The following is a 139971-nucleotide window of genomic DNA, read 5'->3' as shown; positions in this document are numbered from 1 at the left end:
TATAAGGTCACGTTTAACCCTGGTGTCTGATTGATAGTTGGTCTTTAACAAGATCTCGTTCCACACCAGTGTTTTATTGGCTGCTCTGTTTCTCCCTCTCTCTCTCTCTCCCCTTCTCTTTCTCTCTCTCTCCCCTTCTCCCTCTCTCTCTCTCTCTCTCTCTCTCTCTCTCTCTCTCTCTCTCTCTCTCTCTCTCTCTCTCTCTCTCTCTCTCTCCCCTTCTCTCTCTCTCTCTCTCCCCTTCTCCCTCTCTCTCTCTCCCCTTCTCTCTCTCTCTCTCCCTTTCCATCTCTCTCTCCCCTTCTCTCTCTCTCTCTCTCTCCCTTTCCATCTCTCTCTCCCCTTCTCTCTCTCTCTCTCCCCTCCTCTCCCTCCCATATCGTTTATCTGACAAACCCTTCCTCAATATCATCTTTAGCTGAACTTTCCAACACAAACAAACAGTAAAATGCATTCTGCATTTTTCATAAGGGCGCAAACACTGTTTGTTAATGTATGAAATAGAATTAATTCAACACAAGCCATAAAAATATAGTAATGCGGTACCACAAGTCATCTCTGATCCCTGTGAGAGAATCCAGATCTCATGTTTACGATTGACTGAATGTCATATATTGTTGTGGATGTAGTTGTGGCCTCGAAGGACGTGGCCTTGTAACCGCTCCTCGACCGTTTCTTCTGTTCTGCGGCCGAGCGGCTGCTTGGAGCAGAGCCTCCCCCTCCTTCTGATTGGTCCACTGGTTTCTACCCTTAGAGAAGGAGGCCGCAGTGCCTCCAGCCTCTGAAGGCCGCAGTGCCTCCAGCCTCTGAAGGCACCGCGGCCTCCAGCCTCTGAAGGCACCGCGGACTCCAGCCTCTGAAGGCACCTTCAGAGGCTAGAGAAGGCCAGGAGACAGAGACCAGGAGACAGAGACCAGGAGACAGAGACCAGGAGACAAAGACCAGGAGACAGAGACCAGGAGTAGACAGAGACCAGTAGACAAAGACCAGGAGACAGAGACCAGGAGACATAGACCAGGAGACAAAGACCAGGAGACAGAGACCAGGAAACAGAGACCAGGAGACAGACCAGGAGACAGAGACCAGGAGGAGACAGAGACCAGGAGACAGAGACCAGGAGACAGAGACCAGGAGACAAAGACCAGGAGGAGACAGAGACCAGGAGACAGAGACCAGGAGACAGAGACCAGGAGACAGAGACCAGGAGGAGACAGAGACCAGGAGACAGAGACCAGGAGACAGAGACCAGGAGACAGAGACCAGGAGGAGACAGAGACCAGGAGACAGAGACCAGGAGACAGAGACCAGGAGACAAAGAACAGGAGACAGAGACCAGGAGGAGACAGAGACCAGGAGACAGAGACCAGGAGGAGACAGAGACCAGGAGACAGAGACCAGGAGACAGAGACCAGGAGACAGAGACCAGGAGACAAAGACCAGGAGGAGACAGAGACCAGGAGACAGAGACCAGGAGACAGAGACCAGGAGACAGAGACCAGGAGGAGACAGAGACCAGGAGACAGAGACCAGGAGACAGAGACCAGGAGACAGAGACCAGGAGGAGACAGAGACCAGGAGACAGAGACCAGGAGACAGAGACCAGGAGACAAAGAACAGGAGACAGAGACCAGGAGGAGACAGAGACCAGGAGACAGAGACCAGGAGGAGACAGAGACCAGGAGACAGAGACCAGGAGACAGAGACCAGGAGACAAAGACCAGGAGACAGAGACCAGGGGGAGACAGAGACCAGGAGGAGACAGAGACCAGGAGACAGAGACCAGGAGGAGACAGAGACCAGGAGACAGAGACCAGGAGACAAAGACCGGGAGACAGAGACCAGGAGACAGAGACCAGGAGACAGAGACCAGGAGACAGAGACCAGGAGACAGAGACCAGGAGGAGACAGAGACCAGGAGGAGACAAAGACCAGGAGACAGAGACCAGGAGATAGAGACCAGGAGACAGAGACCAGGAGACAGAGACCAGGAGACAGACCATAAGTAGACTCATGCTGAGTCTACTTGCAATACTGATTTGGAATCAGCGACTGCTGCAGTATTTTAATCAATTCTGGGCCGAGGTAATTATGAGTGGGCCTAATTATTTAAGATCGCTCTGCCTTCAGTTGTTTTCAACGGGACAATGTGCGCTGTTGGTGGCGGTCATTGTGTCATTTTCCTAGATCCAGTTTCCATGATTCCTTTTCATGATGTGTTGAATACAGGCCAACACAACACACAAACATTCAGACAGAACCATTCATCCAGTGGCTGTCTTGGCGGGATTAGACTGAGTGGTGTACTCGCCTTGATATCCATCTGGGATTGGCTGAAACAGTGTATTGTGGATCTCATCAGTTGATTGGGAAGTGTTCGATTGGTTAGCATGGATAATCATCTCCTGGGAATCAATTGAAGAATGAATGAAGGATGAAAGAGGAATGAATGTGTTTCGATAAAGAGACCCAGTGGGTGGGGGCGTGGCCAAGATCAGGGGCTTGGCCAACATGACTATCGTGGTCAACATTGCTGCTGCTGTTGGCGGCCATTTTAGTAGAACTCAAGTTGGTTTTAAGCTCAACAGAAACAAAGCTGTCTTTAACATGGCCATTCACTGGCACCTATGTTGCAACTTATTTCAATTTCATAATAAATATTATCAGACTCAGTTTCAACATTTCTTTCATTCTTTTTTTGTGGTGGTGGCTTTGGTTTTGGTGTTTGTTTCCATGTCGGTTTGCATGTACATCAACAGATTCCGAGCAGAGATACTGGACATGAGCTGTCATGGAATAAATTCCTTTTATATATTTCGTTAAAGCATTTGATTTCTTGTTTTCACTCCATCTAAATTGTAGACAAAATGCCCGACGTCCAGCCATTAAGTCCACCAATAATATATCTGTGTCAGGCAACAGGAGGAAACATGTTCAAAGGGAATTTCACTGCCTTAAACAACTGCTGGCGCTCCCATCACCAAAGGAACCGTGTAGCGGTGGTGGTTGAGAACTCATAAATAGTCCTGTCAGCCACAGACCTGCTGGAGCATTATTTGAGTTGACGCTGTTTACAACTGCTTTTAGCCTTAAGAACAACTCTTCCCTCTCCAGAATGGATGTTTTCTCCTTTCCTTTCAAAGGAAGAAATACCAAAGCTGAATATTTGTAGCAAAACAAAATGGCTCCTCGGCGGCAGCGCTCCTCGTTAATCAGCGAGTCACACGGAGAACCGTGTGTTAAGAGAAGCGCGCGTTAAGACGCAGCACTCCCAGACACAGTGGAAGGAACATGGCAGCAGATATGTAACGATAAGGCAGGAATTAGATAAATGGGAGCCAGAGTGATAGAGTGGTTGAAAAGAGAGATAGTGGACCATTCAACAGACAGAAAGATAGAGACTCATCATGGCCATGATTACTTAAGCTATTAGGCTAATTCTCTCAGGGCCTGTATCACTAAGAAGGGGGAGCAGTGGTACATTCCAGACCGATAAGCAGATCACAATATAGTCTGAGAGCTGGCCTTTATCTTTTTAGGTTCCATATCTTTTGAATGGAAGTTCAGTTTGGTGTTCTGATTCAGCTGCACATTACATGACTGACATCCTGCCGTCATTCTCCTTACTGTTACTTAGGGCTGGGCCATATGGAACATTAATTGTCACGATAAATATGGGAGATCTGACAGGATGTCGATAAATATCCCGAAATGCTTATCAATTCAAAAACAATCGTAAACTATCCAATTAAAGTTAAATAAAAGTACAAGGACATGTAAGTAACAATCAAAAACGAGTTAAGCATTCTCTTTGACGTTTCAAACCTAATATTTTGATCATGAAGGACCTTTTTAATTCATTATTTTAGATGATCAAACCATGTTTAACGATGATTCAAGGACAATACAAACTCTAGTACTGAATGGCTGCCCAGCACTCCTGTAACCATTGATATTTATCTTAATGCCAAAAGCATGTTGCCTCCACACAAGCGATCGTAGGAATTAGTGCAATTGATTCACTTGAACTCTTTTACAATAAATACACGCAGAAAGTAAAAGAGCGAGCACTATGACAAGGCAGCATCAGGTTCAGACGACAGCTTGGGCTCTAATTTGTTTGTATCGGCTGTCTGCAGTGACGCTAGAGAGGAGTATCGGATTCCTCAGCTGCTCTCCCTATTAATGTCTGGGGCTGCAGATGATTCCTGATTGCAAGATTACAAGCAGCCACAGATCCAGTAGCAAACAGCAGGTGAACTCAACAGATCCAGTAGCAAACAGCAGGTGAACTCAACAGATCCAGTAGTAAACAGCAGGTGAACTCAACAGATCCAGTAGTAAACAGCAGGTGAACTCAACAGATCCAGTAGTAAACAGCAGGTGAACTCAACAGATCCAGTAGCAAACAGCAGGTGAACTCAACAGATCCAGTAGTAAACCGCAGGTGAACTCAACAGATCCAGTAGCAAACAGCAGGTGACCTCAACAGATCCAGGAGCAAACAGCAGGTGACCTCAACAGATCCAGTAGCAAACAGCAGGTGAACTCAACAGATCCAGTAGTAAACCGCAGGTGAACTCAACAGATCCAGTAGTAAACAGCAGGTGAACTCAACAGATCCAGTAGCAAACAGCAGGTGAACTCAACAGATCCAGTAGTAAACCGCAGGTGAACTCAACAGATCCAGTAGCAAACAGCAGGTGACCTCAACAGATCCAGTAGTTAACAGCAGGTGAACTCAACAGATCCAGTAGTAAACCGCAGGTGAACTCAACAGATCCAGTAGTAAACAGCAGGTGAACTCAACAGATCCAGTACCAAACAATGCGGTCGGTGAACTAGGACGAACTGAACTAAAGCAGCTCAGGCAGCTCTCAGCACCGAAACATACATGTATTAAACCAGTGGACAGCACTGTATTAAACCAGTGGACAGCACTGTATTAAACCAGTGGACAGCACTGTATTAAACCAGTGGACAGCACTGTATTAAACCAGTGGACAGTCTGTGGTCTTCATTATCAGGAGCAACAGGTTCTGGGGTCTGGCTGCTGTGCGTCGTTGGTTGTTTGAGGAAAAAGGGTTTGAGGGGAAAACGGTATTTTTAATAATGAATTAATGTTTACATTCATCTTTTTTATTTTTTCCGCCCTACTTGCATTGGGGGCTAAATAATATTTCTGAATCAGATATTTTGGAGTATTTGACCTATGAACTATTCTGTTAAAGTTTCAATTCCAATTGTTTTATTGGATTATGTTGGATATATGCATCAGAACGGCATTGACACAAGACTGTAGATAGCCATTAACTCCCCTAGGGCTTTTAATATCCATCGATTTAAATATGAGAAGTGATGAATGACTTGGAGCAGGGTTGCCTGGATAATCCCTTTTCTGGGGCATAAAGGCGTAACTTTAGCTGCGACCGTGAATACAGCGTTTCTCTCTCTCCCTCACTCTCTCTGTCTCTCTCCCTCTCCATGTCTACCATCCTCCCCCTCTCTCTCAGTCTCTCCGACTACCTCTCTTACTTGCTCTTGCCCCCTCTCTTCCTCCATCTCTCTCACACCCCCTCTCTCTATCTCTTTCTTTCTCCCAATCCCTCTCTTTCTCTTTCTCTGTTTCTCTCCATCTCCCCCTGTCTCGTCCCCACTCCCTCTCTCTCTCTCTCTCTGCCCCTCTCCCCCCCCTCTCTCTCTCTCTCTCTCTGCCCCTCTCCCCCCCCCCCTCTCTCTCTCTCTCTCTCTCTCTCTCTCTCTCTGCCCCTCTCCCCCCCCTCTCTCTCTCTCTCTCTCTCTCTCTCTCTCTCTCTCTGCCCCTCTCCCCCCCCCTCTCTCTCTCTCTCTCTCTCTCTCTCTCCCTCTCTCTCTCTCTCTGCCCCTCTCCCCCCCCCTCTCTCTCTCTCTCTCTCTCTCTCTCTCTCTCTCTCTCTCTCTCCCTCTCTCTTTCTCTCCTCTCTCTATCCTCCCCCCTCCCTCTCTCTCTCTGCCCCTCTCCCTCTCTCTCTCTCTCTCTCTCTCTCTCTCTCTCTCTCTCTCTCTCTCTCTCTCTCTCTCTCTCTCTCTCCTCCCTCTCTCTCTCTCTCTCTCTCTCTCTCTCTCTCTGTCTCTCTCTCTCTCTCTCTCTCTCTCTCTCTCTCTCTCTCTCTCTCTCTCTCTCTCTCTCTCTCTCTCCTCCATCTCTCTCTCTCTCTCTGCCCCTCTCTCTCTCTCTCTCTCTCTCTCTCTCTCTCTCTCTCTCTCTCTCTCTCTCTCTCTCTCTCTCTGCCCCTCTCTCTCCTCCCTCTCTCTCTCTCTCTCTCTCTCTCTCTCTCTCTCTCTCTCTCTCTCTCTCTCTCTCTCTCTCTCTCTCTCTCTCTCTCTCTCTCTCTCTCTCTCTCTCTCTCTCTCCTCCCTCTCTCTCTCTCTCTCTCTGCCCCTCCCCCTCTCCCGCTCTCCCTCTCTCCCTCTCTCCCCCTCTCTCTGTGTCTCTCTCCCTCTCCTCCCCTCTCTCTCTCCTCTTCTGCTTGCTGTGTGTTGGACTCTGTCACGCCCCAGCGGTCCAGCTCATTGCGATCAGACTGTCTTCTGACTAGACACAAACATGTGTTTTCTGGAGGAGGTACCAGCGAGATATGGGGGCCTATCTATCAAAATGGAGTCCGCTGCAAGGAGCCACCGTCTAACCCAGAGTCTAATCCACTTGTTCATAACGTCAGTAGTGCAGACACACACATACATTTACACCATACGCAATATTTCCCCGATGGCAGCAACATAACACAATACAGGTACAAAATCTCACACCCAAATATGTGTGTTTTAATTTGCAAACACAAGGTTGCTACAGACAGTAACAGACAGACAGCGACAGACAGACAGACAGACAGACAGACAGACAGACAGACAGACAGACAGACAGACAGACAGACAGACAGACAGACAGTAACAGACAGACAGTAACAGATAGACAGTAACTAACAGACAGACAGACAGACAGACAGTAACAGACAGACAGACAGTAACAGACAGACAGACAGTAACAGACAGACAGACAGACAGTAACAGACAGACAGACAGTAACAGACAGACAGTAGTCCTGGTGTTCAGCCTGAGGAGAACACAGTCCACCGTAGAGACCCCCGATCTCCATCGTACACACAGCGTTGTGCAAAGGCCAAGATGACGATATGAATAATATAAAGTGATGGAGCAACACAACAACCCCCCCTCAGCCCCCACCACGGCTCCATTCATTACCAAAATCAGCATCTATGCAACAGAGTGGATTGGAAGACTTTGAAAATGAATCAGCAGCTTTACCACCAACACTTTCAAAACACCACTTTCCAATACGCATATAAGGTGAATTTATTTTAGAATTAGGTACTGTCACACCACAGCAGTTCTCCTCATATATTCGGAGCGTCTGGTGTTTTAAATGATGGGCTGCCTGCTCTTGGCGTCCAGGGACTGTAACTACATTGTGCTAGCCCCTCAATATGTCACGTCTACAAAGTGTCAGCCCGTTTATTCACTGACATTTCCTTGTCTGTGCTTTTGTGATCCATCTCTTCACTGTGTTCTGCTTTGTTCTTTCTGTCCTCCTCCCAGCGACTGCAGGATGCTCTACAAACTCTAGAACTTAGAGCACCTGATCCCAGCTGCTCTCCTGAACACTGAGGCTGGTGTCACCAGAACGCACTCACACACCACACACCACACACACACCACACACACCACACTACACCACACACACCACACAGCACGCACTCACACACCACACACCACACACCACACCACACCACGCACACTACACCACACACACCACGCAGCACGCAGTCACACACCACACCACACCACGCAGCACGCACTCACACACTCACACACCGCTCACACACCACGCAGCCCGCAGGTGGCTCTGACGGGCCCACAATGCGCCACCTGAGACTGTGAATCAACGTGTCCTTCTAATTAATCCGCATCTCTTCCATCTCGTTGTCACATCGTGATTTGTGAGGCTCAGAACGTCAAGGCCCCCTGGGGTCAAGAAGGATCGCTGTGTATTTGATGCACTGTGAGACAGCATGAAGGTTGGCCATAATGTCTGTTGTTATTTGGGCTCTCCAAACATAACTTAATCGTTATTGGTCAAAGGCCATTTGAGAGTCAAACCTTCCATATAGAGCTTTGCCATTGATATTTAGACACATCTGCCCCTATAACCCTATAACCCATGAACATGTATTGATCATAGCCTTGTGATGAAAGAATAGCCATCATGTGAGCAGTCTGAGCTCCACTGCTCAGAGCACGGGGCTCACCCAACAGGTGTGCCCCTGTTGGGGGGCTCACCCAACAGGTGAGCCATCACCTGTTGGGTGAGCCGTCACCTGTTGGATGAGCCCCCACCTGTCGGGTTAGCCAGGACCGAGGGTATTGGAGAAGGACGGAGTATCTAGTTCATATTGTACTGATGCCTGAGGACCGGCCCTCTCTGTCTGGCCAATCAGACGGCCACAATCCCAACGTGTGTTCAGAAGTCACTGACCCCTTGATGTGCCCCATAGCATCACAGAACACTCAACACCATGCGCATGAATTAAAACCAGGACAGAGCGTGTCCAATATCGTCGGTGAGCGCTGGAGACGGAGAGCCAGCTGACAGCAGTGTTCAGACCGCACCTGACACACTGAACCGCTAGTGTTGCATCCTTATGGAGTCCCAGACGGTGTAGCTCCATCGGTAGAGGTATATTCTGAAGAAGTTCACCTATCAGAACCTCGAGGTATCCCAACCTGACAGCTGGTAGCGAGCTGAAGACCACCGCCTCTCAACATGACGTTTTAAAGAGGAGAGCAGCGGGGGCTGTTGTAAAGCAGGTCTGAGGAACCAGAGAACCAGAGAACCAGAGAACCAGAGAACCAGACAAACACAGAGAACTAGAGAACCAGAGAACCAGAGAACCAGACAAACACAGAGAACCAGAGAACCAGAGAACCAGAGAACCAGACTAACACAGAGAACTAGAGAACCAGAGAACCAGAGAACCAGAGAACCAGAGAACCAGAGAACAAGACTAACACAGAGAACTAGAGAACCAGAGAACCAGAGAACCAGAGAACCAGAGAACCAGACTAACACAGAGAACTAGAGAACCAGAGAACCAGAGAACCAGACTAACACAGAGAACCAGAAAACCAGAGAACCAGAGAACCAGAGAACCAGACAAACACAGAGAACTAGAGAACCAGAGAACCAGAGAACCAGACTAACACAGAGAACCAGAGAACCAGACAAACACAGAGAACCAGAGAACCAGAGAACCAGACTAACACAGAGAACCAGAGAACCAGACTAACACAGAGAACCAGAGAACCAAAGAACCAGACTAACACAGAGAACCAGAGAACCATAGAACCAGACAAACACAGAGAACCAGAGAACCAGAGAACCAGACAAACACAGAGAACCAGAGAACCAGAGAACCAGAGAACCAGAGAACCAGACAAACACAGAGAACCAGAGAACCAGAGAACCAGAGAACCAGACTAACACAGAGAACCAGAGAACCAGAGAACCAGACTAACACAGAGAACCAGAGAACCAAAGAACCAGAGAACCAGACAAACACAGAGAACTAGAGAACCAGAGAACCAGAGAACCAGACTAACACAGAGAACCAGAGAACCAGACTAACACAGAGAACCAGAGAACCAAAGAACCAGACTAACACAGAGAACCAGAGAACCAGAGAACCAAACTAACACAGAGAACCAGAGAACCAGAGAACCAGACTAACACAGAGAACCAGAGAACCAGAGAACCAGACTAACACAGAGAACCAGAGAACCAAAGAACCAGACTAACACAGAGAACCAGAGAACCAGAGAACCAGACAAACACAGAGAACCAGAGAACCAGAGAACCAGACTAACACAGAGAACCAGAGAACCAGAGAACCAGACTAACACAGAGAACCAGAGAACCAGACAAACACAGAGAACCAGAGAACCAAAGAACCAGAGATCCAGACAAACACAGAGAACCAGAGTACCAGAGAACTAGAGAACCAGAGAACCAGAGAACCAGACAAACACAGAGAACCAGAGAACCAGAGAACCAGACAAACACAGAGAACCAGGCAAACACAGAGAACCAGAGAACCGGAGAACCGGAGAACCGGAGAACCAGAGGAACACAGAGCAGCCACCCGTGGTGAAGTGTTGCTGCATGACATTTCTAATTACGACAGGCCAGTCCAAAAATAAATGAGTGCACAGTTGGTGCAGAGACAGCCCTCTGAGGGTGAGACAGCCCCTCTGAGGGTGAGACAGCCCCTCTGCTGAGGGTGAGACAGCCCTCTGAGGGTGAGACAGCCCTCAGAGGGTGAGACAGCCCCTCTGAGGGTGAGACAGCCCCTCTGAGGGTGAGACAGCCTCTCTGAAGGTGAGACAGCCCTCTGAGGGTGAGACAGCCCCTCTGTTAAGAGTGTATTATTATTGATGTAATATCCGTTTCCTGGTGGAGGTCATGTGTGCGGTACACAGCACAGCACATGTTGGCTCTGCTTGGTCAGTGCAGACCTCACTGTGTTACTGGTCCCTGCCCGGCATTACGCTGCTTCCACAGGTTCACTACCTGTTGTGTTCAGATCAGAGATGAGCTCACCCCAACCCCATCCACCCTCACCACCACCTCCACCTCCACCACCTCCACCACCTCCACCACCTCCACCACCACCACCACCACCTCTTCCACCTCTGTTAAGCTCAGATATGATTTCAGCACCACACTTATGGACAGCTCCTCCTCCACAAAAAACCTCCACCTCCACCTCCACCACCACCTCCACCTCCACCACCACCACCACCTCCACCACCACTTCCACCACCACCACCACCACCACCACCTCCTCCACCACCAACTACACCTCCACCACCTCCACCAACTCCACCACCACCAGCTCTCCCACCTCTGTTAAGCTCAGAGATGAGTTCAGCACCCCACTGATGGACAGCTCCTCCTGCACAAAACACCTCCACCACCTCCTCCACCACCACCACCACCTCCACCACCACCACCACCACCTCCTCCTCCACCACCACCAACTCCACCACCACCTCCTCCACCACCAACACCTCCACCACCAACACCACCACCCCCACCACCACCACCACCTTCACCACCACCACCGCCAACTCCACCACCCCCACCACCACCTCCACCACCCCCAGCACCACCTCCACCCCCACCACCGCCACCCCCGCCACCCCCGAGATGAGTTCAGCGCCCCACTTATGACAGCTCCTCCTCCACTAAACCCTTTCCTCAGACCACCATTCCGTACTGTAACACCACATACACATGATATGTATGAAACCCTCCTCGGAGAGGAAGTCATCGCACATTGACCAATCAGGGACATGATGTACCCCACAGAGCCTCGCTCCCCAACAGCCAATCAACTGGTTTCTTTTAATTTTTTGTTGCTGCAAACGTGAACACCGACAATACCTGAGCTGAATGAGTAATGCTGATGACGTCTGGCTCTCAGAGACCCTGTCCTCAAAACGGACCTCCACCCTACCTCCACCATCTCGGGACATCACCACCACCCACACCACCTCCAACCCCTCCACCACCACTACCACCACCACCACCCCACCACCACCACCACCTCCACCACCACCACCTCCACCACCACCACCTCCAGCACCTCCACCACCCCCACCACCACCACCACCACCACCTCCACCACCTCCACCACCACCACCACCTCCACCACCTCCACCTCCACCACCTCCAACCCCTCCACCACCTCCACCACCACCTGCACCCCAACAACCACCACCACCACCACCTCCAGCACCTCCACCACCCCCACCACCACCACCACCACCTCCACCACCTCCACCACCCCCACCACCACCACCTCCACCACCACCACCTCCAACCCCTCCACCACCTCCACCACCACCTGCACCCCAACAACCACCACCTGCACCACCACCACCACCACCCCCATCTAAACCACCTCCACCACCGACCCCACCAACCCCCCACACCTTTATCTCCATCTGTCTCTCTCTTTCACGCGAGGGGGTGGGGGGGGGTATTTCTCTCTTTTTATCTTCCATCACAGACACACACACACACACACACACACACACACACACACACACACACACACACACACACACACACACACACACACACACACACACACACACACACACATACACCACCGCACTAGAAAAGCATGCGACAACTCTAATGGGCAGTGGGTGCGTGACATTAAATCGCAACAGTGCGTGTCTGGATCGAAGCCCGCCAGACGCGCGGGCCGAAGCCATCAGGAGTCATGCGACCAATCAGTCTCAGCAGGCTGTGTTCGGTCATATGTTAGAGATACTCACGCATTTCCGTCGAATGAATGAGATGGAGACTGAGATCAAGGTAGAAGCTGTCCCTCGGGGCCCGGTCCCCCGGTTTGGCAATGGCCATACAGTCAGGTGTCCATGAGCAAGGCTTCTGTCCTCACAGGCCACTGCTGCAGATCGAGGCTCACATGTGAGGAGAGAGGCGACGAGGAGCCACCATTCCTCTACTTGGTATTCCGCGGGGGAAAACCCGCAGAGTTTCTGAAGGGGATCGAGACTGCGGACGGCTCCTTTTCCCTGAACCCCTCGCGGTCCAAAAAACCGAGGGGCTCCTCGGCGGTAAAAAGGTACAAGAGGACGCGAAGAGGAGAGAAAAACCAAAGACGTTTGATCGGATCCACGAGGCGGCGGGACTAGTTCTCAGAGCGGATCGCCGTGCTGCTAATCGATCCGTCCGCGTTGCTCATCGATAAGGAGCCAGAAGACGCGAGGGGCGCTGCGTCCAGAGAGAGGAGGAGGGGATCTGACCCACCAAGCGGACACCGAACAGGATGTTACAGGTCGAAGCCCAAATGGCGCACAGTCCGTCTGAGCAGAGCACCGCGACACGGTCCGGTCCTTCACGAGACGACACGGTCCGGTCCTTCACGAGACGCTCTCCTCCTCATCACTCCTCCCGGTAGACGGTCTCTCCGCGCGGCGAGGCGCCATCTCACGCGCTGTAATACCGGAGGCGCGCGGCGTCCTCAGCGCCGCTTCTGCTGCAGGACCGGAACCGCGAGCACGGTGCACGCGCTCAGCGCGCGAGTACATCTCATCCGCGCACGCGTGGGCTGTGTGTATTTTAGTGGTGTGTGAGTGTGAGAGTGAGTGAGTGAGTGAGTGAGTGAGTGAGTGAGTGAGTGAGTGAGTGAGTGAGTGAGTGAGTGAGTGAGTGAGTGAGTGAGTGAGTCGGGTGGGTGGGTGGGTTGGTGTGGGTGTGTGTGTGTGTGTGTGTGTGTGTGTGTGTGTGTGTGTGTGTGTGTGTGTGTGTGTGTGTGTGTGTGTGTGTGTGTGTGTGTGAGTGTGTGTGTTCGTATGTGTGCGCGTTTCTGTGTGTCTCCGTGGGATAGCGTGCGCGTGTCCATGCGCGCCGTTGTGGATGTGCGGGCGCGATCCCGGTGTGTTCGGGTTGAGACTGACGGTGACCACCACCTGACAGACTGACTGAAAGACTGGAGGACTGACTGACTGACTGACTGGAAGACTGACTGACTGACTGACTGACTGACTGACTGACTGACTGACTGACTGTCTGACTGACTGCAGATTGAAATCTCTGAGAAGTCGTCAATTCTCGGTGATCAATAAGAGTGATGCTGAGGCTGTGATCTGATGTCTCCGGGTCACGTGGTTTCTGCCTGACGGGGGCGCCCCCTACAGGCGCCTCCCTCAGCCTGCTCCGTGATCTCAGGACACACATCATATGAGCAACGACCTCACAGGTCCTAGAAATGAGACCCGTGAATAATAAGAGTAATGACGGCCATCACTGAATATCATCCATTAACTCATTAATCTGTGTCTCCGTTTTTGCTCCTGATTGAATAATGAAGACGATTCCTTGGTGGATCCGAACAGCATCGTCTGTTTCCTCTGTTGTTCCCTTTATTCACATCATTCGGGTTCTTTAAGAACATATCTATAGGCCTGAAACAACTCTTACACTGTAAACCCGAACTTGTTGTTTCAATTTAAAAATGTGAGTGTCCATGCTGCCTTGAAATTACATGTCAAGATAACTAAGACAATAAGTTAACTTAAATAGATATTGCTATTCGACTCATCTCCATCAGTCCATACTACTTGAAACCGTTAGGTGAAATAACTTAACGTCGAGTCAATGCTACATAAATTCAATAGTTGACTAAACTTAAATAGCATTATAAGTAACATACATTTTTTTGTTCATGCAACTACAAAACTAGTGAGTTGTACTTACATTTATGAACTGATTGATTATAAACCACAATCAAGATTACTTAAATTTATAAGTTGATTTAACTGATATACTAGTGAGTTGTAAAAAAAAAAAGAAAAAAAAAGAATATGTATCAGCCAAAAATCAACTCTTAGTAATGAATATGTATCAGCCTAAATGAACTTGTAATGATACATAAGTACAGGCCTATAAACCCAACCTCATGTCTAGTCATTAAGACAAGTAAACATAGAGAATGACTTACTTCTGTCTCTATATCTTTATGTATATCTGATGGATAGATATGTATATATCCATCTATGTGTCTATATATCTATGTACCATCTATGTATATATATCTATGTATATATATATATATATATATATGTATATATATATATATATATATATATACATATGCCTCTATGTATCTATGTTTCTATTTCTATCAATCTTTTAATATCTTATGTTTCATAGAAATATCACTTATATAAGAACACCCAGTCAGGGCATTGGGGAGATGTGGTTTTAAAATATTCTATTATCAGCATTTTAGGTAAGCTTCAATCCAATATCAATGTTCTTATAGAAGTCTCCTGAGAGTGGAAAAAGATAACCAGAACGAAGAACGTCACATGACCTCAGACCAGGTGACCAACCAGAGCGAAGAACGTCACATGACCTCAGACCAGGTGACCCTACGTCACATGACCTCAGACCAGGTGACCCTACGTCACATGACCTCAGACCAGCTGACCAACCAGAGTGAAGAACGTCACATGACCTCAGACCAGGTGACCAACCAGAGCGAAGAACGTCACATGACCTCAGACCAGGTGACCCTACGTCACATGACCTCAGACCAGCTGACCCTACGTCACATGACCTCAGACCAGCTGACGAACACACACACACACACACACACACACAGACACAGACACACACACACACACACACACACACACACACACAGACACTCACACTCACACACACACACACACACTTATATAACAACACACACAAACACTCACACACTCAGTCACACACACACACACACACACACACAAACACACACACACACACACACACACACACATACACATACACACACTTTTGTAGTGTACTACAGGCTGTAGGGTTAAGACCATCCATTTCAGGTATGATTCATTCAAATCTTTTCATTTTTAATTATTGAAGTTCGGAGGCAGTATACGGACATTTTGGATTATTATTTTTTCATGAAACCACAGAAACCTATAAAAGACGTTAGCTGTTCCTACACATTGACCCTCGGCCCCTGAGTCTGTGAACACATGAGGAGATATGAGACAGTTTGACTGTAATGATGTAACAAACAAAACCTCTGCTTGATCACCCCTCCGTTACTACGACTCCCTTCGCCTCATTGCTGTCAAAAACAATTTGTGCATTATATTTATTCCTTTAAATGGGAAAGTCTTCCTCTAGTATCTTACATCCGTCTGTTGGGGGCTGCCGATTGGCTGCTGAGGAAGTCATGTCCCAGAATGCTTTCTGGGACAAACTTCAAGGAGCGAAAAAATGCCAAAAAATAAAAAGATTGATGGTTAAAAAAAAGGACGGTGAGAGAGAGAGAGAGAGAGAGAGAGAGAGAGAGAGAGAGAGAGAGAGAGAGAGAGAGAGAGAGAGGGAGGGAGAGGGGCAGAGAGAGAGGGAGGAGAGAGAGAGGGGGGGAGGGGGAGGGAGAGAGAGAGAGAGAGAGAGAGAGAGAGAGAGAGAGAGAGAGAGAGAGAGAGAGAGAGAGAGAGAGAGAGAGAGAGAGAGGGGTAGAGAGAGAGGGAGGAGAGAGAGAGGGGGGGAGAGAGAGAGAGAGAGAGAGAGAGAGAGAGAGAGAGAGAGAGAGAGAGAGAGAGAGAGAGAGAGAGAGAGAGAGAGAGAGAGGAACTACGTAGCTTCTTAAATTATTCAAATGACTGCTGTCCCTCAGCACTTGTTCTGTCTGCCTGGGTTGAATATATTATCTGCCCCCCCCCTCCCTCAAAGCAGAAGATATCCTGGAGATGAGTCCCACGCAGAGAGCAAAGCGAGCGGCTTGACTTCCAGTTGATGAGCAGGCCTATATCAGGACCGCATGACGCCTGAGCGGAGCATTCCCGTCACGTTTGGCCTAAATACCATCAGAGCGCTTCTGTAGTGTTTAGGAGGAGCTAGGCCCGTCCACATTACCTGGTCTCTGGTCCACATTACCCTGTCTCTGGTCTACATTACCCTGTCTCTGGTCCACATTACCCAGTCTTTGGTCCACATTACCCTATCTCTGGTCCACATTACGCTATCTCTGGTCCACATTACCTGGTCTCTGTTCCTTACCTGGTCTCTGTTCATTACCTGGTCTCTGTTCATTACCTGGTCTCTGTTCTTTACCTGGTCTCTGTTCATTACCTGGTCTCTGTTCATTACCTGGTCTCTGTTCCTTACCTGGTCTCTGTTCATTACCTGGTCTCTGTTCCTTACCTGGTCTCTGTTCATTACCTGGTCTCTGTTCATTACCTGGTCTCTGTTCAGCTGCTGCCAGCCATCACCTATTAGAGGAGAACAGGGTCCGTGTTAGAACACAGTGAGGGTCTCTTCTCCTTTGAGGAGGAATCAAGGAGGAATGACAACAAACCAGCGTCTTATTATCACTGTTCTGCTTTCAACAGCGTACAAAAACATCCAGGCCCCCCCCCCCCTGCTCAGGAGAGCCTCACTCACCTTCCACCGTTGGCTCCCTAACCACGTCCCTAACGACCAAGGCAGTAGAGGTTTTAAAATACATACCTCCTAGCTGACCTCAATAAAAGGTTACCCTTCATTCACAGACCATCATCACAGATACACCCGCCTCAGATCAGACGAGTTCCGCTGGGAGGAGCCGGACCCCATGGTCTCAGGATCTGGGTGTCTTAAGAGCCCCCTTACGCCAGGGACAACAAGACAGACGCCCATTCATTACATCATTTAGCGCCTTCTGTTTTAACAGGAAGCAGGCGGATGATTCCAGATGTTAACCCTTGAAGAGAGCGTGTTCTGAGACCCACAAGACCAATGGGGCCCCGCCCCCAGAGCAATGGGGCCCCGCCTCCAGACCAATGGGGCCCCGCCTCCAGACCAATGGGGCCCCGCCTCCAGACCAATGGGGCCCCGCCTTCAGACCAATGGGGCCCCGCCTCCAGACGAATGGGGTCCCGCCTCCAGACCAATGGGGCCCCGCCTCCAGACCAATGGGCCCACCCCGCGCCCCGCCCCCCTCCTAGGCCCCTCCCCCCTGGTGAACATGGCCGCGTGACAGCGCCGCTCCAGCAGATATTACTCTTGATTAATTACACTATGTCTCATTTAATTTGAATGACCTCCAAAACGCTGCGCCGAGTGCTGGTCACGTGACTTCCTGTAAAGCTCTGATTTTGGATTATAATTAAGCGAGTGATTAGCATAAACATGAGGGCGGAGAGAGAGGTTTTGGCAGCAGAGGATAAGGTGGAGCTATTACAGTGTTAAACAGGGTCAGGCGGAGCTTCTGTTGAGAGCCTCTGGGCTGTTGCTGCTCGCACAAACCTGGTGGTGTAAACTTAGGATACAGGAGGGTGGTGTAAACTGAGGATACAGGAGGGTGGTGTAAACTGAGGATAAAGAGGAAGATGTAAACTGACGACACAGGAGGGTGGTGTAAACTGGAGAACATGAGGGTGGTGTAAACGGAGGATGCAGGAGGGTGGTGTAAACTGAGGATACAGGAGGATGGTGTAAACTGAGGATACATGAGGGTGGTGTAAACGGGAGTACAGGAGGGTGGTGTAAACTTGAGAACAGGAGGGTGGTGTAAACTGAGGATACAGGAGGGTGGTGTAAACTGAGGATACAGGAGGGTGGTGTAAACTGGAGAACAGGAGGGTGGTGTATACTGGACAACAGGAGGGTGGTGTAAACTGATGATACAGGAGGGTGGTGTAAACTGATGATACAGGAGGGTGGTCGTAAACTGAGGATACAGGAGGTTGGTGTAAACTGAGGATACAGGGGGGGTTGTGGTAAACTGAAGGATACAGGAGGTTGTTGTAAACTGAGTACAGGAGTGTGGTGTAAACTGCGGATTCATGGGAGGCTGGTGTAAGAACACTGTATGCAGAACAGTGTATGGGGCGCGGGGCGAGGTATATACAGTAATTCATCTCATTCTCAGGCTGATGTTTCGTTGCCATATTGTGCAGAAGCCTCAGACCAGTGATCACTAACGCACTCGTCATATCTAATCTTCATGCTTCATGATTAATTAGCATCTCGATTAGCTGATGGATGCCAGCCACACATTACATATTACTACTGACATCATGCACGTTGGCATCAACTCAGTATTCATTGTCAGACATAAGACACTTTAATCAATATCAGGCCGCATTGCATGCATGCACACAATTAAATAGAATTCGTGGGGTGATCTTCGAAGTGAGGCATATCTGCGGATTCTCTGTTATTTACCAGTCGTGTTGGTTTTTGCCTCTTTCTGGTCTGGTCGTTCCAGTAGACCAGCTGTTACTGGTCTTGTGTTTGAGGCTCCAGCTCTACCAGTGAGACGGTGACGCCTGAGAGCGGGTCTCCAGCAGAGAGAAGGGCTCCTCGTGAGTCCGTTGGTTCCCCAGAGACACACATAGACGTTCTGATGAGCAGGGGTCACGGGTCACGTTGGTCAGAGCTGGGGGGGCCTTGAGGCGCTGGAGATGGAGATCACACATCACACAGCGACCCCCGACAGCTACTCACTCACAAAGCGGTCACTTCTCAGAGACGACAGTATTCATCCATTCACGATGAGGAGCTCAGCGCCGTGACACATGAACAAGTCGACGCGTTCAGCTTTAATAATGCAACACGTCAACAGGTAGACGTTTATCCTCCTGCTATAACCATTCTGAAGCACGTGCATTACATTAAGATACGGGGAATGATAGCAGCATCACAGGCTCATGAACTGTTTATGACATATATTCTTCTTAGATATGATATAATCGTGCTATATTTATGTGACGCGCTGTATACATATGTAAACAACATGCATCATACACGCACTGGTATGGATGTATTCTCTCTATCGCTATATGTAAACATGTATAAACACAGCGGTCTGTCGGGCTGGTAACAGACTACTGTCCAGCGGTAGACAGACAGTAGTCTGTCTACCGCTGGTAACAGACTACTGTCCAGCGGTAGACAGACAGTAGTCTGTCCGGCTGGTAACAGACTACTGTCCAGCGGTAGACAGACAGTAGTCTGTCCGGCTGGTAACAGACTACTGTCCAGCGTTGACAGACAGTAGTCTGTCGGGCTGGTAACAGACTACTGTCCAGCGTTGACAGACAGTAGTCTGTCGGGCTGGTAACAGACTACTGTCAAGCTGTAGACAGACAGTAGTCTGTCCGGCTGGTAACAGACTACTGTCCAGCGGTAGACAGACAGTAGTCTGTCTACCGCTGGTAACAGACTAATGTCCAGCGTTGACAGACAGTAGTCTGTCGGGCTGGTAACAGACTACTGTCCAACGTTGACAGACAGTAGTCTGTCGGGCTGGTAACAGACTACTGTCAAGCTGTAGACAGACAGTAGTCTGTCCGGCTGGTTACAGACTACTGTCCGGCGGTAGACAGACAGTAGTCTGTCTACCGCTGGTAACAGACTAATGTCCAGCATTGACAGACAGTAGTCTGTCCGGCTGATAACACCCCCCCCCCAGTGAGCAGGGAGTTTACAGCGTGACTAAGGATCACCTGGGGGCTCCTCCACAGATCGATAGCGCCCTCATGGCTGGCGTTATCTCCTTAAGAAGGGAGTTAAGATTGATTGGAGTTAAGCACTTTATAGGATGGGAGAGGATCATAAACACCCACACACCTCCCACAATCTTTCAGAGCTCCGGCCAATCAATAGTCGCAGGATCAGCGGGAAAAAGGGGAGAAAAAAATTAGAGGAAGGAAGAAAACATTCCCCCCCCCCGAAATAAAATAATAAATAAGAATAAACAAGCGAGGGAATGAATCCATAGAAAGAAGAGAAGAGATCCTATGATCCCAGCTCTAGAGACAGCAGGCTGTGATGGTGGTGCAGACTCACTCATCATCACGTCAAGCAGACTTTTTTGCATTTTACACCATGATGCTAAAAAGCAGAAGAACTGTGTATTATTGTCATCACATCCGTCAGCTCTCTACAGAAGGCTGGAAATGTGACTGCAGCATGGGCACTTTCTCACTGGTTTAATCACGTCTGCACCTTCACTTCACCTTGGTTATTTTTCATTGCAGAACACGATTCTCTGTCTTTATTTACATCGTAACATCAAAAGACTGGAGACCTGGGCTCTCTTCCAGCCTCAAGTCAAATAATTTTCTGCTGACCCTGTTTTTTAATAGTTGCATCTTGGCAAGTATCAATTAGCCGGATATATCACACGTTTAGACCAAGACTTCATTCGGTTCTCTTCCAGTCGCCATCCTGCTCCTGCAAGTCTTAAATTAGTATTTTCCCAGACTAAAGGGAATTGGATTCGTGCGGTATGAGATATCGGAAACTCTTTGTTTTGTTGATGGGTTTACTATTATTCCTCAGTGAGAATGGGAATGTGTTTTCCAGAGAAACGGCATGAAGGTGAAAGATGGTCTCAGTGTTTCAGTGGTTTTAGAGGATGTTCATGGTTCACCGTTTCAACTGGAACGTTTTATGTTCATTGTATTTTCCATTCATTCATTCATCTAGAAAATCCATTAATATCATTCATTCATCTCATTAATATGGTCATAAACACATTCTGAAGGCCCTTTATCTTTAACCTTCCTCATTGCTTTGCAGGAGGAAGACAGAGAAGCTCCATAAGTTGAGGCTCAGTCTGTCCTGTGAAATGATCTATGGGGGACCTGCCAGCAACAACTTTATTAAGAACAACTTAGAAACTATGTATGAGGCTCTGGAGGAGAGGGGGAAGTCTGTGTGACAGAACGCCTGGACATTCAGGGAATAATGTGACAAAATGATCCTTCTTGTCGCAGTGCAGTGTGTGGAAGTTTGTGTGAGGCAGTTTCCTGTTTGTAATCCATGGAGAGGGGATGATAGACATGGTGTAAATACTGCCGATGAAGACAGATACAAGTCTATTATTTACAGACTCCGGTGCTAAGGAGGTCAAAAATAAATCGAACAAAATAGTTACAATTAGAATATCCCCAGAACAATGTGAGACTGCAAGAAACAATTCAATTTTCTCGTTGGTTTCCCTGAAACGATGTCACGCGCTCCAGGATGGTAAGGAGGAGGAACATCGTTCGTAGTCATGAATCAATGATCTGGGGCCACATTCTGAATCTCTCTCTGAGGCTCTGAGTAGCGCGCTGAGGTGAACTACGATGCACCGCGATCACAGAGTCAACGAACGGGCTTCAGGCCTATAGGTAGGAACCAGAAAGTGAAGGGAGGGGGACATGGCAGGAGGAACACAAGAGATGAAGAGCGAGGTCATCCTCATCATCAGAGGAACACGAGAGATGAAGAGCATCCTGAGGTCATCCTCATCAACAACCACCTGGCAATGCTGAAGGGTCACGAAGGCGCTAAACGCTGATGGATAAAACACTGCTAGTAGTAGTAGTAGTAGTATTATCAGTACGCTGATAGATACAACACTGTAGTAGTAGTAATAGTATCAGTACACTGATAGATACAACACTGTAGTAGTAGTAGTAGTAGTAGTAGTAGTAGTATTACACTGATAGATACAACACTGCAGTAGTAGTAGTAGTAGTAGTATCAGTACACTGATAGATACAACACTGCAGTAGTAGTAGTAGTATCAGTACACTGATGGATACAACACTGTAGTAGTAGTAGTAGTATCAGTACACTGATAGATACAACACTGCAGTAGTAGTAGTAGTAGTATCAGTACACTGATGGATACAACACTGTTGTAGTAGTAGTAGTAGTAGTAGTAGTAGTAGTAGTATCAGTACACTGATAGATACAACACTGCAGTAGTAGTAGTAGTATCAGTACACTGATGGATACAACACTGTAGTAGTAGTAGTAGTATCAGTAAACTGATAGATACAACACTGCAGTAGTAGTAGTAGTATCAGTACACTGATAGATACAACACTGCAGTAGTAGTAGTGGTAGTATCAGTACACTGATAGATACAACACTGCAGTAGTAGTAGTAGAATCAGTACGCTGATAGATACAACACTGCAGTAGTAGTAGTAGTAGTAGTATCAGTACACTGATAGATACAACACTGCAGTAGTAGTAGTAGTAGTAGTATCAGTACACTGATAGATACAACACTGTAGTAGTAGTAGTAGTAGTATCAGTACACTGATAGATACATTACTGCAGTAGTAGTAGTAGTATCAGTACACTGATATATACAACACTGTAGTAGTAGTAGTAGTATCAGTACGCTGATGGATACAACACTGCAGTAGTAGTAGTAGTAGTAGTATCAGTACACTGATAGATACATGACTGCAGTAGTAGTAGTAGTATCAGTACACTGATATATACAACACTGCAGTAGTAGTAGTAGTATCAGTACGCTGATAGATACAACACTGCAGTAGTTGTAGTAGTATCAGTACATTGATAGATACAACACTGTAGTAGTAGTAGTAGTAGTATCAGTACACTGAAAGATACAACACTGCAGTAGTAGTAGTAGTATCAGTACACTGATAGATACATGACTGCAGTAGTAGTAGTAGTATCAGTACACTGATAGATACAACACTGCAGTAGTAGTAGTAGTAGTAGTAGTAGTATCAGTACACTGATAGATACAACACTGCAGTAGTAGTAGTAGTAGTAGTAGTATCAGTACACTGATAGATACAACACTGCAGTAGTAGTAGTAGTAGTAGTAGTATCAGTACGCTGATAAATACAACACTGCAGTAGTAGTAGTAGTATCAGTACACTGATAGATACAACACTGCAGTAGTAGTAGTATCAGTACACTGATAGATACAACACTGCAGTAGTAGTAGTAGTATCAGTACACTGATGGATACAACACTGTAGTAGTAGTAGTAGTATCAGTACACTGATAGATACAACACTGCAGTAGTAGTAGTAGTATCAGTACACTGATAGATACAACACTGCAGTAGTAGTATTAGTAGTAGTATCAGTACACTGATAGAAACAACATTGTAGTAGTAGTAGTAGTATCAGTACACTGATAGATACATGACTGCAGTAGTAGTAGTAGTATCAGTACACTGATATATACAACACTGTAGTAGTAGTAGTAGTAGTATCAGTACGCTGATGGATACAACACTGCAGTAGTAGTAGTAGTATCAGTACACTGATAGATACATGACTGCAGTAGTAGTAGTAGTATCAGTACACTGATAGATACAACACTGCAGTAGTAGTAGTAGTAGTAGTAGTAGTATCAGTACACTGATAGATACATGACTGCAGTAGTAGTAGTAGTAGTATCAGTACACTGATAGATACAACACTGCAGTAGTAGTAGTATCAGTACACTGATGGATACAACACTGCAGTAGTAGTAGTAGTAGTAGTATCAGTACACTGATAGATACAACACTGCAGTAGTAGTAGTAGTAGTAGTATCAGTACACTGATGGATACAACACTGTAGTAGTAGTAGTAGTATCAGTACACTGATAGATACAACACTGTAGTAGTAGTAGTAGTATCAGTACACTGATGGAAACAACACTGTAGTAGTAGTAGTAGTATCAGTACACTGATAGATACAACACTGCAGTAGTAGTAGTATCAGTACACCGATAGATACAACACTGTAGTAGTAGTAGTAGTAGTAGTATCAGTACGCTGATAGATACAACACTGCAGTAGTACTAGTAGTAGTAGTATCAGTACCCTGATAGATACAACACTGCAGTAGCAGTAGTAGTAGTATCAGTACACTGATAGATACAACACTGCAGTAGTAGTAGTAGTAGTAGTATCAGTACACTGATAGATACAACACTGTAGTAGTAGTAGTAGTATCAGTACACTGATAGATACATGACTGCAGTAGTAGTAGTAGTAGTATCAGTACACTGATAGATACAACACTGCAGTAGTAGTAGTAGTAGTAGTAGTAGTAGTAGTAGTAGTATCAGTACACTGATAGATACAACACTGCAGTAGTAATAGTGGTAGTAGTAGTATCAGTACACTGATAGATACAACACTATTATCGTGGCTGTTGATCAAATGTTAGAGATGCTGCAGGTAGGATCGTACTTATTATTTGAGTGTAATTTGCAATAAATGTCCTAGTCACCGTAAGCCATTAGTGGGAGCCCTGGTCTGTGAGTATCCGGTCTTAGTTAGTGGGCTGTGCCCCTCTCTGGATCAGACCGTTTAAGCCACTCCCGCCTCATCTCCGACCAATCAGGGCATGTCTTCCCTGATTGGTTCAGGGTTAATCTTCTCATCCACAGAGCGTTATCACACTCACAGCTCTGCCACAGGTTGGTGAACACTTCAGTGTGTAGAATCTGCTCTCCATTCAGCTCACCTCTTCTACCTACGGCCACTTAAATGATTTGATTAAACTTCACATTAAGTATGAATTACCTCAATCCACTGGAACAGCAGCAGCCTGTGTTGTCTCTTCTGCTCCCCACCAGTTGATCCAGAGGGTTATAATAACCATAACTCTAACTAGATGATGTGTGCGGTCATATCCAGAACATCCAATCCCATCACGCCGGTTACTGCATGTGCTGTTCATGGTGAGCTGTGTTAGCAGAACTCTGACGGCAACAGCTGCGGCGGCGGCGTGTGTGCGCTAGCTGTGTGAACTGAACTGACATGCTGAGGCACGTGCCAAGGAGAGGCTAAGTCCCCTTGCAAATCCATTCAGTGAATTGGTTGTCACCCTCCCTGAATCCATTGAATTTGCCGTGGGCCTTCTGAATGCCAGCGTGGGGCTTCCAGCGCTGGCAGCTGAGGGGGAGTCAGCTGAGGCCCATGTAGCGCGCTACGCTAACGGGCTCAGAGGGGCTCGGCTACAGAATCTAGGCTACACTAAATATACTCTGAATATTTATTAGAGCGGGCTGGCTGCAGACTCCAGTCAACAAAGATTTATAAAGACAAAGGGAACCGTCATGTTGAACGCTAAGAAAGAGGAACACGGAACAGGAGGCGCCAGGTTGGCAGACGAGCAATGGTAGCAGATTTGAATAATTAATACAAGGCAAACAAACAGTTTACCACCAATATTTGTAGCAGTACATTTATCTTTCTGTGTTTGTGTTAAGTCAGTGTTTCTACTTTAAATGGTGATCAGCAATGGCTACAAAGCCAGTCTCCATGATGAGAAAGGGGTCATGTGATTCATGAGGCATCCACTGGATGTCATTTTTGGATCAAATATGTCTTCGTACAATTCACACAATTCATTCTCGTCGTATAAGCCGTAAATACTGTACATAGCCACAAGGGGAGCAGGACCGTACTGAAGGCTGCAATAGCTACTCCATCCACAGAAGGCAGCACCTAAGACAGGTGAGGAAGCCGAGGCTAGGCCACGCCCACTTCACATAGGCCACGCCCACTGGACGGGCAATAGCGCGTGATTCGAAGTGGAGAGGGGAGAGACTATAGGTAACCGCGGAGAGAACCGGGCTTAAGCCCGGGGCTTGAAGCTCACGGTATTGTCCCTCACACGCGTTAGATACAATTCCCTCCCTTAAGCTTCATAGTTACCATACCGAAACATGCCTACTTTAACAAATAAAGTGAGTTAAAAGCGACCAAGGATTGGACCACTTTCTGCCAGAAATAACGCAATAAGAGGAAGAACATTACCAGAGGAAGAGGAAGACCTTCACGTCTAGAGAGGAAGACCTTCACCAGAGAAAGACCTTCACCAGAGGAAGAGAAAGACCTTCATGTCTAGAGAGGAAGACCTTCAGGATAGGAAGACCTTCACCAGAGGAAGGCCAAACATTAATAATACAATCTGAACATACTGAGGCATGCTGGTAAACGCCACACAAACCGGCTGTATCACAAGAGTTTTTACATCAGGTATCTGAAAATGGCAAAATACGTATTTGAAATAAAAAGGTTTTGCTAAAATATACATATTAAATACACAAAGATATAAATATAATACGTACACATCAAGAGTTTTCAGTTGGATCCAACTTCAGCCTTGTCGCCACAGGGAGTCAACGGCCCGTCCAATTGAAACAGAATGTATTTTAATTCCCTGATTTTATGATCAAGTCCACAGCCGCTGGGCCCCAGGGGACTGGTCCCTGTAGCTAATGGTTGTACCTGTTGTGGTGTTCCCAGTGCCTCCCAGTCCTCCCAGTCTGTATGGAGCGGTGATCTCCATCACCACGCCTCATGTTGGACCGTCTATGAGCTGTATTCCTACACGCTGATCTGAATACTGCATTCAGTCCTTCCATTCTTCTGTCCCTACAGGAGCAGTCCTGTGACATTAGCTTCACTACACCCTGAGGAGCATCACCACCGGAGCGCTGGGAATACGCTCCAGGGCTCCACGTGTGACGTCGCTGACACTTCTAAGATTGCTAGTGTTTGAATGTCAATAATGTTAATTTATATCTCCATTTGGCCTGTCACAAGGCTTTTACTGTGCCTAAAAATCACAAAACACGTTTACACTTTAATCAATATCCTTAAAAATATGGTTCAGAAATTAGCCTATTTTTTTCCTCCAAAGATAAGCCAGCCAAACACTTTAATACAATCGGAATATAATTTATTGATTTACAGGAACCACCACAGCACTTTAGCTGCTCTGCATCTTTCACTGATTTATTAGTCTCAGGAACGTAAACACACATTCTCTGAGGAACACACCATTTTACAAAGGCATGTTTCTCTTCTAGCTCCTTGAGGAGGCATAAGAGGACATGTTAGAATAGGAGGAGCTAGAAGAGGAGGAGCTAGAAGAGGAGGAGCTAGAAGGGGAGGAGCTAGAGGAGGGAAGCTAGAGGAGGAGGAGCTAGAAGAGGAGGTTTTATAATAGTTAGAAGGGCGTCACATGGAGCCTGGGGGCTGAAGCACTGTAACCTACTTCCCTATAGCAACCACCATCATCTGGCTGTTTAAACAGTTAGGGTTGGGGTGGGGTTAGACTAACATTAAGAGTTAGGGTGGGGCTAGGGTTGGACTAACAGAGTGGGGGTTATCATCCATCAGGAACACTTACAGTTTACGTGAACTAACAAGTTTAGCAGAACGTACGTCATTACCCACTCTTACTTGCCCTCCGGTCTGTTCAACAACACAACCTCACCCAAATAGAAACCAACACACTGTTGTCATGTGGACTAATCCTAGCTTCAAAACTCTTAATTAATCAATTGATTAGTCAACCCATAACTCCTGATTTAGCTTTATTGATAAAAGCCTAGTGTGACCAACTTCACCATAAAACTAAAGGGTAACCAAAATGTTAATGTGAGTAATGAACATGTCATGACTGCATGAACAACAAAATGACTTCCAAACTACACAAGAACTCGTCAATTCAGGAAAGGTTAAAGGTCAAGTCACACACACAACATGTCATAGTATGAATCAACCTTTATTTCTATTCCTCTGACCCCCGACTCCAACCCGCTCTGATCGTACAGCGCTGACCTGGATCTGAACAGCGTCCGGTCCGAGGGCCTCACTCAGTCCTCAGGGGCTCTTCCACAGCTCAGGTGCTTCGAGGGCGTGCGTCCAAAACCCAAACAAGACTGATGAGACCCGTAAGACCCCAGCGTCCACCGGAGGACCCCCTGTCAGCCCAGGCATCACACGGCCTCTGGTGGTCCCTGATTGGCTGCTCTCAGTCCACGGCTGCTGCTCATTGGGGCGCTGAGGTCAGACGATGCCCTCCTCTCCTGTGGGCGTGGCCGCGGGGTCCAGCCCACAGCGCCTCATCTGGGCGGCCAGGTCGAACAGGTAGTCGTAGCACTCGCACCTGGGGAACACAAGCAGAAACGGTTTAAACCAGGACACAGAAGAGGACACCTTGAACCCACCAACAGACCTCAACAGAACAAGCTCACAGACCTCCAGACCTTATCAGACCTCCAAAGACCTTATAGACCTTATAGACCTCCACAGACCTTATAGACCTTCAGAGACCCCAACAGACCTAACAGACCCCCACAGACCCTAACAGACCCCCACAGACCTTATAGACCTCCACAGACCTTAAAGACCTCCACAGACCTTAAAGACCTCCACAGACCTTATAGACCTTCAGAGACCCCAACAGACCTAACAGACTCCCACAGACCCCCAAAGACCCTTTCATTCCCCCAACGACCCCAGGCTCAATAGCTCTAAAGGGCTCACATGGTCTTGGTCTTCTCCCACGTCTCGCCCCACACGTAGACTCCGTGGCGCCGAACCAGGACCGCACAGGATTCTGGGTAATCTTCCATGGCGCGCGCCATGCGCTCCTTCAGGTCCCTCTCCTCCGGCGTGTTCTCGATGATCGGCACCACCAGAGTGTCCTGGTAGCTGGGGGGGGGGGGAGGTCATAATACAACTCACCACCAGGGTGTCCTGGTAGCTGGGGGGGGGGGGGGGAGGTCATAATACAACTCACCACCAGGGTGTCCTGGTAGCTGGGGGGGGGGGGGGGGGGGGTATAATACAACTCACCACCAGGGTGTCCTGGTAGCTGGGGGGGGGGGGGGGGGGGGGTCATAATACAACTCACCACCATGGTAGCTGGGGGGGGGGGGGGTTATAATACAACTCACCACCAGGGTGTCCTGGTAGCTGGGGGGGGGGGGAGGTCATAATACAACTCACCACCAGGGTGTCCTGGTAGCTGGGGGGGGGGGGGGGGTTATAATACAACTCACCACCAGGGTGTCCTGGTAGCTGGGGGGGGGGGAGGTCATAATACAACACACCACCAGGGTGTCCTGGTAGCTGGGGGGGGGGGGGGGGGAGGTTATAATACAACTCACCACCAGGGTGTCCTGGTAGCTTCATTCAAAGAACAAAGAAAAAACTAGTAGCTCCATTTATGGGAGCGTATTCTGTTAGTCATGAAGCTTCAAACACCAGTCCTGCACCAGTCACTAACTGAAGCCAGGCCAAGGGCAGCTCTGTCTCCATACTAGTTAACAGGTTTGGAATACGCCTGATGACGATTTCCTCCTTGAAGAAGCAGCCGAGACACAGGGTGTAGCGAAGCTGTGAGTCAACACATTCCAACCCTCCCAGAGGCCGTGAGAACTGAACCAGCTCTGAGACACTGAACCAGCTCTGAGACACTGAACCAGCTGAGACACTGAACCAGCTCTGAGACACTGAACCAGCTGAGACACTGAACCAGCTCTGAGACACTGAACCAGCTCTGAGACACTGAACCAGCTGAGACACTGAACCAGCTCTGAGACACTGAACCAGCTGAGACACTGAACCAGCTCTGAGACACTGAACCAGCTGAGACACTGAACCAGCTCTGAGACACTGAACCAGCCCTGTACCAGTCACCAGCTCTGAGACACTGAGCCAGCTCTGAGACACTGAACCAGCTTTGTACCAGTCTACCAGTGGAGCCCAGAGACGTTGTTCTCGGACCACCTACCTGTAGTTGTAGCCCGAGGTCCCCCTCCGAATGCCCTTGATCATCTCCTGGTGCGTGATCCTGAACTCCCTGCCGGGACACAGCAGCGTTGCCATGACGGCGGCCTTGGAGTGGGTGTGGATCACAGCCCCCGCCCCTGTACGCAGCGGGAGGGGGGGCATGAATCGACTGAGACCGCCTAGGACATTCACTGGTCCTTCAGACTAAACACCCAGCAGCATCTCTCATCACACTATCAGCTCACGCTCCCCTCTCATGGTGGGGGGGGGGGGGGGGGTTGGCCTCACCTCTCAAGTTGAAAATGAAGAGAATTGAGCTAGACTCTCTAAGATGTCAGTGTTTTGAATAGGTTTTTGTTTCCCGGTTACAGAAAAGGGTCTTTTAAGATTGATGCAGTGTGAATTGATTAGCTTTATTTTAGCGCTATTTGCTGTGTGTTGGTCTGTGACTGTGGGTCTGTGACTGTGGGTCTGTGACTGCGGGTCTGTGACTGCGGGTCTGTGACTGCGGGTCTGTGACTGCGGGTCTGTGACTGCGGGTCTGTGACTGTGGTTCATTGTGCTGCTACCTGTCTTGCCCAGGGAACCTTTAAAATAACAGTTGATTTAATGTCATTTAAAGCGGGATGTGTTTGGGTGCGTTGGGCTTGTTTGTCGACTCTCATTTGGGACGGAGCATCAGAGTCGGCCGGAGGATCATTAAGGTCAACATCTCGTCCAGGCTCACCTCTCACGGTGTAGGGGGGGGCTCACCTCTCTTGGTGTAGGCGTTCATAAACAGGGGGGTGCACTGGCTCCTCTGCAGCTGCTTCCAGTCAGGAGGACTGCTGACCTCCCTCTCCTCCAGGTCGCACACAAACAGGTCCTCTGGCTGACACACACACACACACACACACACACACACACACACACACACACACACACACACACACACACACACACACACACACACACACACACACACACACACACACACACACACACACGTTACAATAGAGCTCCAAAACGATGCCTGCTTAAACCTGCAGTGTAAAACAGTTTCTGTATTCGTATGCAAATCCACCGTGCGAATCACGGAGGGCGGGACGCTCATAGCGCCTGCAGCCAAACCGCCGGTTTAGGGAATTTAGATCATCGGTGAACTAAAGCAGTGAGCGGCGCAGGTTGATCTGAGAGAAGACTCATCTACAGCTCAACGAATCTGTCTGTCACTGCTCTGTCACTCTACTGTCTGTCACTCTACTGTCTGTCACTCTTCTCTCTGTCACTCTTCTCTCTGTCACTCTTCTCTCTGTCACTCTTCTGTCTGTCACTCTGTAACTCTTTTGTCCGTCTGTAACCTCTTTAACTCTTGTCTGTCTGTAACTCTGTCAGTCTGTAACACTACTGTCCGTCTGTAACTCTACTGTCTGTCAGTCTGTAACTCTACTGTCTGTCAGTCTGTAACTCTACTGTCCGTCTGTCTGTAACTCTACTGTCCGTCTGTCTGTAACTCTACTGTCTGTCAGTCTGTAACTCTACTGTCCGTCTGTCTGTAACACTGTCTGTCCCTCTGTAACTCTACTGTCTGTCAGTCTGTAACTCTACTGTCTGTCAGTCTGTAACTCTACTGTCTGTCCCTCTGTAACTCTACTGTCTGTCAGTCTGTAACTCTACTGTCTGTCAGTCTGTAACTCTACTGTCCTTCTGTCTGTAACTCTACTGTCCGTCTGTCTGTAACTCTACTGTCCGTCTGTCTGTAACTCTACTGTCCGTCTGTCTGTAACTCTACTGTCTGTCAGTCTGTAACTCTACTGTCTGTCAGTCTGTAACTCTACTGTCCGTCTGTATGTAACACTGTCTGTCCCTCTGTAACTCTACTGTCTGTCAGTCTGTAACTCTACTGTCCGTCTGTCTGTAACTCTACTGTCTGTCAGTCTGTAACTCTACTGTCCGTCTGTCTGTAACACTGTCCGTCAGTCTGTAACTCTACTGTCCGTCTGTCTGTAACACTGTCTGTCAGTCTGTAACTCTACTGTCCGTCTGTCTGTAACACTGTCTGTCAGTCTGTAACACTACTGTCCGTCTGTAACTCTACTGTCTGTCTGTCTGTCACACTGTCTGTCAGTCTGTAACTCTACTGTCCGTCTGTCTGTAACACTGTCCGTCAGTCTGTAACTCTACTGTCTGTCAGTCTGTAACTCTACTGTCCGTCTGTCTGTAACACTGTCTGTCCCTCTGTAACTCTACTGTCTGTCTGTCTGTCTGTAACACTGTCTGTCAGTCTGTAACTCTACTGTCTGTCTGTCTGTAACACTGTCTGTCAGTCTGTAACTCTGTCTGTCAGTCTGTAACTCTACTGTCCGTCTGTCTGTAACACTGTCTGTCCCTCTGTAACTCTACTGTCTGTCAGTCTGTAACTCTACTGTCCTTCTGTCTGTAACTCTACTGTCCGTCTGTCTGTAACTCTACTGTCCGTCTGTCTGTAACTTTACTGTCTGTCAGTCTGTAACTCTACTGTCCGTCTGTCTGTAACTCTACTGTCTGTCAGTCTGTATCTCTACTGTCCGTCTGTCTGTAACACTGTCTGTCCCTCTGTAACTCTACTGTCTGTCAGTCTGTAACTCTACTGTCCGTCTGTCTGTAACTCTACTGTCTGTCAGTCTGTAACTCTACTGTCCGTCTGTCTGTAACACTGTCTGTCAGTCTGTAACTCTACTGTCCGTCTGTCTGTAACACTGTCTGTCAGTCTGTAACACTACTGTCCGTCTGTAACTCTACTGTCTGTCTGTCTGTCACACTGTCTGTCAGTCTGTATCTCTACTGTCCGTCTGTCTGTAACTCTACTGTCTGTCCCTCTGTAACTCTACTGTCTGTCAGTCTGTAACTCTACTGTCCGTCTGTCTGTAACTCTACTGTCTGTCAGTCTGTAACTCTACTGTCCGTCTGTCTGTAACTCTACTGTCTGTCAGTCTGTAACTCTACTGTCCGTCTGTCTGTAACACTGTCTGTCAGTCTGTAACGCTACTGTCCGTCTGTCTGTAACACTGTCTGTCAGTCTGTAACACTACTGTCCGTCTGTAACTCTACTGTCTGTCTGTCTGTCACACTGTCTGTCAGTCTGTAACTCTACTGTCCGTCTGTCTGTAACTTTACTGTCTGTCAGTCTGTAACTCTACTGTCCGTCTGTCTGTAACTCTACTGTCTGTCAGTCTGTATCTCTACTGTCCGTCTGTCTGTAACACTGTCTGTCCCTCTGTAACTCTACTGTCTGTCAGTCTGTAACTCTACTGTCCGTCTGTCTGTAACTCTACTGTCTGTCAGTCTGTAACTCTACTGTCCGTCTGTCTGTAACACTGTCCGTCAGTCTGTAACTCTACTGTCCGTCTGTCTGTAACACTGTCTGTCAGTCTGTAACTCTACTGTCCGTCTGTCTGTAACACTGTCTGTCAGTATGTAACACTACTGTCCGTCTGTAACTCTACTGTCTGTCTGTCTGTCACACTGTCTGTCAGTCTGTAACTCTACTGTCCGTCTGTCTGTAACACTGTCCGTCTGTCTGTAACTCTACTGTCTGTCAGTCTGTAACTCTACTGTCCGTCTGTCTGTAACTTTACTGTCTGTCAGTCTGTAACTCTACTGTCCGTCTGTCTGTAACACTGTCTGTCCCTCTGTAACTCTACTGTCTGTCTGTCTGTCTGTAACACTGTCTGTCAGTCTGTAACTCTACTGTCTGTCTGTCTGTAACACTGTCTGTCAGTCTGTAACTCTACTGTCCGTCAGTCTGTTACTCTACTGTCTGTCTGTCTGTAACTCTACTGTCTGTCAGTCTGTAACTCTACTGTCTGTCAGTCTGTAACTCTACTGTCTGTCAGTCTGTAACTCTACTGTCCGTCAGTCTGTAACTCTACTGTCCGTCTGTCTGTAACTCTACTGTCCGTCTGTCTGTAACTCTAATGTCTGTCAGTCTGTAACTCTACTGTCTGTCAGTCTGTAACTCTACTGTCTGTCTGTCTGTAACACTGTCTGTCCCTCTGTAACTCTACTGTCTGTCCCTCTGTAACTCTACTGTCTGTCAGTCTGTAACTCTACTGTGTCAGTCTGTAACTCTACTGTCCGTCTGTCTGTCAGTCTGTAACTCTACTGTCCGTCTGTCTGTAACTCTACTGTCTGTCAGTCTGTAACACTACTGTCCGTCTGTCTGTAACTCTACTGTCTGTCAGTCTGTAACTCTACTGTCTGTCAGTCTTTAACTCTACTGTCCGTCTGTAACTCTACTGTCCGTCTGTCTGTAACACTGTCTGTCAGTCTGTAACTCTACTGTCCGTCTGTCTGTAACACTGTCTGTCAGTCTGTAACACTACTTGGTAACTGGTAGGGGGCTCACCTGGAGCCTCTCCTTCTGGACCCCTGAGGGGGCGATGTAGATGTGGTCTCTGGAGAGAGGGGGGGTGACCAGAAGAATATTAATGTGGGATTATTATGGGAGGCGCGATGTATAAAGCACAGCAGATGATGCGATGGCCGGCTCTGTGCCCGGGCGTATTAGGGAGTAATAAAGTAGATTGGCCCTTTGAGACAGAAATGATGAGCATAATAGGGTTAAGAGATTCAATAAAATAACAGTTGATTTAATGTCATTTAAAGCGGGATGTGTTTGGGTGCGTTGGGCTTGTTTGTCGACTCTCATTTGGGACGGAGCATCAGAGGCGGCCGGAGGGTCATTAAGGTCAACATCTCGTCTGCTGGGTCACAGAGTTCTGCAGCCAAGTCCAGACCCAGCCATGATGTTAACACACCAATCATGTATCTACCCTGGTTTCACATACACATGGCCTTTAAAACAGGATGCAATATTAAAAGAACACAATGATGTTCAGAACATGTTAAAGAATAATGGTACATTCCACCAGGACAGATTGTGGTATTCAGTTCCTGAGAACTTTCTCTGACCCCAATAGCAGCATGTAGATCCGTTTCCATTAACACAACAGCGGAGTCTAAAGACCGGAGCACACGGGCGTGTCAGGACAGAGGCACTTTGGTTTTTGGGTTGTGCTTGGCGGTCATGCTTCGCACGCTTTGGGCTTAATGAAGCTTCATCAATCTAATGTCGTTAGATGATATCCATGTTGCCATTGAACGGCTTTCAGAAGATGCAGAAGCTTCTTCAGTTAAGAGAGCGAGTGCTTCAGTATTTAGAACTGAACTCTGGGTACGTATTAACCAGTCACTTCAGTTGCGTGCAAAAGGTTTTCTGTTTCCTAATATCTAATTAAAATGTGTAGCCTGAGGGGCGTGCAACGCAGCAATGGAAGTAAATAAAGCGACATAAACCAGCAGAGACGATGGAGCTACCCGGCTGAACCTGAACTGAACTGTGGAGGGGGGGTTGGACCCACCTGTGTCTGACGCTGACCCCGCCCCCCGTCCCCGTCACCCAGCCCAGCTGGTAGAAGAGACGGCACAGCTCCGGGATGAGCAGGCGGGGGTGCTCCCGGTCCTGCACACACACACACACACACACACACACACACACACACACACACACACACACACACACACACACACACACACACACACACACACACACACACACACACACACACACACACACACGAGGAAAGGAACGTGTTCTAGACAGGATACCCAGACAGACGGGTTACAGACAGACAGGAGCGTGTTCTAGACAGGAGAGGAGAGAGAAGGGCTGGTGGACCTGCTCGGTCTGAACCCCTGGGGTCTGAATCCACTTGTCTGGGTCCACTGGTCTGGGTCCACTGGTCTGGGTCCACTGGTCTGGGTGTCTGGGTCCACTGGTCTGAGTCCACTGGTCTGGGTCCACTGTTCTGGGTCCACTGGTCTGGGTCCACTGGTCTGGGTGTCTGGGTCCACTGGTCTGAGTGCACTGGTCTGGGTCCACTGGTCTGGGTCCACTGGTCTGGGTCCACTGGTCTGGGTCCACTGGTCTGGGTCCACTGGTCTGAGTCCAGTGGTCTGGGTCCAGTGGTCTGGGTCCACTGGTGTGGGTCCACTGTTCTGGGTCCACTGTTCTGGGTCCACTGGTCTGGGTCCACTTGTCTGGGTCCACTGTTCTGGGTCCACTGGTCTGGGTCCACTGGTCTGGGTCCACTGGTCTGGGTCACTGGTCTGGGTCCACTGGTCTGGGTCCACTGGTCTGAGTCACTAGTCTGGGTCCACTCGTCTGAGTCACTGGTCTGGGTCACTGGTCCTACCCCTGGCCCCCATGAGGGGGCCACATGTGGCCGTGTGCCCCTGGTCAGGGCGAGGCTCCGAGAGGCAGTGTGCACGTGACCTCAGAGCGAGGCAGCCTCGTGCACGCTCCGCCCCACAGCTCCACAGAACCAGTTTCAGGACTAACCTGCAGAACCAACGGGCACTAGCAGAGCACAGGAGGCCTGACGCTGGAACAGAATCAATGGTACCCTTATACCCACAACCGCTATCCAACCCGTACTAACAAATGATATTACCATCATACAATCCGTTTTTAGAACATCCATTATGGTTCAATTTCATGTAAATAGATTTGGTGAGGTACAATAGTTAGTTGTTTTGAAATGGCTTTTTCCCTCAAAAGTCCCAAAATGCAGAAAAGAATCACGTTTGACTTTAAATGATGATATCCTCTTGAGTGGTTGGCTGCCAAACACAACAGAACGCTACAGGGGACCACTGTGTCTCTCCGGCATTAGTCCTACCAGGAGCTGGGCCATCATCACTCTCTACAGGAGGAGGGATCAACACAGGGGGCCAACGGAGAAGAGACCTGACCCCAGCTGACTAATAGATATTAGGTCACTAACATGTTGGTTAATCAAACTATATCACCATAGATGTGAAGGATTCTGGGAGGGCCTTCTTATTTATTCAATGTTATGTCAATAATGATGTCAGATAGTTTTACTATCTGGTCAAAATTCACAAACTCAGATTAGTGCTCCGTTAATTAGATTAGTTATAGATAAATCCAATCATTCATTGACTAATCCATAAAATATGCTATGTGAAATCGTCGACCAAATCTTGGATGATAATTTACTTAAATAAGTACTTCTCACAAGACATGCCAAGATCTTAACCGAGATAAATTAGTCCTCTGACAAACATAGTAAATATCTCTTCAGCAGTTTAGATCAACAGCTTCCATTGGAGCGAGGCCCACATTCCTGCAGCAGAGGAGATTGATTCACTGCCTCGTGAACCTCACCAGGCCTGGGGCCGCACAGCTGTCAGCCAACTATTCACAACCTCTGAGTTCACCTGCTTTAACCATCAGGCTGATGGTTAACCTGCTTTAACCATCGGGCTGATAGTTAACCTGCCTTAACAATCAGGCTGATGGTTAACCTGCTTTAACCATCAGGCTGATGGCTAACCTGCTTTAACCATCAGGCTAATAGTTAACCTGCTTTAACCATCAGGCTAATAGTTAACCTGGCTTAAACATGGGGCTGATAGTTAACCTGCTTTATAACAATTAGTTCCGACAAGGTGATTGGACAAGAGGCATTCCATGAGTGTTGATATAGTATAACAGCACCGGACTATCAACTATACATGTTCACTCCGCTTTACAGCTGTTCTCATAACCGTTAATGTTATTAACAGTCTTTATATAGCGTAGATTGCAACTAACTGTGCACAGCAAAGATGAACATGTTTCCAGACATAACATTTGAGTTGAATTCTGAATGGTCGTCAGAAGAGGACAAAGGGAAAGTAACGTAACCTAACGTAACGCGTAGACCTATACAAAGTAGCAAGCTAGTGTGTTTATGTGTTGCTTGGCTACAGTTCAGTCCAAGTCCAGTTGCGGATCTATTAGTGTTGGCGGATCCAAATAAATCATTAAATAAACAAAATCCTAATCATAATCTGTTGTTGCTTATTACTGTTAAATGGTGCTTGTAGAACTGTTGTATAAACCTCATCACCCCCGAGGTGGAGCCGTAGAGCTACATATCAGCCTGGCTGTGATTCTCTTGGACACTCGGCCTCGTACATACGACCCATCACAGCCGGGCTGATATTCAGTACAGCGCGATCCCTCTCGTGTGATACTGCTTAATTAACCCCCAGGCCTCACTAAAGGAAGACCTGTGGTTGTACTGGTTCTGGATTAAAGCCAGAGCCAGCTCCAGCAGCGTGACCAGGGGTCCCAGTCTGAGGAGAGGGGGGGAGAGTCACGAGGACCTACCGTCTGTTTGGTGCGCTCAGTGACCGCCTCAAGAGTGAAGCCAGCCAGCAGACCGCCATCCCCCGGGCCACAAAGAGATGACATCACCTACAACACACACACACACAGAGACAACATCAGCTGCAACACACAAACACACACACACACCAACACACACACACACACACACACACACACACACACACACACACACACACACACACACACACACACACACACACACACACACACACACACACACACACACACACACACACAGAGAGAGACGACATCACCTACAACACACACACACACAGAGAGACGACATCAGCTACAACACACACACACACACAGAGAGACGACATCAGCTACAACACACACACACACAGAGACGACATCAGCTACAACACACACACACACACACACACACAGAGAGACGACATCAGCTACAACACACACACACACACACACACACACACACAGAGAGACGACATCACCTACAACACACACACACAAACACACACACACACACACAGAGACGACATCAGCTACAACACACAAACACACAGAGACGACATCAGCTACAACACACACACACACACACGCACAGAGAGACGACATCAGCTACAACACACACACACACACACACACACAGAGAGAGACGACATCAGCTACAACACACACACACAAACACACACACGCAGAGATGACATCAGCTACAACACACACACACACACACAGAGAGACGACATCAGCTACAACACACACACACACAGAGAGACGACATCAGCTACAACACACACACACACAGAGAGACGACATCAGCTACAACACACACACACACACACACACACACACACACACACACACACACACACACACACACACAGAGAGACGACATCAGCTACAACACACACACACACACACACACACACACACAGAGACGACATCAGCTACAACACAAACACACACACACACACACAGAGACGACATCACCTACAACACACACACACACACACACACAGAGACGACATCAGCTACAACACACACACACACACACACACACACAGAGAGAGACGACATCAGCTACAACACACACACACACACACAGAGACGACATCACCTACAACACACACACACACACACAGACGACATCAGCTACAACACACACACACACACACACGGAGAGACGACATCAGCTACAACACACACACACACACACACACACAAAGAGAGACGACATCACCTACAACACACACACACACACACACACACAGAGATGACATCAGCTACAACACACACACACACAGAGACGACATCAGCTACAACACACACACACACACACACACAGAGACGACATCAGCTACAACACACACACACACAGAGAGACGACATCACCTACAACACACCACACACAGAGAGACGACATCAGCTACAACACACACACACACACACACACACACACACACACACACACACAGAGACGACATCAGCTACAACACACACACACAGAGAGAGACGACATCAGCTACAACACACACACACACACACACACACACAGAGAGAGACGACATCAGCTACAACACACACACACAAACACACACACACACAGAGACAACATCAGCTACAACACACACACACACACACACACACACACACACACACACACACACACACACACACACACACACACACACACAGAGAAACGACATCAGCTACAACACACACACACACACACACACACACAGAGAGACGACATCAGCTACAACACACACACACACACACACAGAGAGACGACATCAGCTACAACACACACACACACACACACACACACAGAGACGACATCAGCTACAAAACACACACACACACACACACACACACACACACACACAAAGAGAGACATCAGCTACAACACACACACACACACACACACACACACACACACACACACACACACACACAGAGAGACGACATCAGCTACAACACACACACGCACACACACACACACAGAGAGACAACATCACCTACAACACACACACACACACACACACACACACACACACACACACACAGAGACGACATCAGCTACAACACACACACACACACACACAGAGACGACATCAGCTACAACACACACACACACACACACACACACAGAGAGACGACATCAGCTACAACACACACACACACACACAGAGAGACGACATCACCTACAACACACACACACACACACACACAGACGACATCAGCTACAACACACACACACACACACACACACACAGAGAGACGACATCAGCTACAAAACACACACACACACACACACACACACACAAAGAGAGACGACATCACCTACAACACACACACACACACACACACACACACAGAGACGACATCACCTACAACACACACACACACACACACACACACACAGACGACTTCAGCTACAACACACACACACACAGAGACGACATCAGCTACAACACACACACACACACACACACAGAGACGACATCACCTACAACACACACACACACACACACAGAGACGACATCAGCTACAACACACACACACAGACACAACATCACCTACAACACACACACACACACACACAGACGACATCAGCTACAACACACACACACACACAACATCACCTACAACACACACACACACACACACACAGACGACATCACCTACAACACACACACACACACACACAGACGACATCAGCTACAACACACACACACAGACACACACAGAGACGACATCACCTACAACACACACACACACACACACACACACACACACACACACACACACACACACACACACACACAACATCACCTACAGCACACACACACACAACATCACCTACAACACACACACACACACACACAGACGATATCAGCTACAACACACACACACACACACACAGAGACGCCATCACCTACAACACACACACACACACACACACACGCCATCACCTACAACACACACTGACACACACACACACACACACAGACGCCATCACCTACAACACACACACACACACACACACACACACACACACACACACACACACACACACACACACACACACAGAGAGACGACATCACCTACAGCACACACACACACACACACACACAACATCACCTACAACACACACACACCAGTTTGACACGCAGAGACGATATCACCTATAACACACACACCAGAGATACACACACAGAGACGACATCACCTACAACACACACACCAGAGTTACACTCACAGAGACGACATCACCTATAACACACACACCAGAGTTACACTCACAGAGACGACATCACCTATAACACACACACACCAGAGTTACACTCACAGAGACGACATCACCTATAACACACACACCAGAGTTACACTCACAGAGACGACATCACCTATAACACACACACCAGAGTTACACTCACAGAGACGACATCACCTACAACACACACACACACAGACGACATCATCTATAACACACACACCAGAGTTACACACACACACAGACGACATCATCTATAACACACACACCAGAGTTACACACACAGAGACGACATCACCTACAACCCACGCACACAGAGTTACACACACACAGAGACGACATCTGCCAACACACACACACACACACCAGAGTTACACACACAGAGACGACATCACCTACAACCCACGCACACAGAGTTACACACACAGAGACGATATCACCTACTACACACACACAGGGACGACATCAGCTACAACACACACAACATCATCTATAACATGTGCAATAGTTCATGTGTTGAGTGTCATAATATACAGGTGATTAGTTATTAGTCATAGTCCATAGTGTTTATTGATTAGTGAGTTCATAGTTATTAGTGATAGTCCATGTGTTTAGTGTCATAACATAAAGGTGATTAGTGAAGGTCCATAGTGATCATTGATAGTTCATGTGTTTAGTCTCATAACAGACAGGTGATTAGTGATAGTCCAGTGTTTAGTGATTAGTGATAATCCATAGTGTTTAGCGATGAGTGATAGTCAATAGTGTTTAGTGAGATGTGGTAGTCCGTAGTATTAAGTGATAGTTTATCTATAAATAGTGTTGAGTATATACTGATTAGTGATTACTGATAGTCCATAGTGATTAGTGATGAGTGATTGTGTTTAGTGATAGTTCATGCATTTAGTGTCGTAACAGTGTTTGGTGATTAGTAATAACTAATAGTTTATAGTGATTCATGATTAGTGATAGTGTTTGGTGCTCAGCTGAACTTTCACTCTCTTTACTTTCTCCTTATCCGTAACGACACTCGACCAACGGAAGAGAACGAACCGTTTCCCGATTTGGTCATAACCTTTTACCCCGCTGGTTTGGGGAACTGTTTGTACTTTAAAGGTTTATCTGTATTAAATCACATTAAAACCCACTTAAACACATTTAAACACATTAACCTCAGAGCTCTTACCTGAATGTGCGATAACTTTCCTCAGAGCTTTCAGCAGCTAGCGCCTCTTCTTCTTTTCTTCTTGTTCTGCTGCTGCTTAGGGAAACGAGGGGCTCAGTGCCGCCCCCCTCTGGGGGCTCACTGCACCACTCATTGATCTAATGGATAGATTCATTGATCTTAAGGATAGATTCATAGGGTATACGTAGTCAGGCAGAAGCTATGTTTTCTGCCTGTTTTCAGATGTCTGACATTCCACTCTACAGTCTCCATACAACCAGCGTGTGTATGTGTGCGTACATAATGTTCTCATCATTTTTATTTGATTTATTTATTTGATTTGTCATTGGTCATTGTTTGTCACTGCTGCCTAGTCTAAAATAACCCATGCATTATTGTGAGCTTGTTTTTTGATTGTGTTTAAATTAAAATTTTGTGTTAACTTTCTCAAAACAACATCATCATATCATATGATGATGTTGTTTATGATATATATTATATATCATATATAATATATATATATATATATATATATATATATATATATATATATATATATATATATATATATATATATATATATATATATATAACTACTCTAATGTAATCTACTCTAATCACCCCATCTTTATCACATCTCTGTCCTCAGTTCTTCAGAAGAAGATTATGAGTAAGAGAAGAAAGACGAGAATGACAGCATTTTGTTGATTCGATGCCACGAATGTTCATTCATTCTTTTTTCTTTTAATCTTTCATTTGTTTTTTCTTCCTTGATTCTTTTCATTTCCTTCTTCCTTCCTTTCATTCTTTCTTTCTTTCTTTCTTTGTAACTCACTTATCTTCAATCTCTGCCCTTTTCCGCCCCACTATATCAAGCTGTCCTCTCCCATCTCACCTGTGTATGCAAATCATCTGTCAGCGGTCCACAGCTCCCCATTAGCTCCGGCAGGGCGCGGTTTATCTCAGATCAAACCAAACGCATCATATCAGGCGGCAGTTGCCCTTGAATGACCTTTAGTGCCGGCAACATCCTCTTCATCTCCTCACTGCTCTGTAATTCTTCCCATTTCTCTGTGTGTGTTTAACCACACTGAGTTAAACTCAACACATCTTGTATGGTAGTAGACACAGCAGTATCTACTACCTTGTCCATCTGTCTTTAATGAATTGAATATATAATTCATGTTTTTTTTACATTTCAACTTTCTCACTCTCTTCCTTATGGCCATCCTTACTTCACTTTCATTAGGTTAATTCATTTTCTCCTCTAATAAATCCATGCTCCCCTTCATTCATTCCATTCCGTTCATTATATATTTTTAAAAGCGATGCTGAAATATGTTGGATCGATCCAGAAACGTGAAGGCATGTGAGCAATGCTGCTGAATCCTCTTGCAACATCCCGGTAATCTCTCTTTCACAGAGGGCCTTGCATACGGACTTACAACATGTATTCATGTCTATGAGCTCTGCTGAAAGTAACACAATCAATCGGTTATGACAAAATAAGTAAATCAGCGATTTGCAGAGAAGTGCCTAATCTCCTGACTAGACGGAGACAGGTCACCCTCCCTACCTCGACTGCAGCTGTCTCAATCCAATGGGGCGGAAGTTACACTCACACACACGGGACTTTCCGGAGCGGTTTGCATTGTTGGGAGGTTTGAGTCTGGGACTTGGCATGAGCCTATGTGAGGTGAATGGTTTCTAATGAATTTGCCGGATGTATCTTAATAGTCTCTTTCCAATATGTCTCTGTCCGACTCTCTAGCACTTTGTTCTCTTGTCTTCCTACTTCTACGTCTCTCAGTGGTTCCGTCTTTGTTTATTTTTCAATATTTTAGGGAGCTAAAGGTTTCGGGATGATGTAAAACAAATAAAAACAATAGTTGTGAGTTTCCTGAGATGATAGCGAGGTCTTGATTCGATTGAATCCACTGACTCTGACTTCATACCCAGAGAGGTTATCTGATTGACTGATTCCTGGTAAGTCCAGATTCCCAAAGATCAACCAGTGGGAGTTGTTTCCTCTTCAGTTTAAAACAGAATCGTTGAAGGAACTTATCAGACGTGTGTGTGGGTGTGTGTACGTCACAGTTGGTTTTTGTAACTGTGTTTTAGCTTGTTTTTAGGTGTTTGTTTCTGTGTGTGTGTGTGTGTGTACATGATAGACTTTTATAGCATAGTTTGCGTGCATGTATGTTTATAGGTCATAGTACAGGATAATATCATATGTGTGTGTGTGTGTGTGTGCGTGTGTGTGTGTGTCTGTGTGTGTGTGTGTGTGTGTGTGTGTGTGTGTGTGTGTGTTTGTGTCTGTGTGTGTGTGTGTGTGTGTGTGTGTGTGTGTGTGTGTGTGTGTGTGTGTGTGTGTGTGTGTGTGTGTGGATGTGAGTGTGTGTGTGTGTGTGTGTGTGTGTGTGTCTGTTTGTATGTGTGTGTATGAGCGTGTGTGTGCGTGTGTGTGTTTGTGTGTGGATGTATGTGTGTGTGTGTGTGTTTGTGTTTGTGCGTACACATACACAACAGTATTCGACATTGGGAATATCAGTTACAGCTTCTTACATCATACCATGTCGTTTGCATTTGCATTATTGTGTAATTTCCTTTTCCCCAGATGGAAAAAAGTGAATCTGATGGAGGTGTGGGGGCAAGATGAGACAGGCCTATGCCCACACACAGATCACTATCAGGTTGTATGATCTGAGTACTAATCATGACATGAGTCATGAATCACAGTGGCCTGCAGCAGCGACATGACTCTGTGTTTGATTCCCATGTGGAGGTGCGTCAGAGCAGGAGCATGAGTTTGAAACCAGCAGGTTAGATGGATCTGATTAGCATGGTATGACATGTTATAAATTATCCAAATGAAGCGCCCCACATCAAACAGGGGATCCCTAAGGTGATTCAGTTGTTTAATAATTATAATTGATTGCATTTAAATCACGCTTTTATAGGTACCCAACGCGCTTTCATGTGTGTGTGGGGGGGCTAATTCTACCATGTGTAGCAGGCTAGTACTACTGTAGTAGGCTAGTACTACCATGTGTAGCAGGCAAGTACTACTGTAGTAGGCTAGTACTACCATGTGTAGCAGGCTAGTACTACTGTAGTAGGCTAGTACTACCATGTGTAGCAGGCTAGTACTACCATGTGTAATACCATGGTTATTACATCCATGTGTGGTAGGCTAGTTCTACCCTGTGTAGTAGGCAAGTACTACCATGTGTACTACCATCTGTAGTAGGCTAGTTCTACCATGTGTAGTAATACGTGTATGTTCTGTGTCGTTTAAGACAAACATTATTCAGCCGTGTTCGGTTGAACCATTTTGTTTTATAGTCGTCCAATCGTATAATGTTTGGCTGATTATAGCTGAATTACTCCAGTTTTTACAATTCACTCTATTTAATGGCCATTGACACCCATATAGTTTGATCTATCTCCGACCTTTGGACAGTTACCTTAGGGACTCTGTGAGGCTTCGTCTTTGTGTATATACATGGTTTCATACTCAGCTACCTCCTTGTGTGTCGTGTGAGGGCTGCTGGCCCAAGGTGACTCAGGAGAAAGGAGGAAGGAGGAAGTGGCTACAGGTACAGGCAGAGCGTGGGCGTGGCCTCAGGGTGCCCGCCTCCACGGTGTCACAGAGCTTTTTGTTCTGATGGCTCTCCTACGCAGAAGGTGCTGAGCATAAAAAGAGGCAAAGGTTCCAGCGCCTCACATCTCCTCAGGATTCTCCCTCCTTCCCCCACACAGCGACCCGGGACTCTGTACTACATCCTCCTCAGCAGCCCTCCAAACTCAACATGAAGACGGCTCTCACTCCCCTCACTGTGGCCCTGCTGGCTCTACTTCCTCTGGTCCGACTCATGCCCGTTAACGGTGAGTTCATCTGTCTGTCCGTCCGGCTTTCTTTCTACCATCTATGTTATATCTACTAACTGTCCATATATCTATTACCTGTCTTTGTCTATCTATCTATGGTGTCTATCTACATTAGTATAATAAGTATAATGGCACATTTACTTGCTATACTGTTGTTTTATGTACATTTCTTCCAAAAAGATATCATAAATAAAGACTAAAGAATAACTAGAATCTTCATACCTGAAATAATGGAGTTGTTTAATCTCCATTGCTAAGAAGTTTAATACGTTTAGTTGATTTTCGGACTTAAAGCTGTGCTTTAAAAGGCTCCTGGAATCTAAACCATTTCCCGAGGTGCCCTTTGGGCCTCGTGAGTCCGCGAGGGCCCACTCCCGCGCTGGCTCTCCTCGTGTTTCAGGCTCCACCAGCGGCCCAGACTCTGTCCAGGAGAACTCCCAGGTCCGATTACATTTTTGGGGTTCGCAGGTTCCGTGTGCCGGTCCGACCGCACATAGACGTCTTTGTAAAAATGTGCTGAGCGGCTCCAGGAGGAGAATTAATGCGTAGATCCTGAGCAAAGTGAAACCCAAGCCCAGTGAGAAGCTGCTCTGCCGGTCTGGAACCGAGCGCTGAGGGGCCGCAGCTTAACCGGACAGAAAGGAGAGAGTCTGATCTGACGCTTCTCCACGCAGAGTACATCGTGAAGCTGCTACAAGACGACTTTGTGAGAACGTCGATATGTTAGAGAAATCCCCTTTCGATCTCTTCAATGAAAAGTGGATCTTTCACCTGGTTAACTCCTTTGACCTTCCCAACCACAAGCCTGATTATGACCTCTTCAACAACATAATTATGCATACAAACATAATCCTGGCTCTTTTGTGCTCGCAGCCAGGTTTAAAAGTTCAAACATAATTACAGTATCTGCTGCTCAGAACATGCCAGTACACACCTGGATCGGTCCCTTCTCCGCTGCCAGGACCCTTCTGGACCGAATCCCATCCCCGCGAACCCTCCTTGGAGAAACAACACACCGCCAGAGAGAGATCAGATGCATCGTCTAATGCAGCGCTTCACAACCTTTTTTGGGCTGTGACCCCATTTTGACATCAACAATTCCTGGCGACCCCAGAGACATTTCTAGAATTAGTTTTTTAACATGTTTCTTATACTGTGAACAAATACAGAGTAGCCAGGATAAGTGCACAAATTGACAATTTTATTTTCTCTGATGGCTGTATTCACAAGGCTGATGAAATGAAAAGGCCTACTGAGCAAGCAATCTCTCATAGGGAATTATGAAAATAACAAAACCAAAAAGAGTACAGCGGCATCACTGGCCTCAGTGAACATTTGAATGAAATTACTTATTTCCAAAGCTTTTTTTCTTCTGAAAAACAATTCTATACCAATAAAGCTATTCAACCGCAAACAAACAACAGCTAGGAAATCCTGGACATTATTCCTTTAAGAAATACTGAAGAAATTGATTTTTCTTCACTATTGAGCGGGAACTCAAGTAATGTAACTGTGCAGTCACATGATCTGCACAGTTACATTGAGCTGAGCTGGCGCTCTCAAAGATGCGCCAGCTCAGATATTGGCTGCATTTTATCTGAAGTAGATTTATATTTGAGAAAATAAAGTATAGAAGACAGTTATGTACGATTATTTGTAGTGTTTTATTTTTTTAAATCAATACTTTTTTTAAAATCAATTACAAGACATTTCAGGGGACTCCGAGGTTGAAAAGCCCTGGTCTAGTGGAATATGTTCAACATGATAATGGTCAAAATGTTGTTTGGCAGAACAGGCCTACTGTTGACTAGGAAAATAATTTGGCTGGAAATTATCCCAATAGTTGAAAAAGCTATTTTCAGGGGTGCCTTTAATTTTTGTGAGATTCTGTGAATCTCTTTGGTAACTCTTAGGATAAGAGCCAACAGCTGAGGCCGTGGCTCTTGTGGACTGTGACCTTTTTTGCTCCAATCCCTTTCGTCATAATCAAGAAAGTTCTTGACGGAAGTTAAAACAGGTGACTCATTCCGATGTGTGATCAGGCCAGACGCTGAGTGGAGGGTTTGGATCACAGGGATTATGTTTTGTATATGAAAGCCTCACCTTTATGATGCGTGTACACACACCCAAACCAACACAAACACACCCTCACAAACAGAGACACACACAGGCAAGATGATTAGTCACAATGAATCAATAGTTGGGCCTCTCTTCCCAACACACCTCGACAGGTCCCCACTCGCCCCTCAAGGGAAGGTGTGTGATCTCTTAACTGAATGTCGGCGACATGAAAGCCCAGTAGATTTCCTTTGGCGTGAGGTTGCAGCGTGACACTAGGTAAACACTCTGTTGTGTTTTTCCTCTGATCGTCTCAGATGTCCCGGCTAACTTCCTGAGAGAGGCCATGACGGATGGCTTCATCGTGGAGGACCCCTTCTCCAGCGCCGCCAGCGGGGGACTCGACCAAGCGCTCCCAGCAGACCGGCCCGACCTGACCGAGGCCATCGGAACCCAGGAGGGCAGTGGAGGGCAGGAGGCCAGCGGCGGGCCCTACCTCACATGGCCACACCTGCACCTGGTCACGGCGGCCCCTCCCAACGCCACCGCCGTCTTCAGCCAGGAAGAGGAGGGGTCTGGGTCTGAATCGGGATCTGGATCTGGTTCTGGGTCTGGATCTGGCAGCGACCTGTTTATGGAGGAGGCAACAACTCCCAGTCTCACCACCCAGATTCCCAGCACCACGACAGGAGCGATGGATGTCTCCAGCTCCGCCAGCCCCAGCCCCTCCCAGGCCGCCCCCACTGCAGCGTCTCCTGTGACCCCCACCGTGGTGGATGAACCCCAGACCTCTACTACAACGTCTCCTGACATTCCCATCGTGGTGGATGAACCCCAGACCTCTACTACAACGTCTCCTGTGACCCCCACCGTGGTGGATGAACCCCAGACCTCTACTACAACGTCTCCTGACATTCCCATCGTGGTGGATGAACCCCAGAGCTCTACTACAACGTCTCCTGACATTCCCATCGTGGTGGATGAACCCCAGACCTCTACTACAAAGTCTCCTGTGACCCCCATCATGGTGGATGAACCCCAGACCTCTACTACAACGTCTCCTGACATTCCCATCGTGGTGAATGAACCCCAGACCTCTACTACAACGTCTCCTGACATTCCCATCGTGGTGGAAGAACCCCAGACCTCTACTACAACGTCTCCTGACATTCCCATCGTGGTGGATGAACCCCAGACCTCTACTACAACGTCTCCTGTGACCCCCATCGTGGTGGATGAACCCCAGAGCTCTACTACAACGTCTCCTGACATTCCCATCCTGGAGGATGCACCCCAGAGCTCGGTGATGTTCGTCAGCCGCGAAGAGAGCCAAAGCATGCCTCAAAACCACGGTAAGGCCCTGGGCAGAGACGACATTAGGCGTCCAACGGAAGCCATGCAGTCACTATGAGTCCATGGCTCTCTTTAACACGTTCATGATGTGTGCCTCACCTGACAGCAGCTGCCGCCAAAGGACCGGACACGTTGTCACAGCCAGGAGATGCAGCGAGTAGCTCTGGTGAGTAACAAAGAAAATAAATGGACCATGTGTGACGTTGGCTGGAGCAGATGTTGAAGCAGCTGGAAGCTGGTTATCTCCTAATGGCGGTCATGGTTGGGTTCGCCCCCAGGTTGGATGTTCATCGTGGGATCCACTGTGGGCGTGGCCGCGCTGGTTCTCATCATCATTGCGGTCGCTACAAGAAACAGGTGAGATTAAGACATACACACATGCACTCAGACAACCGCGTGAACATCACACACACACTCACTCATTACACCAGGTGTACACAGTAAACACGTGGCCTCACACTTGAGCCGGTATCAAACCCTTCCTGCTGACCTTCAGGTGGAACGGGCCCGGACAGGCCACCATGGAGGCGGAGCGGGCTGGCCGCTCAGAGGAGACGCAGAGGCAGGAGATGAAGGAGTTCCTGCCCAAAGAGGAGCGGCACGACGCAGAGTACACCGTGGTGGCGCTCAGCGAGGTCTCGGAGAAGGAGAGCCTGTCCTGAGGTCATCAGCGAGAGACCTCCTGAGGGTCCCAGACCGTCTGGAGGGCAGGCGTCGGGACCAGAGCCGCTCCGGTGGCACAACTGATCCTGAAGTCTTGCCTTGTTTTGTTTGTTTTTTAGCGGAAACTTTGGACTTTGACCTTTCTGTTGTCATAGCAACATAAACATTTCCTCCTAATGCTTGTCATAAATATCAGAATTGCACTAACATTTGAAAAGTGTTTTTGCATTGTTTCATTCACTTTATATTGTATATAAAAGGGGACTGTAAAATATGTTTCTTTATATCATGCTGAGTGTATTGCTGTATTATATTTCACCTTGTTAGTGTATTTTGTGTTTTTGAGTGCCTTTTTCGAAATCTTTTAATGCTTACTTAATTAATTAGTTCACAGCAGAGATTATCTTCCATGTAGAATTTTTTGTGTAAATCGTATTTGAAACCGGACAATATTGTGTGGCCACACCTGTTTAACCAAAAGATCAAAGACAGCATTTAATTTAACATTTATTTGTTGGAATTCATATTTACACACGTATTAAAATGTGTACACGCTTTTAGTCCACTTTTCTATTTCTTTAATTTGTTTCTTCATATAAGTCCTTTCATTCAGAATGGACAATGCTAGTTCGTGCTTGAAATCTCCTAATTAAATATTGGCAGATATGTAGAGAAAAGTCCACTAAGGTTACACCAGACCATTTGACAAAGAAGATATTTATGTTTATAACAGGGCAAGAGGAGAGAAAGCATTCATAAAAAATAGGCCATAAAGATAAAGACCAAAGAGTTCAAATAAACAAATGCAGTGTAATATTACAAGATCTCGCATTTTTTTTATTTAGATAGAGATAACAAACAAATGCCTTGCTTAGGTGTACGCTGGAACTTTCAACATTGCCTGAATTTAACACAAAACCAATCCCACCAATAGAAACAGAGCAACACACACACGACACGCCCAGTGCCTCAGTGAGGAGCGTAGGCCTACTTAGACAGGACCAGGGAAGCACACACTAACATCCACAAACCATTTAGATGCAATAATCCAACGAGAGAAAGCTGTATTACAATTGGAAGAAGATTCCCTACGTCTATAATTTTCATTTTCTATATACATATATATTTTTTCAATTGTTTCATTAACAACATACGAAGGATCACAGATCATTTTAAAGCTACAGTAAAATTGACCTTTTATCTAACTCATTATATATATAAATATATATATATACAACATATATATTTGTATAAATATATATATATTTGCATATATACACAAAGTGCAAGGAGGCACTTTAAACATGGACATTTATGCCAGTGCAAAACAAGTAATAAACAATCCAGTTAGAAATATATATCACAGAGATCATCCAAATTATATTTACCAGGTATATTTCATATTTATATTGAGTGTGTGTGTTTGTAAATGGTTTTTATTTCAAGAAAGGCCCAGCCTTCATAAGTAAAAAAAAAAATGTTTTTTGAGACAGTGGTGGGCATCATCAGCACTAATTCAAAGCGATTCTAATGGATACTCTTTCCGTCACCGGCCATGACACCATCATCACACCCTCTGCACTTTGCAATCAACATCTCCAAGGCAAGATACTCGTGAAGCAAAGACAAGAAACAACACAGGAGCAACACACACACACGCACACAAACACACAAACACATAAACACACAGACACAGACATGCAAACGCATGGACATGTACACGCACAGCCACCTACACAGACATACACACACACATAGACACACACACACACACACACACACACACACACACACACACACACACACACACACACACACACACACACACACACACACACACACACACACACACACTTTACATCACATACGCATACCTTTGCCAAACAAACCTGATTGGATGATTTCCATGTAATCAATGGATCTACAGGTGAGTACCTGAGCTGTGTGTGTGAGTGCGTGTAGGGAGCTGTGCGTAGTGTGTGAGTGTGTGTTTAGGTGGGGTGTGTAGTGTGTGAGTGCGTTTGTAGGTGGGGTGTGTAGTGTGTGTGTGAGTACATGTGTAGGTGGGGTGTGTAGTGCGTTTGTGAGTGTGTGTAGGGAGCTGTGCAAAGTGTGTGAGTGTGTGTGGGTGGGGCGTGTAGAGTGTGAGTGCGTGTGTAGGGAGCGGTGTGTGTGTGTGTGTGAGTGTGTGTGTAGGTGGGGTGTGTGTGTGTGTGTGTGTGTGTGTGTGTGTGTGTGTGTGTGTGTGTGTGTAGGTGGTGTGTGTGTGTGTGTGTGTGTGTGTGTGTGAGTGTGTGTGTAGGTGGGGTGTGTGTGTGTGTGTGTGTGTGTGTGTGTGTGTGTGTGTGTGTGTGTGTGTGTGTGTGTGTGTGTGTGTGTGTAGGTGGTGTGTGTGTGTGTGTGTGTGTGTGTGTGTGTGTGTGTGTGTGTGTGTGTGTGAGTGTGTGTGTAGGTGGGGTGTGTGTGTGTGTGTGTGTGTGTGTGTGTGTGTGTGTGTGTGTGTGTGTGTGTGTGTGTGTGTGTGTGTGTGTGTGTGTGTTTAATTACGCTGTCGCACGTCACGGCCCTCTTAGGTCTAAGTGCGGAGCTAATCCGTACTTAGGACCACGTGGACACGCAGGTCACAGGTAATCCCCTTACTCAAGGAGTCAAAGGTAAGTCTTCCTTCACCTTTCCACACAAGCTCTGCTGCGCTGCCTGCCTTACCAAGCAGATGCTTCCTTTATTCAACACTTTTACAAAGAAAAGGCAGAAAGTTTAGAAACGATGGAAATTCCCACAAATAATGACGTTAAAAATCAACCCAGAGATGTGTCTGCTGCTGGACCAGGAGTGAAGCTGTCTTCGTTCTGATATCGAGGGGTTGACCAACTAGTTTGTGGTCAGGCCGGTGTACTGGGGCTTCCTGCTCGCTCCCTGATGTTAAAGAGGCTATCTCCCTATCACAACACATCAGCAAATTGCCTTTAAGCAGCACATAAATAAAAGATAAAAGGAAGATGTTTCATCCAAAGAACATCTCCCCCTTGTCCCCAGCGACCACCGAGCGGCAGCACGGGGTAAGGCCGAGGGGTGAGAGAACACTGCGGAGCGTTGGACCAGTGAGACGTAGAGCGGCGTGGGGAGGCCGGGGTGGGAGTCAGGACTACAGGGGGGTCTGTCCTCCGGGGCTTAATGTCGCTGGGTGTTAGGTCAGCGGAGGGAACCAGAGTGCTGCCGCTTTAGTCCCGTTTCCACGGTTCCTCCTCAACAAATGAGTACTCTGTTGTCCTGCCGTTCCTGCCCATGGTCACCTGTAACAATGATGACACATCTGACTCGGGGGCCGGCGTTACACGCTAGTGGGCAGCAGAGAGAGCGTGGGTCCCAGCGGACCGGCCAGGGCCCCTGGTGGAGCTCCAAAATATCAAATTCCAAATAGAAGTGAGAGATACCTTTTGGGTTTTTCTCTAGAAAATGCCACAGTAATACAGTGCTACTGTTTGACAAGTTTAATGTGTTTTTCGCCGATGACATTCGAATATCAAAACTGTGGTTATCGTTATTTTGGGGTTGGCCATGTATTTTATAGAATCTCTGCCCAACAGATGTTTACAAGTTTTGTAGAAAAAATTGCAACATATGTAATTGAAAACATGTAAAAAAAATAGGAATCATGTATACATTTTTTGTAGTATGTGTGAATACATAGGGGACTAAGATTAAAATGTTTAAATTGGGATGGTTTGTGAAATAGCAGTCTTTTTGCATACCACTAGTCAACTGGTCAGAGCGCCATAAATACATGTCCAAATCAGACCCTTTCTTAAAAAAACTAAATGATACATATGAAGCATAAACAAATGAGGATGATCTGATACAAGGAATAGTTGATCAGTAAAGATATATAGTCACCATAGGCAAGTCCTTTAGGATTTCATGCACATAAAATTGTAAATCGATTTTCAAAACAAAGCATATATTTACAGCAATATAAAAAATATGATAGATATATATCTATATAAAGAAATATATATATATATATACATTATTAATAAATGTACACTGGTATCACAAAAAACTGCTTTTTCACATTATAAACACGGGAGTAAATAAATAAATATTAATTTACAAAAAAACAGTATATTCACACATATGCATGTCAACATAGAAAGTAAGAAAGAGCCCCACAAACAGAGGCAACAACCCCGAGCAGTAGAGAGGCTACATGCAGGTCTCTATGTCTGTGAGCGTGAAGTGTACCTTGCAGTCGTCTATCAACACAGCCTGCTGGTGCGAGGCGTAGGCATGGTTCTGGTGGTTGGTGTTGTTGTCGTAGAACTGCGTCTTGGCCATCTCGAACTCATCCGGGCGGCTCTGCTGCGCGTCGAAGCTGTCCAGCTCGTCCTTGGAGAGGTGGTACACGATGCCCGCGCCGTACGAGTCGCCCACCACGTTCACCGACGTGCGGAAGCGGTCCCTGCGTCGTTAAGGGGGGAGGATCAATATAAATCACTCAATGATTACCCTTATCAAGATAAGAGTATTGTGTTGACAGATACACCAACAGCTGATGTCAGCTTCTCCCATGGCCTTGATGTAACAGCCTTCTCTTAGAGGACAGTATGAGGCCATCACAGCTCTGCTGAACATTTTCTTCTACACTGCTTGGAAAAAGTGTTTGTGTTTAGTGTGTAGTGTTTGTGGATGCCTTGATGCTTTCAGTACAGTACAATACAGACCTTTACAGTACAGTACAGTACAGTACAGTATATTACAGTGCAGTGGAAGCTGCAGTAAAGTACAGTAGAGTAAATTACAGTACAGTACACTACAGTACACTACAGTACAGTACACCACATTACAGAACAGTACAGTACACTAAAGTACCGTACAATACACAACAGTACAGTGCAGACCATCACATTACAGTACAGTACAATACAGTACAGTACACTACAGTACACTACAGTACAGTACAGTACAGTGCAGTGCAGTACAGTACAGTACACTAATGTAAAGTAGAGTACAGTGCAGTGCAGTACAGTACACTACAGTACAGTGCAGTGCAGTACAGTAAACTACACTAATGTACAGTACAGTGCAGTACAGTACAGTACATTGCAGTACAGTACACTACAGTGCAGTACAGTACAGTACAGTGCCGTACAGTGCATTACACTACAGTGCAGTACAGTGCAGTGCAGTACACTACAGTACAGTACAGTGCAGTGCACTACAGTACAGTGCAGTGCTTTGCAGTACACTAATGTACAGTACAGTGCAGTACGGTACACTACAGTACAGTACAGTGCACTTCAGTACAGTGCAGTGCTGTACAGTAATGTACAGTACAGTACACTACAGTACAGTGCAGTGCACTACAGTGCAGTGCTTTGCAGTACACTAATGTACAGTACAGTACAGTGCAGTACAGTACACTACAGTACAGTGCACTACAGTACAGTGCAGTGCAGTACAGTAATGTACAGTACAGTGCAGTGCAGTACAGTACAGTGCAGTGCAGTACAGTAATGTACAGTACAGTGCAGTGCAGTACAGTACAGTGCAGTACAATACAGTACAGTGCAGTACACTACACTACAGTGCACTACATTACAGTGCTTTGCACTACACTAAAGTACAGTACAGTACAGTGCAATACACTACAGTTCAGTACAGTACAGTGCAGTACACTACAGTACAGTACAGTGCAGTGCAGTACACTACAGTACAGTACACTACAGTACACTACAGTACAGTACAGTGCAGTGCACTACAGTACAGTACAGTGGGGGTCTACTCACAGCAGCCAGTCCACCGCCACCAGCAGGCTGATGTCCTCCGTGGGAAGGCCCACCGCGGTGAGGATGAGGAGCATGGTCACCAGCCCGGCACTGGGAATACTGGCCGCTCCCACGCTGGCCAGGGTGGCTGTCATGCTGAGCACCAGAGCAGGACACGTATCCACATGACCCAAGCGTAATCGCAACATGACCCCCCCATGTTAAGGATACATTCCAGCAGTTCAGAACCACCAGCGAGTACAACGTGGCTCACGGTGACCGTGACACCTCAACGTCTTGGGACTTTTCTGTTGGTCTGTTTGTCTTTCTTCTGTCATATTTATCTTTAAAGGTATTGAAGGTAAGACTCTTAACTTCAAAGGTATTGAAGGTAAGAACTATTACTTGAGTTTAGTTTGATAGAAATGCCAAAGTCCTCCCTCAGCTGTTAGTGATTGAAATGAGAACATCGGTTTGTCTGTGGTGTGTGTGTGTGAGGGCTAGGGGTGTTGTGTGTGTATGTGTTTCCCTCTCCTACCTCATGTGATTATGTGTGAGTGAGCGAGTGAGCGAGTGAGTGAGTGAGTGAGTGAGCGAGCGAGTGAGCGAGTGAGTGAGCGAGTGAGCGAGTGAGTGAGTGAGTGAGTGAGCGAGTGAGTGAGCGAGCGAGGGAGCGAGCGAGAGAGCGAGCGATTGAGTGTGTGTCCTCTCCTACCTCACGGTGATGATCTGGCCCCAGTCCAGGTCGATGCCGTTCATCTGGGCGATGAAGATGGCGGCCACGGCCTCGTACAGCGCGGTGCCGTCCATGTTGATGGTGGCGCCGACCGGCAGAACGAAGCGCGTCACGCGCTTATCGATGCCCAGGTTCTCCTCCAGGCAGCGGAACGTCACAGGCAGCGTGCCGGCACTGCGACCAGAAAGAAATACTGTATAGTATATATATAATATATACCTACACAGTGTGAACATATACCTACACAGTGTGAACATATACCTACACAGTGTGAACATATACCTACACAATGTGAACATATACCTACACAGTGTGAACATATACCTACACAATGTGAACATATACCTACACAGTGTGAACATATACCTACACAATGTGAATATATTTAATATATACCTACACAGTGTGAACATAAACCTACACAGTGTGAACATATACCTACACAGTGTGAACATATACCTACAGAGTCTGAATATATGTTAATATATACCTACACAATGGGGATATATACCTACACAATGTGAATATATTTAATATATACCTACAAAATGGGGATATATACCTACACAATGTGAATATATACCTAAACAGTGTGAATATATGTTAATATATACCTACACAATGGGGATATATACCTACACAAGGTGAATATACAGCTACACAGTGTGAGTTTATGCCTCCACAAGGTGAATATACAGCTACACAGTGTGAGTTTATGCCTCCACAGAGTGAGTATCTACAGGGTTACTATGGTCATCATTACAGACCTGGAGGCTGTTCCCAGGGCCGTGACCCAGGCCTGGAAGATGCCCATGAAGAAGGTGTAGGGGTTCTTCTTGCAGATGACAAAGTAGATGAGCGGGAGGAAGATGCCTCCGTGGATGATGAGACCCACGATCACGGTCACCATGTACATGCCCAGCTGACGGGCCACCACCTCCAGGTCGGCAATGGAGATGATCTTACCACAGATCAGACAGGCGATACCGAGGGGGGAGTACCTGTGGATACACAAAACATATATATGTACATATATACACAACATATATATATAAATATACATACACCCAACAACATATATATACATATATACACAACAACATATACTGTATATATCCACAACAACATACCTAAATATACATACACACAACATATATATATATATACATATATACACACACAACATATATATATATATATATATATATATATATATATATATATATATATATATAAACATATACGCAACAACATATATAGACATATGTATGTATTATATACATATGTATGTTATGTATGTTATATATATATATAACATACCTAAATATACAGACACACAACAGCATCTATATACATACACACAACAACGGAATGCATTGCAAGAAAAGACTGGGAAACATCGTTCCATTCCTATGGATGATTCCGTTTACGATCCTTTAAGGAATGGATTTCCTCGGAGTATATTCTTTGTTTCACAGTAAGTTAGGGTCAGGGTTGCTGAGCTCACCACATGATGGCTCCGACCAGCTTCATGACGATCTCGTTCAGGATGTTGAAGAACTCCAGCATGAGACGGGCCTTCTCCCCCATCTTCCCCATGATGATCCCGAAGGCCACGAAGAACCCGATCAGACCTACCAGAACATTAATCAAGCCATCATCAATACCACAACGGACTCAGCATGTGTCCCTTCGTGGGGCTGATTGTTCACCACAACGCTTATTTAACGTTCACATATCAGCAGGAAATTCATATTACCAATATTGTATGACAATTGGGTTCATATTAAAATTGTTATGAATGAGCAACATTAGTTCTTCCAAAGAATTGAAAATAATATTGGGCTGTTGATATTGAGTTCCTTGTGCATTGATCCCACCGGACGCCTCTTCCGCTGTGTGAATGTGTGAATGTGTGAACGTGTGCATGAATGGGTGCATCTGACATCATCATTGTACTTTAGTGACTGTTCTTACGATGATCACATGATTGTGTTCACCCACCGAGGACGTTCATGCCGCCCTTGAACTGCAGGGACCTCTTGATGGTGAACCTGGAGGGGCCTCTGGTTCTGTTGGTGGGCACCGGGACCTTAGTCATCACCGTCTGGATCTGATGGAGGAGGAGGAGGAACGTCAACACAAAATGAATGACTCAACAAAAACATTAAAGCTGGGGCAGGCAATTTGGAGACACCAGTAAGCTAGATTCTAAAAGTTTCCAACCTACAAAGCCCTCCTCAGTCGACCTACAAGCCCCTCCCACTGAACACCTGGCCAGCTGTTAGATCTGCTAGTGTCGAAAGGTCTTTAGTCCTGCAGGTAGACAGACAGGTAGGTAGACAGACAGGCAGGTAGACAGACAGGTAGGTAGATAGACAGGTAGGTAGACAGACAGGTAGGTAGACAGACAGGTAGGTTGACAGACAGGTAGGTGGACAGACAGGTAGGTAGACAGACAGGTAGGTAGACAGACAGACAGGTAGGTTGACAGACAGGTAGGTGGACAGACAGGTAGGTAGACAGACAGGTAGGTAGACAGACAGACAGGTAGGTAGACAGACATGTAGGTAGACAGACAGGTAGGTGGACAGACAGGTAGGTAGGTAGACCGACAGGTAGGTAGACAGACAGGTAGACAGACAGGTAGGTAGACAGGTAGGTAGACAAACAGGTAGGTAGACAGACAGGTAGGTAGGTAGACAGACAGGTAGGTAGACAGGTAGGTAGAAAGACAGGTAGGCCATCTAAATGCTCAGGTCTATCCCAGCCCTGTGACGGTACAGATACTGGCTCTGTTTTGTCAGAGCGTTTGATTGATTGATTGATTGATTGATTGATTGATTGATTGATTGATTGATTGATTGATTGATTGCTGTTGAGATGAAAAGAGAACTTCAACAAATATGACCAAAAGATTTTCAAAATAAACAGCCAACCCCAGCTTTAAGCCTAGAGCCGAGGCCAGAAGAGTGTGAACCTCAGGTGAAGCTGTGACCGCTGACTGGTAATCTGACTGGGGACTGCTGGCAGGTGGTCTGACTGGACCGTTGGCCGGTGGTCTGACTGGACTGTTGACCGGTGGACTGACTAGGGACTGGTGACCGGTGGTGTGACTGGACTGTTGGCAGGTGGACTGACTGGACTGTTGACCGGTGGTCTGACTGGACTGTTGACCGGTGAACTGACTGGACTGTTGACCGGTGGTCTGACTGGACTGTTGACCGGTGGTCTGACTGGACTGTTGACCGGTGGACTGACTAGGGACTGTTGACCGGTGGTCTGACTGGACTGTTGACCGGTGGACTGACTAGGGACTGGTGACCGGTGATCTGACTGGACTGTTGACCGGTGGACTGACTGGACTGTTGACCGGTGGTCTGACTGGACTGTTGACCGGTGGACTGACTGGACTGTTGACCAGTGGTCTGACTGGACTGTTGACCGGTGGACTGACTTGGGACTGTTGACCGGTGGTCTGACTGGACTGTTGACCGGTGGACTGACTAGGGACTGTTGACCGGTGGTCTGACTGGACTGTTGACCGGTGGACTGACTAGGGACTGTTGACCGGTGGTCTGACTGGACTGTTGACCGGTGGACTGACTGGGGACTGTTGACCGGTGGTCTGACTGGACTGTTGACCGGTGGACTGACTGGGCTGTTGACCGGTGGTCTGACTGGACCGTTGGCCGGTGGTCTGACTGGACCGTTGGCCGGTGGACTGACTGGACTGTTGACCGGTGGACTGACTGGGGACTGTTGACCGGTGGTCTGACTGGACTGTTGACCGGTGGTCTGACTGGACTGTTGACCGGTGGACTGACTGGACTGTTGACCGGTGGACTGACTGGGGACTGTTGACTGGTGGTCTGACTGGACTGTTGACCGGTGGACTGACTGGACTGTTGACCGGTGGTCTGACTGGACTGTTGGCCGGTGGTCTGACTGCGACCCACCTGTTGGAAGCAGGCCTGCACCAGGTTCTCGGGGAAGAGGTTCCGGATGAGGTCGAAGAAGGCGTCCACGCTGGAGACGTCGTCGTTCTTCTTGCCGTGGCCGAGGTTGGCCTTCAGCTTGGGGTTCCCCGGGTGGATGACGATGACCAGGATCACCCCCAGGACGGCGGCGATCACCGTGGTGGACATGTAGTATACCATGGCCCGCGTGCCCAGACGCCCGCTGGACTTGGCGTCCAGACCGGCCAGGCCTGTGTGGGTGTGATGGAGGACGCTCGGTCAGTGAACCTGTGAGATCTGTTGTGGTTTCTGAACCATAAAGGATGCAGAAGAGGCTTTTGAAGACGAGACGTTCCCCAGAAAACTAGAAGGCTTACGTTAGGATCCCTAGAACAACACGTTGTTCAGCTGTGTGTTCAACTCCCAAAAACGGAGATCAAGGATCCAGAGGTGTCAAGTACAAAAACTTCTTTACCTTACTTAAGTAGAAATTTTGGGTATCTATACTTTACTGGAGTAATTATTTTTCAGCCTACTTTTTACTTCTACTTCTTAGATTTTCACGCATTTATCTGTACTTTCTACTCCTTACTTTTAAAAAATGGCCTTGTTACTCCTATTTAATTTCGGCTTGTTTTTATTCCACCGAAAAAAAACGTAAACAAAAAAACCTATCCAGATAATTCGCGCCATCGGATAGAGAGAATTTCATTGGTTGGATGAGAATAGAAACATATACCATTCTGACACCCTATTGGTTTATACGCGATCCATGGCACCTGCGCATGACCAGAGCCCGTCTACATTCTCTGACATGACATAAATTGCGCCACATTCCAGCTACGAAATAGCAGAAGTAGATGAGCGAAATGTCCCAACCAAGCAACAGTGAGGAGGTTGGTAGCCAAGAAGACCAGCCAACCCTTCTACATTCTACAACATAAAAACAACTGAGTTCTTACTCGTTACATCTTAAATTCCTGCAGCTAAGCTTGGATACATACATTTACATTCCCAATAAAGGCTTTGTTAACATGCCTCTGAAGCTTGACTTTTTAATCCATTCCAATACTTACAGGGAACTAGTCATCATATCTTCCGCTCCATGAAACACATGTTAATGCTCAGTAGTACACAATGGTTCTTTAATGTATTTGCATTTTAATAATATGCGTTCATTTTCAATGGGCATAAATGCGTCTGAAACTGGTGCATCCCAATCTTTTCAACATTAGCATTATAGTCATTAGATGGCCTTTAGAAAAATGTTTTTTTTGGGGGGAAGTGGGGCAGTGTGCTATAGAGGTGTGCTGTGTGTGTGTCTCTAATCCATGGATGGGATAAATGCAGAATTCCTTGATTCCAAATTCCTTGTATGTGTGAGCATACTTGGCAAAAAAGCTGATTGTAATTCTATAGGCCCCTGTGGCACGGCCTAAGCTTTTGTCCTTAATGGCATTTTTTCCCCCTTGCATTACTTTTACTTTAATACTTTAAGTAGTTTTGAAAGCAGTACTTTTATACTTTTACTTAAGTAAAAGCTTGAGTTGATACTTCAACTTCTACAGAAGTATTTTTAAACGCTAGTATCTATACTACTTGAGTAATGAATGTGAATACTTTTGACACCTCTGCAAGGATCTATGATCACAGAACACCAAACAATGGAAGAGCAGATTGTTTCTGCTGTGTGTATAACTCCCCAAGTAACTGAGATCTAAATAAAGAAGAGTTTCCTTATATATTCTGTCACATGTTTTAATAGAATAGCAAACAGAGAAATGGGCTCATCGGCAGCAGGTCGTCCCTCTTATCATTTAACTTCATGATAACCAGCTGTTCTACCGTCACCATTTCTGTGTGATAGATAAACCAGCCGTTGCCCTGCGGGGGTCCTTTGTTAGACCCTCTCCCACCTGTGACCAGACTGGACACCACCAGCGGCAGGATCAGCATCTTCAGCATCCTCATCAGGATCTCTCCAGGGAACGAGATGATCATGACCACGTCAGGAGGGAGCGGCGCGATGTGACGCAGCAGCATGCCGGAGATGGAGCCCAGAAACACACCTGAGAGAGGGGGGGGATGGGGGGGAAGGGGGAGAGTGAGGGGGGGGGAGGGGGGGGGAGAGAGAGTGGGGGGAGAGAGAGAGAGGGGGGGAGGGGGGGGGAGAGAGAGTGGGGGAGAGAGAGAGAGAGGGGGGGGAGGGGGGAGAGAGGGGGAGAGAGAGAGAGAGAGAGAGAGAGAGAGAGAGAGAGAGAGAGAGAGAGAGAGAGAGAGAGAGAGAGAGAGAGAGAGAGAGAGAGAGAGGGAGGGGGAGAGGGTGGGGAGAGAGAGAGGTGAGGGAGAGAGGGAGGGGGAGGGGGGAGGTTAGTGGTGGTGGTGGTGGTGTTAGAGGCGGTGGTGGTGTTGGTGATGGAGGTGGTAGTGGTGTTGGTGTTAGTGGTGGTGGTGTTAGTGGTGGTGGTGTTAGTGGTGGTGGTGATGGAGGTGGTGCTGGTGGTGGTGGTGGTGTAAGTGGTGGTGGTGATGATGGTGGTGCTGGTGAATGAGGTGGTGCTGGTGGTGGTGGTGTTAGTGATGGTGGTGGTGGTGATGGTGGTGATGGTGGTGGTGGTGGTGGTGGTGGTGGTGATGGAGGTGGTGGTGGTGGTTTTGGTGGTGCTTTACCCAGGATGGTCAGCGTCAGCACCATGTTGTTCATGATCTTGTCGCAGCAGCCGCCGCACGCCGACTCCTCGGCCTTCTCCACCGGCTCCAGCTGGCTCTCATGCATCCTCACCTCCACCTGCTTCTGCATGTTGGCACTGGAGAGGAGGAGCAGGAGGAGAGGAGGAGAGGAGAGGAGGAGAGGAGGAGAGGAGAGGAGGAGGAGAGGAGGAGGAGGAGGAGGAGAGGAGAGGAGGAGAGGAGGAGGAGAGGAGTGGAGGAGGAGAGGAGAGGAGGAGAGGAGGGGAGGAGGGGAGAGGAGGAGAGGAGAGGAGGAGGAGAGGAGGAGGAGAGAGGAGAGAGGAGAGGAGGAGAGGAGGAGAGGAGGAGGAGAGGAGAGGAGGAGGAGAAGAGGAGAGGTGGAGGAGAGGAGGAGGAGAGGAGGAGGAGAGGAGGAGGAGGAGGAGAGGAGGAGGAGGAGAGGAGGAGGAGGAGAGGAGGAGGAGAGGAGAGGAGAGGAGGAGGAGAAGAGGAGAGGTGGAGAGGAGAGGAGGAGGAGAGGAGAGGAGGAGAGGAGAGGAGGAGGAGAGGAGGAGGAGAGGAGAGGAGGCGGAGAAGAGGAGAGGAGGAGAGGAGAGGAGGAGAGGAGAGGAGGAGGAGGAGGAGAGGAGAGGAGGAGAGAGGAGAGGAGGAGAGGAGAGGAGGAGGAGGAGGAGAGGAGGAGAGGAGAAGAGGAGAGGAGGAGGAGGAGGAGAGGAGGAGAGGAGGAGGAGGAGGAGAGGAGGAGGAGAGGAGGAGAGGAGGAGGAGGAGGAGGAGAGCGGGACAGGAGGACGAGGAGGACGAGGAGGAGAAGAAGAGAGGAGGAGGAGAGGAAGAGATGAGGAGAGGAAGAGAGGAGGAGGAAGAGGAGAGGAGGAGGAAGAGGAGAGGAGGAGGAGAGGAGGAGGAGAGAGCAGTTAGTAGAGAGACGATCCTGCAGGGTTCACTTTACAGTACGGCTTCTGATCCGGTGTGTCGGCCCAGCCTGGTTAATGAATGAGCGTTACTGAACGCAGCAGGGAGGCTGAAGGCGCTGCTCCGGCCATCTGATGGAGTAGACTTTAGCTTCCACTTAAGACACAATGACCTTTCTATAAAAAACAACATCAACTTCTGACTCATCCGGCTATGAAAGTATTGCAGAATGAGCTTTTTAGCTCATATGGGGCCGACCGTAATCTGTCACCCCCGTCTCCCCCGTCTCCCCCCTCGTCTCCCCCCCAAACCCCCCCCCTGTCTTACACCTCTCTCCCCCCGTGTCCCTCCCCCCCCTCCGTCTCCCCCCTCGTCTCCCCCCTATATCTCCTCTCCGTCTCCCCCCTCGTCTCCCCCCTGTATCTCCCCCCTGTCTTACACCTGTCTCCCCCCCGTGTCCCTCCCCCCCCTCCGTCTCCCCCCTCGTCTCCCCCCTATATCTCCTCTCCGTCTCCCCATGTCTCCCCCCTCGTCTCCCCCCTATATCTCCTCTCCGTCTCCCCATGTCTCCCCCCTCGTCTCCCCCCTATATCTCCTCTCCGTCTCCCCATGTCTCCCCCCTGTCTCCCCCTGCCCCCCCGGCTGTGTGGACATCAAGCAGCTGTTTGAGAGGAATGATCTCGGGTAACCATCGGAAGACACCTTACATGTTAAAAAGCCTCCATGTATATAGACATGCATACATATCTATATTTGTTGATGCTATGTCCGTGGTTATTTGAGTTCATATTTTGGAGGTATCTCTGGCTACACTTTTAATAACCTCATCCATTTCTTAGAATTTCGGATGCAAATCTGAAATATTTGAAACAAGTTCTTCCATAATTGTATGGCTGCCTCACCTTATCGAGGACGGACAGCAACTGAAGGTTACATTTAAGAGTGAAATGTGTGGTCAGATATAATCGAGCTCCAATTACGTTTCCTGTTCTCTGATTCATTTAAGGTCAAATATGAAATGAGAAGCCCTTTATGCAGACGTGTTCTGGGGCTACACCGTCGATGCAAACATCCTTCATTTGGGAAACATAGTTGGGTTAAGGACACCTCATTGTGTGGTTCAACCAAATTAGCTACAATACAAATAAACTAAATGACAATGGGACAAAAAGGAATAATTATCCATATATTATATTATATCTATATGTTGCTGCACCTGATGGCAGAACCTGGGCTTTACAGCGCCTTGCATGTTGATGGAACGATAGATGATGGCCTCCCATCTTGCATTCGATGTCTATCCCAAAGCGATTGTCATTTAAAAAGAGAATGCATGCGGTCTGAGAGACTGAAGTTGGTCAAAAGGAGAATAAGGAGAACAATAGAAGAGTTGAGCCTGGAACAGAGCCGAGAAGGAGACGTCGCCAGACATGACTTAATCAATCTTTGAAGCGTTTATTTGAAAGTGTTCGCTGGAGGGTTGGAGGGGAAAGAATGAAGCATAAACGAGTTGAGGAAGGGATTCAGAGCGGGGCGAGTGTGAGGACTGATGAACAGCAAACCCCCGCATGGCTCTAAGACGCCCAGCGCTGCACCCCCACCCCGGGTTAATGTCAGGGGGGGCCTCGGGGGGACCCCACCCCGGGTTAATGTCTGGGGGGCCTCGGGGGGACCCCACCCCGGGTTAATGTCAGGGGGGCCTCGGGGGGACCCCACCCCGGGTTAATGTCTGGGGGGCCTCGGGGGGACCCCACCCCGGGTTAATGTCTGGGGGGCCTCGGGGGCCCCCACCCCAGGTTAATGTCTGTGGGGCCTCGGGGGCCCCCACCCCGGGTTAATGTCTGTTGGGCCTCGGGGGCCCCCACCCCGGGTTAATGTCTGTGGGGCCTCGGGGGGACCCCACCCCGGGTTAATGTCTGGGGGGCCTCGGGGGGACCCCACCCCCTTGGGGAGCTTCAGGCCGAGCTCAGCACAATAAAGGCCTCACATGAGACGGGGTGTCCATAGAAGATGGTGATTATATTATAATTAACAACTTCCACATTAGCATTTTTACAATCCAAAGAACCTTTTCAAAAGTAAAATACATCTGCAAGATTGTCCATCCTCAAATTATATGATCTGATTATGTTTCAACGCTCTTCCTGGGAGAAGCTGCCCACTTTACCCCTGAGGTCTCGTTGTTTGTTGTGGTCTCACTGAGAGGCTGTAGCTCAGAGCCCCCCCCCCCTCCTTCAGATCCCTGCAGTAGCGCGGTGCCGTGCCATGACGTAACTCTAATACACCTGAACCCTCGGAGCCCTCGCTGGTCACCGGATCAACGGTCAGCCGTCAGGAGCTCTGCTCCCTGCCGCTCTACACCTGGCTTAAGGCTGAACACATGCACCTCGCTCAATGGACTCCTCCACAGTTATACACAGATCTACACCGCAATACTATATGCATTCATATATATATATATATATATATATATAAATATATATATATAGAGAGAGAGAGAGAGAGAGAGAGAGAGAGAGAGAGAGAGAGAGAGAGAGAGACCATCCAAGGTTTTATAAAGAGGACAATTATAGTTTGTTTGTTGCCATTTTTAAGTGGTAATGAGAGGCTACGTCCCATGACAGCGGAGAACAAATTGACCACAAAACGGCCAAAGCTTTTTTAGGAGCTACTAAATATTCCACAGGCGGACAGGGCAGCCTCCACATACACACAGCCTGAGCTCTAATGAGAGTAAGCCCTCTAAAGAGGATCCAATTAGCCCAGAACACAGCTGATTGAGTTGCGTAACGGCGAGAGGGGCGGCACACGAAGAGTCAAGCCGTCAAACGAACCAGCTGGCCCCGCCCCTCAGATTACAGCGGGATCAGACCGCAGGGGTCACTGCCGCCACCAAGACGCCACCAAAATATTGACAACCCCGCCCGCATAATCATTACCCCCGCACACACACACACACACACACACACACACACACACACACACACACACACACACACACACACACACACACACACACACACACATACACACACACACACACACACACACACACACACACACACACACACACACACACACACACACATATACAATGTAGTGATCCCTTTCCTCTGCAACAAATGAAATGATCTGCCTGATAATTATCGACCATTTAGAGTACCCCCCCCTCCCACGCTGGCTCAGTAATCATCAGAAGCTCTCTCTCTGTGGGCCGGGGTTAGCCAAGCCGAGAGCACGGAGTAAGCGTACTCCTTCTTCCTGAATAATGACCACTTATCAAGAGTGAGGGGAAGTCAAATAGGATTCAAGTTTGAAAAACACAAGACAAATTCGCCAAAACATTTCTTTGTGTGCAAATGCATCAATGTCATAATATTCTTATTTATAGCAGGGTAGAATAACAGGTCTGGCTGAAAGTCAAGGAGTGTTTCCGATAATGCACTCTATACTGAACAACAACGAAAACAACAATAACAACAACAACAACAACAACAACAGAGACAGAGGCACTTGCAGCATTGCTTACCCAGAGTTGTCTGTTGTTGCTTGGAATTGAAAAAAGGGGATTTGCGAGTGACTACAAAGCCATGAGAATCCCTGAAGAAACAAACCAAATCATGTCTGATCCATTGGTAAATCCAGTCCGAATATCACCTTCAAGTGCGCTCCTCTCTCTAAGCCCTTCAGTCGGGTTCCTTCAACTTGTGAAACAAAAGGCCGCCAAATGCCCGCGGACGTGCTGCGCCGTATCCAGCGATGCTCTGAGTGGAGGACTCTGAGCGGCCTGGACGTCTGCTCTCCTAACCGGCGGTGAAGAGGTGAACTGGCTCACCCGCCTGTCTGCTGGAGTCTTCCAGGGAGGAAGGTGGAGCCAACCGCCCGTCAACAAAGCTTAGTCCGAGGAAGTAAGTGAACATCCTCGCTGGGCGTTCTCCTCCTTCCTCGTCTAATCCTCCAAACAGAAGAACGATGCGTACCTCGAGACTGAGAAGGTCCCACATGAGGAAACCTGGACTTCCAAAGGATGGAGAGTCGCATGGACCAAAACACACATATTAGAAAATAACTAATTATACGCGGATGACAATGTGCAGATCAACCTCGGAACCTTGGTTCCATCTATCAGATAACGAAAGGCCTTTGCTGCACAGAACTCCAGTTATTCCAAAAGTGCTACCAGTGTCACTGGTAGCTTTGCCAGTGTTACAATGGCAAAACCAAACGCAACACAGTTTCATACCAGCGCAATGCTCCCTCTGTTGAATCGTGGATATTGTGAAAACTAGATCTCATGCATACACTAATACTCCTGTTTATTAATTTTAGGCCTTCTTTGTATTCACTTATGCAATGTGCAGCAGCATCGTCTATAAAACACAAACTAAGTGCTTTCATCTGGTGAGTTGTTACTGAATTGATAATGAGCAGGTCGGGCTGGAGCCCTCCCCCTCCTGAGAGCTGCAGACCAGAGAGCTTGTTGTAGAAGGCAACCCTAACCCTAACCCTTACCCTAACCCTAACCCTAACCCTAACCCTAACCCCCTCCTGAGAGCTGCAGACCGGAGAGCTTGTTGTAGAAGGCAAACCCTAACCCTAACCCTAACCCTAACCCCCTCCTGAGAGCTGCAGACCGGAGAGCTTGTTGTAGAAGGCAAAGGACGGCCTGCCACAGTGCCCGGATAAGAAATGATGCAGTAATAATAACTCAAGGCTATTTCTCAAAGTAAGGGCTGAATTCAAGGAGAGCCTTTATCAATTGTGCATCTTCCAGACAAAATAGGAAGGAACGCACTGATAAAGGACGCATCATTCGACATGTTACCCATGTGAACCTCCAGGATGGCCTCTATGAACGGGGATGTATGTCCCTCGACACCGACGGGGCCCCATGAGGTCTGCTGGAGAGAAGATTGCAACCGGCAGCACAGTCCAGTTCCCTCAACTGATGCGGGCCGACCGCACTGCGAGGGAGGGCGGTGAGGAGGTGATGTCATCAACAGCCCTCTCTCCTCCGGCCCTCGGAGACGAGAGGGCAGTGCCTCCGATCCGTCACCATGACGCCGTGACAGCAGCAGCCCTGTTGTGAGGAGCCAGCGATGGGAGCGCTGCATTATGCTCCGGGTCCTGCTATTACCATGGGGACAGTGTTTGGACGACATGAGGGGAGTGCGGACCCCTCTCCCCACAGACCTGATAATCTGCTGTACTGGGGACTCACCCTATTTTTAAATGACTGTGAGGAATAGGACCATGCATTGGCCTTCTGCAGGAGATAATGACCTCCAGACGTTATTCCCCTGAGAGAAAACTCTGACTGTCCCTGCATCTGCATCTGAAGATAAGGGAAGCTAGGCATATCTTATTCAGGTTACTGTCAGTAATTAATGCTGAGCAGTCGGAGCTGTTCTGTTCACCGCAGCGGAGACAGAGGCTGTCAGGACACATGGCTAACTATTTGTCCTTTGCTCATCATGCCTGCTCTACTCCTCCTCCTCCTCCTCCTCTTCCTCCCCCTCCTCCTCCTCCTCCTCCTCCTCCTCCTCCTCCTCCTCCTCGCTCTTAACCAAGACAACCTCATGCTGCACAACCTGACAGCACACAGCGAGCTTAGACTTCAGGTGTCTATAATTATCTAATCTGTTCTGAGCCCTGCTAATCCAACACACCCATACACACAGACAGAGGTGAGAGTCCTGCCGGGGAGAATCCATAACAATGCATCTGTGAGATGCACTCACACATTCCTCCGCTTCTCTTTCTACACGTTTTGGTTTATTTCTACTGATGTTTCATACCGCACGTTGCCCCTTCAAAATGGAAAACAAAAGCTGATTTGATTGCTATGTATCTATATCTATATATATATAGATATAGATATATTTTAGGGGTGTGAATCTTTGGCTTCAGACGATTCGATTCGATTAACGATTCAGTAGTTGGCGATTCGATTCAAGGACAATTATTATTTTTTGGAACGATTCTATTCCATTCTGTAAACCACGATTCGATTCAGTAACTTTGAACCAAAATTCTATATCCGTGAAATAAACATGCAATAATGTGACACCCCTTGTCAATTTTACCATTATTCTTTGCGAAGCCAAAATGCTTCCACACTTTGGATTTCCAGTAGAGGGTGAGGGAGAAAAAAATCTCTTGTGGGACTTACTTGCATCTGACTAGCTGATGACAGAGTTACGGATTACCGAGCTGCACTTCACAAAGTAAACGTGTAAACTAAGTCTTAAAACATTATTCAGAATCGATTCATACGATTTAAAGCATTTATATCGATTATTGGTGAAGCCAAAGAGATTCATTCTATTTATTTATTTTCGCAGATCGATTTAGTTGAATCGGTAGGACTGACAGTCGATTCATCGATGCATCGCATGAATCGTTACACCCCTAATATATATATATATATATATATATGAGCGTTCCTCATGATACCAAACGGGGAGAAGAGGCCAACATCATGTCCCAACTTTCATGTTGCTTCGGCTAACAGGAATACATCCCTGCTGCACTCTGCTGTTATGTAACTTAAAGTAGGAGTTGCTCGGCATGTGAGGAAACCCTGGACCCTAAGGAGATCTGGAGGTAAAGGAGAGCCCACTGGGCCGGGGGGGGGGGGGGGGGGGGCTGATCGGCTGTCGATCCATCGACAACACCATCATGTCAAGTCTGTGAAGAGGTTATTTATAGGAGACTTTTCTATGATTCTCTTTCATTTCTATTATTATCTTCATCCATATCTTAATTTATTTTATTTTAATTTAATCCAGAGGTCACTCCAAGGTCAGGGACACACAAACACAAATTTCCAATCTTCATGTATGCATTTGGGTCTTGGTTGGTTTATGATTTATATGACTACTTGAATAATGGCAATTTAGTTTACTCCGAATGTTGAAAGACAAGGTAGCTGCATATTTCAGGTCATAGGAGGAGTTTCATTTTCCACATGATTTATCATAAACAAACCAGTACTTAAGAAACAACTATAATCAACTAAAGTTTTCATATCCTTATTAATTGGTGATATTTTATGTTTGCTTTTAATGGAGATGTTTTTAATTTAAGGACAATTAATTCTGTTTTAGAGAACAGTTATTAAACGTGAAGAATGTCAAATAGTGAGCTAACTCAAGAGGGGTCATTCTAGCACACAGTAGTGAGAAACCCTACCAGAGTTAGGTTAAACCTACCAGGGTTAGGTTTAAACCTACCAGGGTTAGGTTAAACCCTACCAGAGTTAGGGTTAAACCTACCAGGGTTAGGTTAAACCCTACCAGAGTTAGGGTTAAACCTACCAGGGTTAGGTTTAAACCTACCAGAGTTAGGGTTAAACCTACCAGGGTTAGGGTTAAACCTACCAGGGTTAGGGTTAAACCTACCAGAGTTAGGTTAAACCTACCAGGGTTAGGGTTAAACCTACCAGGGTTAGGTTAAACCCTACCAGAGTTAGGGTTAAACCTACCAGGGTTAGGGTTAAACCTACCAGGGTTAGGGTTAAACCTATCAGGCAGCAGCAGCTTTAAAATGCATGAAAGTGTACGTCCACCTATATTATATATATATATATATATATATATATATATATATATATATATACTGTATATACACATATATTAGTCTTATAGAACCGAGGTTTAGTTGACAGAGAAATGTTTGCATCAAATCAGTAAATGTTAAACTGCTGTGAGGTTTTGCTCGCCGTGACAAGGAGATGCAGAATATGGAGGGAAATTAACTAACAGGGTCAAATGTAATGTTTTTCATCTCGTCTTGTCAGACATCAAATGAAATTTTGTTTATGTACAAATGTTGACGAGCTGTCAGCCGTCTGATGGCTGTAGGAATTAGATCACGGATTTTATGGATGTTGGTCATATCAGTGACACCCAGAGTGTGTTTGTCACTTGTTAGCGCAGTTGTTGTGGCCAGAAATGACACCCTGTTTATGATTATGCACGAGTCAGACTAAGCTAGGAGAACAGCGTGATATTGTTCTGCCTGGAGCCATGGCGGAATGTTCCTGTTACTGCTCTGCATCCCAAAGCTCAGCCAACACATCGCAGTTTAGCCACTCAGCTATTTTTAAGCGACTTGTTCCCACTGAGGCCCGGTATCCACCTTGCTCTCTACTTTATATTTATATTCATTTACTTGTGTATTACCTGGCACATTGCCCAATGGTAGTGCTTTAACCATAGCAGAAACGAGAGACACTGGCTTACGGAATGACTTAAGGAACACAGACAGCGTTAATCCCAAACAAACCTATGCTCTCCTTCACCAATACTCCTCAACCCAGTAGACTGGAATACAACAGTTTTGGAAAAAGTATGTAAGAAGAAGTGTGAGTGTATAAGTCCTTGTTTTAACCTGACTGCTGCTCGATACAGACAACGTAGAACATACAGGCTTATGTTGTTTGGAATTCATATCAGATGGGACAATGAGGAGGGTGAGGATATTTTAAATGATAACAATATGATGATCAGAACAAAAAAAAATACTACGAATAAAAACAGCACATTAAACAAATGTGCTCACCTGGGGATGTCTCGGCTTGTCTCTGGACTGTTGCCTCCTTCTGAAGTGACAGATTCTGTTAACCTTCTGAGAAGAATCTGCTGCGGATATCTTCTAAGGTTTAGGAGTGAACTGAAGGAACGTAATCAACCGATACAGAGTTCAACAGGTATGTCAGCCGGTGGCTGTTCGTGACCCACACTGTGAGCGTGGGACACGGAAATCTCTCCTCCCTCCCTCCTGTCTCTGGGACACACACACACACACACACACACACACACACACACACACACACGTGAGCCCCCGCTCACACACACACAGGTAGTGTAGGAAGAGGACACCTCCACCAGCGTTCATGTGTATCGCAGGCTGAGGTTCTGCTGGGCCGCAGTGACCACCGCTGAAGGTCTATCAGTCCGACGGGGCTGGTCCAGCAGGTACAGTCAACGCATTCAGACGGCTCAGTGTCCGTACGTTGACGACACTCATCATCCTAATGCTACCCAGTCTGCTGTGCAGGCTGGTTGGGGTCCTGACCTGATGAGCACATTAAGGTTATGGATAACATTAGGTATGGCGGCAGGGGGCTGTGGCAGCGTGGAGCGGCCTGCCCTGGGCGGTGCAGGCCCTGCTGCTGGGGCTGGATTAGACGCTCCTGGGAGCACTGCGCGCTCTGCCGCTCAGGACTCAGAGCTAACTTTAGCAAATCCTCTCAGAGCGTTTCTCCCTGACAGCACATGTTGGAGCGTCTGCAGAGAAACACACCAACACCTGACCTCACAGGCGCTGGGTACGCACACACACACACACACACACACAGGTGCACACGCACACACACACACAGGCACACGCACACACACACAGGCGCACCCACACACACACAGACACACACATATTTACCATGACAGGTGAATAAGCTGCCTTGTTGGTTGGTTGTGATCCATGCAGCGCAGAGCTAATGTTGATAAGCAGTCTGTAAGATGCAGTCTGTAGGATATAGTCTGTAAGATGCAGTCTGTAAGATGCAGTTTGTAAGATGCAGTCTGTACAATGCAGTATGTTAGATGCAGTCTGTAAGATGCAGTCTGTAAGATGCAGTCTGTAAGATGCAGTCTGTAAGATGCAGTATGTCAGTCTAAAGGGCGGGGGGACTGGAGCCATAACATGACTCACTGAGGAGACCAAAGATTACAGCGCTATGATCCAATGCTCCCAGTGACTAACAACCGCAGTATCCGGAAAAATAGATTAGGAACCACTTAACCTAATGAATGAACCCCTCTTCAGGTTAAGGGAACAGTCAGGATAAACTCATCCCCTCTTCAGGTTAAGGGAACAGTAAGGATAAACTCATCCCCTCTTCAGGTTAAGGGAACAGTAAGGATAAACTCATCCCCTCTTCAGGTTAAGGGAACAGTCAGGATAAACTCATCCCCTCTTCAGGTTAAGGGAACAGTAAGAATAAACTCATCCCCTCTTCAGGTTAAGGGAACAGTAAGGATAAACTCATCCCCTCTTCAGGTTAAGGGAACAGTCAGGATAAACACATTCCCTCTTCAGGTTAAGGGAACAGTCAGGATAAACACATTCCCTCTTCAGGTTAAGGGAAGGGTTAAGGGAAGAGTAAGGCGTATTGTGGCGAGCAGCTCAGAGTTGAGGACGTGATAGAGTAAAGGTTAGTTTCTTCAGCAGAGAAGTCAAACAACTGACCTGTTTCCAACCTCCATCAGAAGAAAGGACGCAAACCCCTGAAACGATAAAAGTGTCGACCGGTAAACATAATACAAACACTCCATGGCCGACAGTGGAAGCCCTAGCAGTGATGTGAATGCGGCTCCATCACAAACACAGCAGGAAACGCGTGTGAGCGTTCAAACTGTCATCACTCTGAATAAATGCAATCATCTGTGAACCAGAAGAGTTTCATCAACACTTATGAAATAGGAAAACATAAGATGCTCTGAGTATTACTCAAGCAAAATATTTTATGAAATTTGAGAGATGGCTTTTGAAAACAAGACTGCGTAATATTCTCCTTGGAACCTTTTCCTATGAAGTCACACAAAACAAAATAATTAAAACCACACAATTCCAAGGCTGATGGTGTGGCTTTCTGTTGATCTGTTGTATTGTAGCAATTGTAGAAATCGCTGTGTCTCTAGCTCCTCATTGTTAGCATAGCTGTTAGGATTGTTGTTAGCATTGCTGTGTTCTTCCTCGCTCTTCATCAGAGATGTTATCAACATCCTGGCGGCGGCGGAGGTGATGAGCCAATGAACACCTTGCATCGTCCTCCTTCAACTCGTCCTTCAGGCAGACGTCTGGCAGTGCGGCCCTCGGTTTGTTGAGGAACACTAGAGTGGACGATCGAGAGAGGGAATGAGAGAGAGACAAAGAGAGGAACACGAGAGTGGGCGATCAAGAGAGGGAATGAGAGAGAGACAAAGAGAGGAACACGAGAGTGGACGATCGAGAGAGGGAATGAGAAAGAGACAAAGAGAGGAACACGAGAGTGGACGATCGAGAGAGGGAATGAGAAAGAGACAAAGAGAGGAACACGAGAGTGGGCGATCGAGAGAGGGAATGAGAGAGAGACAAAGAGAGGAACACGAGAGTGGGCGATCAAGAGAGGGAATGAGAGAGAGACAAAGAGAGACGCCCTGCCGCAGACCAGATGGTTCTCACCCATCACCAACCCGCGATCATAGTCTATACATCAAAGTGGTTCGTAGCTTATGATTAGTTCCACTTTCTGTTTCATATGATAGGCGACTAAACCTTCTATCAACAGGTTTGTGGCTCCAGCATGGAGGTCTCTGCCTGCCTTTGTGAAAAGGAGGTAGAATAGTAAAGCCAATACTCTTAATCTAGTGGTCTGACTGCAGTGTTCTGGATCAGATGAGTGCACAGCAGGGAGGTCTTCACCTCAGCCCATACAGCCTAATACGAACGGCTGCATGATGGGACACATGGACACAATGTGATGATTACAGTCCAGACTCAGACCGGAGGGTCTTCACTGACGGGTTAGGGTTAGGGCTGGGGTTAGGGTTGGGATTATAATAATAATAATAATAATCAATGAAATTTATATAGCGCTTAATATGGTACTCTAAGACGCTTTACATATTGCCCTATCAAAACTATGTAAGACAGACTGGGAATAAAAGAAAAACAGAGGTTAAACATGAAGAATAAGAGTTAGGTGGGGAAGGCTAGTGTGAAAAGGTATGTTTTGAGGGCAGATTTGAAAGAAGAGAGGGTTGGAGAGACTTTGATGTGGGAGGGGAGTGAATTCCAAAGGGTGGGGGCAGCAACTGAGAAGGCCCGATCACCCCAAGTCCGTCGCTCAGTCCGTGGAACTTGTAGCAGGTTGGCAGAATTGGACCTGAGGAATCGGGAGGGGGCGTGGTGATGGAGGAGGTCGGCAAGGTAGGGGGGGGCTAGGCTGTTGAGGGCCTTGTAGTTGATGAGTAAGATTTTGTAGTTGATTCTGTGTTTAATTGGAAGCCAATGGAGTTCACGGAGGACAGGTGTGATGTGTTCTCTGGAGGCGCGCAGCTGAGTTCTGGACAAATTTACGTTTTTTGAGGACTTTGCTGGTGGTGCCGTAGAGAAGACCATTGCAGTAGTCAAGCCTGGATGAAATGAAAGCGTGGATGAGTGTCGCAGCAGCGGTAGTTGACAGGTTGGGGCGGAGGCGGGCGATGTTTCGGAGGTGGAAAAAGGCAGTTTTGGTAATATGGTTAACATGGGGGAGGAAGGAGAGAGTGGGGTCCAGGATAACTCCAAGGTTACGGATTTTGGTGGAGGGGGTGATGGTGGAGCCGTCAATGTTAAGGGTGAAGTTCAGAGTGGAGTGAGTGAGGGTGTCAGGACCAATGATGAGGATTTCGGATTTGTTGGAGTTGAGTTTGAGAAAGCTGTTTTGCATCCAGGTCTTGATGTCAGTCAAACAGTTGGAGAGGGTTGAGAGGGTGGAAGGACTGATGGTTTTGGAGGGGAGGTAAAGCTGTGTGTCATCGGCGTAACAATGGAACCGGAGTCCATGGTGACGAAGGATCTGACCAAGAGGAAGCATGTACAGAATGAAGAGGAGTGGACCAAGCACAGAACCCTGGGGGACACCGTGGATGAGAGGAGTAGTGGCTGATTGACAGTTGTTGATGGCGATGAATTGATGTCTGTCGGAGAGACAGGATCCAAGCCAGGAGAGGGCGGTGCCAGTGATGCCAAGGGTGGATTGGAGAGGGGAGAGGAGAATGGAGTGATTGATCGTGTCAAAGGCAGCACTGAGGTCAAGGAGGATGAGGATATTTAGGGAGCCAGTGTCAGAGGATAGCAGAAGGTCATTGGTCACTTTGAGGAGGGCAGTTTCTGTACTGTGTTTGGAGCGGAAACCGGATTGGAAGAGTTCAAAGAGGTCGTTGGTGTCAAGGTAGGTGATGAGTTGTTTGGCAACAACACGTTATTATGTAAGGGATAGGGTTGGGGTTAGGTAAGGGTTAGGGTTGGGGTTAGGTTAGGGTCACTGTTTTACACTGGGGTGTCCGCTGACCCCACAGTGTAAACCAACACGCCACACAACGCAGATATATCAATCATACATCAACCACTTCTTTCTTTCACATCTTTCTCCTCCTGCTGAGACACACACACACACACACACACACACACACACACACACACACACACACACACACACACACACACACACACACACACACACACACACACACACACACACACACACACACAGTCACTGCAGGCAGCGCTCTGCTGCCCTCTGCTGGTGAACAATGACAACGACAGCCACAATGAACAGACGGTCGCATTACCAGAGCAGAAGAACGCGGCCCCACCGGTAGAGGGAGGGACTTGTCAGCTCCTCTCTGGATGATAATGCTCCTCTTTAGGGCTGAGGGGCATTTGGTTTGTCTTCATTTGCTATGCGTTCACATAAAACCAACGGTTGTTATTCTGTACGAATGTAACTAATGAAACATTAACATTTCCTTATTTCATTAAAAAATGGAGGTCCATTTTTTCATTATTTTAAGGTACAATACATCAGACTGCCACCAAGTGGTGACAAGGGGTACTGCGGTCCCGAACCCCCATGAGAGGTTAGGGTTAAAGTCCTCACCAGAAGGCGACCTCTCCTCTCCCTCTCACCTCTCGCCCGGCGTACCGTGGAGCGAGAATTTGAATAGTCACCACACACACATAGGGTTAGGGCTAGACACACACATACCATGTGTGTATAAGGACGGTGGTGTGGGCATAAGGTGGGACAGAAATTACGGATGGACGCGGAGACGATGGATGGATTCAGCAGGTCCTGCACGTTCACCTGGGTCCGTCGTGGAAAAACTAAATGAACAATAATGAGTGTTTTGAGATATTCATCGGGTGTCATCATTAACGTTCCATCTTCCAGAATTGTACTTTTCAAAAGTGAAAGAGAATCTGTACTTACAGTTTTTCTCAGTCGCTTTGGTACATTTCTCAGATTAGAATTGAAATTTGCAAAGCAGCAAGTGCATTTCTCAAAACAATGTATTCAAATAGCAAAACACCATGGATTTCATGCAAAAGCCAGTCTCTTGCTCAAAATCCTAGTTACATGTCAGTGCCATCAGAATGACAAGTCCTTGTGTCATTGTCTATGGATAAGAGAGTCAAATTGCTTGGTCATGTTGTCAATATAACAGTGTACTCTGGAGGGATGTTCTGATGTAAACTATGGCTAAGGTTTTGAAGGCAATAATTGTGAATTGTAAGTTACACCTTAGTGTATGTGGGAGATTGATTGCAAGAGACTGGACAAGATTCACATTTACGCTTTGACTGTTTGTACTGTAATTTGTTGACAGACCATGTCATTGCTAGAAATGTGAACACAGGAAAATCTCCTTAGGGTAAACTGTACATGCATTGCTGTAGGAATTACAGTGCAGTCATCCTACAACTCCTGACGTTCCTGTCTGTTGGGCAACAAATTCTCAGACAATGTAACATTGTGTTGTGCTCCAGCTATATATACTGTATATACACTTGCCAGTTCATGCTTCAGGAGATGCACCTTTGAGCTATTCCAGTAAACCGGTTCATCGTTTGTTGATCTAACACTTCACACATTTCCGTTCTTTAGAGAAAGTCAAGATTCACCTGGTAGCAATTGACCAATTCAGGACAGATTTAGAAAAGAAAACAAAAAAAAAGAGTCTAATGCCAGTGTTTAGGAATGTATAGAAATATGCTTGACATATTATGACAACTTGTTCAACCATTTTGCATGTAAAGACTTATGCAATGAACTAATGCCTAAACGCTGTGGGGGTGAGGCTATTCGATAGAGACCATTACAATACATTTTGATCAACATGACATAAGCAATTGATAATGTAGGAGCAGAAAATTGTACATAATCATGTGCATGGATGTACCGAAGCATTTGCAACGTGTTCAAATGAATGAGAAACTGTTTTTTTCATGTGCACAAGTGACACACTGATGTGAAGATTGAACAGGTAGTTTTGAGAATTTCAATTCTGATCTGAGAAATGAACCAAAGCGACTGAGAAAAACTGTAATGTGACCTCCGCATGTAAACTTAGTTTAAACACTCATTTAAAGGCTTCAGCTTTTAATGCGCGGTGTTTACCGATGTCCCTTCATTTACTAAACCACCAAACTCAAACGGTGCATTTATAAGTCGTGGATGTTATCAGGCAACAAGCTAGCAAAGCAGAGCTGACCTTCTGAGCCAGGGAGCTTTCCGCTGAAGGAGAACAGAGCACGGCTGCCTGGGGGGGCAGGGACAGAGATCAGCCGACAACCTCCCCGGATGTAGGGAGCTTTGGAGGTCCGGACCCAGGGCTCCAGCCCTTGCTCATGGACCAGCTTCAGGGGGGCAGCGTGGTGCTCGTGGCCTAAGAGTTCAGAGGTCAAAGGTCAACCGGGTGTGCTCCACTCCTGGAGGAAGACCAACCACACCCCTGGGCTCGGTGCCTTACTTCAGATCATTTACAACACGGCACAATATCCTTCTAATAACCCTGAAGGCCGTACGTCTACAGGGACAACTCTGTCCTGTACTATAATTATGAACTGGTATGGCAGGCTGGGTAGGTGGGAGAGACACGACCCCAGTCACTGTTTTGTGGTGAAGTTGGACCGGGCTTAAACGGACCACGAATTTTCGGCTAATTTGGCTTCTTGGTTTTTGGATTCTGGAAATGGAAGACTACAGAGAGTATCAGAGAGACTCTAAGGTTGGCAAAAAATTGCAGAGTCGGCCTGACCCAAAGCAATCGTTATCTACATTCGGCTCCCCCACTTCGGCCTTGGAAGGCTGATATCTCTCCTCTCCCTGGTTGTTATGCAGACGGATGCCCTGCCACCCTTCCCCCCAAAGTTCCCCCTCCACCTCCTGTGAACTTTGTCTCTGGTCGGAACTCTTCGAGGTCGTCTCCACGGCGACGGCCGTGTCCTCGTCACCAGCATCAGACGGGAGAGACACTGTTGGGTCCATTGGAGATGGAGTCCTTGAGCTCACACACACACGCACACAAGACTGATTACACACACACCCCCTGGACTCACCGCCTACTGGACTCCCTCCCCCTCCCCTTCCCCCGTTGCAGCACAGTATGCCGTGAGTGCTGTGATGCGCCTGTTGGCTGCGTCCGCCTCCCGGTGTCTGAGTTGTGACACCTCCCCTCCCCAACTCCCTTACCCCCTCCCATATGCGTTTGTGATGTTTTTGATGTGATGCTTATGTGTTGAGGTGTTTTTTTTGCTAATCCCTACACTGTGCCCCCTTAAAGGAGCATAGTTTGGGGTATTGACAATTTTTTTTTTCCCCTCGTCACCCTCTTGTCTTAGCTTTTGAAACTTTCTTATATAATGCGGGCCGCTGGTTCTTCGTGAACAAGCGCCTGAAAGTCTCTCCGTCCTGTCTCCCCACACTGTCTTCTATGTTTCTTGGACGGAATGTTACTGGGAATTTCGTTGCTCTGTTGCTTTGTAACATGTGTAATGACAACAAATAAACTATACTATACTGTAGAGAACACCTGCAGGAACCGGTGGAGCGGGTTCAACTCAGACCTTTACCTTCCTCATTTCAGACGGTATCCATGACAACTCGCGCTCAATGGAACCCCTCTGTAGAGCAGATGATGGCGACCTCGGCCCTCAGGAACCATAGACTGAATGTGACACCAGAGCTCCACCTGGGAGCTGACAGAACTGGTTCGAGGCTTCAGAATGCACCTCCGGTTCTCTCCTGGGGGCTTCCGTCACCTTGTTTCCCAGGCTGAGCCTCTTCTGAAGGAGTCTCTCTGCTCCATCACTGCAGCTCAGCCATCAAGGGAGATCTATCCTTTGACATTTTAAACAACGTAACCGAAACGAGCCAATCGTGGTGGTGTAGAGGTCGTTACAGGACGGCAGGAAACAACCCCCCCACCCCCCCCGCTCACTATGATACTAATCCAATATTGGTTTAATCCACATGTAACTAACTGTCAATTTCGAAATATTGTAGTGTAATTATATCCAGGTTATATCATACCGCTGGTTAGAAGGTCAAATGTTATGAAATTGTCAACATCTTAAAAAATCCACACATCTCAACTGGTCATCAGCTAGAAGTAAGATTAATTATACTTATGCTTCAATTAATATGGATAAGAAACAGACAGAAACATGCACAGCAATACTATATAAGACTATTAAAGTCCATATGACAGTTATTGTTTGGTCAGTTGCTCTCCTCAAGATAAAGTTTGAATGTAAATGCAGTGCAAATATTTGACCAACAGCTGTGTCCGGTTTCTCTTCAGCAGGATCTCAGTGGAGGTGTTGAAGCATATCTTGGTTCAGCAGAAGGCCTACTTTAACTTAAATATAGCTTTACTCAGAAGCCTGACCCATGGCCCTCTAGTGGACGAATCTCTTTAACGCCGTCTCTATGGGAGAAGGTATTCAAAGCTCTATTGAGTTATTGAAGTATTTGTTCATTGAGGTGAAATACCATGGACATACTTCAAAATATACTTTTCAAAAAGGAAATAGTGCATGCAAAAATATATTCGAGTGAAAAAATATTCCTGCATATTTACAGGCAGCACTATTTGAACTAGAAAGTAACATATACAACATAAAAACAGACTGTACAATGGTGTTGATACCATGACAACACTAATGCTGCCAATTTATTAAAAATCAATGACAGTTTTCAAAAGTAATCTTCAAATTATGATAACCGTCCTACAGTCCTTAATCCCACTAGCCTCAAACCAATAGTAGTGCCGGGCCGTTTATCCAATCGATGGCGTTAGAAACACAAATGATCAAGGTTCTTCAATCAGTGCCAGTGATCCCCTCTATCTAAAGCAACGGCAGACATGTTTAGATTATAGGAAGGGTTCTCTGTCCATAAATTACAGTCCTAAAAGAGAAAGAAAATAAAAAAGGTACAAAAGAGTTCACATAGCTTACAAAATGAAGCTAATAACGCCATCAGTATGTGGCAGAAACGACCCCGCCGAGTCAACCAAACCTCAACCCTACAACACCCGCCGCCCCCATCCGCCACCTCCCACCGTCACACCCCCACCCTTCAGACCCCCACCCTTCAGACCCCCATCCATCAGACCCCCACCCATCAGACCCCCACCCTTCAGATCCCAACCCGACGTCTGAATAATGCCCCCTCTCTAGATCCTCCATGTAGACCCCCTCACTCCGGACCCCCTCCAGACCCCCCAGGCCCCGGCCCCCTCTACACAGCGCTGCTGCTTTCGGCCCCTCCCAGGGGCAGCAGCTTCTCCTTGTCCCCGTCCTTGGGAACCTGCTGCACCTTCTTCATCTCCAGGCTCTTCACCCAGGTGTAGGCCGAGGACCCCCCCAGCACCATGAGGTTGGAGGTCCACCACAGCAGGCCTTTGGAGGAGTGGTAGTACACCACGGCGATCAGCGTCTGGGCGCAGGCCTTTGCCGTGCCCGACACGTTGTGGGTCAGCGGGCTGGTGTACTTGATCTGCAGGCCTGTGACGTAGCCGATGGCGAAGCCGAAGACGCCGCCCAGCGTCATCATGGCCCAGAAGGAGGGCTCCAGCAGCCGGCTGAAGCGCGCCAGGTGGCCCAGCTCGCCGAACACCAGCACCAGCGGCACGAAGAGCACGCAGGCGTTGACGTTGTTGTAGAAGGACAGCTTCCAGATGTTGCCCTCCACCGCGGCCATCACCTTCTTGGTGTAGATGGCGTTCAGAGAGACGCAGGCGCTGGCCAGGACCCCGAAGAAGACCCCCGTCCAGGAGAGAGACCCCCCCAGACCCTCCTGGTCCACCCCCAGCCAGAAGCCCCCTGGAGACGGGAGGAGGGGGTTCAGTTCACAACGCGCCAAAGGTCAAAGGTCATGCAGAGCACTACTAGAAACCAGTAGGTGTTGAACTAGATGTTCAGCTCACACATGAGCATTGTCCATGATGCTGTGGACATGCTTTAGATTATTACATTACAGGTATTAGATACATTCCTCCTGGAGGTCGAGTCTACTACTCAGAGAACTAGCAGTCCACTGAGAGAACTAGAGCCCTGGAGGTCCACTCAGAGAACTACAGTCCTTACCCAGGATGACCCCGCAGCACAGCAGGGCCCTGACGGAGGTGGTCTGCTTCAGGATGAGGTAGGACAGCAGCACGTTGAACACGGTGCTAAGGGACCGGCCCACCGTGTAGAAGGCCACTCCCAGGTTCTTCAGACACAGGTTGTTGAAGGTGATCATGCTTATGAAAACGATAGACAACGGCAGCACCTCCCGGGAGGTCTTCAGGTCGAACTTGAAGGAAGGGAAGTCGATGAGAGTCGGACATCTGCTGGACAGGAGCTGCAGGAGCAGACACAGCCCCACCGTCACCAGGCACTGGTAGAAGGTGATGAACAGCGGGGCGTCCAGGTCTTTGTTATCCAGCAGGTGGTTGTTGAGGAACACCATAGTGATCGAGATGAACCAGTAGGAGGACACCACGGCCGCTATCTTCATGGACCGGAGCAGAAAGGTCTCCCCGGGGGCACCCGGCTCCGGAGTGAAGGCCATCTTCAAGATGTTGGAGCGCTTAAGCTGGATCCTGTTCATGGTCCAGAGAGAGAAGGGAAGATATGGGTCAAAACATTCAGATTCAAACAATCCTCCGACCAGAGTCGCTCCGTAACGACGATCCACCCTGCTACAGCAGAGTCCGCCTCCACCGCGGAGCTACTTCCTGGTTGCCCCCTGCTGGGCGACCAGGAAGTAGCTCCTTAAAGAGACCCTCGCCCTCCGTGAGGTCCTTAAAGAGACCCTCGCCCTCGGTGAGGTCCTTAAAGAGACCCTCACCCTCCGTGAGCCCCTTAAAGAGACCCTCGCTGCTCCGTGTGGTACTTCTTCTCCTGCTCTCAGGTGGAAAACATTAGAAACCCCGGAGATCACCCGACGCTCCTCAGACAGATCGATTCATTCTCTCCGTGTCAGTATTGTATTCGGCGTGAGACACACGCCACACTTTGTATTTGTCAAGCAGAGAAATTACCAGGATAGCGCTCACCAATTTGCGCCGCTATTTAACAGTGGAACAGCAGGTAGGAATCAAATGGGTTTCCCGTACGTAGAGCAACCAGACGTCCTCTTTTGCCCGGACATGCCCTCTTTTTGAGACACTTTTAAAAAGATGTGTGGCGGAATTTCAAAATCGTCCGGGATTTTATTAATGCCTCATACATGTTTACATTGAATTTGCGTTGCGTTTCTCTGGGTCGTTCACAAACTAGTTAGCCTACGCCCTCCCCTACTCAGTTCTGGTCGCTTTGCATTGGTGGAAGTGAGTAGGGGGAGTGGTTAAGTAGAGCCTTCAGATTGGACGGTTTGACCTACTTAGTTACCGTCATGTTTTGTATTTATTTTTTTACCATTATTGTTTTATAGGGACAAACATTAACAAATTTCTCCTATACAGGGGATTGATAAAGTTCTATCTATTGAGCAGAAAGAAACACTTGGTCATACTTTACACACTTTACCACAGCATTGGCCTGCTAAATGCCACAGATATATTTTAAGCATTGGACTGAATGCCACATATAATTATGTGTTTCCACGTTTGCAATGTTTAAAAGTTCAGGGAAAAGTATATGCCTCGACTGGTGTTGCTTGAGCCAATAGCCTTTTGAGAGTGTTTTTTCTGAATATTAGTGTTAAGGACCAATAATGCTTACTGTCATACATTAGTCACCATGTCTGTGTACACATTGGTATGCAGTCACATGTTAATATAGGGCTATACCCCCCCGCCGCCGTAAATTGTTAATCAAGTTTTGCAGATCAGAGTGCGCAATAATAATCCCGTTTGTTCACTAAAGTCAACATGTGCGCAGATTAGGGCTTTGACTTTTGGCCAAAAATCATATTCGAAGTTCGTTTGTTTATTAATCTTAGTATTCGAATATATTCGAATATTTATTAATAATATTTTGACCATTAAATGCCTTCAGTAATACCTGGGCTGAATCCGAGTACTTAGTACATACTATTTATGTTCAGTGTCTACTACTTGACCGTACTACACTTGTAGTACGGTCTACAGCTATGCGTAGAACGCCTAGAACGGTCTACAGCTATGCGTAGAACGCCTCTGAACTCTTCCGAACACCGCCGTAACTCCACCGGATGTTTGGAGATGACGTGTCTCCCCTCAGATGCCGGCAAAATTACCTTGATAAGTTACCTGTTTTCCATCTTGTCATCGTTGCTATTAAATTAAAAATGTCTTTTTACTTAATTACTTACTTTACTTTTTTACTCTTTTTAATGTCTCTTTTTTTCGCCGCTTTCTATGACGTCTTTCTAAGCCGCTGTTGGTAGTGTCGGGTCAGCCATCTCTTCTTCGTTCGTTACCACACCCGTAGTCTGGTAACGTAGTGACCTACCGTTGTATACTGTGGCGGTAGTACGCATTCGGAAACGTTTTCCGTGCTACACAATGCACACTGAGCATTCGGACGCGCTATATTTGTGGCGTACTACAAAATGCATACTATAAGTATGAGTATTCGGATTCAGCCCTTGATTGGGCTTTGCGAGGTTTGTTTACCGGCGTTGCTATGGTTACCGGTCTTGCGTGTTCCAACTGTTTATTATGTTTCTAATAAATCGCTGTCTAATCAATAATTTATTCACTGCCTCTTCCGTGGTCATTACAATATTATGAATAGACTGCATGGGTTCTCCGACGTCTCTCCCTCTTGGCCTGCCCATAACAGGTTCGAATATTAAGGGCTGCCTAATATTCGTTCGAATTATTGTTATTTTTTTTGATATTCGAATTATATTCGAATCACGAAGTTCGAAGTCAAAGCCCTAGCGCAGATGTAACCTACAGAATAATCCTGATATCAAGGCCTACCCGTTGGTTAATGACAGTCTGCAGGCTGCTTGTCTCGATCCACTCCCGCAGCATGAAGACAATGAAGAAGTGAGTCTGAACCTCCCACCAGGTGGGCCCGGCCTGGGACCGTGACCTGTTCTTCCTGCTCTACCACCCGGGAGCATCACCTTGCATGTGCTCCATGGCATTCGTCTATCGGGCTGACAGCCCAACAGGTCCTTGTGACAACCCTTATGCTGTCTGTATATTGGTCTGACAGGGGATAGACTCCTAGCTTGTCATTCAGGTCCAATCAGGGAATGTGTATTTATGTGCCTGCTTTGTGTTGCAGTAGGAGAGAGAGAGAGAGAGAGAGAGAGAGAGAGAGAGAGAGAGAGAGAGAGAGAGAGAGAGAGAGAGAGAGAGAGAGAGAGAGAGAGAGAGAGAGAGAGAGAGAGAGAGAGAGAGAGAGAGAGAGAGAGAGAGAGAGAGAGAGCGAGCATGTCTTAGGTTTGCTTTATGAAATAAAAGAGCTCCCAACAAAATCATAACGGTCGATCCATGCGCTTCCTGGTTCCGTCGAGGTTGAGCAGAGTCTCTGGATCTCTCTCTCTCACAGGTAACATCTCTCTCCTACTGCAACACAAAGCAGGCACATAAATACACATTCCTGTGAGTCCACTAGAGAGTACTGCAGTACCCTGTGAGTCCACTAGAGAGTACTGCAGTACCCTGTGAGTCCACTACAGAGTACTGGGATGCTTGTAGTGTTCGGGATGTCCGTTAGGGGGCAGCACTACAAAGTACTGCAGTACTGCACAGAGTACTGCATTACCCTTTGAGTCCACTAGAGAATACTGCAGTACTACACAGAGCACTGCAGTACCCTGTGAGTCCACTACAAAGTACTGCAGCACCCTGTGAGTCCACTACAGAGTACTGCAATACTACACAGAGTACTGCAGTATCCTGTGAGTCCACTAGAGAGTACTGCAGTACTATACAGAGTACTGCAGTACCCTGTGAGTCCACTACAGAGTACTGCAGTACTACACAAAGTACTGCAGTACCCTGTGAGTCCACTACAAAGTACTGCAGTACCCTATGAGTCCACTAGAGAGTACTGCAGTACTATACAGAGTACTGCAGTACCCTGTGAGTCCACAACAAAGTACTGCAGCACTACACAGAGTACTGCAGTACCCTGTGAGTCCACTAGAGAGTACTGCAGTACCCTGTGAGTCTACTACAGAGTACTGCAGTAACATGTGAGTCCACAAGAGAGTACTTCAGTACCCTGTGAGTCCACTACAGAGTACTGCAGTACCCTGTGAGTCCACTAGAGAGTACTGCAATACTACACAGAGTACTGCAGTTCCCCTGCAGTTCAGAGTACTGGGATGCTTGTAGTGTTCGGGATGTCCATTAGGGGGCAGCATTTGCCAAGCTATATATTTACCTCCATCGGTTGAGCTATAGGCTACTCTTTACAACATGGAAAAGGCTCAAATTAACATGGATCATTTATAGCAACGCACTTTGATGATTAAAGCATGTTATTGTTATTGGCAGATTTATGAGACACAGAGAGAGAGGCAGAGGCAGGAGGTAGAGAGGAAAAGAGGCAGAGAGGAAGAGAGGAAGAGAGGCAGGAGGTAGAGAGGAAGAGAGGCAGGAGGTAGAGAGGAAGAGAGGTAGAGAGGAAGAGAGGCAGAGAGGAAGAGAGGCAGGAGGTAGAGAGGAAGAGAGGTAGAGAGGAAGAGAGTCAGGCGGTAGAGAGGTAGAGAGGCAGGAGGTAGAGAGGAAGAGAGGCAGAGAGGAAGAGAGGCAGGAGGTAGAGAGGAAGAGAGGTAGAGAGGAAGAGAGATAGGAGGTAGAGAGGAAGAGAGATAGGAGGTAGAGAGGTAGAGAGGCAGAGAGGAAGAGAGGCAGGAGGCAGAGAGGAAGAGAGGCAGGAGGTAGAGAGGTAGAGAGGTAGAGAGGCAGGAGGCAGAGAGGAAGAGAGGTAGAGAGGCAGGAGGTAGAGAGGAAGAGAGGTAGAGAGGAAGAGAGGCAGGAGGCAGAGAGGAAGAGAGGCAGGAGGTAGAGAGGAAGAGAGGTAGAGAGGAAGAGAGGCAGAGAGGAAGAGAGGCAGGAGGTAGAGAGGTAGAGAGGTAGAGAGGAAGAGAGTCAGGCGGTAGAGAGGAAGAGAGGCAGGAGGAAGAGAGGCAGGAGGTAGAGAGACAGAGAGGCAGGAGGCAGAGAGGAAGAGAGGCAGGAGGTAGAGAGGCAGAGAGGCAGGAGGTAGAGGAAGAGAGGAAGAGAGGCAGGAGGTAGAGAGGAAGAGAGGTAGAGAGGAAGAGAGGCAGAGAGGCAGGAGGAAGAGAGGTAGAGAGGAAGAGAGGCAGAGAGGCAGGAGGCAGAGAGGAAGAGAGGAAGAGAGTCAGGAGGTAGAGAGGAAGAGAGGCAGGAGGCAGAGAGGAAGAGAGGCAGGAGGTAGAGAGGAAGAGAGGCAGGAGGCAGAGAGGAAGAGAGGCAGGAGGTAGAGAGGAAGAGAGGCAGGAGGTAGAGAGGAAGAGAGGCAGGAGGTAGAGAGGAAGAGAGTCAGGAGGTAGAGAGGAAGAGAGGCAGGAGGTAGAGAGGAAGAGAGTCAGGAGGCAGAGAGGAAGAGAGGCAGGAGGCAGAGAGGAAGAGAGTCAGGAGGTAGAGAGGAAGAGAGGCAGGAGGTAGAGAGGAAGAGAGGCAGGAGGTAGAGAGGCAGGGCGTGGAGGCCGGGCGCTGGTGGTTCAGTTCTCTCAACGCCATTCTGCTGACAGAGTGAAAAATGGATGTGGAATAAATCCCCCTCTAAGGAGGCAGGAGGCAGGAGGTAGAGAGGCAGAGAGGCAGGAGGTAGAGGAAGAGAGGCAGGAGGTAGAGGAAGAGAGGAAGAGAGGCAGGAGGTAGAGAGGAAGAGAGGTAGAGAGGAAGAGAGGTAGAGAGGAAGAGAGGCAGAGAGGCAGGAGGAAGAGAGGAAGAGAGGCAGAGAGGCAGGAGGCAGAGAGGAAGAGAGGCAGGAGGAAGAGAGGAAGAGAGGCAGGAGGTAGAGAGGAAGAGAGTCAGGAGGCAGAGAGGAAGAGAGGCAGGAGGAAGAGAGGAAGAGAGTCAGGAGGTAGAGAGGAAGAGAGGCAGGAGGAAGAGAGGAAGAGAGGCAGGAGGTAGAGAGGAAGAGAGGCAGGAGGTAGAGAGGTAGAGAGGCAGGAGGTAGAGAGGCAGGAGGTAGAGAGGAAGAGAGGTAGAGAGGAAGAGAGTCAGGCGGTAGAGAGGAAGAGAGGCAGGAGGTAGAGAGGCAGGAGGGAGAGAGGCAGGGCGTGGAGGCCGGGCGCTGGTGGTTCAGTTCTCTCAACGCCATTCTGCTGACAGAGTGAAAAATGGATGTGGAATAAATCCCCCTCTAAGGAGGCAGGAGGCAGGAGGTAGAGAGGCAGAGAGGCAGGAGGTAGAGGAAGAGAGGCAGGAGGTAGAGGAAGAGAGGAAGAGAGGCAGGAGGTAGAGAGGAAGAGAGGTAGAGAGGAAGAGAGGTAGAGAGGAAGAGAGGCAGAGAGGCAGGAGGAAGAGAGGAAGAGAGGCAGAGAGGCAGGAGGCAGAGAGGAAGAGAGGCAGGAGGAAGAGAGGAAGAGAGGCAGGAGGTAGAGAGGAAGAGAGTCAGGAGGCAGAGAGGAAGAGAGGCAGGAGGAAGAGAGGAAGAGAGTCAGGAGGTAGAGAGGAAGAGAGGCAGGAGGAAGAGAGGAAGAGAGGCAGGAGGTAGAGAGGAAGAGAGGCAGGAGGTAGAGAGGTAGAGAGGCAGGAGGTAGAGAGGCAGGAGGTAGAGAGGAAGAGAGGTAGAGAGGAAGAGAGTCAGGCGGTAGAGAGGAAGAGAGGCAGGAGGTAGAGAGGCAGGAGGGAGAGAGGCAGGGCGTGGAGGCCGGGCGCTGGTGGTTCAGTTCTCTCAACGCCATTCTGCTGACAGAGTGAAAAATGGATGTGGAATAAATCCCCCTCTAATTACACCGGCAGAATTAATCAGGAAGTGTTTAATTAGTCGAGTTCTGCTCTTTCTCTTTGGGGGGGTTGGGGGGGGGGGGTGGATATGGAGATATGATCCGGCTGGCAGGAAGCCTTAAACAGACGTTTGCTCGCCGGAACAAGTAAGGAGCCGTATCAGACACCTCTGCTCACACGGGCTACAGGGAGGACTCAACATTCACCGTCTGAGGTTGGTCGAACCGAATCACACATTCATGGTTCAGTAATCCTCTCTCCCCGACCCCCAGAGTCGGACTTCAGACTGATTCAATACATCCAGAGGATTGGGATATCAGTCATGAATAAGCAGAAAAATGTACTCAGGGATCTGCTCCCATAACCCACATTATATAAGATGTATATTCTAAAGAAGGATAGTGCCAGAGGTGGTGTTGCTGTTACAGACATTATCGATCAGCACGTTCTAAGACCAACTTAATGGCCTCTAGTTCTGATACATCAAATGGTCAATCACATGGGACCTCACATGGTACATCACATGGTATGTCACATGGTACATCACATGGTATGTCACATGGTACATCAAAGACTCTGTGCGGTGCTGAATGCAGCATCAGCAGCACAGAGAGGAAGAGTGTTTAAAGACTCACCGGGGAGCTCCCAGAAGGGCCCACTGCAGCACTGTGCAGAACTCTGCTTCCTACACACATCGTCTAACGTCTGCAGTCAGCTGTTACAACCACACAAGGAATGAATGGGGCTGAGTTTCTGTCAGCCGTCTGCAGAACACTGATTATTTATTTTCAACACTTAACAACTAAATAGCCCTATATAGCGTGTAGGGTCTGTGGACCAATTAGAGACTTTAAAACAGGACAAACCTTCCTTCTATTGTTCTAGACAAATTATACTAGACCCAATCTCACATACAACAGCCAATCGCAGTCTTTCTTTCCCTTCTTTTTGAAATAAGGATGAACAGTAACGAAGTGTGTCTTTGCTGTGTCTTTTGAGACACAGCAAAGCAAATAAATGCGAGGGTCGCTGACGTAAAGCAGAGGTTCAATACTGATGGTAAAATAAAAAACAAAAACAAAACAAAAGCGTTGTAAAACACCTTGAATAACTTAAATCACTAAGATCACTTCTTCCTTTCATAAGATGGGATTGTTTCCCTCCTTTGTGCTCCACTGAATAACAATCTGATGAACATTGAAACGGAATGGTATCAAGAGAGTGCTGTTAGCAACCACATCTGAATATCCTCATACAAAAGCCACTTGGATCTGTGTTGACATTAGAAGTGCTTGCATTTGCCCATTAAATCCCTACAATGCACTGCTATGTATCAACTTCATTAATCCAACGTAATAAGGATGTCTAAACCAGGAGTTGTAGTCAACATAGTTTTTGCTGGATCTACGTAACTGAAAACATAAATCACTGTGCACACATACAACAGGCAACGAATGCAACAAAAAGTAGTGCCTTCATTATGTGGGTATACCACATACATAACAATTCCTCCCTTCCAGCTTTGATGTAACCTGTACACATCACAAGGTAAGTACTCTGTTCGATAACTATAACTATAACAGAAATAAGACACCTAATCAATCCTCAAACAAACATCACTTGATTACAACAACAACAAAGGGGTGGTAGTCATGACTACAAATCAAGTCTCTGAGGTGCTCAGCGATCTCTCCCAGGGGCCTGGGTGGAGAACCAGGTCCAGTGGGACTTGGTTGGCGTTCAGCAGCCCCTGTGGATTCAATGTCATCATCAAAGTCCTCTGGTGCTGTAGAAGCAACCTCCTCCGAGTCTTCACGTGTTATTGATTCCTTAGCCGTGGTAGTGCGAGCCGTTGCCTCCAGTAGCTGGTCAACATGCCTGCGCCAGACCATGTCAGGCCCTACACGCACGGTGTACGTCAGTGGTCCGGCCTGTGACAGAATCTCTCCCAACTGCCGTTTCTGGTTTTACCTCTATAGTATCTGGCAAGCACTTGGTGTCCCACACTGAAGGTTCTCAGTTGTTTTCGTGTCCGTCCACGTGTACACTGCTTTTCCAGCACATGTTTGCGAATGTCTGGCTTGAGCAAATCCAAACGGGATCTCAGGTTCCTGCCCATGAACAGCATCGCTGGTGTCCCGTTGTAGCGTGTGCTGGGTTTCGATAAGCCAGTAGGAAGTTTGCCACTTTTTGGGGTAACAACGTTCCCTCCCTCCCACTTGCTTTCATCGACTGTTTGAAAGACTGTCCAAAACGCTCCGCTAAGCCATTTGTTGCAGGATGGTGAGGAGCTGAGGTAATGTGCTTGACACCATTCTTCCTAATGAATTTCTAAAATTCCTCCCCAGTGAATATGCTTGCATTGTCACTCACCAGTTGTTAAGGCAAACCCGTGCTGTGCACGCGTGGGTTCGAATCCCATCCTCATCGCCAATTGTTATGTATTAACTTTATTGATCCAACGTAATAAAGATGTCTAAACCAGGAGTTGTAGTCAACATAGTTTTTACTGGATCTACATAACTGAAAACATAAATCACTGCGCACACATACAACAGGCAACGCATGCAACAAAAAGTAGTGCCTTCATTATGTGGGTAAACCACATACATAACATGCACCACATACCTTTGATCAGGGTTTATCTCCATTTCAGGAACACACCTGCAGACTGAAAGGGGTGCGTTTCAATGTGTAGACTTGTGTATAATAGTACTAGTACTGGTACTCAATTATGGAACAGAATACCTCTGGAAACAAACATTAGTAATTGTAAATCTTCACAACAAATGACAGAGCAGAGCAAAGAGGTCTTTCTTGTATTCCTGATTTATTGACATGACGGGAAACGAGGAGAGAGATTATCACCGTTCCTCAGCCTGCAGGGCAAACATGATGATGCTTGTGTGTTTGTGTTTGGTATCTGGACGTCTGTTTGCAGAGTAAGGTCGTGGGATGGTGCTGTGGTGAGCCCAGGGCGGTGTGGTTCTATTAACACTAACTGGTTCATACTGTGCTCTATATGAGTTAGAGTATAGTTCTATATTAACATGGTTCTATTAACACTAACTGGTTCATACTGTGCTCTATATGAGTTAGAGTATAGTTCTATATTAACATGGTTCTATTAACACTAACTGGTTCATACTGTACTCTATATGAGTTAGAGTATAGTTCTATATTAACATGGTTCTATTAACACTAACTGGTTCATACTGTACTCTATATAAGTTAGAGCATAGAGCTACATGAACATGGGTATTCTAGAGTTGAGTGTTTGTTTGCTAAGTATGATGCAATGGCACACTAGTTAAGACCTACAAATGAAAGACTTATCTAAGGATCCATTGAAGTGTTCTTGTTCCCCCAGATTCAACATGGGATCAGAATAGAATAGACTATTTATTTATTTGATTACTTTTAATCACTCTATTGTTCCCTGTTGGGTTTGATTACTGCCTTTAGTAGAGACATAATTTTCCATTTGGTATAAATCCCAAATAGTGTACAACAACCAAGGCTTATTTTCCTCCTAAGGAAGGTCCATAAAATAGTAAAACATCTGTTGGGAACTAAGGTTTTATATTATACATAAGACACCTAAAAGCAATTTGGCCGCTGTTTAATGGAAAGGCTATTTCCAGAAAGGGTATAGGTTCTTACATACAATTCAAATTGTGCTTTCATGCCTTCTGGGTCTCTCATCTACCAATTTTCAGCTGCACGTTGTTTAAGGAAGATCTAAGTCAGTTATGAGAAGCAGCAGCTAGGAGAAGGTAACCCACTCATTGGTGTCCAACAGGAAGGGCCTCCTGTGTTGGTCGTTCTGATTGGCTCATGGCAGTGAGCTGCCAACAGCCTCTGGTGTCGCTGGTGAATGTGACACTGTGTGAAGGAGCAGACACAAGGTTTGGACATCTTTTCTCTCTCCTCTAGTTTTGGCTAATTTGTCCGCTGGGACTGTAGTTTAGGAGGTAGGTTATCAAAAACGATTGTATCATGCTTCAACAAATACATCTGATTACTTCACATAGTCACACCTCTAGCATGAAATTACATTTAGAATAGGATTAGCGAAGAGAAATGCAGATTTTGAATTGAATCTAGATGCTGAATACAGGTGATGATTTGCCCAATTAGTTTAGGTTTGGGTTTAGACCACAATCCTATTCGTGGTCAATTTGGTGTTACACACACAGGATCATAAAAGATCAACTCCCCAGCTCGTTAATACAACTCAGTTACGAAAATGACATCTGGATCTTAATCTGTATTTTGTAATTTCTTTATGAAATTGGACATGTTGACTATAGCTCTTAGCTAGGAGCAGCTTTGTAGTTGGACTTACAAGTGGTCAGAAATGAAAGCGTCTTATTTGTATTGTTTATACATGTTAACACCATATCAGTCAACCAGATCAGAACTTATCCTAGACGCAACCACTAAGGCCGTGACCTCGTCAACCTCTCACAGAGTGAGGCCGTGACCTCGTCACCCTCTCTCAGAGTGAGGCCGTGACCTCGTCACCCTCTCACAGAGTGAGGCTGTGACCTCGTCACCCTCTCTCAGAGTGAGGCCGTGACCTCGTCACTGCTCACAGAGTGAAGCCGTGACCTCGTCACCCTCTCTCAGAGTGAGGCTGTGACCTCGTCACCCTCTCTCAGAGTGAGGCTGCGTGTGAAGTCCACCGCTGGGAGAGCAGGAAGGCTGCAGTCAGCAGCAGGTGACTGATGGCACCGGACTGGACCTCGGCCAAGCTTTAGGAACATGGTTGTGTATTTTACAGAATAACAACGTAAGCAAACCTGCATTAATATATATATGTATATATATAATTATAGTTTTTGAACACTGAGGCCCTGAACATTACCAAACATTAAAACTGACTACCGTAACTTAGATTTTGATGGAGGAAATCTTGGATCACCTCTCTCCTCATTCCTCCTCATTGAGAAATTCTGTGTTCAGCCACACTGTGGAGCTGTGACAATGAAGTGAATGAGAGGCAGGATGAGACCCCAACCAACAAGGGAAAAGATGGCCTGATTGGTCATAAATTAGCAGGACCGCCTGTGATCTCATTGTCCTTCTCAGAAGCGCAGTCAACCAGAACAGAGAATTCCACCAAGAATTCCTTCTTATCCTAGAGGCCAAAGTGTAAATCTATCTATACATCCTTCAGGCTTGCAGCTCACACTGCATTACGCGAGGGACATGAGCAGTGTGGCCTCAGCCTCATCACAAAGGAGACCCTGTCATAGGGATCTCTCCCGGCGTGTCAGTGAGGGTTCTATTAATTGTCTTTGGGAGCTAAGCAGGACGTCTGCATGCAGCTATAGGCGGTTCCTCAGGCACTAACGCAACCACCTGTGGTTCAGTGTGAAGCTCAAATCATTATGGCACAACATTTAGAAGAAAAGGACTCATTGACAGAACCTCAATTGATTCAAAGAGTCATGAAACCTGCATCATGACAGCGTCTCCTGGGTCATCACAGGCCTCTTCCATGAGCAGCTTCTGGATCGGGGAACGCTGCCTAGTAGTCAGGGAAGGAGCTGCTCCTCCTCTGAGCTCCACCTCCTCTGAGCTGCACCTCCTCTGAGCTCCACCTCCTCTGAGCTCCACCTCCTCTGAGCTCCTCCTCCATAACCTCCTCCTCCTCTGAGCTCCTCCTCTTCTGAGCTCCTCCTCCTCTGAGCTCCACCTCCTCTGAGCTCCATCTCCTCTGAGGTCCTCCTCCATAACCTCCTCCTCCTCTGAGCTCCTCCTCCTCTGAGCTCCACCTCCTCTGAGCTCCTCCTCCTGTGAGCTCCTCCTCCTCTGAGCTCCTCCTCCTCTGAGCTCCACCTCCTCTGAGCTCCTCCTCCTCTGAACTCCACCTCCTCTGAGCTCCTCCTCCTCTGAGCTCCTCCTCCTCTGAGCTCCTCCTCCTCTGAGCTCCACCTCCTCTGAGCTCCTCCTCCTCTGAGCTCCACCTCCTCTGAGCTCCTCCTCCTCTGAGCTCCTCCTCCTCTGAGCTCCTCCTCCTCTGAGCTCCTCCTCCTCTCTCAGGGTGAGCGCCACCTCCTCTGTCTGATTGCGCCGTCCAGACCGTTCCAATCAGCGAGCCTCGAACCTCCATGGAGAGCTCTAGCGTGACCTCGTCACCCTCTCTCAGAGTGAGGCCGTGACCTCGGCACCCTCTCTCAGAGTGAGGCCGTGACCTCGTCACCCTCTCTCAGAGTGAGGCCGTGACCTCGTCACCCTCTCTCAGAGTGAGGCCGTGACCTCGTCACCCTCTCGCAGAGTGAGGCCGTGACCTCGTCACCCTCTCTCAGAGTGAGGCCGTGACCTCGTCACCCTCTCGCAGAGTGAGGCCGTGACCTCGTCACCCTCTCTCAGAGTGAGGCCGTGACCTCGTCACCCTCTCGCAGAGTGAGGCCGTGACCTCGTCACCCTCTCTCAGAGTGAGGCCGTGACCTCGTCACCCTCTCACAGAGTGAGGCCGTGACCTCGTCACCCTCTCTCAGAGTGAGGCCGTGACCTGGTCACCCTCTCTCAGAGTGAGGCTGCGTGTGAAGTCCACCGCTGGGAGAGCTGGAAGGCTGCAGTCAGCAGCAGGTGACTGATGGCACCGAACTGGACCTCAGCCAAGCTTTAGGAACATGGTTTTGTATTTTACAGAATAACAACGTAAGCAAACCTGCATTAGTATATATATATATATATATAATTATAGTTTTTGAACACGGAGGCCCTGAACATTACCAAACATTAAAACTGACTACCGTAACTTAGATTTTGATTGAGGAAATCTTTGATCAGCTCTCTCCTCATTCCTCCTCATTGAGAAGTTCTGTGTTCAGCCACACTGTGGAGCTGTGACAATGAAGTGAATGAGAGGCAGGATGAGACCCCAACCAATAAGGGAAAAGATGGCCTGATTGGTCATAAATTAGCAGGACCGCCTGTGATCTCATTGTCCTTCTCAGAAGCGCAGTCAACCAGAACAGAGAATTTCACCGAGAATTTCTTCTCTCTACTCATGGTTGACGGATGGCCTTAGAGTTTTATCAAATTACACTCAAATATTTTTGATTTACTGATATTCAGCAACAGTTTTCAAAATAAACGTATTACATTCTTAAATGCAGCAATTATTCAGCTAATAATTATAATAATTTTACTTGATGTCTGTCTCTGATTTTTTGTAGAATGTATATTCATATCCATATTAAAAAAAATAACATCAAGGCAATGTTTTGACAAAATTTGGAACCGATTCAGCATTTTAATAATAAAAACATGTGCTGCTTCAGCAGCATTAATCTAAAAGGACAAATAACACAGAGAATTAAACATTACTCAATTCATTTTACAAATCCTCAAAATTAATATTGCTGTCCCACTCATTGCTATTCTGTGATTTGTAAAAGTATTTTAACAGCTTAGATCCAATCTAACCTACCGAGCAGAGAACAGTCACAGAACACTGATAAGAGAGAGCGGATCACACTGCAAATACGTAATATATATAAATGGACGTAAACCGATAGAAGGACCATATTCATTAGTGTTCCGAGTTAGGTGACATTGGTTACTGAGTGAAGAAGGCTCACGCAGACACTGAAGACAAACAGCAGCACCGGGACAAAGCATTATGGCTGGAGCGGCTGTCGGCTGACCATAGAGGCTGTGCTCAGTCAAGAGTCAGAAGTGGGTCACGGTCCGACCGTCAGAGCCCAGAACCAAAGCCTCTGCTGGAACACTGCTTATTTCACGGGCTACAGCAGACAGTTTCAGGACTTCCTACCGACTTGATGCTGGACATCATTGTGTGTGCAAGCGTGTGTGTGGGTGTGAGCGTAGGTGTGTGTGTTTGTGTTAGGTCTGTGTGTGTTTGTGTGAGTGTGTGTTGTAACGTACTGGCTCTAGGTACGCCACATAGAAGGGGAGACCACGCACATTTCAATCATAATAAGAACATTTATTAAACAACTAGATATAAGTGTGGTGTAAGTCAGTGTAAAGGAAGAACTCAGGATGTGGTGTGGATCAGTATAGGAGCATTGTACTAAACACAACAGAAGCCAAAACCCGCAAGGAGGAGAGAGACCCCGCCATGTTGGATCCGTATAGCCTTTTATCCTCCAGCCAATCACACGCCCCTGAGCAGAGACAAGGAGAACACCAATAATCCAATCTGCCCGTGGGCGGGGTTAGCTGGGCCGTCACAGTGTGTAAATAGGGGTGAGCATGTGTGGGTATGAGTGTGTGTTTATTTGAGTGTGTGAGGTATGTGTGTGTTTGTGTGAGTGTGTGTGTGTGTATTTAGGGGTGTGCATGTGTTGCGGTTGGTTCCCCTTGGTTTATTTTTGTCCCAAGCCGGCTGGTGGTGATACAACTTCATATCTTGTGGTGATAATACTTCATATCTTCTTAGTTTCACAACAAATGCTATGAGGCTAACATCGACACCATCACCTCTGAACAACACTATTTCTTGGACTCAATGCCTGAAATGAGCTGGCGCTCAAATTTGGAAGAAAACATGTAAAATCAACTGTTTCTTTGATTTGGGAAAGCAATTAATGGCCTGCAGTAATCAACGATTTAGCAATATACTGTTGCCAGAGTGATAACCTTTTTTTAATTTTAATTAATTTTATCCTTGAGAGTTTAAACACACAGAGCTTCCCTGAATAAACTTTTGGAATGCAATTCTAAAACTGAAAACAAAAGTGAATAAAGCCATCTGAAACAATGGGTTTTCAATGCTTTGTATTGTGTTCAATAAGAAGAACTGCACAAGTTAATTGTGATAGTTATCTCTTCCCCCTGTGATAAAAGGTAATGAGAGTTTCAGAGCAGACTGCCAGTATCATGTTTCATCTATTCTAGTTCCAGTTATCTCCAAATGAAAGCATTGGAGTCCGTCCATTAGGCTAATACTAAAGTAAAAACACATGAGGAGATAGGCCAGGAGAAACATAGGAGGGAGGAAGTGGTAAATAGGCAAGCCCGAGTTTCTTGCAGGTAATTGTTCTTTGGAGGATTGTGGGTCTGTGCACAGTGCGTCAAGTTTAAAAGTTGCATTTTACAAAAAGCAGTGAAGCCGTTGTTAAGGTTTCATCCCTATCCCTCCTCCTTTATTTTCATCCTTTGTTCATTTTCAAACAACATTTTGAAAATGCACGCAATATCTTTATCATTTAAATACACTCTTCTTTCATTATCTTTATTTTCAGGCGCTTTCTTATGTGAATGATAACATAATCCACAACAAGTAGAGTCACGGACAACATAAATACAACGTAAAGGTCATTAGCCCAGCGCTAGCAGAACACAGGCGGTAATAAGCTCTGAGCTGCCAGGCCAACAGCTGCACGGAGAGCACGCCGAGGAATATGCTGTCACTTACAAACACCATATGCAGATTCATCTTGTAGTGAATCATTTAGTGGTTCATGGTGAAGAATGTAAGAGCTCAGCCTTTTCCCTCTGTTCCACCCAACATTTTACCCCCTTCAATTATACCCTTATCTCCTCCATAAGGGATGGCAGGAAAATTAAATTACTTATCTCCAACTTCATTAACTTTCCTATCTTTGCTGGCGAACATATCAAATAGAATTTCTATGAAATCTTATTTTCCATCGTCCCAATCTTTCTCTCCTAAGCCAAGAAGACTGATGTACTGGGGGCTGGGGAAGCTTCATAGGCCAAGAAGACTTATGTACTGGGGCTGGGGAAGCTTCCTAAGCCAAGCCTACTGATATACTGGGGCTGGGGAAGCTTCCTAGGCCAAGAAGACTGATGTACTGGGGGCTGGGGAAGCTTCCTAAGCCAAGCCTACTGATGTACTGGGGGCTGGGGAAGCTTCCTAAGCCAAGCCTACTGATGTACTGGGGGCTGGGGAAGCTTCCTAGGCCAAGAAGACTTATGTACTGGGGCTGGGGAAGCTTCCTAAGCCAAGCCTACTGATGTACTGGGGGCTGGGGAAGCTTCCTAGGCCAAGAAGACTGATGTACTTGGGGTGGGGAAGCTTCCTAGGCCAAGAAGACTGATGTACTGGGGTCGGGAAGCTTCCTAAGCCAAGACGACTGATGTACTGGGGCTGGGGAAGCTTCATAGGCCAAGAAGACTGATGTATTGGGGGCTGGGGAAGCTTCATAGGCAAAGCCGACTGATGCACCCGGTGGGGAAGCTTCCTAAGCCAAGACGACTGATGTACTCGGTGGTGAAGCTTCCTAAGCCAAGACGACTGATGTACTCGGTGGTGAAGCTTCCTAAGCCAAGACGACTGATGTACTCGGCGGTGAAGCTTCCTAAGCCAGGCCCAGGATGCAGAAGGCGATGTGTCTGACTGATGCTTTGAATCAGTGAACTAAGCTGCAATCAGCAGGTGGAGAAGATGTTGGTTCTGGAGGATGTCCAATCGTCTCTAACACTCGACCACTTCATGGACTACGCTCCAATTTAATTTATATACACGGCAATGGTTCTACTACATTTACAATCAGCCTTTCAGGCCTTAATTCATAAAATTTTATATTAATAACTTAGTATTTTGCTGCTAGAAAAGGTAATTTATCCATTTATCCTTGAGCCTATGGCACAAGGACAGGAATACATAATAATTATAGCTTTATTAGCATTGACTATGAATAATGAAATTAACATTGGGGTGTTCTCAAATGAAATGTGTTTCTCTCCACGGACTGGACTAATTATGAGTGTCAGTTATTATTGTCTGAGAATACAGAACTATTAGTTCATCCCGTATTATTATCGTAGTTATTCTGAAATGTTGCTGGCTACCCGCCCGGTTATTTAGACCTCTGCTTCCATTTCTTACCTAAATGCATTCTTCACAAATTAGATTTATTTAAATAAATTTGACTTCATTTTCCTCCAGAGATTGTTTTGTTGTTGTTTGTTGTCCATTAAATCCGTCCCTGCAACCTTTCCTACTCACAGAGGAGGATCAACTATAAACAGATAGTACTTCTATTACCATCAGCAGCTGCTCATCAGATCAGAACAGACACACTTTCTTTTGTTGATGGACTCAGAATGTGCGGCAAACACTTCTCTATTCAGCTCACCTTAATAACAATCACGACTGTCCAGTCCAGTCCACAACAGTCACTACAGACACAACAGTCCATATACAACATACACAACAGTCCATACACAACAGTCACTACAGACACAACAGTCCATATACAACATACACAACAGTCCATACCCAACAGTCACTACAGACACAACAGTCACTACAGACACAACAGTCCATATACAACATACACAACAGTCCATACACAACAGTCACTACAGACACAACAGTCACTACAGACACAACAGTCCATATACAACATACACAACAGTCCATACACAACAGTCACTACAGACACAACAGTCACTACAGACACAACAGTCACTACAGACACAACAGTCCATATACAACATACACAACAGTCCATACACAACAGTCACAACAGACACAACAGTCATACACATCAGACACAACAGTCCATACACAGCAGTCACAACAGACACAACAGTCATACACATCAGACCCAACAGTCCATACACAACAGTCACTACAGACACAACAGTCACTACAGACACAACAGTCCATACACAACAGTCACTACAGACACAACAGTCACTACAGACACAACAGTCCATACACAACAGTCACTACAGACACAACAGTCCATATACAACATACACAACAATCCATACACAACAGTCACTACAGACACAACAGTCCATATACAACATACACAACAGTCCATACACAACAGTCACAACAGACACAACAGTCCATACACAACAGTCACTACAGACACAACAGTCCATATACAACATACACAACAGTCCATACACAACAGTCACTACAGACACAACAGTCCATACACAACATACACAACAGTCCATACACAACAGTCACTACAGACACAACAGTCACTACAGACACAACAGTCCATACACAACAGTCACTACAGCCACAACAGTCCATACACAACAGTCACTACAGACACAACAGTCACTACAGACACAACAGTCACAACAGACACAACAGTCCATACACAGAAGAGACTCAACCGTCCAGACACAAAGCATTTCTCAAGCTTTCTCTTCTGGACTTCCACTTTCCAGGTTTTACAACACAGTCCCTAATTGACCCTTTACACCGTGTGTGTAGAGTACCTATTGACCCTTTACACCATGTGTGTAGAGAGTACCTATTGACCCTTTACACCGTGTGTGTCTAGAGTACCTATTGACCCTTTACACCGTGTTTATAGAGAGAGTATCTATTGACTCTTTACACCGTGTGTAGAGAGAGAGTATCTATTGACCCTTTACACCATGTGTAGAGAGAGAGTATATATAGACCCTTTACACCGTGTGTAGAGCGAGAGTTTATATTGACCCTTTACACCGTGTGTATAGAGAGAGTATCTATTGACCCTTTACACCGTGTGTAGAGAGAGAGTATCTATTGACTCTTTACACCGTGTGTAGAGAGAGAGTATCTATTGACCCTTTACACCGTGTGTAGAGAGACAGTTTATATTGACCCTTTACACCATGTGTAGAGAGAGAGTATCTATTGACTCTTTACACCATGTGTAGAGAGAGAGTATCTATTGACCCTTTACACCGTGTGTAGAGAGAGAGTATATATAGACCCTTTACACCGTGTGTAGAGAGAGAGTTTATTATGACCCTTTACACCGTGTGTAGAGAGAGAGTATATATTGACCCTTTACACCGTGTGTAGAGAGAGTATCTATTGACCCTTTACACCGTGTGTAGAGAGAGAGTATCTATTGACCCTTTACACCGTGTGTAGAGAGAGAGTATATATTGACCCTTTACACCGTGTGAAGAGAGAGAGTATATATAGACCCTTTACACCGTGTGTAGAGAGAGAGTATATATAGACCCTTTACACCGTGTGTAGAGAGAGTGTGAGGTAATATTTCCCCCTGCAGCTGAGTGTAAAGACCTGTGAGGAGCAAACGGCGCCGGTCGGGGGGCGCCGGTCGGGGGGCGCCGGTCGGGGGGCGCCGGTCGGGGGGCGCCGGTCGGGGGGCGCCGGTCGGGGGGCGCCGGTCTGGGGGCGCCTGTCCGGGGGCGCTGGTCCGGGGCGCTGCCTGAAGGACTTCTTATGCTCCCACGTTCCCACAGCGGGTCGACCACGCAGATGCTTCCTTCGACGCAGTCGTGACCGTTTATGGTTCTGCGTCGGGTTTTAGTGAGCGGACCAATCACAGCCCTTGCTCCTGCGTCACCTCGACGGAAGGTTACTGTTTTTGAGGCGCACGTCCGGCCCTTACGGTGGATGCAAGGACGTAGGGGTCCGTAACCCCCTTGCGTTGCGTAACGTGGGACCATAAAGAGCCCTGAGGCGTCCCGGTGACAGCCCAGCGAGCAGTGCCGGCCGGCTGCAGACCGTTATCAACGTTGTGCCAACGCTCGCATTTCCATACAGATTGCATTTGTTTCAAGTCCTCCGCACCGGAGCAATGAGCTTTGCTGCTATGTAGAACACACAGGATAGAACTCATTCCAGGTACCTGAACGCAGTCATGAGCAATCCTGCATCACATCAATCTCCCGCTAAAAACCCATTCTGCAAAGTGCTACTAGACGGGGCGTCCGCAGAGCTGGAGAAGGGGATTAATGCCACCTGGCAACCCAGGGGGGATTAGTGACACCTGTCTCATACTATATATATGTATACACATACACACATGATGATGCTGTAGGTTAGACTCAACAGCTGTAATCTGACTAAGATATTATTGAGTGAAATGCACTGTGAGAATACCTGAGCATGCCTCTGTGATTTTAGACAGCTCACAGCTCTTTTCTGACCATCACCTTTGATTGGTCAATCCCAGGTGTATGAAATGCAGCACTTGTTAAGACATGGAGGGAGGGAGCAGAGAAGGAGGGGATGGGTCATTCTTTCCCAACGCTTTTCAATGCTTAGCCTAGCCTACAGCATAAGAGCATGCTTCCTGGGTGGGAGCCAATAGCATAAGAGCATGCTTCCTGGGTGGGAGCCAATAGCATAAGAGCATGCTTCCTGGGTGGGAGCCAATAGCATAAGAGCATGTTTCCTGGGTGGGAGGGGAGCCAATAGCATTAGGGCATGCTCCCTGGCTCAGTGAGTCGTGGATGGAGGCTTTTATTCTGAAGACATACATGCATACATTAGAAAAAAAGCTCCAATGTGCAATGAAAAAGACATGGAGGGAATATTGAGTGAAGTAAAATAACACCTCACTTCTACCAAGCATGAGCACCTTCATGCAAAGATGTGTTTGAGGTTTAATGGCTTTTCTAGCTTCAAAGTATGAATAACTTCACTTCAATGCTATCTCTGTGTCTGCTCACCCGACGCTTGTTGCACTGAGCCCATATTATAAAAGTGCATCATCAGTTCTGAACTGACCGTGGTCCGCTGCGGTGTGAGTGATGTGTGATACCCAGGACTTGAGGAGACCTTCACAAACACAGACTACTCAGGATTGGACGTAGGACTGGAGATAGTAATAGATTGGGGATTATTTACAAGGCTTTTATCTAGTCTAAAGTTATAAAGTCTTTTATTTTTTATTCTGCCTTCTTTTAATATTTTTTTCATACTGCATCTCTTATTCTATAGAAATACTGCATCTCATGCTGTTTATCCCTGCAGCTGTCTCTAACAGATCCCAACGAGACAGTGATCCACACACACACACACACACACACACGCATACACACACAAACGCACACACACACACACACACACACACACGCACACTCACACTCACACACACACACACACACACACACACACACACACACTCTCTCTTTCCCTTGGTTCTCTCGTTGACACACTGGTGGTTGGCCTGTATGAGGACTGGATAAGCGATCCATAATCTGGGATGATGTGTGTTGTGATGGCTCATTTCCCTATTCCAGGTCCGTCCATTAATTCTAATTACGCCCAAGCTGTCTCCTCTTCTCCTCTCGGAGACGCATGGCTGTCAGGGACTCTGTCAGAGCACGCACTACAGTGAAGTGTGTGAGTGTATGCGTATGCATGGGTGGGAATGCACACACTTGTGTTTGTGTATGTGTGTGTGCTTTTGTGTGTGTGTACATGTGTGTGCTTGTGTGTGTGTGTGTGTGTGTGTGTGTGTGTGTGTGTGTGTGTGTGTGTGTGTGTGTGTGTGTGTTTGTGTGTGTGTGTGTGTGTGTGTGTGTGTGTGTGTGTGTGTGTGTGTGGTTGTGTGTGCGCCTGCGCAAGCATCTGGATCCAATTTCACAAGACTGCCATGAGATTCATGAGGATGCGTGTGCATGTGATTTATGAGGATGCGAGCAAACAGTCATTCTGCACAGAAGTACTCCTGATAATTACACCGGGAAGCGTCACGTTGCATCGCACCTGTGTTTCTGTAATCGCTAGTCATCCTTCACATCCAACAGCACTCTCTGTGCATGCAATTGTATTCAGAAACACCTGACCCTGGCTATATTGGATTTGTGGGCTAAGTTAAACTTCTGTTAAGAGTTCCGAGTTGCCAGGAATTGGAGTCCGTGCCTAAATTTGGTCTGAATATAAATGAGCCTTCTGGTTCTGTTTGAGGCCGGACAGACGGTGAATTGTGTGTTTTGGAGCTGTGTCAAAACTATCTCCCCGTTTCAAACCTCATAGCCTTTTTATTTCGAGGAAACTGTTCTAATGGATATATGAATAATGTTACCTGGACTTAAACCCTGCGTTTAGAATGAGTTAATGCAGGAATGGAGGAATAGCGGAATGATGTTCTATCATGTCGTAGGGTCATGACATGAGAATCCTGTAAAGGGAACATGGACATGTGGGCCAGTGGCCCAAGTCTTTGACCTTAAGACACTCAACGTCATCAAGACCTTCAGGGACCAATGTTATAGAACTGATGAGAAGACCTGCAGTGGCGGATCGGAGTGCCGGCACCCTCCACTCCAGCGCAGGTAGTGGGGTCTCCCAAACGCACAAAACCAATGAAAGCATTACAATATAAAAATATGATGGCTGAACAATTTTTCAAAATAATAACAAGCCATCATTCTTTATTTACTGAACAATAGTAATAGTTTATAATCATTGTCGATCATCAATATCCTTTTTCCATTATTGTACCATCCCGCCCAGCAGCGTTCAGCCCACTCAGCCCCCTGTATGGCCACTGGGGGGTAACGCTGGCTGTAAAACCCCGCTGTAGCAGATTCTTATTCCCTCTGAAAAAGATCACTCAATCTGCGGCGCAACGAATGAGGACCTTCAAAGGTGATCTAAAAGGAAAGGTATCACAGAGCAGCACAGAACCTTGTAGCCTCATGCGTGAACTGATGTGTTGACATGGAGTGAAGCCAGCATCCTGGTGGCTCCCAGCTGACCAACAGGGCCGCTCTAGTTCACTGTAGAGTCCTGCTACAATATCGCCCACCATCAACTCCTTCTTCATCTGTCTCTCTGAACCTTTTTGGGGAGATATGTCTGGCATCTCAACACTTTAATCAGGCCAATCATTATCAGATTGGATGTTGTCAAAAATATATGAAGTTGGGATGCCTTTTGCAATATTATTAAAGTAATTTTGTGAAACTTAACATAGAGCTATACTGCATTATTTTTTTCTCACACAATAACTTAGTTATTGCCAAAGGAGCTTATCAAACAATGAAAGCCATTCCCTGGGAGATTAAAATAGAAATGTTATTTTATTTATTTCTGTTCATGCAATGCAACCTCACTGCTTCTTGGCAAAGAATGAAATGAAATGAAACTTCTACCAAGTTGATATCGTTTTATTTGATTGGCTTTGGATAGAGACGTAAGCGAGAAATAAATCACATTTTTAGAAGAAATCCTAGAATCCCAAACACCATCACAAGCTTTCCAGCAATTTGAAACTGTCTGTTACAAATTGAATATTGTATTCTATTTTGTAGGGTTTTCCTTTGGTTATTTGTGAATCCTAAAAAAAAAAAACTGTCTTCAATAATCCTTCAAAAAAAGGTTTTTATTATTTTGGATTCATTAAAATGATTGATTTAACATTCTCTACCTCTTAAACGTTTTTAGGAAGAATAAACAAATACAATCTAAAGTCTGAAGGCAGGAAACTCAGATCTGGGTCAACCGGCATTTCACTTTTATTTCGACCAATTGTTGCGGGATCTGTAAGAGTTGTCCAACGCAAACTCGGCCAGCATTAGGTACTTCTAAAATATAGTCAGGTAGACTGGCCGCTATATCCACAAAGATCTGTGCCTTGTGCTAATGATATCATAGCAGAGAGGCGTGATACAAACGTATTGTTCCACACAAATATTTATAAAAAAAGACTTTCATATTAGGTACAATGGGCTGGTTTTCCATTATAAGCAAAAATGTATTTTCTGCTGATGTGAGGCGTTCCCCAGGAACATACTTGCTAGCACCAGTCGGTTACAGCAGGAAGACCCTTCCACCAGACGCTGCACCATCGTAATCACTCTTACTCCACCTCCAGTGGGGCCAGTTTAACACAAACCAAGCTGTCTTCTCCTTTCTCTCTCTTTTACCAACAACATGGCGTGGAGTGAATGCCATTTGACCTGCATGTCCCCCTGGAGGCCATGGGGAGACCCTAGGGGGTGCTGCCTCTACGAGGTCGTTCAGCCCCAGGATGGTTAACCCCAGCAGGGTTAATGTTGTGTTCTTCAGATGGCTAAGCTTCCAACGGACACACACCGCTGGTTGTGTTTATGCTGTTTACTGTCGCTGTAGTCTGGACGAAGGTAGAGGAAATGAAGTTTGGTATGATGTACCAAGAAGTACCCATATTAGTTTACGTAATTAGTGCAATGTGATTAATATGATTAATGAATGAATTAATCTAAAACCACTAAATGGCAGATTTGATGAAGACATGATGCAGTCAGTTAAGGAGCTTGGCAGCACCTGTTCCTAACTTTGTTGAATGTGAAGTTGTTTTCCTGCATTACGAGTCAAGATGCCGTATAAAAGGAGCCGTCTGCGTTCCTGTGGATCTTCAACGGCAGCAGCAGGCTGCGTTCCCGAGGTCACGGGGCGAGGACTCTCCACAGCTGGAGTGAGCAGACGTGGCTCAGCCACAGACGTGTCGTCTGGAGGAGGGAGCACAGGAGAGCGAGTGCTCAGAGAGCGTCTAACAAGCGACCAGGACTCTCTACCGGCGGCGACGGCTGCGTTTGGTACGCGGCCTCAGCACTGTTAATAATCCCCGCGCATTCAATGCGTGTCTTTGTGTGTGCGTGTGCGGCTGTGTGTGGGGACACGTATGCCCCTTAAGTGTGTGTCTCGTGTGCAAACGGTCTCGTAGAATATGGACGTATCTCTGAGCGTATTTTCCATTTGGCAGAGTCGATTAACGCTCAAATTCTATTAGAATATGGGGTGGACACTCAATCGACCCCATTCCCAGTCTCAGGGAGAGCTGTGTTCTGATCCGTTCAACGTACAGCCCCAACCAGGGGAGAGAGAGGCAGTTCAACCTCAGGACAAGGGGTCACCATGTCTGCCCTTTCGGGGTCAATGACCATCTCAAGAATGAGGGGGGGACAAACAACCAAGTCGTGACAGAAATTGTATGAACCAAGCACCATTGGCTCTGAGCCCCCCTCCCCAGGGCTCCCAACGCCCCCTGCTGGTCGCCCCGGGCTCCGTGTGGGGGCTGAAGGGCAGCTTCAGGATGTGGTTGGTCGTTAGCGAGACGCTGAAGTGGAGGTGGTGACTCCACCCCCCCCACACACTCTATCGCTCAAAGCTCCTTTTTCTCCCAAACCTTTTCTTCCAATACTGCAGCGGCAGTGGAGAGAGATGTGATGAGACTTACTTTGGTTTGTGCCGTGGTGATTGGACCGATTGTGACCGATGGTGATCGGTGGTGATCAACTAGGGTGATCGGTGGTGATCCACTAGGGTGATCGGTGGCGATCCACTAGGGTGATCGGTGGCGATCCACTAGGGTGATCGGTGGCGATCCACTAGGGTGATCGGTGGTGATCCACTAGGGTGATCGGTGGCGATCCACTAGGGTGATCGGTGGTGATCCACTAGGGTGATCGGTGGTGATCCACTAGGGTGATCGGTGGTGATCCACTAGGGTGATCGGTGGTGATCCACTAGGGTGATCGGTGGTGATCAACTAGGGTGATCGGTGGTGATCCACTAGGGTGCCGCCGAGCTACCGAGCACTTGCCCTTTTAAAGTTATTCCTGCCAGAAAAGGAAGTAGCTATGATTGCTGTCGACTCGCCGATAACAGCAATAATAGCTATGGGGCTTCTGGTCCATCTCACCTTTCACCACAATGTAGGAAACAAAGCATTGAAATACTTCTGGCCCATCTCACCTACAGCATATTGAGACAATTAAAATCCAACTATTCCCAATGAATGAAACAACAACACAGATCCAAAACTCAAATTCGATCCAATTTGCGTGCGACAATTCAAAATCTATCCATTTAACAGTCTAAGACGACCTCCTCTGGATGGCCAAACCACCAGCGGGACAGTAGCTCCAGGAGCTGGCCTCAACGTCAGCCCTAATGCTATGATGAACAGGTCTCCCTACTAGCGTTCAAAGCATTTCATTTAATGGATACAATGACTTTAACAATGGTCAGTTACATTATCAAACACAGGCTGGGAATTTACAACACATTACGTACATAATGATAGGAAGAGAGGTTTAAGACACAGACCAACCCTTGTGCAAATTCACTTTCTACCGTTCTACAAGTCAACCTAAACATCCTCCAGAATCCATGATGCAATTTATGTAATACATATCAACCATACGTACTGGTATGAGGTAGACTGTTTCTTCTGGACAGCTTTTACAAAACACTGTAGCACAGAGGTCCTGACCACCATAGCGTCCTGCATATCCTCCAGCCTCCTAACGACCCCTAACGACCCCTGCTATAACTGACTAGAGCTATAATGTATTAGATCTATAACTATGACTTTTCGCCCCTAAAATGAGGCTGAACAATCTCAAGGGTTAAGAAAAGGGAAGAAGGATAAGCCCTCATATATTTAAGTCAACACAGGCATATGGTGAATTTTGCGGCTTTGATTAGAGTGTGACTGATAAAAAGAATTAATATCTGTATCAAAAATAAAAGTAACGCCAACCTTTTCTTTTGAGTTGCAAGCTACAGACAAAGGACTTTTTGAAGGTGCGTTAATTATGTTGTTATAAAGTGACGGAAAAGTGAGGCAGCTCTTCATCAACTGCAAGAGGAAGGCAGTTCTTCCAGAGTCTTGCGTTATGTGAACCAAGTATGTGTCTAAAGCTAATCTGTTGCATCAATCTAGGAATCGATCTGTATAGCAGAACTCTGTCTCGGAACAGGCTTTGTTGTTTACTACGTTATATAGATTCCCTGAAGACTGATTGCTTCCTTTGGTCGTATGTATGATCAATTAAAACTCTGAGCCCAATTGGGACCAATATAACAAAATGCCACGCACAAAATCGATATAAGCAACTGAAGAGGCAAACATTACTATCATTTCATGATTTAAAATTTGTAGACAGGAAAATTTGTAGAAACATCGATAAACGGACATGGACCACAACATGAACTCTTTTGTTGTATATATATCTTTGTTGCTCCATTTATATTTTCTATTATTGTATTATTCATTTGAATTGTATTTCAAGTTTCAGTATTTTCAGAGTAAGCGCTGACATCATGAAAGTCACCGGCCACTGCTGCTGTGCTGACCGTACTGAAGAAAGGTGAGCGAGGAAAGGTCACAGCAATACACAGAGAGCTCGGTTTGGAGCCGTCACTGGGGGCCGTTACCAGGCGCCGTCACTAGGGGCCGTCACTAGGGGCCATCACCAGGGGCCGTCACCAGGGGCCGTCACCAGGCGCCTTCACTAGGGGCCGTCACCAGGGGCCGTCACTAGGGGCCGTCACCAGGGGCCGTCACCAGGGGCCGTCACTAGGGGCCGTCACCAGGGGCCGTCACCAGGGGCCGTCACTAGGGGCCGTCACTAGGGGCCGTCACCAGGGGCCGTCACCAGGGGCCGTTACCAGGCGCCGTCACCAGGGGCCGTCACCAGGGGCCGTCACTAGGGGCCGTCACCAGGGGCCGTCACCAGGGTCCGTCACTAGGGGCCGTCACCAGGGGCCGTCACCAGGGGCCGTCACCAGGGGCCGTCACTAGGGGCCGTCACCAGGGGCCGTCACCAGGGTCCGTCACTAGGGGCCGTCACCAGGGGCCGTCACCAGGGGCCGTCACTAGGGGCCGTCACTAGGGGCCGTCACCAGGGGCCGTCACCAGGGGCCGTCACCAGGGGCCGTCACCAGGGGCCGTCACCAGGAGCGTGCGGCCCCTGCATCAGAGAGGTCCTTTAACTGTGAACTGCTTCTTTAAAGTATCAGAATACTAATGCAATGTTAGCCACCCTAGGATGCAATGTATGCATAATATCTTTTAATATCAGTGTCCAATCACAGAATTCAATCATTTGAAACTAAAACATATATATATTTATCTTAGAATATATATATTCATTCATATTTTTATAAGATATAACATTCTTGTGGATATAATAGATGAGATTACCTTGTTAACAGTGTCAGCGGGTATTCTACAAGATGCAAGGAACATAAGGCTGCTGAAGACAATGGGGAAGTGTGGTAAACAAAGCGATCAATCTTTTCTCTAGCCTATATACACACACTACACACACTACATACACACTTAGCCTATACATACACACTTTGGATTAACAAGATACGGCAGGACAATGTGTCCTTCTGCGTGTCATTGTCGTTAGTCCAGGGCTTTCAACAGACTGGGCTAAACTGTCAGAGCGTGTGTTGGACAGCCTTTGGGCAGTCGGGGACACTAACATTTGAACGATGATGTGGACTGTATGCACCTCCTGATAAATGTGAAATGGTGACATATGGGGGCTGTGTTTACGATTCCATTCTCCATGGCAGCTATAATGATGGTGATCATGATTATTTTATGATTTGCTAGTATTATGATTATATATTCTTATGCAGAGAGAGCAGTAATTCAACATCAATCCTTCACAAATGAATGTTGACTAAGGTTGCTTTTCATTGTTCCATTACTCCTACAGCCCAGGTTCATCAGCTGAAGGAGCTGCCAGCATCACAACCGAGCCACATCGATTAGTCGTTGTCGTGCTCAGCTGCCGCTGTAATCAACCCTGAACCAGCTCTCCTCTCTCTCAATCACTTTAATTGGTAGTTGGTGAACTCACCTTTACAGTCAATGTGCTGCGTCTGAGCGGTGGATCGCAGCGCAGAGTCAACAGGACATGTTTCCATTTCCACTAAGTTAACCTCAGGGCCCCTGTGCCTCACTGCCAGGTCGAAGGTCACGGCCCGCGGCTCTGCGACCGGGATGTTTCGGAGTCCGTCGATTCGGCATCGAATGCTGACAGCGAAAGCAGACACATGCTTAAGCATCCGTTTACCTCTGCTCGCTTCAGAGCGGTGACATGATGAGCAATGCACTTAGTTTAGTTTATTTGTTTATAGTTTTGTGGACAGTCCCCTTCGAGAAGGAGCAGTTTTCGCCTATTTGGCTAATTTCCAGCTGTAGTCCCCAGCCAGTTAGTAGGCAACCTACAATACATAACAGTAAAACAAATAAAAAAAATACATTACATTTATAATTACAGCAGGCCTGAGCAAAAAGGGGAAAAAGCAAACAAAACAAACATATTGCACACAGTTGGAGCAAGAACAAACAGGCAAGCACAGATGATGGCAAAGATATCAAGGCAGTTCATGCAACAACAACACAAACCCACAGGAGACAAGGGAAAATAGGCCACAAAGATCACATTGAAAGCACATAGGGCAGAACATGCAGGCAGGTAGCAGAGATGAAGCGGCAGCAACAATGACTAAGACTACTACTACTACATCAAACACACACATCACGTGTGACAGAAATTAATGTGTGCAATTATAGTTGTCGGACAGCCATGTTTTAAGGTGTGCTGTAAAGGTGGAATATGTATGCATATCATTGATAGTGGTAGGCAGTGAATTCCAATTTCGTATTGCTCTAACAGAAAATGATTGTTGACCAAATGTGCTTTTTCTAAATGGGATTAGAAGGTCACCCCGTGGGGGGCTTCTGGTGATGTGACTGCTGCTGTAACGTTGGATTATGAACGACTTTAAAGGAAGAGGAGCGGTTTTATGCAGAATTTTGATTATTTTATTATATGATTACATCTTCCCAGCTCAGCAGTTTAAGGTTATTTAATATAGTACAATGATGTGAACTGTTTGGCTTCTGGTCCAACATTTTGAGTGTTCTCTTGTAAAGAGTTGCTAATGGCTTCAATGACTAACTGTTAGTTTGCCCCCAGCTTGTCATACAGTTTGTAAAATGTGACATAATCATGGCATCCATGTAAAGTTTGGCAACATTAAAAGTTAGGGAATTTCTAATATTTAAAATTGGCTAGGCTAAACTTAACCCTGTTGCACACTTTCTTAATGTGTGCTTTAAAAGAAAGAGTAAAATCAATGATAATGCCAAGATACTTAAATTGTGGCACAATACTTATGTTTTTGACCTGATATTGTTATGTTCGGCATGATGTTACATTGTCTTTTGGTAAAAAACATTCCTACGGTTTCATTAACATAAAGTTGGAGGCAGGAATGGTTTGTTTAGATTGTTTATAGTTGTAGATTATTGTTACGGTTTTAGAACTTTCATTGATACGTTTTTCAGTTTTTATGAGTTAGACACAAATACACAATTGCTGTATATCAGCTATGAGTTTTATTATAAAGAGAAGTAGCAGATGTTTAATAGGTAAAATAATAGAACCTCAGTAGTTAAATATTCATGCGCCCAACATAATAACGAGCTGGTTTTAGACCATCGTTATTTTACCCATTATTGATATTCTAAGCACATTCTCTTGGATGGTGTGATTTAACAAGTTTTACATTTTTACGTCCTTTTCCTTGTGTTCCCATCAGTGTCCACGGCGGATCAAAGAGGTCTGTGATCCACATTCCCTTTGTTCGGATCGGATGTCAGAAGCCTTCCCTCAACGCTGATAATACACATGGGGCTAATGGGGCTAGTGGGGCTGGTGGGGCTAGTGGGGCTAATGGGGCTAATGGGGCTAATGGGGCTAGTGGGGCTAGTGGGGCTAATGGGGCTAGTGGGGCTAGTGGGGCTAATGGGGCTAGTGGGGCTAGTGGGGCTAGTGGGGCTAATGGGGCTAGTGGGGCTAATGGGGCTAATGGGGCTAGTGGGGCTAATGGGGCTAGTGGGGCTAGTGCGGCTAGTGGGGCTAATGGGGCTAGTGGGGCTAGTGGGGCTAATGGGGCTAGTGGGGCTAGTGGGGCTAATGGGGCTAATGGGGCTAGTGGGTTATGGGGCTAATGGGGCTAGTGGGTTATGGGGCTAATGGGGCTAGTGGGTGATGGGGCTAGTGGGTTATGGGGCTAGTGGGTTATGGGGCTAGTGGGTGATGGGGCAAGTGGTTGATGGGGCTAGTGGGTTATGGGGCTAGTGGGTTATGGGGCTAGTGGGTTATGGGGCTAGTGGGTTATGGGGCTAGTGGGTGATGGGGCTAGTGGGTGATGGGGCTAGTTGGTTATGGGGCTAGTGGGTGATGGGGCAAGTGGGTGATGGGGCTAGTGGGTTATGGGGCTAGTGGGTTATGGGGCTAGTGGGTGATGGGGCTAGTGGGTGATGGGGCTAGTTGGTGATGGGGCTAGTGGGTTATGGGGCTAGTGGGTTATGGGGCTAGTGGGTGATGGGGCTAGTGGGTGATGGGGCTAGTTGGTGATGGGGCTAGTGGGTTATGGGGCTAGTGAGCCAGTCTCCCCAGGGTCGGCTCAACAGGCTTCCTCACAGAGGTGCAGCAGTGTGTGCAGGGTGTGCCAGTACCAGTGATTACGGTCATGAGGTGCACCGGGACTGACAACTACACCTCTGAAGTAATAGACCCTATCAAATAATCAAAGTAATTATTGTATGGTGAAGACTATAATCTAATACCGGAAACCCCCAAATACACTAAAATAGGGTTAGAAACATGTTCCCAGGAGAGCATTTAGCATTCTGTATAAAAGAGGAGCTATTAAGAACTGAACACAATAGTGCTTAAAGGTGGAGTGTGAAGGATTCAGACAGTGGGAGATGGTGGAGGTGGACCAAAGACTACAGCCTGCAGCCCAGTGTGGAGGAGAAGGGACCACTGCCCCCAGGGGACCCCTAAACCAGTCCACCACCAGGGGCACCCTAAACCAGTCCACCTGAAGGGACCACTGCCCCAGACAACTGAACCGTAACAGATCAATGTTATCCTTATACAAATGTTTAGTGTGTTCAGATGCATCCCCATGGTAGAGTCGCTGTGTGACCTCAGTCCTCAGAAGAACAATGTGTGTGATTACGCTGAGTGGCGGCTACAGTCCGTGATTACCGGCTTATTCTGGACGTCCAAAATAGTCACAAATTACTGCTTAAGACCCTTCAATTCTCAAAGAGTTAAACGGGCTGCTCATCGTCCATCACTGAAGGGTTCTTGACGAGCAAGGGCTTTGAGTCGAGATGTTTCGGAAAGGCGTTTGTGTGTTTCCATGTGTGGACACACACAATGTGTTTCCATGTGGGGACACACACAATGTGTTTCCATGTGGGGACAAACACAATGTGTTTCCATGTGGGGACACACACAATGTGTTTCCATGTGGGGACAAACACAATGTGTTTCCATGTGGGGACACATCTGCCTGCTCAGTCTTTATATTAATAATTGTCTCCCCATTGAGGCTGAAATAAGACTTTAGTGCTATAAAGGGCGCTGTAGAGAAACAGGTGTGGTGTAAAATATGGATTTTAGTGTTTTGAATCCGTGTGTTTATTGTTTTGTTTTATTGGTCCTTTATCTTGGTTTATAGGCATATTTAAAGAATCATAAACATTGATGATAGACATTATGCAAGTTATATTTTAAGTGTACACTCTTAAATATGTCTAAAGGTTGTGTTACAACACGCAAACACAACACAACGTGAAACAAAGGACACACATTAATATCTCTTTTGCATGGTTTAAACAAATAGTATTATAGCAATTAAAAATAATCATTCAAAAATGTTTAAGGACATCTTCTGGATGAAATATGAGTTATGAGTCTTATTAATGTACTACCTACGGAAACGACAAACAGAGTCTCCAGGGAACAAGCACACAAAAGTGTATGTTGCTGATGTTTCCCGCGATGTACACTCTCCGTCCCTGTTCTTCGGGAGCTATTTGCGGCTTTGCGTTTCAGTTGAGGCCTGTGTTGTGTTGGAGGTCTCAGAGAGGTGTGTGCAGAGCTTTAGTATCCTTGAGAAAGTTGCTGAGCAAAGCGCAGTGGATCTCCTCTGCAGCAGTAAAGGTTTAAAGTCAGATAAGGACATAAAGCGTCTTGTGAGGCCTGTCCCGAGTGTCTGCAATGGAAAAAGTGCTGCACATGAATATTTTTATAAAAATAAGGGCATTGCCAGAGTTTAGGTTGTAAGAACTCAATAAGAAAAATCTGTGACTAATCACAAAGCTATTTAAATTATCTTCATTCAACAACCTTTATGTCTGCCTAACGATCAGGAATATAATAGCTATAAGCTAATGTTATCCATACATTATTCTTTTGGTGACATCATTTGTTGACATTATTACATCCTCAGTTTTACTGAGGATGTAATAATGGATAATGTAAACTATTATCTCCAAGATGGAAATGCATCATACTATAAGGTAATTGCTGTACTCATAGTGGAATTGGTTAATGTTCATGTTTTAAAAGAACATAACTATTAATATTTGAATGATAGCTCACGCCTCATCCATGTTCATACTGGTTATGAGTCTCTTCATGGATCGGTTCGCCCCGGGGGTCTCACACCTCACCTGTTCCAGCTCCTGCCAGCGTGTCGGCTGAAGACACCCCGGTGTAGGTGTTGTTCATTGAGGACAGGTGTCGCTCAGAACACTTATTATGGCTCTGCTATTCTAATGGAAGAGGACGGAGGTGGAGACCTAAACCAGCAAAGACAGCTTCTTGGACACCGGAGCCTCTTCCCAGAGCGGTCCTGTCGCCCCACCGGGGCAGAGAGACAGGTGGGTCCCCTCGGTGTGTCACCGGTTCAGTCTACGACCCGTGACCTGCTACATAATTAGCACTAGCAGCAGCACCTGTGCGTGTCCTCTTTGTGAAGGGTCTATTAGCCTGCGACAAAATCTACTTGAGAGTCGATTCTTAACCAGGAGGGAGCCGTGAACATCTGTTTCAGGCAGTAAAGAATCAGCATGTGGTTCCTCTCCTGGCCTTCAGATAGTTAGCGGTAGCTGGATGCAGAACGACCTGCCACCTTTCTAAGTCAACGGTAAGAAATTTGATTGTCCGAAATCCTCCTAAAGCCATTAAATGTTTAATTTGTTCGGTTGTTCATGGCTACAGTTCATCTTCATAATGTGTTCACATTTTTTATGTTTTATCAACAACTCATTGGCCGATTCAAAAGTAGTAAACAACATCATCTGCACTAACCAGTTAACATGTTTAATGTTCTCAGAGAAGAGTGAACACAGCAAAAATATTGATAGGACAAATATGGATGGCTTCAATCTTCTGAAAAGGTCCAAAAAAGGAAAAATTACTCATGGTGTTTCCAGTTACATGTTTTGTTAGTGCCCTCAGGTGTGCATGTTAGTGTACATGTTAGTGTGCATGTTAATGTGCATGTTAATGTGCATGCTAGTGTGCATGTCAGTGTACAAAATGGTGTGCATGTTGTGTGAATGTGACACACAATATACTACAGTATACTGTAGTATACTGTACGTCTACAGTATACTGTACAGTATACTACAGTATACTGTAGTGTACTGTACATATACTAGTGGTATACAGTAGACGTACAGTATACTGTAGTATACTGTATGTCTACAATATACTACTACACTATACTGTAGTATACTGTAGACGTACAGTATACTGTAGTATACTGTATGTCTACAATATACTACTACAGTATACTGCAGTAGTACACACTAGAATACCGTATACTAGTGGTATACAGTAGACGTACAGTATACTGTACGTCTACAGTATACCACTAGTATACGGTATTCTAGTGTGTATTGTGACGGCCACAGGGTTGCCTTGTGTTGTGGTGTTGCTTCTGGTGTGTTCTGTCTTGCAGGGAGCTGGTTGGTGGAGCCACATCACCTAACGAGATGCAGCTCACCTGAGCAGGCTGGGCTCAGGAGCCTATAAAGCAGCCCTGATCAAGTGACTCTTTCCTATCCCTGGCCTGCAGCCTGATCCTTATTTTCCTTTACGTTTGGTTGTTCACGGTATTCGTTAATAAATTTGTTATGTTCGTACAAGACCATGTGTGGCCTCCCCTTCAATGGTACAATCGTTGAGCCAGGTTGTAACAATATCGTTTTACGTTTTTATGCGAATGCACATTGGAGCATGTAGGCCTACAGTACAACAGCATACTCTTAAATCTCACATTATGGTGTCGGGCATTTTGTTATGTTGTTTACGCACGCACGCACGCAGGCACGCATACACACACACACATACACACACACACATACACACACACACATACAGACATACAAGCACACAGATAGCGATTGACAGCTCGCTCCAGTATGAAATGAGACCATTGACTGATGTCTCGTGCGCTCCTGCTCTCGGAGGGGTTCCGTCTCCCGGCTCCAGTGACACCGTCTGGACATTCGGCCGTTCTCTCCCCGGGGGTTTGGAGAGAACACACAGAAAGATCAACATCATATTTCTGTGTATTTTAAAGGTTTGTGTGTATTTTAAGGTGTGCGTATTTTTGAAGGTGTGTCTTTTTTCAGGGTGTGTATTTTAAGGCATGTGTATTTTAAGGTGTGTGTATTTTAAAGGTGTGTGTATTTTTACGGTGTGTATTTTAAGGTGTGTGTGTATTTTAAACGTCTGTGTGGATTTTAAGGGTGTTTATTTAAAGGTGTGTGTATTCTAAGGGTGTGTATTTAAAGGTGTGTGCATTTTAAGGGTTTGTATTTGAAGGTGTGTATTTTAAGGGTGTGTATTTCAAGGTGTGTGCATTTTAAGGGTTTGTATTTGAAGGTGTGTGTATAGAGAGCCGAGGCAGCCAAGAGGCTGTGCTAAGCAGGGGGAGTTAGCTCTGTGGGCAGCGACTGTTCCACCGCTCAAGTCAGCTGATCAATATTATTCAGTGCAGCTGAAGCTTGGGGAATATTCCAGAAAACGAGGCCAGAAAAACGTCCTGATAATCATCCTGGATTTCTATTTAATTTCCCTTCATAATTCAGTCTGAGTTGTTCCACTATCTTAGACATGTACAGATTGCCTCCTCCTAAACCAATCACTGAGCAGATAACAGGTGACATTGCTCTCTGTTGATTTAGCAGATATTTGCAAAACTTATTTTCAGAACTGCTCCGGTATTTATCCCTCTACAGCAGGGGTCTCAAACTCGCGGCCCGGGGGCCAATTGAGGCCCGCGGGATGATATTTTGTGGCTCCCTACTTGACATCAAAGTTTAGTGTTGTTGTCAAACGCACCTTTTTGCTGAGTGGCTTGCCACGCTTTTTTATCGCTTGTGATAGGGTGACCAGATGTCCCGGTTTTGCCGGGACAGTCCCAATTTTGAGTTGCGTGTCCTGAGTCCCGCCAAAAGCCAAAGGACGCTAAAATGTCCCGGTTTCCACCAACCGCTATGAAATGTCCCGTTTTGTCAGAGATACCATAGCCAACGTGATCTAATGATAGCCCGATCATTAACTTAGATTGGGTCAGTTGTGCTCCTTTCTTTTGAATAGGCCCAGCCTGACCCAGACTCTACCTCCAGCGGCCCACAGGTAGGTTGAGTTTGAGACCCCTGCTCTACAGAGTTAGACTATAAGGTGCTTTTGGGTGGAGAATTCCCAGTGTTGTTCCCTGTTCTCTGTGGTCTGGTTGGCTCAGTGACTACACAGGACCCTAACCCTCACGCTGGCAGGGTTGGATGTGGTGTAAAGCTTTGAGGTTCTCTGGGGCTTCTGAACCTGGCTCTGCTGGTGAAGCAAGGTTCTAGACACCGTATAGCGACTAACAACTGTAATATAACCCTGTCCTTTATTCCTAGTGCCCTTATAACAGAGTCATAGATAAAATATGAATGCATGTGGTATATCGAATATACACACACTTTTTACGTTTATAATGAGCTATTTATACATTCAAATGCTATAGTTCTTAATATGGAAGTCTCATGTCAGTACCATTTATGAACCTGAAGATTTGAGATTTAAATATACGTCGGTGAAGTCACTATCTACTGGCGATGAGGCTGAATATGGGACTGGAGCCTATGCCCCTCTAATGATGTGCAGCATTATGAACGTTACGAACCTCCTGTTGGCCCAACGCCACTGGGATCCATGAGCAATGAACTCTCATCGTCAGAGACAACGCAATGGAAACCTTTGAGATTTAAACTTTAAAATACATGAGCGACAAAACAACACCACGTTGTCTTTATCCACAGATGTCGTCAGTAGAGAACGGGAGCTGGGTGTGAACCCTCTCTGGACATCAATGATCACACTATGATGAATCCGTTACTCTGATCACCACACTGCCACACACTCTGGGGTCATACATGATGAACCGTTAGTGAGGGGAAGTGGGAGGTTGTCTGTATGCCGGGCTTTCATATGCTTTTCTTGCAGCAAAGTTCTATGCTGTTTAAGATAGTCAGTAATAATTGAAAGCCACTTCAGCCCTGTTGTTTGAAGAGAACAATAGGGAAAAGGAGAAAGGATGAAAGCTAGAAGTTGACGTAGGTAATCAAATGTAAACCAGGGCTATGGTGAGAGATATAGAATAAAGAATATATATTTGCTCTTCAAAATGGTAACCAGACTTTTGGATTCATGGAATGTCTGATAGTCAATGTTTTATTGAAATACATTAATCAGTGTGTGTGTTCTCCACCACCATTTCACTTCATTTATTTCAGATTATTTGAGTGCATGCATCAATCAAATGAATGGTAGATTCTCTGCTATTACCACAACATAGTTGGTGAGGCATTGTGCATTGTGATGTTGAAGTGTTTATGAGGTACCAGTGAAACAGACTCTTTAGGGGGTTGCAGGGAAAATGTAATTCCATAGTCTGGCACCCAATTTAGATACCCACTTTGTTCACTTATTCGACTTGACCAAAGTGTTCGAAATACAAATGAATCAGAATATAGAATCGATTAAAGCAGCGTTTCCATTTCCTCCTGGTTTGGGGTCATTGGAAGGGTGACTGATGTCTTCTCCTCAAAGCAGATCAGAGCAGAGCATTGGTCCATCGCACGGAGGGGCTCAAACATAGATTTGGTCTTAAAACAGCCATAGAACATATTTATTTATTTCCTAGGTGAACCTGTTTACAGGGAACCGCTCATAGAGCAGTGGAGTGCTGTACATCTGCATCTCTTACTCCTAGACAAATATCTCCTACACACCTGTTATGAAACAAAGACTCTTGCCTGCCTTTTAAATTTGATCCAAAAGATATTGGATAGATATATTATGGACATGCATTCTCCTTGACCAACAGAGGCAGCGACCTCTACCCACTGCGTGACGTCGCCTTCCCATCCTGTAGTACACCTGCTCACCTCAAAGACTTCGATGTGGCGCATCACCAGTCCAAGAGTCAGCGGTCCAAACATGAATAATATGGAGGGCACCATCTGGGACTGAAGTCATCACACATAATTGGTTGCGACTTTTGTGAATGCATAATAATGTATTTATTTTATTATACAGCAGAATCGCAAACGAAAATTAGATCAATCATCCTCCTCAGAAATATTCTTTCTGAAGCTACATCAAAGGAGTTTGCAAATGGTCACTAGAGTGACCTTTAAGCCTTCTAGTAGCAATCAAAGGATGGATCTTGAGATTTCAAGACAATATGCAGGTCTACATTAATAAAGGCGACAGTTGCGATTGCCATGCTATGACAGCACTGTGAAAATGGTCCTTGATAGACTCATCTTGTCCTGGTAACTAGTCTACTACACATGTCCAGGTTGAGGAAGTTTCATTTTGAGTACTCGGGTGTCGGGGATTCCGGGCTAGGGGCAGGAATCAAAGTGTGTTAGACGTTCAGGGTTATTCAGAATGACAAGGTCAACGGACATGCATGCTGGACCCAGGTGAAGCTTCAGTCTAGGTTGGTATGGTAAAAAAAGAAGCCACGCAAGTCTTATTTAGAAAGAATCATATAAATGAATATGGTGTGGTCTTGTGGTGCAGAAGCAGAGGCTGGTCAGAACTGGTGCTACGGTCGCTTGCTACAATGAGGTTAAAGGGCCCTATCTTGCTTCCAGCGCAATTGACTTAATCACTGGCGCATGTGTCGTTGCTAGTAAATACTGCACTTTTTGCTAGCATACTAATATTCGAGAACACTTACATAGTTCACTATTGTAAAGAAATACCAAGAATACGGAATTAATCAGTCCTCCCCCAACACTCATCCAGATCTAGCTGTACACAGACAGAGACACACATTCAGATAAATAACGGCCATCTGAGAGACCAGGGAGTCATTACAGTGAGTACTTTGTGGCACGCTGAGACCAGAAGTTAAGATAGATGCCCTGCGTTGAAAGCACTGAACAGCCATTAAGCATCAGAAGTCGCTGTCCTCCGAGGCCCTGCTATTGGCTTACATAAAGGAGGAGCGAGAAATGTTCACGGCCAGATGAGTGGAGAGTAGACAGAAACTAAACCATGACACTGCCAATGTGATTCGACAGTGGATGATGCAGGGAAAATGATGACTCTTCCCATTCCAGGGACTAAATTAATCCTGTTCTGTGCAGGATTTACTGCCACATCATGGCGTTTCTGAACAAAGCAAGGCATAAAGTAGGTCTGACTTCAGCGAGATGGCAGACATGCTCTTACAAAATACTTTCTTCAGAAAACACGGCGAGTGATTGGATAGGAGAAGTCATTGTGGTCGTTAACTTTCATTAACAGACACATGTCTTCTACTTTACGGGTTAGGGTTAGGGGTTAGGGTTAGGGCTAGGGTTAGGGTTCTGATGGCTACAGGACCGTGGGGGATGGTTCTGATGGCTACAGGGTAAACAGAGGGCATCTTTCATAGATCTTTTGGATTGTGGCGTCTGTGTGTGTGCGAATGTTATTGAGGAATATTCTAATCTTGTAGTTTCAGAGTCTGTTCCAAACAGACCACTACTCGCAGTGCCAAGACTCAACGTTTGATCCTTTATTCCCTGGCCCTCGAAGAATACTGCAGTAACCTGCCGTCCTTCTGCACAGTTCCTCTGTTGTTTGTTAAACACGTCAAACATGACAATGTCCACGAGGCCTCCCATCGTCACCTGAGAACAGGTGACGATGTAACTGCCATACTGAATAGGATACATACACTCACCACCCCTATTCGGTACAAATGTGTTCTTGGATCAATGTCTTCATATTCTATTTTGCTGCAGTCTGTGTAAAAATATAGTTTGCTACTGACCTTTTCAAGGTTGCCAGCAAACTATTGGGTTGTCCCCAGAACTCCAAGTGATAAAGATGAAGCAGATTGTCTTGTGAGGTGTGTGCGCAGTACATTTGATCCCTGGCGAGGATTGTGGGGTGGCAGCCTGTTAGTGTCTGATGGCGTTTGAGCAGCAATATGCCTTATAGCAACACATCTGAACACTGCAGTCTTACTAGGCTATTGTCATTCGCTGAAGGTACCAAATCATTTGCTTTGTTCAATATGTTCTGCATTAAATGTCTCGGCCAATATTGCATCTATTCATAACTGTGCAACTGTGTATGTACAACCATTAGTTTAGTGTGTATTACATTTGCGCTTAATGTTTCACAGGTACATTGAGTTTGTAGTGTACATGGGAGACGGATGGCAGGTAGAGGCATGTGGAGGTCTTTGAGGATGTTCTCCAGATGTTCTTGTTGGGCAAAATAACCTGCTGAGTACATCACATGTACATTATAAATATAGCTAACTCCTACCCTAGCCTAATGAGCACATCACATGGCAGTCACCTTACAATATAGTCAACTTTTAACACATAACACATACATGAGAATATAGTCAGGTCAAGGCCAGAGCCAAGGCCCCATTTCTCCTCCAGGCAGATGGTAAACACTCAGACAATGCACCAGTCATCCTCAAGAACGGGAGAGCCACAAACAGGAGATACTTTGAAGCTCTCCCCCGTTAGGAAGAACACAAGAAGATACACATGCATATACTAGGGCCTGGGAGCCAAGGTCAAGCAAAAACACACAGAACCACACACATCTCAAACGCACACACCTCATCACGAGGAGGATACAGCATAAGACTGTATCACACAGAGACTCTTCACCTTCTTCTGAAGCAGACCTTCCACGGAGGCGAAGCTCCGGACGAACCATCAGCGCTGATTAGGGACTTAGACATATTTGATTTCTCACGCTTATGATTCTGTATAACCGTTGCCACTTTACTTAATAAATCCAAGGTCCTCGTGCCGACAGACTTTATTACCTCTCCGTCTCATTTCATCTGGTCCAGTAACTAGACAGACCGTTTTTCCCTTCATTCTCCAGATGCACTTTCTGCGACAGACGTTAGTGATGCTGCAGCATCATGGACTTAACCGATGAACATGATTTCCGCTTGAACGCCGCTCCAGGGAGATCAGGGAATACAACTAAATATAAAATAAAGATTCAATTTTGAGGTAAAAACTCAGCAACTATTAGGGTAGGCCTAACAGTAAAAGTCGTCCATGCCAGAGTAGGAACGGCCCAACGAGGCGCCCCGTGTCCCAGCGAGGCGCCCCGTGTCCCAGCGAGGCGCCCCGTGTCCCAGCGAGGCGCCCCGTGTCCCAGCGAGGCGCCCCGTGTCCCAGCGAGGCGCCCCGTGTCCCAGCGAGGCGCCCCGTGTCCCAACAAGGCGCCCCGTGTCCCAACAAGGCGCCCCGTGTCCCAGCGAGGCGCCCCGTGTCCCAGCGAGGCGCCCCGTGTCCCAGCAGGCGAGCGAGGCGCCCCGTGTCCCAGCGAGGTGCCCCGTGTCCCAGCGAGGCGGCGTTTGAAGCGCGGTAGGAGAACGTTTAGAGAGCAGTTGGAGGGATCGTCAGAGAGAGCGCCCTCTGCCTGACTTCTTACGGGCTGCAGGACACTCATTGACTGTTTTTTATGATGCTATTAATTAAAAAGAGGAACCTTCCAGCGTCTGGTGGATCCATTTCAGTAACGTGTGATGGATCACTGAGAGGTGCTGCCTCCCGCAGCAGCTACAGGCCCCTCAATGACATCAGAGTCATCTGTTAGCTCGGCGCTAGTGGAGCAAAACAAAGTCAACAGAGTCGACCAACAGTCAACAAAACACATAGTCAACAAAACACACCTCCCGGTGATAATCAACACCAGCAGGACTGTGGCCAATCAGACTCCAGCAGGACTGTGGCCAATCAGACTCCAGCAGGACAGTGGTGGCTCCAGTGGCAGGGATCCAGCTCCCCCCGCTCCATTTTGTTTCCATGTGAAGGGCGACTGATAACATTTTCATGAACCCCTTCCATAATTCATTCAGTGTAATGCACGGGGTATCGAAGCAAATTATCCTCTCCTCATATCCGACACGCACACAGATAAAGCTCTGTTTGCCCGCACTAGACGGGTGTGTGTACTGGTGGAAGTGTGTGGTGGTTTGTACATAAATGTCGGTGCCAAGTCGTGTTTATTCTTCAAGCACAAACACTGAATCACAGCGAGATTCCCACAGAGCCTGCATATGGCAGAGTCTGAAGCATTAACACCCACAGGACACCAGTATTAAGAACCAAACACTCGCTGAGCTGAGGGGAAAGTGGAGTTTATCAAGACAGGGAATGAGTCATTAAACGGTGTGGTTCAAGGATGTAACAGACAAGAGGGCTTATCAAATAGCTTTACTATGACCATAGACTGCTTCCAAAACAAAAACAAACCTATTCCATCCATAAGTCAAATATCCCTCTTAGGAGGTCTTGTTACCAGTGTGCATGGCTTTGGATTTGCTCCCTACTGGCCTGCTAGCCTGCTGGCCTTTAGTAGTATTTGTGCACGTTGTATCACAGCTACAAAGCCATGACTCGAAACCGTCATAAAACGCTAAACAAACACAACATAGTGTTCATTGGCGTGCGTTCAAAGGGCGCATTTGAACTCCCGTTTGAACCGCGACAGATTCCTATTTGATCCATTACCGCTCTGCCTCACCAGCAGTGACTTGTTCTTCCAAACATTAGAACAGCGGGAGGCATTAGCAGCCGGCGGACATGTTCCTGATTACTGCTTTAATGAGTCCAGGGGGCCCTCTGGAAAGCACCCAGATAAGAAGAGGACTGCTGGAGCTACACCCGAGACTGAGATATATGCCTACATATATATATATATATATATATATATATATATATATATATATATATACATACATACTGTATGTACCTATATACCTTTAGATATACTGTATATATCCTATATATATACTGTATATACCTATATGTATATAGATATACTGTATATATACTGTATATACCTATATATATATACTGTATATACCTATATATATACTGTATATACCTGTATGTATATATATATACATATACTGTATAAACCTATATGTATATATATATATATATATATATATATATATATATATATATATATATACTGTATATACCTATATGTATATACATACACTGTATATACCTGTATACCTATATATACTGTATGTGCCTACATTTATATAGATATACATATACTGTATATACCTATATATACTGTATGTGCCTACATTTATATAGATATACATATACTGTATATATCTATATATACTGTATGTGCCTACATTTATATAGATATACATATACTGTATATACCTATATATACTGTATGTACCTACATTTATATAGATATACATATACTGTATATACCTATATATACTGTATGTACCTACATTTATATAGATATACATATACTGTATATACCTATATATACTGTAAGTACCTACATTTATATAGATATACATATACTGTATATACCTATATATACTGTATGTACCTACATTTATATAGATATACATATACTGTATATACTTATATATACTGTATGTACCTACATTTATATAGATATACATATACTGTATATATCTATATATACTGTATGTGCGTACATTTATATAGATATACATATACTGTATATACCTATATATACTGTATGTACCTACATTTATATAGATATACATATACTGTATATACCTATATATACTGTATGTACCTACATTTATATAGATATACATATACTGTATATACCTATATATACTGTATGTACCTACATTTATATAGATATACATATACTGTATATACCTATATATACTGTATGTACCTACATTTATATAGATATACATATACTGTATATACCTATATATACTGTATGTACCTACATTTATATAGATATACATATACTGTATATACCTATATATACTGTATGTACCTACATTTATATAGATATACATATACTGTATATACCTATATATACTGAATGTACCTACATTTATATAGCTATACCTGTGAAGGGAGCTGGACCTGTGGGGGGAGCCTATGCCGAGCACATTCCCTTTCTGGACCACATCCTCTCCGGAATACCTGGGACAACGTTAAACACACAACATGCCAGTCAAATGCACTTTCCTTATCCCAGACGCGTAAAACGTCAGAGAAGTCATGAATAAAACGCCCGTGATTATGGGGAGCACAGAAGCCTTCCTGCAGGGGGGAGGGGGGGGGGGGGTAATCCTGCTGACAACAGCTGGTCTATTGAGTCCATATATCTTCCAGGCTCTGCCTAGCCTGCCTAATGGTTTCATTAAGGCAGCGTTTGGCACATTTGTTGTTATAAGGGCTGCAATTTAAAAAAGGGGTTAGCAACGCCCCTGGGGATGGCGTGGCTCACTCAGGTGGGGATTAGGACACGTAGCATGTAGCATGCAGCAGGCTCCTGGATCATACATGGGAGCAGATATTAATACTCCCCTCCCAACGTGGTGCATAACCCTTCAACAGCAGTTGGATCAAGCTCTTGGATTCCCTCGGCAGCGGTTGTTTGGAAGATACCTCCAGACGCTCCACATTAACAAGAGCGAACACTTGTTCTATGGTCAGCTTTCATAACTTATAATGGTTGAATTCAAAGAACTGCTGTTTCTTCTCTCTGAACAATATTAATAAAGCCGTCGGGCCGTTAGAACCCAGCTCATTATTTAATGACCACAGTGGCAACAGAGGAGTCGAATGTTTCATTAAAGTGTCACCTTGTCGTTTAGCCCCGCAAGACGGATGATGACTCTGTGTGGACTGAGGGGGCGTTCGATACGAGAGAGAGAGAGAGAGAGAGAGAGAGAGAGAGAGAGAGAGAGAGAGAGAGAGAGAGAGAGAGAGAGAATCTCCTCCTAGTGTGGGGAGCCCCGGTCAGCCTCTGCTCTGCTTTCTGAACTTTTGCCTCACAACTCTGCTCCACGTGGAGGACTCTGTCTCCTCAGGGTGGAGGACACTCTGTCTGGGTGGAGGACACTCTGTCTCTGGGTGGAGGACACTCTGTCTCCTCTGGGTGGAGGACACTCTGTCTGGGTGGAGGACACTCTGTCTGGGTGGAGGACACTCTGTCTGGGTGGAGGACACTCTGTCTCTGGGTGGAGGACACTCTGTCTCCTCTGGGTGGAGGACACTCTGTCTCTGGGTGGAGGACACTCTGTCTGGGTGGAGGACACTCTGTCTCTGGGTGGAGGACACTCTGTCTGGGTGGAGGACACTCTGTCTCCTCTGGGTGGAGGACACTCTGTCTGGGTGGAGGACACTCTGTCTCTGGGTGGAGGACACTCTGTCTCCTCTGGGTGGAGGACACTCTGTCTGGGTGGAGGACACTCTGTCTCCTCTGGGTGGAGGACACTCTGTCTGGGTGGAGGACACTCTGTCTCTGGGTGGAGGACACTCTGTCTAGGTGGAGGACACTCTGTCTGGGTGGAGGACACTCTGTCTGGGTGGAGGACACTCTGTCTCTGGGTGGAGGACACTCTGTCTCCTCTGGGTGGAGGACACTCTGTCTGGGTGGAGGACACTCTGTCTATGGGTGGAGGACACTCTGTCTGGGTGGAGGACACTCTGTCTCTGGGTGGAGGACACTGTCTCCTCTGGGTGGAGGACACTCTGTCTGGGTGGAGGACACTCAGTCTCCTCTGGGTGGAGGACACTCTGTCTGGGTGGAGGGCACTCTGTCTGGGTGGAGGACACTCTGTCTAGGTGGAGGACACTCTGTCTCTTCTGGGTGGAGGACACTCTGTCTGGGTGGAGGACACTCTGTCTCTGGGTGGAGGACACTCTGTCTGGGTGGAGGACACTCTGTCTGGGTGGAGGACACTCTGTCTCTGGGTGGAGGACACTCTGTCTATGGGTGGAGGACACTCTGTCTCCTCTGGGTGGAGGACACTCTGTCTGGGTGGAGGACACTCTGGGTGTGTTCGAAACCGCGTACTTGCTTACTACACCTACTAACTATGACGTCAAATTGAGTAAGCGAGAACTTAGTAAGCGAGTTTAGGTAAGCGAGTAGTATCCGAATGTCTTCTACTTCCGGAAAGATTTTGAGTAAGCATCACTAGCTTACTAGACGTACTCAACTGCCCCAGAATGCACTGCGTCTATTCAAAAGAACAGTGGAAGCAATGGCGCTAAACGGGGAGCCGCAGCAGCAGTGCTTTTAATAATTGTTTAATAATTGTTTTAACATATCACCGCAAATCCTTAGGTTGAAGGTGTACTGTGACGTTAAATGTGACGTTTATATATTTATTTATAATATTTATTAACGGCGCCCGGCCGGTAGGTTATTGACACGTCATTTGATTCACGTCATCTGAGGTGGTTAAGTAAGGACGGTCTTCTGAACGTCGATTACTCAAATGGATTACTCAATCATTATTTAAGGATTCGAGAAGTAAGCCAAATATTTAGTAGGTAGTAAGCAGTAAGCAAGTAGGCGGTTTCGAACACACCCTCTGTCTGGGTGGAGGACACTCTGTCTCCTCTGGGTGGAGGACACTCTGTCTGGGTGGAGGACACTCTGTCTCCTCTTGGTGGAGGACACTCTGTCTGGGTGGAGGACACTCTGTCTCCTCTGGGTGGAGGACACTTTGTCTCCTCTGGGTGGAGGACACTCTGTCTGGGTGGAGGACACTCTGTCTCTGGGTGGAGGACACTCTGTCTCTTCTGGGTGGAGGACACTCTGTCTGGGTGGAGGACACTCTGTCTCTGGGTGGAGGACACTCTGTCTGGGTGGAGGACACTCTGTCTGGGTGGAGGACACTCTGTCTGGGTGGAGGACACTCTGTCTCCTCTGCGTGGAGGACACTGTCTCTGGGTGGAGGACACTCTGTCTGGGTGGAGGACACTCTGTCTCTGCGTGGAGTACACTCTGTCTCCTCTGGGTGGAGGACACTGTCTCTGGGTGGAGGACACTCTGTCTGGGTGGAGGACACTCTGTCTCCTCTGGGACCCCGTCTCCGTCGCTAAGGGACCCCGTCTCTGTCGCTAAGGAACGACCCATCAGATCACGCTGATGGTTTATGTCGTACGGCGACCTCGAAGCCGGGGGAATGATCATTCAGACGTGCTTTTGGCCCCAGGGCTTGTGTTGACATTGCCAGTACAGACGGACCTTTCTGAAATCAAAGACCCTTATTAAAATTACATCCACCACGAGGATGACACAAAGAGTACAGGAAGTACAACTATTAACACAAACATTAAATATAAGGTGAGGCAATAACTGCCACACCGCTCATATCTACATAGTAGGCCTACACACAATGCATACATATGGGTATTGTAGCGGGCCAGTGGGTGTGGGGTCTCCATGCCACCAAGTCGAATGATAAAACAACACACCAGAGCAGTTCCAATGCAGGATGGTTTATTTACCTTGTAAATCAAAACCCCCAGGGTACTCCACCTCTTCCAAGGTACCATCCGTATCCCTATCACCGTATCCCTGATTAGTTCACTACTTTCCACCTGTCTCTTTCTCATCGGTCGTACAGCAACTCCAGACGATCACACAGATCCTGTCTGTAGTGTGCTAGCCCTCCAATATCACACACCCCCTGTCTGTAGTATCTTGGCCCGTTTAAGCCCAAACACCCCCGCTTAATGATCTCCAGGCTTGCGTCGTTATGGGGAGGAAGTCCATTAAAGGCTTGGGGGTGGAGCCAGCAGGTTGCCAGTCATACCACTCCCCTCACTCCGCCCTGCAGTACACAGTACAATGTGAGGTGCAATGATACAACTGAATAACACACCTCTCATCTATACATAGTACACATAGTGCTAAACACAATGCATACGTCTGGGTACAATATGAGGTTTAACACTTTAAATACCTTCGCCACGTCCTGCTCAGGAGGCTTTGAAATGTTTAATGAGTGAAGCATCCTGCCACAAGTGTGTTTTCCTACATGCAGGTCTACAGGCCTACACAGCTACAGACCTACAGACCTACAGACCTACAGGTCTGTAGGTCTGTAGGTCTGTAGGTCTGTAGGCCTGCAATCAACAACATATATTTATGAACTTTCTGATCCGATCAACAATTTGAACTTTTCCATCTTGATAAGACGATATTAAATGCTATGAACGGTAATTGTCAACATGCTTCTAAAAGCATTGTTGGCAGTATTAGTGCCATGATTCCAGTCAGCAGAACATTAGCAGCCACTACTGTCAGAGAGACATGCTGCCAACTGTGCTCTAAACAATGATCTAGACTAAATGAAGCATTACCCAGGTTTAACCGCTATTTAAATACCGAAAGGCACTTCAACTAACACACGCATGGGTACACAAACACATGGGCCATGAACAAAACATGATCAGAAAGGCAGATCTGGGAGTGACACCTAAAGGAGGGAAGGCCGACACATAGGAAACCATTCATGGCGTGATGCGATTTAAAAGCTTTCATTTAACATTTACATCCCCCACCATTTTCATTTTATAAAAAGCATGTGCGGTAAAGGATTTTAACATTGCAATTAAATTGAATCACGAAGGGTAATCTCCTATCATTAATACTGGGTGCTCAGGAATTAAAGAGGATTATCTGAGATTATATCCCCTTGACCTGATTTGCTGACCAACTGCCTTGCTTACCGATATCAGAGCTGCATATCCGCGACCTTCACTTTACCCTTCGAGCAGGTACTAGGAGACATTTCATCTTGTCATCTCTTGCGATCCTTTATCTTATATTTATTTATTTAATTGTTGCAGTTGTTCATTTATAACACATTTTATATTAAGAAGACCTAACCACAGAACATGGGGACTAATTAAATTAAACAGTGCTGCATTTGCATTTTAATATACAGTATAATCACATCGGTAATATTCAACGTGAGATCCCAAATATTTATTGGGCAGGAAAAGTAAAGAGGGTTAAAATATTTCTTGTTTAGCGCCTCAGAAGTGTGCGGGGGAAGTAATTTAAACGTTGTACCCCCTTATATGAGGTGATTTCATGGCTGGGGACTCATTCGGCCATTTTCTACCCAAAGGCAAACTTAAATAGAAATGGACTCTTTTAATAATTAATTTCTCATATCAGGCACTTTTTCGACTGTGAAAATAAAAGAAGGACCTTGAGTTGGACTCGGAGTGGGCACTACTTAGGAACAGCCTGTTGGTTCTCCAACACTAGAGTCCAATCCCAGCTCTGCTGAGAAGCACCCTGACGCCCTTCTCCGCACTGCAGGGATCCAGATCTGTTAGGAAGTCTAGAGCGGCCGGAGGCAAAACCATTATTTGGCCGTGCGTTCTGCGATTATCACAGCCTAAATCCCATTTAATTAGTAATCTGTTGCTTCTGCAGCTGCATGCGTGCAAGATTAATCTTGCTCCATATGATCTAGGTCAGCGCAAACGGTGCCATAAACAACTGGAGAGTCTCCTCTCCCGGTTTAAACACAAGGTCCCCGCCGGTCCTCCTGGAGTCCACTTGTGTGACTGATGGGACCCAGTTTGCTCCCTTGTTTCCTCCACGCAGGTAGATAAGGTTTGGCCCGCCGCTGGTCCCATCTAAAGGGGTCACACGACTACAGAGAGCTTCATATAGTAAAGCACTGACAGCACTGGGTCAGCCCAGTGGTCCTCAGTGTATTACCAGAGCAGGCGTTCAGTCCGGTGTCAGCCTGTTCTCAGGATATTAGCAGAGCAGGCATTCGGAGGCCTCCTCCTCCTCCTCCTCACCACTTTTCTCCCCCTCCTCCTCACGTTCCTCCTCTTCCTTCTCCACCTCATCCTCCTCACCACTCTCCTCCTCCTCCTCCTCCTCACCACTCTCCTCCTCCTCTTCCTCCTCCTCACCACTCTCCTCCTCCTCCTCCTCCTCCTCCTCCTCCTCCTCCTCACCGCTCTCCTACTCCTCCTCCTCCTCACCACTCTCCTCCTCCTCCTCCTCCTCCTCCTCCTCCTCCTCACCGCTCTCCTACTCCTCCTCCTCCTCCTCCTCACCACTCTCCTCCTCCTCCTCCTCCTCCTCCTCACCACTCTCCTCCTCACTCTCCTCCTCCTCCTCATTCTCCTCCTTCCTCCTCACCACTCTCCTCCTCCTCCTCCTCACCACTCTCCTCCTCCTCCTCCTCACTCTCCTCCTTCCTCCTCACCACTCTCCTCCTCATCTCCTCCTCCTCACCACTCTCCTCCTCACTCTCCTCCTCCTCCTACTCACCACTCTCCTCCTCCTCCTCCTCCTCCTCCTCCTCACCACTCTCCTCCTCCTCCTCCTCACCACTCTCCCCCCCCTCCTCCTCCTCCTCCTCCTCCTCCTCCTCCTCCTCCTCACCACTCTCCTCCTCCTCCTCCTCCTCCTCCTCCTCATCCTCCTCACCACTCTCCTCCTCCTCCTCACCACTCTCCCCCTCCTCCTCCTCCTCCTCCTCCTCCTCCTCCTCCTCCTCCTCACCACTCTCCTCCACCTCCTCCTCCTCCTCCTCCTCCTCCTCCTCCTCCTCCTCACCACTCTCCTACTCCTCCTCCTCCTCCTCACCTCTCCCCTCCTCCTCCTTACTCTCCTCCTTCTCCTCCTCCTCCTCCTCCTCCTCCTCCTCACCACTCTCCTACTCCTCCTCCTCCTCCTCCTCACCTCTCCCCTCCTCCTCCTTACTCTCCTCCTTCTCCTCCTCCTCCTCCTCCTCCTCCTCCTCCTCCTCACCACTTTCCTCCTCCTCCTCCTCCTCCTCCTCCTCACCACTCTCCTACTCCTCCTCCTCTCCTCCTCACCTCCTATCCTCCTCTCCTCCTCTCCTCCTCTCCTTCTCCTCATCCTCCTCCTCACTCTCCTCCTCCTCCTCCTCCTCACCACCCTCCTCCTCCACCTCATCCTCCTCACCACTCTCCTCCTCCTCCTCACTCTCCACCTCATCCTCCTCACCACTCTCCTCCTCCTCCTCCTCCTCACTCTCCTCCTCCTCATCCTCCTCACCACTCTCCTCCTCCTCCTCACTCTCCTCCTCCTCATCCTCCTCACCACTCTCCTCCTCATCCTCCTCACCACTCTCCTCCTCCTCCTCCTCCTCACTCTCCTCACTCTCCTCCTCCTCCTCACCACTCTCCTCCTCCTCCTTCCTCCTCACCACTCTCCTCCTCCTCCTCCTCTTCCTGCTCTGTGGATTTATCATGATATTTAGAGGTTACAGTTAACAGGATGGGTAATTAATCCAGAATACTAATCAGGCCTTAATGGGGCGGAGACCGACTCCAGCTGACTGATCTACAAACAATGACTGAGCAGCAGGGCTGACTTTGACCCAAATTAGCCCGCTGATTAACTAGGTTAGCGAGCGTTTCATTGGCAGCGCTTTGGGGACGGGATGAGTGTCAAGGGCGTTCCTCCTCTGTCAACATCCGGCTCAACCTCTGAGGGCTTCCACCGGGACCAGACGCTCCTCCTCCTCCTCCTCCTCCTCCTCCTCCTCCTCCTCCTCAACCTCTGAGGCTTCCAAGGGGTCCAGGCCCTCTTCTTCTGTGCCTCCTCTCAGGGTATTCTGGGCCAACATGTTGGCCAGAGGATTACTGGAACATGAACATTAATTAAACAGGATAAGTGGAAAATGCCATTGAAGCAAAATTATGAACATTTGGAAGAAGCGCTTATAATTTGGATAGCGTTTTGATGGTCTGGATTTAATATTTATTGAGTCATATTTGGGCAGCAAATTTTAACATTTTCAAGTTTGAAAGCCATCCCCGTTGGTAGTCGCATTCTCCAGTCACTGTCTATACGTTGCTGAGCACATGAAGTCACTGCCTATATGTTCTTACAGCAACATGTCCCTCTCTATATGTTGCTACAGCAACATGTCCCTCTCTATATGTTGCTACAGCAACATGTCCCTGTCTATATGTTGCTACAGCAACATGTCCCTGTCTATATGTTGCTACAGCAACATGTCCCTGTCTATATGTTGCTACAGCAACATGTCACTGTCTATATGTTGCTACAGCAACATGTCCCTCTCTATATGTTGCTACAGCAACATGTCCCTGTCTATATGTTGTTACAGCAACATGTCCCTCTCTATATGTTGCTACAGCAACATGTCCCTGTCTATATGTTGCTACAGCAACATGTCCCTGCCTATATGTTGTTACAGCAACATGTCCCTGTCTATATGTTGTTACAGCAACATGTCCCTCTCTATATGTTGTTACAGCAACATGTCCCTCTCTCTATGTTGCTACAGCAACATGTCCCTGTCTATATGTTGCTACAGCAACATGTCCCTGTCTATATGTTGTTACAGCAACATGTCCCTGTCTATATGTTGTTACAGCAACATGTCCCTCTCTATATGTTGCTACAGCAACATGTCCCTGTCTATATGTTGTTACAGCAACATGTCCCTGTCTATATGTTGCTACAGCAACATGTCCCTCTCTATATGTTGCTACAGCAACATGTCCCTCACATGCCCTGACAGCAGTGAAGTGGTCACCACAAGAGGGGCTCTCAGAGTTGCCGATGTTCCTTTGGAGTCTGAAGCAGTGTAATCCGACCTAGCACAGCTGCTATCCTGGATGTAGCGGACTGCTCGGATTCTCTACCTTCACACTCAAAGTTCAAACAGTTTCAGATTTGACCCGGTTCCCTCAAACCTCTTAATGCAGATCCAATCGGATTACAGCTTTGTTTGACGTCATAAAACCAACGGCATTTAAATACCAACATCTTTCTTCATTTCTAAACCAAAATACATGTTTCCATGGTTTTGTGATAAAAAAAAGGTCTGAACAGCCTTCAGTTTTCTGGCTGTATTCCAACAGCCAAACAGAACGTTGCTCTACTGGTCGCTCATTATGTGTTGACCGCGCTGGTGAGTGAGAGGGCTCTGGAAGCAGCTAACTTTAGCCACATCTTCTAAAGCTAAAGGTGAAGCTGTAGAAAGTCTGTTGGTTTGTAACTTTGTTCAAGTAAGTCTTAAAGTAATTCCTCTATAATTGTTATAATCATTCCTTGAATTCTATCAGTCTATTACAAATTGCTATTTGCAAAAGGTATTTAGCGATGCATTACATCAAAAGTCAAGTCAAATTTAAATAGCTATATTTTTCACAATTTACACTGGCTGTCATTATTTTTCAACCTAGTTGGTAAGATTTGAAAGCTATCACTTGAATGTCCGTCACTCTCCGGAGAGCGTCTGGGAGAAGTGGTCTGATTGTTCATCGAATCCTGACCCCCTGCAACAGAATGGGGTTCCACACGAGGTCCATCAATGGTTTGAACAAGATACTTCTGGGGTGCATGAGCTAGACAACATAGTTATTGATTTGCACCATCAAACAGCGACTATGTTCATAGTCCTTTGGTACGCTACAGTGTGAATGCCACTCATACAGTAAATATTTTTATTCGGATAGGTTGGCATTGGTGAAATTAATGAAATGTACTATCATGCCTGTATTCAACTGTCATGAAGTTTGATACCCATTGTATCATGATAGGGTAGGCCTGTATAGGACGCTTGTTTCAGAGAGTCTAGCAGTAAACATCATAGATCTTTGTTTGTAATGTCTAAGCAATTCACTAGCGTAGGAATTAACAAAGATCAAGATTGACGTCAGATTTAAATAATACGTGCTACCGCATATGTTATATTTAGTGATGTCAATTGCACAATGTCTAGAACAATGTGTCATACCTTTATCTACATGATGATATTGTGATATGGTGAAAAAAAAAGTCATTCAAAGCTGCATTAAGTTACTTGCAGGCTTCACCAAATCCACAATCCAAATCCAGAACCCTGACATTCCAGAGACTGCTGGCTCCATATAATATCTTGTTCGTCCTAGTTTATAATTTATTTATGGTTGTTAACGATTCCTAAAGGTCTGAGCACCGCCGCACCATTTCATCTGTATTTTCAAGAAGAAGCAATGTTCTTTTCCTTTCCTTGTTTCTGTTACCTTAGGGGGAAGAACTTGATTGATGCACACTTCCACTCTCAGATGCTGTTTTCCAGTTTCCAGCTACTCAAGCTGCCTGATGCTTCAGATATTTTACTGGAGCTTCTGCTCTGGTATTTGGTGTTTTCTGTTTCTCTCACTATGCGTATTATATTATTAAAGTGTATTATTTGAATTATATATGCAGATTATTGGCAATATATTAAATAACTGACTTTCTTTCTAGCCAATAAGTAAAATGGTAATGGTTATATAATGGACAAACAAATAGATAGACGGATAGATATGAAAATAGACAGACAGAAGGACAGAGACAGAACGATAGACGGATAGATATATAGACAGATTTAGGCAGACAAATATACAAATGGCAAGACGGATCGAAACACAGACAAACAGATATATTCAAACGGATAGAAAGGTGGCCTGTGGAGTCCAGTCCCCACAGGTCTTCAGGATAAGTGGGGCCGGAGACCTCAGCTCAGGGCCAACCTCCTGTCTGTTCTCCAACCTCACCCAGCTCTCCGTACTGGGTTCTGCAGGAGACCTGTTCTCCATACTGGGTTCTGCAGGAGACCTGTTCTCCATACTGGGTTCTGCAGGAGACCTGTTCTCCATGGGTTCTGCAAGAGACCCTGTTCTCCATACTGGGTTCTGAAGGAGACCTGTTCTCCATACTGGGTTCTGCAGGAGACCCTGTTCTCCATACTGGGTTCTGAAGGAGACCTGTTCTCCATACTGGGTTCTGCAGGAGACCCTGTTCTCCATACTGGGTTCTGCAGGAGACCTGTTCTCCAAACTGGGTTCTCCAGCCCTCACCCAGAAGTAGACCGAGTTCTCCATGCCCGGGTTCTCCACCCGTCCACTGATCCAGAGGATGATGACAGCCGAGGCAGATCAGCCCTGAGTCAATGGACGTTTAGTTCAACGTCTGCACATAAGTGAATGAGGAATGAATGACTTATACTTACTGATATGGACACACTCACACAAACACACACACACAAACACAAATATAAGTACACACGTGATATATACAGTATGGTGTACAGGCCAAGGTGAGGTATTGTATCCATCTGGGATGTAGGAATGTAGAGGAGCTTTAAACTTCAGCCTGTCCATGTGTACAGAGAACGAGTGAGGAGAGTATGGTGGATTAAACCAGGAGTGTGTTGTACCTGACAGAGGCACCCAACTCCCTACAGCAGCACAAATTTCCTCTTTGTGTTCATAGTCAGAAAAGCAATCCTGGTAACAAATATGGACGGAATGGTTCTCTTCTACCTCCGCTACGTCAGTGGGCGAGTCAGATCCGATGACACATCCATGGTTCGGAAAAAAGACGCATTAATCAGACTCCCTGCTGGATATACATAGATACGTGTTCTTTGTACAAGTGCGCGCGCACACACACACACACACACACACACACACACACACACACACACTGAATGCCCACGCAGCTCACAGAGCTGCAGATCCATGTGGGCAGAGCAGGAGAACGAACACACACACACACACCCACTCTGAAGCACACAAGTAGTAGAAAAAAGGAAATCAAACCAAAAGCGCCCACGCCCTGCGCTTCTGGTTTGATTTACTTTTTTCTACGACTTGTGTGCTTCAGAGGCCTCACAAGCCGCTCCGCAGCGCTCCGGAGCCGCTCGGGAGCCGCTCCGCAGCGCTCGGG

The 139971-nt window shown here is 46.8% G+C and overlaps 5 protein-coding genes across 9 annotated transcripts in view; 1 reads left to right on the top strand and 4 right to left on the bottom strand.

Moving 5' to 3' along the window:
- LOC115558830 (leucine-rich repeat-containing protein 4C) overlaps nt 1-13232 on the bottom strand; it is a 28607-nt gene extending 15375 nt beyond the window's left edge. Inside the window, exon 1 of the mRNA XM_030377331.1 lies at nt 12400-13232. The gene's annotated coding sequence lies outside the window, so the exon portion shown is untranslated. The remainder of the gene's footprint in view (nt 1-12399) is intronic.
- A 14503-nt stretch (nt 13233-27735) lies between these two features.
- Nucleotides 27736-42709, bottom strand: apip (APAF1 interacting protein). The gene is made up of 8 exons (XM_030377345.1): nt 42607-42709; nt 38159-38245; nt 35340-35440; nt 34325-34373; nt 30712-30829; nt 29960-30095; nt 28708-28875; nt 27736-28327 (listed from the first exon to the last, which is right to left on the bottom strand). Exons 2-8 carry the CDS (start codon nt 38240-38242, stop codon nt 28228-28230), a joined length of 756 nt encoding a protein of 251 aa, XP_030233205.1. The 5' UTR covers nt 38243-38245; nt 42607-42709; the 3' UTR covers nt 27736-28227.
- A 3581-nt stretch (nt 42710-46290) lies between these two features.
- Nucleotides 46291-51106, top strand: LOC115558833 (mucin-5AC). 2 transcript variants are annotated; one of them, XM_030377340.1, is made up of 5 exons: nt 46291-46473; nt 48852-49886; nt 49997-50053; nt 50166-50244; nt 50384-51106. In XM_030377340.1, the coding sequence occupies exons 1-5, from the start codon at nt 46398-46400 to the stop codon at nt 50547-50549; spliced, it is 1413 nt and encodes a 470-aa protein (XP_030233200.1). In that variant the 5' UTR covers nt 46291-46397; the 3' UTR covers nt 50550-51106. The 2 variants fall into 2 exon arrangements, with proteins under 2 accessions (XP_030233200.1, XP_030233199.1); XM_030377339.1 differs by having other exon boundaries at nt 49994-50053.
- Nucleotides 51107-53028: 1922 nt separating this feature from the next.
- On the bottom strand, nt 53029-73430 carry slc1a2a (solute carrier family 1 member 2a). Of its 2 annotated transcripts, XM_030377338.1 has the most exons (12): nt 68273-68514; nt 68145-68163; nt 63681-63817; nt 62927-63079; nt 61011-61261; nt 59056-59164; nt 58559-58685; nt 57819-58052; nt 57031-57225; nt 56337-56471; nt 54793-55009; nt 53029-53843 (listed from the first exon to the last, which is right to left on the bottom strand). In XM_030377338.1, the coding sequence occupies exons 3-12, from the start codon at nt 63808-63810 to the stop codon at nt 53772-53774; spliced, it is 1623 nt and encodes a 540-aa protein (XP_030233198.1). In that variant the 5' UTR covers nt 63811-63817; nt 68145-68163; nt 68273-68514; the 3' UTR covers nt 53029-53771. The 2 variants fall into 2 exon arrangements, with proteins under 2 accessions (XP_030233198.1, XP_030233196.1); XM_030377336.1 differs by lacking the exons at nt 68145-68163; nt 68273-68514 and adding an exon at nt 73181-73430.
- Nucleotides 73431-82350: 8920 nt separating this feature from the next.
- slc35c1 (solute carrier family 35 member C1) lies at nt 82351-86855 on the bottom strand. Of its 3 annotated transcripts, none has more exons than XM_030377342.1 (3): nt 86585-86855; nt 83801-84300; nt 82351-83536 (listed from the first exon to the last, which is right to left on the bottom strand). In XM_030377342.1, the coding sequence occupies exons 1-3, from the start codon at nt 86662-86664 to the stop codon at nt 82953-82955; spliced, it is 1164 nt and encodes a 387-aa protein (XP_030233202.1). In that variant the 5' UTR covers nt 86665-86855; the 3' UTR covers nt 82351-82952. The 3 variants fall into 3 exon arrangements, with proteins under 3 accessions (XP_030233202.1, XP_030233201.1, XP_030233203.1); XM_030377341.1 differs by having other exon boundaries at nt 86611-86837; XM_030377343.1 differs by lacking the exon at nt 86585-86855 and adding an exon at nt 84757-84845.
- Between the last annotated feature and the right edge of the window lie 53116 nt (nt 86856-139971).

The sequence above is a fragment of the Gadus morhua genome, chromosome 14, assembly GCF_902167405.1.
Source record: "Gadus morhua chromosome 14, gadMor3.0, whole genome shotgun sequence".
Taxonomy (NCBI): Eukaryota; Metazoa; Chordata; class Actinopteri; order Gadiformes; family Gadidae; genus Gadus; species Gadus morhua.
Note: the sequence above shows the minus strand (reverse complement) of the source record. Positions and strands in the feature narration are given on the sequence as shown.

Coding starts and splice junctions, on each gene's coding strand:
- slc1a2a (XM_030377336.1), bottom strand. CDS start 63,810: ATGCAGAAGCAGGTGGAGGTGAGGATGCATGAGAGCCAGCTGGAGCCG. Junction 63,080..63,680: donor GCTGACGCTGACCATCCTGG/GTAAAGCACCAC, acceptor CCCCTCTCTCAG/GTGTGTTTCTGGGCTCCATC. Junction 56,472..57,030: donor GGCCAGATCATCACCGTGAG/GTAGGAGAGGAC, acceptor TCTGGTGCTCAG/CATGACAGCCACCCTGGCCA.
- LOC115558833 (XM_030377339.1), top strand. CDS start 46,398: ATGAAGACGGCTCTCACTCCCCTCACTGTGGCCCTGCTGGCTCTACTT. Junction 46,474..48,851: donor CCGACTCATGCCCGTTAACG/GTGAGTTCATCT, acceptor TGATCGTCTCAG/ATGTCCCGGCTAACTTCCTG. Junction 49,887..49,993: donor AAGCATGCCTCAAAACCACG/GTAAGGCCCTGG, acceptor CTCACCTGACAG/CAGCTGCCGCCAAAGGACCG.
- slc35c1 (XM_030377341.1), bottom strand. CDS start 86,780: ATGCCATGGAGCACATGCAAGGTGATGCTCCCGGGTGGTAGAGCAGGA. Junction 84,301..86,610: donor AGACTGTCATTAACCAACGG/GTAGGCCTTGAT, acceptor GACCATGAACAG/GATCCAGCTTAAGCGCTCCA. Junction 83,537..83,800: donor GTGCTGCGGGGTCATCCTGG/GTAAGGACTGTA, acceptor TCCCGTCTCCAG/GGGGCTTCTGGCTGGGGGTG.
- apip (XM_030377345.1), bottom strand. CDS start 38,242: ATGTCATCTCTTTGTGGCCCGGGGGATGGCGGTCTGCTGGCTGGCTTC. Junction 34,374..35,339: donor GGGGTCAGCGTCAGACACAG/GTGGGTCCAACC, acceptor CCCTCTCTCCAG/AGACCACATCTACATCGCCC. Junction 28,328..28,707: donor TGGGAGAAGACCAAGACCAT/GTGAGCCCTTTA, acceptor TGTGTTCCCCAG/GTGCGAGTGCTACGACTACC.